General features: G+C 36.9%; 3 protein-coding genes across 8 annotated transcripts; all 3 read left to right on the top strand.

Moving 5' to 3' along the window:
- The first annotated feature begins 5,940 nt into the window (after positions 1-5,940).
- Positions 5,941-7,985, top strand: LOC6034455 (transducin beta-like protein 2). The gene is made up of 4 exons (XM_038265053.1): positions 5,941-5,953; positions 6,062-6,658; positions 7,519-7,704; positions 7,771-7,985. Exons 1-4 carry the CDS (start codon positions 5,941-5,943, stop codon positions 7,983-7,985), a joined length of 1,011 nt encoding a protein of 336 aa, XP_038120981.1.
- A 27,305-nt stretch (positions 7,986-35,290) lies between these two features.
- On the top strand, positions 35,291-127,735 carry LOC6034452 (TOX high mobility group box family member 3). 6 transcript variants are annotated; one of them, XM_038255017.1, is made up of 13 exons: positions 35,292-36,206; positions 39,178-39,636; positions 39,965-40,022; positions 70,291-70,374; positions 90,134-90,420; positions 90,649-90,958; positions 91,067-91,206; positions 94,826-94,961; positions 109,521-109,601; positions 115,293-115,541; positions 124,723-124,920; positions 126,028-126,329; positions 126,401-127,735. In XM_038255017.1, exons 3-13 carry the CDS (start codon positions 39,999-40,001, stop codon positions 126,465-126,467), a joined length of 1,878 nt encoding a protein of 625 aa, XP_038110945.1. In that variant the 5' UTR covers positions 35,292-36,206; positions 39,178-39,636; positions 39,965-39,998; the 3' UTR covers positions 126,468-127,735. The 6 variants fall into 6 exon arrangements, with proteins under 6 accessions (XP_038111056.1, XP_038110945.1, XP_038110838.1 ...); XM_038254910.1 differs by having other exon boundaries at positions 39,918-40,022; XM_038255128.1 differs by having other exon boundaries at positions 35,291-36,206; positions 39,178-40,022; positions 126,009-126,329.
- On the top strand, positions 70,737-72,600 carry LOC6034453 (meiotic recombination protein SPO11). The gene is given in 5 exon segments (XM_001844715.2): positions 70,737-71,495; positions 71,548-71,615; positions 71,618-72,027; positions 72,083-72,291; positions 72,293-72,600. Coding segments are annotated over 5 exon segments (1,638 nt in total). The 5' UTR covers positions 70,737-70,803; the 3' UTR covers positions 72,552-72,600.
- Positions 127,736-137,080: the final 9,345 nt, after the last annotated feature.

The following is a 137,080-nucleotide window of genomic DNA, read 5'->3' as shown; positions in this document are numbered from 1 at the left end:
GGGCACCAATCACTAAGGTGGTTTAAGTATCGTTTTTTTCTTAAAAATGTATAACTTTTGATGATAGAATTAATCAAACTTGATGCTTCCAGTTGCAAAACAACTAGATTTGTCTATATTTCCCAAGTAACATATTTAAGCAACTAGCCACCATTAGCGTGCCCAGATCCTCAAAGAAGGTGGGGCAACGTATAGAAAATTATGATATGTTGAATCTATGACATTTCCCCGAAACCCATATTACCGAAGGGACATTTCCCCGAATGCCACTTCCCCGAAAAGACACTTCCCCTAATAGTTATTTCCCCGAATTCCGTTTACCCGAATTTCCCATTTCCCCTAATCGTCCACATCCCCGAATGCCATTTTCCCGAATGGGCCACAATCCCGAATGCCACTTACCCGATTAGTCATATCCCTGAAAAGTCATTTCTGAATGCCATTTCCGAACGCGGTCAAGCGGAATGCCCGGTGCCCTGAGCGCGCGCGCTCCTGGGCACCGGGCATTTCCGCTTGACCGCGTTCGGGGAAATAGCATTTTAAAAAAAAAAATGATGGCAATTTTTATAACATAAACCAAACGGTTCGTATTGGCCTTGAATGATCAACTTTATTTTTGGCTACATTCGAAAGAGACGTAGCATTTTGGGGGGGAAGGGGTGTTGAATGGTTTGGTACTATTCATTCAAATACAATAAATATTTTTACAGACTTTTTTTTTATATATTCTGAAAACAAATACTTTTTCTTGTAGACATTATAATAATAATGCAATAGAAGTTTTGTTATTGTTTATGATTCAAAAAACATACCGTGCGATTTTCGTAGTACAGAACCCCGTTCACACTGATCATTTTATTCACATTGCTGGTTTGGGATCTGGTGAAAAATTTAAATTAAATTTAAATTTAAATTAAGTTTGTACCAGCCTTTTTTACCTATTTGTTCGATTTTTGGGTTCTTGAACAAAATTCGAAAAAAGACAAATTTCCTTGCAAAATTCTGAAAAACATCATCTAATTATGCGGTTCAATACAAATGTTAATTGAACAAAAAAAATCAGTCCAGACTCGATTTATTTCAAATAAAATAATATTTATCCGAAGGCCTCGGAAAAATTTCACGGAAAAAAAAAATCGATACCTAATTTTTTATTGTCGAACTTAAGTATGACGAGCATACAAAAAAGTTTTTTTTTGTATAGGCAATTGTCCACGAGGGGGTTGGTAACAGCTTCCCAAAAAGTGTCCACGTGGTTTATGGATGGTCCCATATGAAAATTCGGGAAAATTAAATTTAAATAAACGGCAATTGGCGTAAGTGTCACTTCGGGGAAATGGAATTCGGGGAAATGGTATTCGGGGAAATGGTAATCGGGGAAATGGCCGATTAGGGGAAATGGCATTCGGGGATATAGCCGATTAGGGGAAATGATATTCGGGGAAATGGCATTCGGGGATGTGGCTGATTAGGGGAAGTGGTATTCGGGGATGTGGTCAATTAGGGGAAATGATTTTCGGGGAAATGGCATTCGGGGAAATGTCATTCGGGGAAATGAGCTAGACCCGATATGTTATGTCAGGTCAGTTTCGATTATCCGAATCTCGAAACAAAAGTTTTTCGTTTTTAAAATTTGCTTACTTTTTACATCAAATTTAAGCAAAAGCAAAGCAATCCACTCTAACGACCACCAGGTCTTTTGTGGTATCTGTTGCAAGTTTCTGCTCATTTCTAGGCGTCCGAAGGTTATGTGTGGTGAGTAGCGTGGCTCACGGATATATGAAAAAGACAAAAGTGTTCAATTTCGAACGCCTCGACCGAAATTTTGTAGCATTATAACCGCAGAAGCTAGCCTGAAATTTTGAGCGCATTTTGTTAATGTTTAGTTGTTCCACTCTTAATCTGAAGTTATAAAGAAATTTCAATAAATTTAATTTATTTATTTTCAACTTTTTAACTCTTCTTCGAGAAAGTTTTCCTATGCTGTATGATTTTTTTCAGAATAGAGGTTTCTCATAGGTTTTGATCCGGGGAACAACTTTGTAGAACATCGCAAAGCGCTAGGAATTAATCCCGGAAAGATACAGACAAATTTTTAGAGAACGTTGAATTTTGTTTCCGTACTCCAAAAAATATCCTGTATCTTTTCGGGATCAATTACTACACGGAGAGACCGGCCAGGGCAAATCTAAGAAAATCTTGGTTAATTTAACTAAAAGTATGGGTTAATTTTTTACACAGCTTTTTTTCAACAATCGATTGTTGATTTTGTTAACCCAAAATTGCTGACCACCAGTAACTAAAATTAACTAAAAAATAGTTGGAATTGCCATTTTCGTTGGTTAAATGGCCGAAAAATTCTAGCAGTCGACTGCTAGAATATTTTTTCAGAAAATTAACTAATTTTTTTGTTTTAAGCTGAAATATTGTGGAATATTCTGTAAAAACAGGCTGGGCCATACTTTTCAACTATTTTTCAACAATTTTTTTCGTTTTATTAACTGAAATATTTTTGCATGCTGCAAATTATTAGTGAATTATAACAAAACATTTCTTAATTAAACATAATTTATGTTAGTGTCGATATATATTTTCTTTATTTATCTAACGATACAAGCCGGGCTGAATTTCTAGCTATAATTTTAACTAATGTCTTACTTAAATACAGAAAAACATTCGTGCATGTAGTCAATAATTAGCTATTTTTAGCAATAATTTTATTGAATTTGCAGTAAATTTTATAATAATGCCTCAAAAATTAATGCTGGGTGTTTTTATATTCGCATTTATTCTGCCTAAAATTTTAACTTTTTGTACTAATTTGTTTTTTTTTTGCATGAAGTTATTAAATTACTGTTAAAAAGCATCAAAACAAAACTTTTTATTATCTGTTATTATAAAACATGTAAAGTTTGATTAAAGTTTGAAAAAATACGTTGCATAAATCTAAAAAATAATAATAAAACATATTACAAATTTTGTTAAACATATTTATAAAAGATGTTTAATTTCTCGTGAATTCCTTGAAGATATTTCACCAAGTAAGTTATTATGTTGTATAAAATTAAGTGTTGTATTCACTTACCATCACTGTGCAATCATCCGATAAGTCATCATCATCTACAACGGTCTCAGGTTTAGTTATTTTTCACACAGAATTTACACCAAAACGAACCATTTGCTGCAAATAGACATATAAAATTTATTAGTAATTTGATACAAAATCCTTAATTTTGTCTATAAACTGAAAAAAGGATCGTAAATAAATGTAATTATAATGAGGAAAGAAGAAATATCAATAATGCTCCGTTTCCTGAAAACAATATTTTGAGTTTTACTTACCAGTTTATTTAGCAGTCTTCTATTAACAGCATTTTTAAAATATTTCTATCTTCTTTTGTATTGCTTATTGCAAGATAAAATCACTTTTCTCCTTCGCTGTGAGTGACAGGAGATTATTGCCGCCTAACTACCGCAGTGTAAAAATCTGCAAGTTGAACTGAAATTCTGCGTTGATTTGGCTGTCAACTTGGTTTGTTTGGAATATTTTCCAAAAAGTCAGCTGAAAACTCAAGGCAACCTTTGACAACAGCCAAAAATTTGTTCTGCGGTTGTCATGCGGCTGTCATGCGACCATTATCTTGCGGTCGTATCACCGCGCGTGAACTCTAATTATTGACGCCCGCTGTAATATATCTTTTATAAATTTTATTTTTTAGACATTTCCCATCATCTCATTTTTATTTTGATATTATGTGTACTCATTTCCATATATTTTATGGTTGTATGGTTGGTTGTAAATTGTATCCATCGTAAGCACGAAGGTTTTTGATTATTCAGTTTTCTAATTAAAATCACAACAGATAAATTGTTAAGTAAAAATAAATCCATACTTACTTAGATTAACCAACCTTTTGTTAAATTTGCCCGTGCAAGTATTGTCGTGCAAGAGTTCGCCCGCCTCTTCCTTTCACTGCCCTTCCCTTTCCTTAAAACATTGTCATGAAGTCCCCTCGCATCAGAGGTCCTCATTGCGAATGTCCTCGTCTTGTTCTTCATAGTTTATCACCTGCAAAGAAATCATCAACAAACTTACTCACCAATTGCACCTCCACAGTTGCAACAGTGTTCACTTCGATTTGCACTTCAACATTAGCCAAATAGTGTGATTTTCACCTTTCACATTCTCTCACTTCACAATTAACAACACAAACTCAACAAATCGACCGCTCTTGTTCGAATCCTGACTTCAAATGACAAACGTAAACAAACCCAAGTTCATCTTTTAAATAATCAACCAATTGATATTTACATTTAACCAAAAAAAATTTTGATTTTTCTAAAACCAAAGCTAACAGTCGAGCACGTTCATTCGAGTTCGGGAAATCTGTTAGCTTTTTGCCTTTAGCATTTTCAACAAACAGGTTATTAAATTATTACTGAATTTTGGTTGATTCAACTGAAAATTGGCCGTAACAAGTACGTTTTTGTGAAATTTACGAAAGTAAAATCAACAATTTTAATTGTTAAAATTTCTGGGCACAGTCTCTCCGTGTAGCGCTTTGCGATGTTCTACAAAGTTGTTCCCCGGATCAAAAACTATAAGAAACCTGAGAATAGGAAATTTTGATTGGGTTTTGGGAAACTTTCTCTATGAAGAGGTTAAAAGTGAAAATTTCCCATAGTAAATTTTTAGAAGTTCCATACTAACTTCAGGTCAATGGTGGAAGTACTAAACCTTAACCAAATACGCTCAAAATTTCAGGTTATGTTCTGGGGCCATATTGCTACAAAATTCCGGTCGAGGCGTTCGAAATTGAACACTTTTGTCTTTTTCATATATCCGTGAGCCACGCTAGTGGTGAGTCATCCAAAACCTCTTTTACGTTCTGCATCTCAATTGAAGTCAAATTTGGGTGTTTGATGGCTTGTTTCATTATCAAATGCATTTTCTCAATTTTTTTATCACTGCCATTGGATTTTAAATTTCCAAACCACTTTACTGTGGTTGCATTTGTTCTCTCGACCTATCACAAAATAACGGAAAAAAATCGATTATCGAATTCGATTATCGGATGTGAAATTTTTCCGAGGACATCGGATAATCCAGTCTGGACTGTATTTGCAACAAATCAAAATTACTGACAATTCACAAAATTATATATTCAACATTACAGTGCTAGTTTTAAAAATTTGAAAAATATTTATGAATTTAAGAAAAAATCCTTTATCGCCACGTGGTCCCCAAATTCGAAATTTGTATAAAGATTAAAATGTCTTTACTGTCGAGCAATTTGAATGATAATTTAAATTTTGAACAATAATAATTTGATTTTTAAAGAAATTTTGAAAGAATGTAATTTTCAATGGCCCTTCCGATTTTTTTTTTCTGAAAGAAACAAAAACAAATCTTGCGTAAGTTTTGTCAAAGATGTGCTTAAATGACCGATAATGATTTCAGTGCAACTGAATTTGTCATAAAACCATCATGTAATATTCTTCCACTCTCTGACCCTTACGCGACATCCCACACTGCAGTTGCTCACATTTGCACGCGGTTACGTTCACAATTTATGATGCATTCACAAAATTGCATCACACACAAGTTCAGAAGAGATCTCGGAGAACCTGCGCTCTGTTGCATAACTTGCAAACTTAAGCCCTAATTGACCAACCCCTTTCTGTCTGACTGGCTGACTGCAAATGCATTCTCCCTTAAGTTCATTTCACAGCCACCACAACTAGGCTGGTTGTTGCAGAAACTGCGTGTTGCATCGCCTTCGTCTCCCGTGTGGCGCACTTTCACTGGCTTATTTTTATAAGAGTTGCTTTACTTTCACCTCTTTCGAGCCTTTTAAAAGATTGCAAAAAAAGCGTAAATCCAGACTTGTCTGGACCTGCTGTTGCATCATATGATGCAAGAGATTTTTGGCGGTTGGTATGGTGTACGTGGGTTTGGAGCAGAAATAACATGCAAATAAATTACGTAACAATACCAGTTTCGCTAAAAATGGTATCTTGGTTGACCTGGTTTCTCATTTTCATCTCTCCTTTTTTCCAGATCGCATAATCTTCCTGTGGAGCACGAAAGAGTTTGCCAGCACCAAGGATCGGCGCTCGTTTCGGATCAACGTTGATTATGACCATGCTGTTCGGGTCCGTTGGAGTCCGGATGGGCGCGCTCTGGTGGCCTACAAGTACAACGGCGGATGCATCGAAGTGTACAAGGTGGACAAAGTGGACGGATGGTTTCAGAACCCAACGAAGGGAAGCACCTTCCCACGGGCCCACATGGATGACATCATCGGATTTGGAATCGCCCCCGACGGGAAGTACCTGATGAGTTGCTCGAACCGCACAGAACTCACTGTCTGGGACGTCCGGGGCAATGTGCTAGAAAAGGTGGACACGTTCCTCATAAGCACGTACAGTGCCAAGATCTCTCCGTGCGGCAAGTTCATCGCAGCCTGTGGATTCGCGACTGATGTTCCGCTGTGGGAGGTGAAATTCAACAAGTCTGGCGAGTTTCAGGGGGTGCAAAAGGCGTTTGAACTGTCCGGGCACAAGTCGGGTGTGTACGATGTGGCGTTCGACCAGGACACCTCCAAAACGGTCACCGTGTGCAAGGATGGTAGCTGGAAGATTTTCAACACCAAGAGTAAGTAATTGAGTACCATTTTTTTCACAATTCAATAGAAACTGTTTTGTTTTACAATGTTTTTAATTAGGTATCCCTCATCTTGGTCTAAAGATTTTTTAAGTTTTGACTTTTTTTTCAGACATTAATTTTTGAGACAAATACTAACTACTTTCATAACCTGATTGTAAATGGTTGTTTAACAGCAACCATTTACTACACAGCAAAAAATCCGATGGTAAAATCGCATGCAAAAGCATGCACATTACCTTCGTCAAAAAAGACACTTATTATTACACGCTGCATGTACAATTTTTGTATACACAAAAAAAGTTGCAACCGACGGGACTCAAACCCAGCACCTACAGTAAGGACTGGCGTCTTAGCCCGCTCGGCCATCAGATCGATGAAAAATGGAAAGGTATGGTATATGGTATACGTGAGCTGGACATTTTGGTCAAGTAGGTTTCCTATACTGATGGGCGACATATTTTAGGGTGTAATATTACACAGAATTTCATAAAATAATGCAAAATTTATTTTACACCCAGGCCTTTTACACGCAGCTGGATTACTACTTTATTTGCTGTGTATCAGGTTATGAAAGCAGTTAAGGGCGATTTTCCTAGAGTTTTAACATACTTAATCAGATTGGTAAAAAGTAAAAGTTATATGTGGGCTACAAGCCCATGCTGTTAACATTTGACAATTGAAGTTTTTTACATACAAAGGCGATTTTTTCTGACACAAACTTTCTTTTTTTTTGTCATGTAGACTAACCTAACGTTAGTTTTTGATCTTGGGGTTTTCTCATGCAGATTCCTGCATTTGTTTTTTTTATATATAACACACATGTTTTACAATACCATCTACATTTCCAGTTGATTACCAGAAAGGTGAAATACCACGTTGCCTCATGACGGGAACCTACGAACTGAACAGCGCTGCCCCACTCGTAGCCCTCAGCCCATCTGGAGAGGTAGTGGCCATTGCTACCGGTACATCGATTCAATTCTTCTCAGCCATCTCCGGAAACAACGAAGGGACCATCAATCAACTTTGCTCAGGTAAATATCTCAACTTTGAATTGTTCCAAAGTACACTATTTCCACGTTCAATATCCTGCATTTTAGGTCAAATCACCACGCTCCAGTTCGACTCAACCGGGAAGTATCTGTTGGTTTGTGCCGATCGCTACGTTCGCATCTTCCACAACGTTCCCGGGTACAAAGTGGCCTTAGAGGTTGCCCAGGAGAAGCTCCGACAGCCGAAGATTTCCGCTGCTACGCGTGAGCGGATTGAGTTCCAGATTACGGAGAATGATGCGTTTCTCAAGAAGTTTGAATAATATACAGGCCCATCGATAAGAACTAAACAATTGACTGAGCTTTTGCTAGGAAAACAGTGTAATTTTAAATAAAATCGTAAATTTCTTTGTGTAAGTGTAGCATTTCAGATCATAACAAACTTTGAATTATCCCTGAAGATCCATAATTATAAAATAGTGCATTTGAATGTCCAATTAAAACTGCCATATGTTTAAAATACAAAATACAGCATTTGAATAAAAACAACTACTTTTCTTACATCGACTATTGTATGTTTTGAAATGATTTGCTGATTCAGGGTTATTTTAACGACATGGGTTGAATAAAAACCGTGTTATACACTGAAAGAAACCAGCATAGTAATCTCGAGTGATTTTTCACGTGAGAGTCTCCAAAAATCAACACGATAAATTCACGTGCTTTTCCCATGGCCCTCACATGTTTTACATTTCAAATGGATGTGAAAATAATTTAAAGCCAGCTTAGATCGTTAGCGAGAAAACTTCCACTCTTTTTTCGCATGATCTTCACTTCAGGTTCAAATGAATTTCACATCGATTGGCCCCATTCGACATTTCGACGTCGTCGTGCTATCTTGTCGCACCCGCCATTTTGACGTTCCGAGAAAAACGCGTTTTAATGTTTGACCTTGAATATTCAAAAACGAGAGCACGCAATGTAAACAATAACAAACACGTTTTGTTTGGCTCACCATTCTGTGCATTGTCCCAAAGTTTGGTTGAAGTTGGTTGCTGGAGTCCCGAGTTATAATTACAAATGTTTACGGTAGTCTAGCTTGTACGTGCGACAAACGCATCCTGACTTTCCTGGCCTGAAATCCCTTTGGCCTTTTGTCGCACTTGCATCAATTTTCATGGAGTGACAAGATAGCACGACAAGATTGAAACTACTTTCATATGTAAAGTGACAAAAATGCACGGAGTTTTTTCGGTTTTTGTTGAATATCTCAGGATTGAAATCGAATTTTGGGGATGCTGTGAAGGTCAAAAGGTGAGGCATTGTGAGCTGCACAAAATGGCGTTCTTAACTCAATTTGGAAGAGCAATGCAAGTTATTTTGGATGATGCTTTCAATTCAATCCTCAATGTTAGATTGAAATCTGATTTGCCATCCTTGTGTTTACTTGAAATAGTGGGTAATGACGAACAAATGTTGGAGAGCATAATGAATTAAAAATTGAATATTTTAATATTGGTTAGCACTGATAGAAAATTGAAAAACTGGACCGTTCTAAACAGTTTCTTTTCATGTACTTTGAAGAGATACATCAATGGAAATGAATGTATAACCTGATCATATTCATTTCTTTCATTTTTAAAAAACCAAGTACTTTTAGTAATTTTCATTACATCGTGTATGGACATAAACAATTGTAATTATGTTTTTGAATCATAAAAATTTGCAGCCAATTTTTTTTGCTAAAAATCCATAACATTTTTTGTTTTTCAATATGTTGCATCCCCCTTTCACATTTTTATATGTAGTAATTTTCAGTCAATCCGATTATAGTGGACCCGGGTCCATCCTGTGGACCCGGGAAAACAGATATTTTTATACCAAATTTAACCGATATTTGGTGTTTTGAGGCATGTTGGAGGTCTTATGATACATACAATGAATAAAAGATGGATTTTCCATCATAAACAAATATGTTTTGTTAACAAATTTGGCTTAAAACAACAAAAAAAACCTAACAGACATTTGAACACATTTAAGCATAAGCATAAGCATAAGCATAGGTGCCCACCCGCAGTTGCTACTCCGTTATTGACCAGGACCTCCAGAAGTTACATCCACGAGCCGTGGAAGATGAGTGGGTGCTATCTTTCCTCGCTTCGCAACTTCTCAAAGGCCCCTATCATGCTGATCAATACCGGCGCCGGCCACGACCAGTGGTAGAGTCACGGGAAGTGGATGGGAATGTTAGTCCGATACTTGAGTGATAGAGACCGCCCAATCGACTGCTTCTCCGACAAAGTATCACATGAGTTTTGAGGGGGTTAGTAGATGGGTATGAGGTCAGGATTCACGAGTGGCAGTGATGTGACCATGAGCATTTTGTTTATCGGTTGAAAATTTTAAATCTTAAGCAGCCGGCTGCGGAAAGATAGTTAATTGATTATTTAAAAGTTTTTTAATCGAACGCGTGCCAACCGAGCAGTAGTGCTATGGGCTGGACTTGTCAGTATATTTTTACTGTTTATACAATTTAGATAACGCGAGCAAATTTCAAAAATAGTAAATAAAAGACGCTGTACTCTTAATAAAATCGATAGTTTGATGAGTTAATACTAAAACTGTCAGATGGAATAAATTATTACGATCAACGAATATAAACGAAAAGAGAACAGGTCATCACGTAACCGATTGTAATGAAATTAAAACAATAACTTAAACGAACTAAACCGGCGGCGTGCCTTCCAATCACCAATGATAAAAGAAGGACTTGAAAAATAAAATATCAAATAAAAGGCTCCGATAAACACGTTGCAGAGTAACCACGAGGTCCCACTGCTCACAATCGCATCAAAAACGCGCGCTAATGGTCTATCCTAAATGTCAGCTGGTTTTTCGATAAACGATTCTAAAGAAATGAGTTTTCCACCGTGAAAATTTAACACATTATTTGGATTGTATCAATGTACAGGTACAGTTGACAAACTAACGAAGCGACTGCAAAATGATCAAGAACGCGTATAATTAACTATTTAATGATGACCCTATAACGATTATTTTCAATGATATATGATTTGGATTTATCGACCGATTCTGGAGATTTTACGCGGTTTTGAATATTTATTGGGCTAAAAAAAAAAATAACTCATTCACACTCTCATACACACATAAGCTAATTTACAACAATTTTCAATTTTATTTTCAACATTATAGTGAGAAAGATTTTTATATTAGACTTGAAATTATTTTTGAAAGGCATCAATATAATGAAAACAGGCTGTACTGCAAAAATAAAAAATAACAAAGTACCCTAGATTGGGTAGAATTTCGTGCCAAGGAGAAAATTCACTCGCGAAAAATAAAATTCTCACTCGCAAATGGTTTTCACTCTCACACTCATGATTCATTCTTCAACACACACAAAAACACAAACACACACACACACACACACACACACACACACACACACACAGTATTATTGTATTACACACACATGCTTGACATGTCATCAAGGAACGAACTCACCGGGGTATTGAAGACTGGAGACTGCTCCGCCGCCGCAGCATCGAAATCAGGTGCAACCCGACCACACCGCCCGATGACTGCAGCACCGCACAAATCCGTTTGTCGTCGGACTTACTGCTCCGTGTATTCAACATCCGACCCGATCCTCCCTCCGTTCGACTATAGTCCGTACAGCATACAGCAGTCTGTCGCCGCCTACACAACCCGGTGCACCGCGGCCTCTCCAGTGCCTCCCAAACGCCGACTGTTCTGTGGAGCACGAATCCTTTGCCCAGCATGCAGCGGAAAGGAAATGAAAAAAAAAATACACTGACAGCAAATCTTTCCCACCGCTGGCGCTGCAGTGGGTGCTGCAAACCCCACCACCCCCGAACCACGGTGACACCACAAACAGCAGCAGCAAATACACAGGCACATCACATCAATAGAGATCTCCACGGATTCTCTCACGCACACCATGTTTCTGTGTTAGTATTTGTATTTAAAGTATTGTTTTGGTTTTGATCGATTGTGATTGGCTGAATTCCAAGCAGCTGATTTTGTTTACACCATTTTCACGCAGACATAGGCAAATCGAGTAAACATCCCGCCTGTAAAATCCAGCTGTTTTCCACGTGCTCGTGTTATAACAAAGGACACAGCTGATTTTGACAGACGAATCATTCTACTCGATTTGCCTATGTCTGCGTGTAACTAAATTCCAAACTAACCCACTCTCGCGCGTGGATATCTCTATTATCACATCAGGCTGATGTTTCTTAATACCCACACACATTTACAATTCGCGACCATCAACCTATCATCACTCTCTCCCACCGCAAAGCATACACAAGCACAGTGCACACATCTGGTGTCTGAGAGCTGAACACTAATACCACTGTATCGGTTGGTCATCTTCACACCAAAGAGAGTACCACACGCACACTTCCCTCTCTCAATTCTGAGAGAAGAAAAAAAAACACCGTAGGAATAGGCAGCTCCGCAGAACTAAATCACAGAAAAACCACTAAAAAACCGGAATATTTGATAAAACTGCACTTTCCCCGAGTAGCTTATCACTTATTCTGCCGATTGCACTTATTTTCAGTTTACGAAAACGACAAATTCAGCGAAAATTTCTTCAAATTATACGCGACGAAAGACAACACGACCGAAGCCAAGATGGCTGCTCACACCCTTCCTAACAGACATTTGAACACATTTTCCCAAAAAAAAAAAAGATCAAAGAAAACGTTTCAAAAATAACTGTAAATTTTTTAAAAAAGGTAATTTTGATGCACATTTTCATATTCATTACATAAATAGTTGACCAAAACAAGTCAATAGATTTGTTTACAAGTGCTGATAAAACTACGCATGTTAATTTTCAAAAAAATATTTTGTTATTGATTTATACTTATGAAATATTATTTCAAACTTTAATTATGATGCTTCAGTTAAGTAAAATTAAGTATAGTATTTGATCAATGATGAATTCTTATGGCTTCAGTATTTTTGATATTTTTAACATGAAAACAGGTATATTTATACTCATAATTGAAAAAAATATGCAATAAGTTGATTACAACATGCATTTATTGTATGTTTAAGAGAAACTTTTGCTTAATTACACAGTTTTCTTCAATTTTGAAGGTTAAATTAACAGGGGTCCACTTTTGGAATAATTAGGATTTTCGTTGTCTTATATTGGACCCCCTACTTTTACATGAAAATGAGCAGTTCTTCGCTTTATTTAAGCATAGTTTCTTAAACTTACATTATTTCGACGAACTGAAGTTAAATAACCAGTCAAAAAATGATTGGACAGTTAATTTAATCATAAAATAGAAATGCTGTTTTGTTGTGAAAATGTTTTCAGATGTCGAACTCATAACACTTATTTTGGCGAAAAGGACAATTCAATGTCAGTCAACATTGTTTTAAATTATGCTGAACATGCCAAATAAAAGATTTGCAGACAAAAACACGCTTGAAATTGGGATTTTATTGATTTTTTTTTTATCAAAAACCCTTCAGAGGGTCCACTATAGGAAAGGGGTCCACTAATGGATAACGTACCCTACACTTGCCCCACTTAAACAAGATTTTTTAAAAACTCTCTACAAAAATAACCACAACATAAATCATTATTTATAATACGTGCAAGTCATTGGTAAGGACACTACTGATCTAGGAAAAATAGCATTTTGATAAAATGAGCCTTAAAACGAACCCTAAGCCTTATTTTGTACTTTCCAAATATTATCCAGGTTTTTAAGCGAAGATGGTGTTCGAATGGTGAACGCCCGAAATGTCAAAATCGCGCAGTAGCACCAACATTAGAAAAAAATGTGGCTGTCATGCCATGGCACACTTTTTCCGTAATGTTGGTACCACTGCGTGATTTTGACATTTCGGGCGTTCACCATTCGAACGCCATCTTCGCTTAAAAACCTCGATAAGGAAACAAAGGTTTTGAAAAAAAAACTTAATTCAATATTATGCCCCGTGGCGTTTACGTCGTTTTGGTGGTTATGTGGTAGTAGAATCAGCTAATTGCATTGCTAGCAACAATTCCTCATACTGGAAATAATCAAAATTTTAAAAATTACGGCCTTAATAGCGATTGTTCCTCTTGCCCCATATGGTCGTCTTGCCTCACCTTCCCCTAACGTGTTTTTCATTTGAATTTACCATGTGTTGCTATGAAAATTTTGTATGTGATTTACACATGACATTCACATGCGAAGTCGAATGGGGTGGATTCATGTGGAAAACATGTGATGTTACTATGTGCCTTTCTTTCAGTGTAGGCTCTTTTGAAAGAGCATACGATTTCTAACCAAACTGCATCAATAACTCGAATTCGATGCATATGGGATTTTATGGGCAGTGTAGGTCATAGAAGTAATTTTTTAAGAGGGCTTTTGATAGCAAGCTGTTATATTCGAACTCAAAACTATTATACCAGTGTAATGCAAACTTCTATGCAATATTGCGTTCATTTTTCTTGAATGCAATGTTGCAAGAAAACTACCGTTATCTGAGGCGAATCGGGATACATGCGCCGAATTGAGACCGGTTTAATCATATTTATGCAAAATATTGTCAATATTTCTGGAGCAACACGAGAAAAGGACGGATAAGCGCTTGGACAGTTTGAACTATTTTGCTAATTCTTAAGCTTCAGGAAACATTTTCACAAAATTCGAAGTGTAAAACAATAGCTTGCCTCCCAAACTACCTCTCAATAAGTTTGTTTGGATGTGTGAATTAGTTACTTGTTGTCTCAGAACTTGCAAAATAATTACATCTGTACAAATGCTTCTGCGCCCTTTTCAAATATTTCTCCAGATTTTTGATTGTATTTGGTAAGCACAGATAAACTGCAGATCTACTCATAATTGTCCTATGTATTTTTTTGACGATTCTGACTTTTTGCCATTTGTAAGTTTGATGTATACTTGTGCGCCAACCGAACCAGACAATCAATCCGGTAAAGTTGGTGTTCAATTCAGAGCCGGTTGGAACGTGGCGGAAGGGGGGGAGTGTGTGATTGAACCAAGTGGAGGAAGATCTGGGAAGTGTGGTGGTTCCGAGTCGGAATTGGAGAGAAGCAGCCCAGCACCGAGTTAGATGGCAACGCATCTGGAGACAGCAGGTTGTCCGAGCAGTGATAGTAAAGTAAAAGTAAAGTATGTTGATGTATACTTATCGAAAAACCAATAAAATCTAGTACAGAGCGGATTTGTTATTTCGAATGAAACTGCATTCGGATTAGCGAATCCGAAATCGCTAACAGCTGTCAAAAGTCAAAAACAAGAGCTCGAACAATGCATAGCATAGCATAGCATTGGTGTCTACCCGTAGCTGCTACTTCGTTATTGACCAGGACCCCCAAACATTGCTCCGTGGACCACAGATGAAAAGTAGGAACCAATCATCACCCCTTCGCAATTTTCAAAGGTCCCTATCGTGCTGATCAATACCGACGCCGGCCACGACCAGAGGTAAGACACGGGGAAGTGGATGGGAATGTTAGCCGATACTTGAGTGATGGGACCGCTAAATCGGCTGCGTTAGTAAGATGGGTATGAGGTCAGGATTCACTGTGGTAGGTGATGCGACCATAAGCAATTTGTTTATCGGTTGAAATTTTAAAAACCTTAGGCAGCCAGCTGCGGAAAGATAGCTATCTACACTGAAATAAAAAAATAGTACCAAATTCCTTTATCCTAGGAATTTTGCCCCTTTTCCTTATAGTAATCGGGTTTTTTGGATTACTTATTGAGGAAAGGAACCAAAATTCCTAGAATTTAGGAATTTGGTACTTTTATTTTTTCAGTGTAGGGATTTAAATATAGTATTAATTTGACCGCGATTCTCCAGAAATTCTCCGTCGGCGTGCCTTCCGATCAACGGTGTTGCAGGAAGGGCTTCATTCATAAAAATTATTTTATATCATGAGCCTTAAAACATATTCGTCGACGTGCCTTCCAATCCTCGATGATATGGAAAGGACTTAATCCAGCAATACGACTTGCTTGTCTCAAAAAACAAAAATCGGATCGTTTCTATCGAAAACTATATAAAGAGAACAAAAACTCATCGGCCAACGAACGCGCGAACTAAAAAAAATGAAAAAAAAGAAGAAGAAGAAAAATCCAAACACCCCATGTACACAAATAGCGACACAAAAGAGACGAAAATAGCAAGAAAAAGCAGGACTGCGCGTCCCCACAAGCACCGCACTACTGATGCCATTGTTTAATTATAATGACTCAGTCAAAACCACGAGCTCGAAAAATGATAAACAAAGGGGTCGAAATGTATACATTAGTTCGACAACCTTATTTCGACGTTTGAGTAATTTTTAATTCAAATTCAGTCGAATTAGCGAGCAAACGAATTAGCGATCGTTCAAACTATCAAAATTGGAATCAACGAATCCGCTTTGTACTTTAATCAGCAACTCATTCTAAACAACACCAATTCTGTTTGATTTTTCTATCACGGAATAAATAGTAACTTTTTACCTGTTGTACCTATAGCATGGGGATGTTAAGGAAGAGTGATAAACTGCTAACTGGAGCGATAATAGACATATAGGGCGAACAGGAACCTCCGGGACAATCATGCGTAGAGACACAAAATTCATTATTTCTCTAAGTTTAACTTTTTTGAACATGGGACAATTATGTGTAGAACTGCAGCTCTACTCTACTCTACTCTAACAACAACATTCGATTTCCAAATTTGAAGCTTTTAGCTGCTCTAAAAAATTGCTGTCACTCAGAGGCGCCGACTCTGGGGGTCACGGTGCTTTTTTCCCCAACCTAAATATGCTTTTATGGTCTACTAAAACCCAAGGGAATTGTGGAACGAGAGGAATCACAAATCCGTATAAATAATTTCAAGATTATTCAGGTGTAAACCAAAAACGCGATCAAAAATTAAAATGAAAGAATAAGGCTTTTAACTGCTTATTTAATTGTCGGTGTACAGGACGCCGCACTGTTTAATCATTTTCTGACGTCCATTCAATTTTGCAGTCCAATCCCAGTCATTGAATTGGAAAAATAAAATTCTTTTTCAAATTTTCTTTTCTTGATTTGTGTGCACCTATGTCGAAGACCAAGATTGTTTACTTTTTGCTCTTTGGTCTGACAGTCTTGGTCTGACAGATTTGGTCTGTCAGCTTTATCATGGATTTTGGTCTGGTCTAGGCGAGGGATAGGACACAGCACCTTCCTGCTAAAAACCCTAAAAAGTTACTACTACGACCCTCCTACTCTCCCGCCCCCCTCAAGTGTCCACGTGGTTTATGGATGGTCCGAAAATTTGCAAAATATCAATGAATTTATATTTTTTTCGAAACTTTAACGTCTTTTACCGATTAATGGTCCAAAACACTCAAAATTGGTAAAATTATTCTAAAAACAGTCTTTAGGTGATTAAAAAAGCGTTGTACAATGTATTCTGAATAGTTTATAATTGATGTAATAACTTAAAATAAAATTGGCAATGACCTTATCATCAATCAAGTTTCTAACATTTACCCGTAATTGCCATAATTAAAACTTCATCTTGTGAAACCCATCCTTCCAGTACAGCTGATTACGAGAATTTTTCCCGCGCACTCACCCCCTTTCTCACTCAATATCATCAAATGGATAAGCTTTTGCGTGGCAGTCAGAATCGAAGTTGGATGAGAGATGTTCGCGTACCACATTTTGGCATAAGGAAGATTCAAACGCAAATACGACAAGTTATTGATTTTCTGTCATACATAGAAATTTCAACTCAATTTACATACATACATGTACATGTGCTCGACGACGGCGACGTTTTCCCTCTGAGTTGATATTATATGTGAGTCAGTTCACATTCTCAATCTAAACTGTCGCGCGCACACACTCACGCAAGATAGAGCATTTGTCATTTAAATTGATTAATTAATTTAAAATCTAGCCCCAGTCAGTGTGTGTGTGTAGCAGCCCCGCGCGCGAATTTAGCAGCAATCTCACGAGCAAAACACACCATAAGAACGGATGAAATGGGTTCCGATGAAAAAAAAAAGGATGAAAGGCAGCATCAGATTCTTCAAAAGATGATGAGTGAGTTTCCCCCTATTCTGTCACGTGATGGGAAGGAAAACGAAAGTGGGAAAAGCATTTCACTCAGTTGTGTTTGAGATGGAAATGATCGATGCCGGCGCGATAAGAACCCTCTCGTTGGGGTAGAGTGGGACGAAGTAAATGAAATCTATCAATTAGTGGAAATTTAAGTTTAATGCTTGAAACTTAAAGTGATACAAAAAAAACTGTATGCTGCCCGAAATATAACGTTTTACCATAGCACTAGTTTTTAGTTTTTAGCTTTTAGTTTTTAGCTTTTAGCTTTTAGCTTTTAGCTTTTAGCTTTTAGTTTTTAGTTTTTAGTTTTTAGTTTTTAGTTTTTAGTTTTTAGTTTTTAGTTTTTAGTTTTTAGTTTTTAGTTTTTAGTTTTTAGTTTTTAGTTTTTAGTTTTTAGTTTTTAGTTTTTAGTTTTTAGTTTTTAGTTTTTAGTTTTTAGTTTTTAGTTTTTAGTTTTTAGTTTTTAGTTTTTAGTTTTTAGTTTTTAGTTTTTAGTTTTTAGTTTTTAGTTTTTAGTTTTTAGTTTTTAGTTTTTAGTTTTTAGTTTTTAGTTTTTAGTTTTTAGTTTTTAGTTTTTAGTTTTTAGTTTTTAGTTTTTAGTTTTTAGTTTTTAGTTTTTAGTTTTTAGTTTTTAGTTTTTAGTTTTTAGTTTTTAGTTTTTAGTTTTTAGTTTTTAGTTTTTAGTTTTTAGTTTTTAGTTTTTAGTTTTTAGTTTTTAGTTTTTAGTTTTTAGTTTTTAGTTTTTAGTTTTTAGTTTTTAGTTTTTAGTTTTTAGTTTTTAGTTTTTAGTTTTTAGTTTTTAGTTTTTAGTTTTTAGTTTTTAGTTTTTAGTTTTTAGTTTTTAGTTTTTAGTTTTTAGTTTTTAGTTTTTAGTTTTTAGTTTTTAGTTTTTAGTTTTTAGTTTTTAGTTTTTAGTTTTTAGTTTTTAGTTTTTAGTTTTTAGTTTTTAGTTTTTAGTTTCTTAGCATAAAAAATGGGTACCCTGAACCTTTGCCCCATGCTTTCATACAGCACAGTCCTTGTAGATAAAAGGAAAGGCACTATCCTCTATGAAATGCAACGCTCGATCAGTTTGATGGTTGAAAAAAATCGGGCTGATGGAGGCCGATCGAGGCTTTAAATTTCTCAGTGGGTTGGTACAAGCAATAGTGGCTGACAGCTATAAAGTCAACATGTTTGATTGCTGGTAATCTTGTTGGTTTGAGTAATAGGATTTTTAATTTTTAAACTATTGCTATTAGGCATTTCAGCCAAATATTTCAAAAGCGGATTTGTAAAGCATGGTCCCACTCTAAAAATTTCTCAGAGCTTTAACTTTAAGTCATCAAAGGTTTCCTTAACAACACTTTAATCAACTTCTCTTCTGTATTTGATTACTTCCTTATCAGCGGATTTTCTTTAAATACTTCCCTCCCTCCGATTCACCTCTTTCCCAATAGCGTTAGTTTCCTAGCTGTTGTGAAATAAATTTGTTGCTCGTTTATTTACATCCAGCCGAACATGTGTTCAACTCGAGCTAAATTTGTGGTGAGAGCATCTCAGCAGCCTAGATTTTGTTAGTTTTCTCACTCTCTCTCTCTATCTATCTCTCTGAGTAAATACTGTAACTTGAAGAAGTTGTTTGGTGGCTCCAGAAGGGAAAGGGCAGTTATACTAAAGAGGAGAAACATACTTTTACATAAAGATGATAGTAGACCACACTCAAACAGTTTTATACGATGACGATGATGAAAGGTTTGGCGATGATGATGATGATGATGACGATTAATTTAACTTTAGCATGAAATGGAATATGCAATAAAATTGAGCAAGACTTTTGTCGATTTGTTCATTGGAAGTCGGAGAGTCTTTTGACCTGTTTAAATTTTAACAAAGTTTACATTGAAAGATACATTTTTTGTAGCTTCTTCATTAATTTCTTATTTAGCAATTTGAAATACCTAATGAAAAAATTAAAACAGTGACTGGTTTAGATTGAATTATTAACGCCATATCAAGTAAAAATAACAGCACAATTTTGCAACGTACTCGACGAGAAACGTGCCTAATTTGATTCGTGACAATTAGTGCATTCAAGTAAACGTATCTCCTCGGAATTCGGGCAGCATAAATGTGTTCGTGTTGACCAAATCAAGTCAACGAGGAAAGAAGATGTGGAGCAAAGACGAGCGAAGGAAATTATTATTATTACAGCTCAATTTAGCTTAATTAATATAATTATCATTATCAAACACGATTCATTATTCATGCCTTGCTAGCGAGCCTACAAAGCCTTCATACAACAATGAAACAATATCGAACACACAGACACATAATACAAATACAAGAGCAGAAGTATAAAGTATACACATGCAGAATGGAACAAATCGACCGAAATTAGGAACAAGAGCAAATACAATGAAAGTGCGCCAGTTTCCAGCCATGGATTGACAAGATGCTTACAGGTTTTGGGATAGTTTGAATCTGAAATTATATCATGTGTAATAAACTTATGTTCTGGTTTAATAGTGTTGTTGTATCAAAATAATGATATCAGGTAAATTTATTAATGATCCAAATCATTATTTGGCATATTTGAGTTGTTCAAAAAATCAATCTAAGAATAAACTTCAAGGCAAGGATGAAATTTAACGAAGCAAATACCAGAGAATAGGAATATCCTTGTGGATGACGAAGGCAAAAGGTACAAAGAAAAACACATCTTTTATAAGAATCTCACTGGTGAAACAGTCCCATCGCGTTTTTTCTCAAGTTGTTTTAGCCGTTGAAACAATGTTCTAAGCGCTACGCTAAAATTCTTCGCGCGCGTCGTTCTTCGCGTAGGAGTGAATAATAAAATTTGCATTAAATACACTTTTCCTACAACTCACACACTCAGCAGCTGAGTTGAAAAGTAAATTCTTTCGCAAATCTCCGGATCCGTCGTTTGTTTCTGCTGGAGAAGCTGGCGAAGCTTGTTGTTGTTGTCTGTTGAGCTGTATAATAGTGCCGTTTGAAGGCCACAACAAAAACAAAGTACAAGGTGATTCGGTTGATTGGTATTTTACAGTCGACTCTATTTTCAAAACGGCAGCACAGAGCCTGCTTCGATCTTGTGGTACCTTTTGATTGCAGCAGCAGCAACAACAGCATTAAAAACACATGCCATGCGGTACTAAATTGGAAACCGTTTAGTAGGCCATGAATCATTCCGTGATCTCTTCTTCACTAGCCCGCATTTTAATTCAAAGTCACCCTGTAGGTACTACACGCCAAATAAATTATATTCATATTTTATTGGTTAATTATTTTGTCAAGTCAGATAGCGCAGCACGGCGTCAAATTTTGATAAATTGATTTATGTTTCCTCCATTAAGATTTATTATTCGTTTTGAATGTGTGCTAAAGCAGAGCACTCACGACGAAAGAGAAATAATAGATAGAGCTCAGCACAATATGATAGTGGCTGATACGAGTGAAATTATCTCTGCCACTAGTGCGTCCATCCCGAGATTTTGTCAAAACCGTGAATTTCCGAATACCGAGATTTTTCATATTTTGTCCCGAGAATTCCCGAAATTGAGAAAAAAACAAATTGTGATCTGGAAATTCTGATTGGGATGTACAGTATGTAAAAAAAATATTTACACCCCTTGCACATTTTGTGATGAAACCTGTAAACAATTTAAAGTTTGACAGAATCCTAGTACTACGTTTTGTTCAGAAACTCATGCCAAACATTTTGCTATTAAAAGCTTATGAAAAGATGATTTCCATAAAACGTTTTAACAAATACTATTACAAAAATCAAAAAAGTGCAAAAAAAGTTTGTACACCTTTTGAAAAATTAACATAAATGATGTTATTTGTTGACAAATCACCATAAATCCAGTTTCGCAACTCCAAATAGGCATCCTTGACTGATTAAAAAATTAATTTGGATTAAATATAAAGTTTACTAACTACCTAGTATAAAAGTTTAAATAACTCTGGAAATGCTATATAAAACTTATCTTAACTTAGTTTTGCAAACTTTTAATTCAACCAAATGTCAATATATTACCATAGAGTTGCTAAATAAACATTTGGGAGTGGGTATTTGAATCGATAGAATAAATTTTTCGTTGGAATTTCGTACCAACCCTGAATTACGTCGTCGGAAAATCCGCCGGCATCCGAACCGGTCCACAATTCACAAGTCAACCTATGTGACATCGGAAAGGGCATAAAATTTCCGATCTTTTGATACCCATACATCTAGGTTTTCTAAAAAACCGCGTTTTTAAATACCTAGGCAAAAACGTTGTTATGGTTTCATTTGAGCAACCTACCAAAAATGTATGAACTTTCGTAATTTTTGTTCTCGTGGATCAAACAAAAAAAAATAAAAAAATAAATAAACAACAACAAAAAAAAACAAAAATAGAGAGCATTTAGCCATACCACTTAGAATATAAACAAAATGTAATTATTATAAAAAAGTTCAAAAAAGACATATATTAATTTAAAAAAAAAAAACATCAATTTTCCTGCTTTTTAAACCTTTGCATGGCAATATCAACTAAACTAAATCAACTAAAGGTCGTATCAACAAAGTTCAAAAAAGCAAAATAAAGAGAGTTTTCTCAGCTTTTCAAAAATATTTTTTTCAAAAGTGGGCAAACATGTGCACTAATTTAAAAAAATGGAAAACTGCGACTATCTTAAAAAAAAATCCTAAATATGACTATATCTTGAAAACTATGCACTTTACGAAAATTTCACTGTAGTACTTTTTGATTGCAAATTTGATTTTACATCGAAAAATGAAGTTGAAAAATTTTCGCGACCAATATTTCGATTTTTTGAAAAAAAATTGTGTTGATTCGAAAATTCATAACTCGGTCAGAGATTTTTTGCACAACCTGGAAATTTCTGAAAAGTTGGCATTTTATGTCCCCTAAATCATATCAAAAAATAAAAAATATAAAATAGTGTTTTTTTTTGCAAATCAAGTTTTAGTGACAAAAAGTAAAATTAAAAATCAACAATATTTTTTACCGTGTATCAATTTCGGGTCTTCTCGGATGTACTGCAATTATTAATATTGACAAGAAAAGTGCTTGGGGCGTAATCTTAGCACAAGACTTTCTAGCATGCTTTCATCGGACTGGTTGCGTTTGTGTTAGATTAGATTAGAGATTAATTTTTTTTTTTAAATGAGTGTTTTTGGATGATATCAATAATGTTATCAACTTGTGTGACCCAACCGTACCAATGAAATATTCGTTAAAAGTTATTCCACCTCTTTACAACATTTCAACCAAACTTGAACCCATTGAAACTGGTTTTCTACAGAATAATAAATTTTGTATGTTGATATGATGGGAAATCGTTTTCTGTGTTTATACAAGCTGAGTCATCATCCAAACAAACACATACTAATGCTTGTGCAACACACAAACCTTGAAAATATTTTTCATATCCCTCAACAGAAAACACTGTCGAAAGCAAATGGATCCAAAAGAATCGGAGCCAAGTGATGAAATTGAGTGCAGTGAAAAAAAAAACAACAAAAATGACATGTTTTCATTTACGATCCATTCTGTCGTCCATCTCTCCCTAACCCCCTCCCATCCAGTGTGCAGTGCCTTCTCAAAAGCCACTACGAAAACGAAGGGAAAAATCGTGCTAAGCAAACAAGTAAACAAATCAGATTAACACCAACAACAACCTGTAAAGTTTAGTTATCGTGTACTTTTTTTACCCCATTCCAGCGCACATTTTTTCATCGTGCTGTTGCTTTAACATGACTTCTTCTTCTTCCTACGATCGCGCGCGTTCGGAATGAGAGTATCGCTTGACCTCTGTCTTTTTCCGAAGGCAACCCAATTTCCGCCAGTTGCAACAATTTAATGGACCACTTTACTACCCTTTCTCTCATGAAACTCACTGTGCTTCTCCCTTCTTCCACCCACCCCACTCTCTCACTCTTTGCTCAAACATTTTACTTTAATTGGAAATCCTTTTCCATTATAAAGTTTATTGAATTATATCATACACATAGCAAATAATTCAATTCATTTTTTAAGGAATTTATGATTACTTTATTTTTATTAAATTATGTTTGAATACATATGTATCAAACACATGCAAGTTGCTATGTAGATTTCCTCAAACACACACACACACACGCACGCACAATTTGTCTGTGGATTGGTGAGCTGCCGATGCTCCGAATTTATGTTTTCCTTCGCCATGCTCTTCCGTAACGAAGCCTCATCGTTGTATTGACGAATTCCTCAGAGGAACGTACACTTGCGTCGAAACGTTAATAGTCTGAGTTTTTTGCAGGTTGGTTCAAATTTCGGTAAACATTTCTAAAACATTTGTATAAACATGTTCAAAGTAGTTTTTTTGTCGCTTTTCAGTATTGAGGAGATTTTAAAGATCAAAATCTTTTTCAATGAAATCCAAACTTTTACCCTCCAAATTAGACCGTTGCAAAAAATAAAAAAACATAATAATATTGAAATAACAAGCCATGGTCTCAACATGTGAAGGAAAAAAGTGTTTTAAAGTGCATTTTAATAGTGCAAAAATTGAAAATATTTTTGATCGATCCTAGACATGCTAAATATGATTTTTAACGCAGGAAATGCATTTCTAATTGTTTTCAGTTGGTTAGACTATTTCCTTCAAAATTTTGAAGTTTTTTGAGAAAAAAAAATGCCCTCTGATTTTTCGAACTAATTTTGAAGAGGGCGACATAAACTTTGAAAAATATTTGCAACGGCCTTATGAAAAATCCACCAAAAGTCATTGTTTGACCTATTTATGATGGTCAAAATAAATTTACATAAATATAACAACTCGACATTTTTGAAGTTAACGTCAGTAAACGCTTCAGTTTTGTCAAGGTATGATGGATTTGGGCTCCTTGAACACGCTCCAATCGACCGAATTGATTTTCAGTAAATTTCTTGCGAAAGAATAAAGTTGTAATTTTCGGGTACAAATGATACGAATCCGTGCTAAGAAACCGAACGCCTTCATAGTTTCATTTTGAAAAGGAAACTTCAATGGAGGCGCTTGTATCTAAGAATGATATCATAGCATTTATTCCCTTATAACCGAAATTTACAACTTTTTCTTCCCTGTGAATCCCTGTGCAACTCGAAATTTGAGCTAGCCTATTGTGGATTTCCTTCCTTCTATGACTTCGTCACGAGATGAAGATGACGTTAGTGTTAGTCTGTTGTTTACATTGAATCTTGGCCTTAAACGGAGAGATCGGCACATACAGACACACCCTCTCTCTCTCTCTCTCCCTATCTCTTCTTTTCTGGTTTGGAGAGCATGATATCGTTCTCTCTTGTACATTTCAAAATTTAAAATAAACATTGGTTACCGTCTTTAGGATTTTAAATGTGTGATAGTGGAAAACGATTGAAGCTGATTGAGCTGAATTCAGAAATTCATAGTTTTAAAACTATTTAAGCAAAAACACACACAGTGTTCTATATTTAAGACATTCTTATTCATCAACAACGCCCAAGTGTCCATCAATTTGTTTTTTACTTTTTTTAAGAGTTGGAAAGCAGCAAAAGTTACTATGCTATCAAGAGCCACTATGCTATCAAGAGCCAATGAACTCATATTTCCCCTAAAAATACGCTATTTTAAAGTAGTTTCAGAAATGCTCGTTGTTGACTGATTCAGTCTTCTTTCGACATCGCTGTTTGTCTCGCATATCTTTAACGCGTATATATATATACATTCCACAATACCACTTGCTTCCTAAAACATTACAAACACCAAGAAGAGAGTGATACACATAAATTCTCAAAAACAAAGATACATAAAATACACCCATAGCATTAAAAACAACATAAATCTCGCGATTTTATTGATGTGTGGGAATAAGAGAGGGCTAAATGGGTGAAGTTAATGGTCGATATTGTTTATTCTGGCATTTGAAAACAAAGTCAAAACAAGTCCAATTAACCGTGTATATGAGGTTTTCCCAGATAATCCACAATTGTAACAATTGCACCTCTCGAGATCCGTTGAACCCTGATGCCCCGTAATGGTCAATTTACGGAAATCTCTCGTATTACATGTATTTTATCTGATTCCATTTGGCCATAAAGTCAAACCTTGTACTTGTTGAAATAATCTGCTTATTACGTGCTATATCTGTTCTGTTTTCCTGTTACGAATGATAAGCTTTGAGTTCACACAAATTAATACTTTATTACTCGACTCGATTCGATTTAAATTAAACGTTGTAGACTTGTTATCAAAAATCAAATAATTCACCTTGGCGTTCTCGATTGCGAGATTTCTACTCGAAACTAGGTGTCCGAAGGCTTGATTGTTCAGGCAATTGCAAACCTTTTTTTACACCTTAGCTTCCATCCATCCCGGGATTCGAACTGACGACCTTTGGATTGTTAGTCCAACTGCCTACCAGCGACTCCACCGAGGCAGGATCCAGGGAGACGACTCTTACACCTGGACTGAGCTAACGACCTAACCCTCTAGGTTAGACCGGGGCCAACATTTACTTTCCCGTCCGACGGAAGGCGTGGTCAGACAAATCTCGTCTCGAAAAATGCCACACGGGACCGTCTGGGATCGAACCCAAGCCGACTGGGTGAGAGGCAACCACGCTTACCCCTACACCATAGTCCCGGACTGTAGACTTGTTATCTTAGGCTTATATAAGCCATTGTTGTGTATATGTAGCCAGTTGCACTCGAGAATGACAATTGGAAGCACGTTAGACAATTAACATATCAATACTTTTAAACCTTCAATCAAAAATTCGCATAGAAATAGCGTGTATTTTTATTTAAGTGTAGTGTCATCAAGGGTAACATTGAAGCTTGGGGAAAAAGGGTCATACAAAAATGTATATTTACTGCAAGATCCTACAAAACATTCCTTCAATTCAGGCCATTTCTGTTAATTAGCATGTGCATAACAATCGTTAAACCAATTCCATTTAGAGAGGTTGCCGTGTCATCGTCAGGTGGGTTATTCCCCTTCTCGTATCGAGTTCATTATTTGATATTTCTGCTCCCATCATGCTTGCTTAGTGTCTGTACTGAGAGCATACCTTGTCTTCTGTGTGTATGGATGGATCTTAACCTTGTATGTACTACACATTCGTTTATGTATTACATTTCAAATTCGACATGCCGTGATGAAACAAATTTAAACGGTTTGTTTCCGCGCAGCCCGTTTTAATGATGTACTAAACTACTTTCTAAAATTGAATGTAAATCCTATGAATATATCCCTGTAATGGTAATTGGAAAGAGGTTGATGGATTGAGATGAGAAAGAAGAAAAAACAAGATAACAATCAGATAACCTGTTTCCTGGAGCTAGAATATTTAACTCAAACTCAAGTGAAGCACTGGTTCATGACGTTCTTTAAATATTTTATACACGCTGTAATAAAAGTTATAGTGTCATTTAAATTGAACGATTCTTGAAATGACTATAACCTAGTTTGCGGAAGCATTGCTCCTTGTCAACAAATTGCGCCAGGAGATGGTCCGGCCATGCGCGGGCCTGGCCAGGCAAACTTGGGCAACTTGGTTTTAAAGATGGCCGCGAGTTTTCAATTTACGGAACCGAGTACAAGAGTCTCAATTTCCAAAAAAAACAAGCTAAAAGAAGCACGATGAGGAGGCAATACATCAAACTTCCTTCCAAGCTCCAATTTTACGCTTTTGAACCCGCTCCGGGTTCGTCCGTCATTCATTCGTTCAGTGACAGTGAGGTGATGCTCTTGTATGGATGCTTTTGAAACAGCTTTTTTAAGAATCACGTTGGATATTTTTGCTCAGAGTTTTGTACAGCAGAGGCCCAAAGGTAGATCTGCTACTATCCAATAAGCTGAACCAGTCGGTTTATGTTTATTCATCTGTTCCCATTTATCGTATATTCAGCAGCAAAATCAGTGTTCGAAGCCAGAATAACGCCAAATTATATTTTTCCCCTTTGTTTCTTCTATCTCGTTTCACAGTTTTGCTTGAATATAAAATTCAATAATATATAGACATATTTAATAAATATTCTTTGTAGTTATGGTAATTCTCCAAAATTTTGCTAAATCTATTGAAATTTTTAATTTTTTTTTTTTGATTGAATGAAACTTTGTCCATGAATTCCCTGTGTCAAAAGAAGCCATTTTGCATCTTTAGTTTTTCCTAACAAATTTCCATACAATGTTGAGAGCATGGCAAAAAGGGCATTAAATGTTCGAAAATCTGTATCTAGTGAAGGATTTGTTGATGTCTTCGGCAAATTTGTAGGAGTTGTATTTTGCCTGAGAAACCAACTCAATCAGAAAATCTCTCCTGAAGATGCAGAGTACCGAAGATGTACATACCCATTGTGTATGACCAGTCCTCAAAATTGCTCTAAGGCGTCATCCATAAAGTATGTCACCCTAAAATCGGCCAAAATTGCGACAATCCCCCCTCCCCCTAGAGCGTGACTTACTTTATGGATGACGATTAAAAGTCCTTGACCATCAAAAAACCACGTGGACACTGTCAATAATTTTTGTATTTTTTCATTATCATTGAGCTTTTTCTTGCATTTTCTTTCTATTAAAATGTTCTAACATTGACAAAAATATGAGATTGGTCAGACCTCTTCAGCCAGAGTTACACAGCAAAAAATCCGATGGTAAAATCGCATGCAAAAGCACGCACATCACCTTCGTCAAAATAAACACTTAATATTACACACTGCATGTACAATTTTTGCAAAAACAAAATACAAGTTGCAACCGACGGGAATCAAACCCAGCACCAACAGTAAGGACTGGCGCATTAGCCCTTTTGAATAAACGCATATATGAGCTTGACATTTCGGTCAAGTAGGTTTCCCATACTGACGGGCTACATATTTCAGGGTGTAAAATTAAATACAATTGCATAAAATAATGCAATATTTATTTTACACCCAGGACATTTACACGCAGCTGGATTACTACTTTTTTAGCTGTGTATTCAACTGTCTCATTGTAGACGCATTTGGCAGGCACAATTAGACAGGTGGGGAACAATGAGACACTCTACGAAAATCAATACTTTTCGAGCTTAACATCATGTATTTGTGTTGTATCATTGCAGGTGACTTGCCTTGGACATTCAAAAGTAATTCTGACAACTTGAAATTTCAATTAACAAAAATTAAACTAAAAGGTATTTAAATAATAGAAAAACCTTATATTTATACCCAATAACGTTATATCTTTGGTCAAATAGATTTAAAAATGGATAGATGTGCCAAACATAGTTCCAATGCATGTTTTGGAAGATTGCCATGGATTTTGAATAGTTTTATGAAGAAAAAACCAAGTTTCTTATTGTTAGTCCTGGGCTGAAAAGAGAGGGGAACAATGAGACAGCTCTGGATTCTGGGTGTAGTGTAAAATTTGGTCAAATCTAATGAAAGGACATTATAGCTCAACTGACGAAAGAAATTTGGAGAATTATTATTTTTTGTGTTAATGGCAGCCTATATGCGAAAATGAACATGTGCGAGAGTGATTCAATATTGAGCAAGGTAGGTTCAAAAAATCAAAATATTCGCTCTACAGCATTGCCTTGGCGTTCTCGATTGCGAGATTCCTACTCAAAACTAGGTGTCCGAAGGTTTGATTGGTGCAAACCTCTTTTTACACCTAAGCTTCCATCTATCCCGGGATTCGAACTGATGACCTTTGGATTGTTAGTCCAACTGCCTACCAGCGACTCCACCGAGGCAGGACCCAGGGAGACGACTCCAACCCCTGGATTGAGCTAACGACCTAACCCTTTAGGTTAGACCGGATCTAACATTTACTTCCCCGTCCGACGGAAGGCGTAGTCAGACAAATCTCGTCTCGAAAAATGCCACCGGGACCGTCTGGGATCGATATTTTGCCTTCCTCACTGAGGTAAGGCTATAATCCTGCTCGAAAAATGAACTTTTGAAAAACAGCTCGTAGGCCTATATTCATGTATACCTATCGACTCAGAATCGAAAACTGAACAAATGTCTGTGTGTGTGTGTGTATGTGTGTGCGTATTCCCCTTGGTGCTCAAAATTCTTGCCAAGTTTTCTCGGCATTGGTTGATCCGATTTGAGTCAAACAAGTTGCATTCGATTTGTTTTGGTGCCCCATACTGCACTATTGAATTGTTTGAAGATCCGATAAGTAGTTCAAAAGTTACGTATAAAAAAGTGTCAAAGTTGCGAATCAGGTGCTGGAATTTTGATGCCGGATCTCACTTATCTATATGAAAACTATGTCCGGATCCATCATCCGACCCATCGTTGGTTAGGTAATTAAAAGACCATTCCAATGAGTCCAAAACATTGAAGATCTGGCAACCCTGTCTTGAGATAAGACCACTTAAGTAATATTGATGTACTTTTTTAAAGCCGGATCTCACTTAAATGTATGTAAACTGTGTCCGGATCCATCATCCGACTCATCGTTGGTTAGGTAATCAAAAGACCATTCCAATGAGTCCAAAACATTGAAGATCTGGCAACCCTGTCTCGAGATATGACCACTTAAGTGATATTTATGTACTTTTTTGAAGCCGGATCTCACTTAAATGTATGTAAACTATGTCCGGATCCATCATCCGACTCATCGTTGGTTAGGTAATCAAAAGACCATTCCAATGAGTCCAAAACATTGAAGATCTGGCAACCCTGTCTCGAGATATGACCACTTAAATGATATTTATGTACTTTTTTGAAGCCGGATCTCACTTAAATGTATGTAAACTATGTCCGGATCCATCATCCGACCCATCGTTAGTTAGGTTATCAAAAGACCATTCCAATGAGTCCAAAACATTGAAGATCTGGCAACCCTGTCTTGAGATAAGACCACTTAAGTAATATTGATGTACTTTTTTAAAGCCGGATCTCACTTAAATGTATGTAAACTGTGTCCGGATCCATCATCCGACTCATCGTTGGTTAGGTAATCAAAAGACCATTCCAATGAGTCCAAAACATTGAAGATCTGGCAACCCTGTCTCGAGATATGACCACTTAAGTGATATTTATGTACTTTTTTGAAGCCGGATCTCACTTAAATGTATGTAAACTATGTCCGGATCCATCATCCGACCCATCGTTAGTTAGGTAATCAAAAGACCTTTCCAATGAGTCCAAAACATTGAAGATCTGGCAACCCTGTCTCGAGATAAGACCACTTAAGTGATATTGATGTACTTTTTAAAGCCGGATCTCACTTAAATGTATGTAAACTGTGTCCGGATCCATCATCCGACTCATCGTTGGTTAGGTAATCAAAAGACCATTCCAATGAGTCCAAAACATTGAAGATCTGGCAACCCTGTCTTGAGATATGACCACTTAAGTGATATTTATGTACTTTTTTGAAGCCGGATCTCACTTAAATGTATGTAAATTATGTCCGGATCCATCATCCGACCCATCGTTAGTTAGGTTATCAAAAGACCTTTCCAATGAGTCCAAAACATTGAAGATCTGGCAACCCTGTCTCGAGATAAGACCACTTAAGTGATATTGATGTACTTTTTAAAGCCGGATCTCACTTAAATGTATGTAAACTGTGTCCGGATCCATCATCCGACTCATCGTTGGTTAGGTAATCAAAAGACCATTCCAATGAGTCCAAAACATTGAAGATCTGGCAACCCTGTCTCGAGATAAGACCACTTAAGTGATATTGATGTACTTTTTTAAAGCCGGATCTCACTTAAATGTATGTAAACTGTGTCCGGATCCATCATCCGACTCATCGTTGGTTAGGTAATCAAAAGACCATTCCAATGAGTCCAAAACATTGAAGATCTGGCAACCCTGTCTCGAGATAAGACCACTTAAGTAATATTGATGTACTTTTTTAAAGCCGGATCTCACTTAAATGTATGTAAACTATGTCTGGATCCATCATCCGACCCATCGTTGGTTAGGTTTGAAGATCTGGCAACGTTCAGTCTCAAGTTATGACCGCTTTAGTGACATTTGTGTATTTTTTATTGAGAAATAGATGGAATTGGTGTCCAAACCCATCATATCACCAAATGTTGGTAAAAAGTGAGGAAGGCGCCAACCACATAGGTGGATTAAGTTAGTTTTTTTTAATAAAATAACAATGTCTGGGCTGCACATTTTCTCCGAAATTCACATACATCATATAATTTTTAAATGAGGTCATTAATTAAGTTAGATGAACAACCTTTTAAACTCGTAGGAAAGGTTTTTTGATTACGCATCAAACGACGGGTCACAGGATTTTTGCGAACATCATTCGCATCAAACACAACTCGACATTAGTGTATTTTAGTGAATCTACGGAAGAGTCAAGTTGTAAATCGTCGCTTGTGTGCTATCTTGTAACACGTCTGTTGTGAAAGGACGTGTCACAAGATAGCACACAGGTGACAAAATTTCGAGCACAAATGATATGATTCCGACCTAAGAAACCAGGCGCCTCCATAATATCATTCTGAAAAAGATAAATTCAATAGAGGCGCTTGGTTTCATAGAACGATTTCATCGCATTTATTTATGTTTTAAGTTTCTTCGCAATATAATTACAATGTTGTTCCTTCGCATGAAATTAATTGCAATTTAAGTCTATCGACTGGAGAGTGTTCTGGGAGCCCACGTCTATCATACCTCGAGGGAAGTATATCTAGGAAATCGAATGTAGAACTCCTGATTTTCTTTTTTTTAAAGGTCCTATAAGCTATTGTGTTTCATACTCTAGAACTTAATTTTTTGAATGATTTTTTATAGCCTTTCCATAATAAGGTGAGGAAAGCAAAAATATATTAAATGGCTTTAAAAATATCATAATATTGGCCAAATCCATAGCCTTACTAGTTGTCTTCTAATAGTAAGCTATATATTTATGTTCCTCGTTAAGTTACACCTGATTGCGTGTATTTCTCCGTACAAAACATAACAATGAGATTCAAATTCGAATTGCGTTATCGGCTGCAGCCTCTAACACACATTTAAAGTAAACGCAATCCATTCCACATTCTCTCTTTCGTTTCATATTATTGCCTCCTCTCTGTCGCTGACGAAGAGCGCGCGCGATGACGAACGAGAGAAACATTATGCTACAATCTCATCCAAGTTTTCTAGGTTAGGTTATGTTTCGAGCCCGCGCTTCTTATTCATCATCAAACTTTCGATACTTAGCCTGCTGTGATGGTGTGCGATGCTCTGTTGCGTTGCCAGCACCACCCGCCTCCCTCAACTCTTCTACGACTAGGCCTGCGTTGGTGGTGGTGTGCCCGTGCGTGTGTATTTGTGTTTGCATAATCACTTGTGGGTTATGTTGCCTTGAAACTATGTGCTGATGGTTTTTTTTTTGAATTAAATATATTTTTTTGAACTGTCTTATAATAATGCCATTTCTTTTTCATTTCATTTACATGTCGAAGTCTCATTCAATCTTCGGATAATCGAAACTTCGGATAATCGAGTCTGGACTGTATCAGTATTATACGATGAATCCTCCAAAGGTTTTTACTTGTTACTCGTGAATTTAGCAACCACGCAGTGATTCAACCACCCGAACAGATACCGCTCCTGATGATGCCAAAGCGGGAAAATCCATCATGAATGCTGGTGGTGTTTTATGACGATTTCGTTGGTTAGTCGTCGTCACTTGCTGTCGAACATCCGTTTGGTGAGGGCCGTCTCTTTTCCTTGCCTTTTGGAATTTTTGGAAGTTTTTTGCACTTATTTGTTGTTTTCAGTTTTCACATTTGATTCGCTGCAAAATGCAGACCCTACATGCTGGTGGTGTCTTCTATGTTTCTATGTTTCAGTGAGTTCCACGAACGTAAACACGTTTCCTTACCCTCCACAACGAGAGCTGCTGCCAGAGAAATACAGATACAGCTTAGCAATTCTCAACGTTTGTGTGATGCTCGAGGTTGAGCGTGTGAGTTTGGATTGCACTATGGTCAATGTCAATTTACATCTAACTGAAATAGTATTTCGCTTTGTAATTGATTTCATATTTGAATTAGTATGATATCTTAAATTAAGGTAATAAATAGGGTCTTTTGATTTTAGTCAAAATCATGTAAATGCAATCCAACATAATTTTTACGCAGCCGAAAACGAGTTTTGCTCATTTTATACCACCGTGCACGGGTTTCACAACGAACGACTGGTTTGCCTTCGTTGACACGACGACCAAGACCACGTTGCCTCTCGAATCTCTCGTCGATCCGACTTCGTTGTCAGATAGCTATACACAGCACACTTGGTTCCTTTCGTAGTACAAGTTCTGCTTCTCTGTATTTTTGGTCGTCGGCGGAGAGAGAACCTGGATTTCGCGTCGTCTTTCTTCGCTTCTCGCTAACACCACTTTTTAAAATGGGGGTGCTTAAGCACTTTGATTCGAAGATAAATGATTTTTTTTGATTTCGCCATTTTCAATCAAACAAATTCATTATATAAATAACTTGCAAACTTTTCATTAATAATTTAACATTATTGAAATGAATTTTATACAATATTGAAACATTTGAGCATTTCAATTATGTTGTTGTTAGTTTATTTATTCCAGGCAGTATGAACTTTCTTGCTCATTCGCTGACCTAAAGTATTTTAATATACTTTATTTTTAGATCGTGGACGAACGTGTCATACGCCGACAAAATTTAAGTTGAGTTGAGTTTTATGTTGAGATATGGACTACCTTTTCATCAGCCGATTAATTCAGAGTTAGGGACAAAGTTTGCGGGCGCCTTTTGGATCAATAAAATCGATACAGTCCGGACTCGATTATAGGTCTCGGAATTGAATAACGAAAACAATATTTTTTCGTTGTTTTATTTTTTATTTTTGAGCTTAAACTACGCCTAAACTACGCTTAAGTGATTAAGAATTTTTAAATGCGAGATGGTGACGGAATATTGAAAAAAATGCATGTTGTTATTTGATAGGGAATCAACTATCCAAAAAAACTGACATGGGATCGCAGAACTCGAATTTGATGTATAAAACAATAAAAAGAAAAAAAAAACGTTTTTTTGTCGTGATTCGATTATCCGAAGTTCTATACAAACCTTCACATTTCAAAAATAAATTTAAATACTGTTCAATATTTCTGACCATGCGTCTCCATTAAACACTGTGAACACATGAACGTGTTTCATGGAGTTGCAGGGTACTTTAGGTGCACTCGTTTTTCACGTTCATTAAATTAATTTTTAACATCCATATGTGTCTCGACCTGAAGACTGCTACCTATTATGATGCTGAATCGTACAATATTGAGCACCCCTTGATGCGCGTTCCGCGCTTTTCTGCTGGCTCATGGCTTGCTGGCTGGCTGGCTGACTGGTTCTTCGAGCTCACAGCGACGACGACACAGCACTTCACTTTCCATTTTCTCTGTGTGCGAGACGGTGTGTGTAGGTAGGCCATGGCTGGCAGTCTTTTAACGGTGTGTTCGTTTTATTTTGTTTAATATTTGTACAGATATATTTTTTCTTCATTCGGTCAGCGACCGTTCGTGTAGTAACATAGTAGACCGCGCGCGTACGTGCTCTTGCGGGGGAAGCATTTTCCTTCCTTTTTCCGACGCGAGCGAAAGAGGGTGGCGGTCTGTAAGTGTGTGAAGCACCGTGTTTTGTTCCGCGCGCGTTATTCCAGTATCGGTGCAAGTGAGTTTCGCCGTTCCTGACCGGTTCCTGTTCAACTTCCGGAATTCCGATGCTCTTTCTGGAAATGTGCATCGTGAAGATAGCTATCCTTGGGTGAAAAGTTTAATCAAAGCAAACCGAGATCCGTGTATCCTGCCGAATCTGTCAGTGCAGCAACGTGGTGCATTCTCGTCGAGATCCTAACCTTTTGGATTGCGTTTGTTTTGGCTTTCTTAGCCTCCCAAAATCAAAAGAGAGCTAACCAAAGTGATTACGGACGTGTGTGCGAAGCGAAGAGAGTGAAAGTGACATAACAAAAAAAAACGCAAAAAAAGTATTTTGTATCAACAACCAAAGTGATAAGAGAAACAACGCCGACTTTACTCAACAACAAAAGCAACAAGAGTAGGTGACGTTCACAAGCCATTGATGGATTTTTACTTGTGATCAAACACACATCCTGGGATTAAATCTGTAAAGCAATGTGTGTTTGCGTGTGCGTGTGTGCGCGCGCAATGATGTGTGTATAAATACATGTACATGAATAAATAAATGAATGTAGTGTAAACAACAGAGCAAAGTGTGGTGCAATCACAAGATAAATCGTTGAATAACAAATGAGGAAGAAAATATAATGATTGATGGAATGAGATTAGAGTGAATCATTTGTGTAACAGTGCATTGCGGGAGGAACGGAGAAGAAACTCTCCGGCAAACTATAGAAACAGCAACAACAACAAAACGAAAAGGTGATTATGGAAGATGAAAAAGTACAGTTAGTTTCCAATTCTAGGGAAATGGTTAAAAGATGAATGAATAATGTGGGTGGAAAGCTCTGAAATCTTCATATTAAAACGAGGAAAATGTTTCAAAAACCTTTTGAATACAAATTTACTGAAAATATTCAAATGCTATCCAATACTTTTGTAATTGTAATTTTATTTGACAACGATATCCTGTTAGTCAGACTTTTTATCAGGGCAAAGAGGTGTACAAACCGGAACTCTGCGACCTCATTTTAGTCAAATTTTAATGGTTGATTGCCTATAAAATTAAAAAAATATTTTTTCAATATATCATCACCGTTATTTTGGCCGCCATCTTGGATTTAAACAACTCGAGGGGAAGCATAAAGTTTGTGGTCCCCAGAATCACGTGCATTTTGAATTGTTCAAAAATAGTTTGTCTGGGCTGAATGGTTTTTTCTCCAAATTTTGTATGGAGAATTAGGCCGGTTCGTTGCTCTTGCATACAACCCAAAAATTGCATGCAATATGTAGAAGAACCGAACCGCACTAATTCTCCATGCAAACTTTGGAGAAAAACCATTCGGTCCAGACAAACTATTTTTGAAAAATTCAAAATGCACGTGATTTTGGGGACCCCAAAGTTCCTGCTTCCCCTCGAGTTAAGTCTGCGCAGAAATTTTGGCGGTCGGTGTTATCCGATTTTTCGATTATTCGAAGCAAAATTTGGCCAAGACCTTCGGATAATCGAGTCTGGACTGTAATGGTTAAAAATTGACCCTTGATTGCCAATGAGATGGCTAAAAATTGACCCTTTTATGCCTCCAAGCTCATTTCTGGAAAAAAAAATCTCGGATCTAAAAAACTTATTATATAACATTAGGATGTAACAATAATAACTTTTTTGGCATTCATGGGCCTGTTCCGGTGGGCGTGCAAATCCCATAACATAACTGGAGCTGGCGTTCCGCAATTGAATTTTTAATAAGATTTTAGCCGTGAAACATTTTTTCAAAAAATGCCAACTATTTTTTCAAAAAATTACCATTTTTGAGGCACTTTAGCCACTGAACGACTACGTTCTACATCACCGACGTGTAGACCAGATCCTTGCGCAGATTTTGGTAAAACATTGTAGTTTGAGCACTGTAGAGCTCTGTATAGGCCAACAAAGTTTGACATTTTTTGGTATCATCACCACTGCTCCAAAACCAAAACGGCTGCTATCAAGGGTGATGTAAAGAGAAAATTATATATCGTGAGAGCATCTACTCAAAATTTCAGCCAAAATGGTTCATTCAATCTTGAAGTAAATTAACTTCATGCTTCCAGAAAAAAGAATTGCGAGTTTGACAGTTTACATTAGGCGTGTCAAATTGTCTGGTCTTCGATAATTGAAAAAAAAAATAATAATTAGGTGAGGGCATTCTGAGCTACTTGTCCCTGATATTCTAATTTTTTTTATCCTGTTCAATAAAAAAAAATAGCGTTAATGGTTCCTTTCCCGAGGTTTTCGGTGGACCACCAGTTCACCTTTTTGTTCAATTTGTCCCTGATAAGCTACATTTTCATTCTATTCAATCAAAAATGCGATAAAATGGATCTTTTACCAAGATTTTCGGTGCACTACCCGTTAAATTTTCGTTCGGATCAAAGTAAATCATAAATATTAAAATAATAAAATATTTATTTAGGGACAAATAAGTAAACAAAATTACCGTTTCAGCAGGTTTCCGATGGATATGGCTATCGCCAATCGTTTTTTTGAGAATGTTCACATAATTTTTTAGTAGAAAACACATATTTTTTGAGTAGAAAAATTCGCGGTCTTTTTCATTAGATTACACAGGAAAAAAATCATGGTAATATTACATCTGGGAAGGGGTACATCTTTTATGTCAGAAAAAGGTGTAAATGTCACTTTTTCAGTCTAAATTGAGGTAAAATTACATCATAAAAGAGGTAATATTCAACCTTCCAAAATTACAGCTTCCAAATTTACATTATTTTTTACTGTGTAGCAGTGGTCTGGGCCCCACTGTGCAATGAGCATTTTTGGAATAACCTTTGAAATATTTATTGTAATTGACCATAATTTAAAAAAAACGTTACGTAATCCACCTTAAGGTGGTTGGTGCCTTCCTCGCATTCATGTTGTATTTAAGGTGGTATTTATAAATTAATTTAAGAGTTTGTTTAATTGGTTTGTTTTTTTTTTTATTTTTTTTTTATTATTGATTTTAAACGTGCATCCGTGGTTCTCGCATTCGTGAATTTATTTTACGATTTCGAGAATGATTTTTTTTCGTGTATTAACTAAATAAATTTGACATTTGACATTTAAAATGCATTTTAAAACACTTTTTTATCAAAATGTTGATACCACCGTGTGTTTTATTTTATTTTATTTGTTTTTTCTCGACTTTGGTCAGAGTCGAGGAACATAAACTTCAAAAAAAATATTTGCAGCGGCCTAACCCTTTCAATTAATTAAGTCAGGATCAGTTAATAGTTGGGTAAAAGTAATTTTAAATAACATATATTCTCAAATTTTAATCTCTATTATTATGGGCATTTACTATCAAATCAGACGGTATTCATTGTATGTAGAAACTGCAATTTTTCAGGTAGGCATTTTTTCCTTTTAAACAAATGTTATGTATTTTTCAACCCAATGGAATAAAAATTTTAAGAATATTAAAATGTCATCCAAAGTTGCAGTGTAAGCACATACACATTTTTTATATGTATACAAAAGGGTTTTGGTTGCTTTTTTTATAAGAAAATGCGATTTAACTGACAAATAAAATTAAAGGTGATATGGTTCCTTTTAAAAGCATTTTTAGTGAAAAGTTCTCTAAAAAAAGGAACGAAAATTTTGTTTATTTTATCTCTTACTGCTTTTCTAAATCCTCTCATTCTTGCTATAAATGAGACGACATGACCCTAATTTTATTTAATTTCTTTTTTTCAGACAAACTATCAAACATTTTGGCATTGAAAAGCTGCATCCTATAAAGTTTCTAACCCGGAATAAAAACAACCCCTTCATTCGCAGTATAGTGCAGTGCAATCCGTGTCTCTTTCATCAACTCCCACAAAACATCAGCTGCGGAAAGTAGTTCACGAAAACAGCTGAAAATAAAAGAAATCAAAATTAACCTAGAATAATTAAGTGACGTGCAAAACACGCTCGTGATCACAAGTGAGAGTGAGAAAAAAAGTAAGCCAGAGCGAGAGAGGGAGGAAAAAAGTTAGTGAATAAAAAAAGAGGAAAAAATCTCTCTTCTTCCTGGTTTGTGCAACCGGCCAGAAGAAGAAACAACAACAACAGCAGCAAAAGTGAAGCAACTCATCTGCGAGCTATTGTGCTTTTGTGTGTGGTGACTTCAACGCCAGTGTTGAAAGTTAATCGTGCATAAAAAGAAAATAAGTAATTATCCTTTTAAATAAGAAAATTGAGGCAGAAAGAAGGAGGCGAAAAAAAGATGCTCAACCAAGTTGAAAATTGGGAAAAAGAGAAGAAGAAAATAATCGATGTGCTACAATTATAAGTGAGATAATTCCGTTGTTTTCTTTCTCTCGTCTTCCTATCTGTCTTTACCACCTCTCTTTTCCCTGCTGCTAAATTGGAACTGCCACCCGGCCCCACCCACACCCACAATCGATCAACGATCCGGTTTTCTTCCGTGTGCCGTCCCTTCACGTGTGTTGGTTGAACAACACGCGGACGATACCCCACCGGTTACGATGGAAACTAGTTACAACGGTGGCACAGGAGAATTTGACGTAAACATGTTCGATCAGTACATTTACAAGGTATGGTTCTTTGTTGTTTCCGGATTTTTTAAATGTTTGTGCAACTCAAAACGTTAACAAACCTTAAGGTAGCTACTATAATTACTAAAAAATAATCATTTTTTAAACAAATTTTTGATAAATCGACTAAATCATCACCAAAAATTTTTTATTAAGGTTTAGTTTGTCTTCAAATAAAAGGTTTGTATCCAAGGATCAAGATTATCTATCAATATTTGACCAAAATTCAGGGATTTGGTTTCTCCCAAGCGGATTTATGTCGAAAAAATCGCATTTTTACGAAACTTTTTTTTTCAGAAATGCTCACTTAATTGAGGCTATTCCATTCCCAGTAAAACCAATTCAGATGGCTCGATCGGCAATTGTCGAAAGTTCACGCTCCATACAATTAAGTTTTTTATCTACTGATGTTGGAATAAATCAAGTAAAACAATGTAATTGGGCCAATGCCTCTCCTGCTCGCTAATAATATAAACATCAACTGACGTGAGCATGATAGACTCTTTATTTACACTTCGACATAGGCTCAATTACATTGGTTTGCTTGAAATATTGAATTGAATCTCAAAAATATTTTTGAAATAGATTATTGGTAACAAAAGGCACTTAGGACCTTATGCAAATCGACCCGAGAGTTTTGAAAAACACGTTAACATATCGTCAGTTGTGTGCTATCTTGTGACAACGACCATTTAGTACATTTCGAGAAAATCGATTTTTAAAGTTTGTTGGTAAATAATTTCAAAACTATGAATGATAGAGCCAAACTTTTTGAAGCAATCGGTTCGTATACTATCGCTTAACAAACGCTCCAAGTTTCAACTAATTTGGTTACACCAGTTAAAAAATACAGTAGATAATGTAAACAAAAATCTGAAAAGCACGTGTCACAAGTGTGTTTTGAAAGTAAAATTGTACTACGTGTCACAAGTGTGCACAGAATTCCCATACAAACTAAAATAAGCTCAAATCAATGGTTCAATCGACTTAATTAGTATATTTTTACAAACAAAAGGTTACATTGCCTTTAGAAAGTATGTGTACACATAAATTTGTGAAAAACAAGTAATTTTTTCCACATTTTCCAACAACATGTATGACGTGTCACAAGTGTGCACAATCATTTTGATGATAAATTGGTCTATGTCACAAGTGTGTATTGCGATATCCGGGAAACGGAAGCAAGTTTCCAAAATCGGGTCAAAGCATCTTGTAGTGTTTGTTAAGTATAGCAAAACGTCATCATTAACTCATTATCGACCAAACTGGTCTATGTCACAAGATAGCACACAGTTGACGATATTGTAACATTTTAATAGATCTGCAATTATTTTCACCTTTTTTCAAAAACAAAAAATCATCTTTGCCAAAAACACCGGAATTCAGGGGATTGGCATTTTTTGTTTTTTTTTTTTTTTTGTGGTTCAATCCAATACCCGGTAACAGGTACACGCCATGGCGGAAGGCAATTATTATTGAAATTGAATGTACCTAAAATGTTTTTTCGTAGAAAGATAGCTAAGGAGGTCCCTTTTCGATATCTGTGACCTAGAAAATGCCGGACTTTTCAAGGGGCGGGGGGTAGCTAGCGTGACAATGTGTGGCATAGGGTGGAGGGGGTTAATTTTTGCAGATTTTAGTGTGCCATACTTTATGGACGCCTCATACTAAAAATAATGTTATTATCTTTGTTAAATAAATTAGGGTGATGAGGGGGGGGGTTGTAAGGGTGGGTGGGGCCTTAAATAATCTAATCTAATCTAATCGAACACAAGCGCAGCCAGTCCGAAGAAAGCATCCGGGAAGAACTTATGGTTAGATTACGCTTTCTAAGTCTTTCGAGAACCCCCGAAGTGTATTACACTCACTAAAGTGGCCCGGCCTACTGCGTTGCATTAACCGCAAGAGACAGATTCTATGAACGGAACCCACATTTCATGGAATCATCAGGGGAAGAAGTGGGGACATACCGTACCAACCACTTCGAGTTATTTATGGAATATGGTGTGTGTAGGGGAATCGTTGGGAGAGGGATTGTTGTATTATTTAGTAAATGACCTTGTGACATTATTTCACTACTACGGATTAATTCACTCAGGCCGAGTGGCTAGAGCATCTGATTACCAAACCAAAGGTGTGAGTTCGAATCCCACCTGATTCCATGCGTTTTTTGTTCATATTCAAAGTTCAATTATAGTCGAATAATTTCAAGGAGACCGGTCGGGAATCGAACCCGGTACCTTCCGCTTATGAGGCGGGTGCCGTAGTCATTAAGCCACGGGCCGGTCCGTGGGTGGGGCCTTAAATATTGTGAAATATTTCATGGACGACCCCTTTGATCAGTATCCATTGCAATCAAAAGCATTTGCGAGGTGCTGTGCAACCGCAAAGTAACCAAAAGTACCGTGCGCCTCCATTTATACAGTTAGAAAACTGAAAATGACAAAAAATCGAAAATCCCTAGGTGAAATATTTTCTAGGTCACAGATATCGAAAAGGGCTAGCTACCTTTCCACGAAAAAACTTTTTAGGTACATTCAATTTCAATAATAATTGCCTTCCGCCATGGCGTGCGGTAGCGATATTATGGGAAAGTATAATTTGTATCAGACTCTGTATATGCCGAATTTCCAAAAAAAAATGTCCACATGGTTTATGGATGGTTCCATAGTGTTCCATAACTTTGCTAAAAAGCATTGAAAGATAATCATTACCAAATAAATTTTGAAGCATATATTAGGTTAGTTTGTCCATCTTCCCATGACCGACTTTACCAGTTTAAATGGAAATTTTTTGGATCTCTCATAGCCAGACAATTTCGGGCTAATCGCACATTTGCAGTTAGTAAATTGCTTCCAAATGCAGTAAACACCACTAACCGCTAAGACCCATTTACATTTCGTCCTACTTCTTTTCCTCCTCATCATCTTTCTTCTATGTGAGCTTTTCTACAATATTTCACCGCATTTATTTGAGCAAAACAGCCCCCAAACACAGTTAAGCATTACGGTTATCATTCTTCTTCGACCTTTTCTTCTTCTTTTTCACTAGTTTTCAACAAGAATGCAGTTAAACAGGTTGTGTGTGTATGTGAATGTGTGACTGTGTGTACACAAGGCTCGTTTTTCTTCCATTCGTCGTTTTGGACTTTTTGTTGTGTATTTTATCGTTTTGTTTAGCATAAAAAGCTTCCCCATAAAAGAAAGCTATAACCAACTACGTTAACATTGAGCAACTGCCGAGGAAAACGACGAAAGAGGATGATTGTGTGAGAAAATGGCAGCCAGTGCAATGATGCACTTTAGCACTACATGAATTTGAACCTAGAAAACTAGAAAAGGAGAGACAAGGAAAGCTTTTTGGTTGTTGCGAACGAGAACGAAACGAAAGATAAATCAATTATTTCCCCTTGATAAATATGCTAATTGTACGATCGTGACTGTAAACTATAATGAAAATAAATACCGTGTCAATAGTGCAAGTTGGTGCAGCAGCACGAAAGAGACCAAACATAGAAAGAGCAACTTGAACAGACGAAACAGAAACAGAAAAATAAATAAAATAAAACTGCATATAATTCAATGGAATTCATAATCACCATGTAGCAGCCACATCGTAAACGCTATTTTACGTTGGAAGAGATAAAGGGTGAAACACAACGTAAGCTAACTTCACGGAATTCATCCGATTTCTCCCACTATCGGGGATGTTTGTCGTGTGTCTGTCTCGTTTTATTTCATCGATATCTGTGTCACTTTGTTTGGGATCGTTCGTTGTTGTTGACTTTTTACAAACTGTGTTACAAACGGCTCACTAAGGTGGAAAAGAGGTTTAGTTTAAAAGGAAGAATTCAGCAACGGAACGATTTTTTAAGCCATTTTGAAATAAATAAATAAGATTACTTATAAAGATTGGGTGCTTCATTAACCATGCAAATAGTAAAACAATAAAACCACTGGTTAACAAAACCTTCTACAATGGTTTTCATTTAGTTACGAACAAACAATTTTGAAAAACTTGCATAGTAACAAGTCATGACCAAGTCCTGCTAAGACGGAGGTCTTAATACATACATGCATACATACTAGGATGTAACAAAAATGACTTTTTGGCGGGCATTCAAGGGTTTGTTCCGGTGGACATACTAAGCCCAAATCCAAAATATAAGCTTGATTGGACGTAACAGGAGCTGGCGCTCCGCCCTTCAATTTTAAATGGGATTTAACCCGTAAAAAAAGATTTTTTCAAAAATGACACTTTTTGAGGCATTTTGGCCACCAATGTGTTTACCAAAAACATCACTGGCGTGTAGGCCAGATCCTTGCGCATCTTTTGGTATATATAACATTGACATTTGGAGCACCCTGGAGCTCGGTACAGGCCTTCAAAGTTTGGTATTTTTTTTTTCGAAAAATCGGCCCCGGCATAATCAAATGGCGTTTTTGCCGGGACCGATTTTTCGAAAAAAATGCCAAACTTTGAAGGCCTGTACCGAGCTCCAGGGTGCTCCAAATGTCAATGTTATATATACCAATAGATGCGCAAGGATCTGGACCACACGCCAATGATGTTGAAAATAAACGCTTTAGTGGCCAAAATGCCTCAAAAAGTGACATTTTTGAAAAAATCTTTTTTTACGGGTTAAATCCCATTTAAAATTGAAGGGTGGAGCGCCAGCTCCAGTTACGTCCAATCAAGCTCATATTTTGATTTGGGCTTAGTATGCCCACCGGAACAAACCTTGAATGCCCCCAAAAGTCATTTTGTTACACTCTAATAAATACATCCCTTTGTTCTACTGCTTGCATATTAAAATCTTTTTCATTATACAATATATTTTTAATAGAAAAGAAGATAACTAAATTAAATTTTCAAAAAGTCCTTTCTGCATAGGAAACTCATGACGGATAGGTTGTTAAAACAATATTTGTGTGAAACAAATCTCATTATCTGTTCCAACTTCATCAGAATAACAGTATCAGTTAACTACTATGCATTCCACTATTACGTAACCCAACCACTAAAACGTGATCACTATTATTGCAAAGTGGATTACTATTATTAGAGCCACGGTAACGGAACCACTTAAGGTGAGCAACTGCACCGTTCGTCCCACATCTCACAGTGCCGTGCCTCATTTCCTTCCTCAGCAACTGGGCTAGTCGCGCGATCGTCATCAGCTGACCTTGCAGCAGCTCCCTCCCCACTTACTGAGGCTGCTGCAACAGCTGCTACTTGCTAAGTATTAGCAAGCCAACTAAGCTATGGCAGACTGGCTGGCTACCAGCTGAGCCGAGCCGAGCGAGAGCGCGATAGTTGGGTTTTGTCTAGTATCAATCACCCAGAAGTGAAGCTGAGCGTGTTAACGAGTTTATGCTGTTTGTGTGTGTGTACTAAATGTATGCACTAATTAGTTTCGCAACTCGTTTTACTGCTTAAGTTGATTGTTTTGACCATAATTAGCACTTATCATTTGCAGAAATTGTAGCTTACTGAGAAAATTACTGGTTATAACATTTGAGTTATAGGAATTTTAAACTGATTTAAAAAAAAATCAACTCATGGGTTTTCGTAACATTTTTTCAGGTAATGCAAATAAAGCTCGAGACAACCTCGTAAAATTATGATAACGGAACATGGTTAACATGCATGTTGAACGTCGATCGTTTTGATTTCCGTACTTGTACCTCAAACAAGTTTTCCGCTGACCGCAAACATTTGTTAGTTCTTTTTTTGTCGCTGACTATTCAATGCTTCTCGCAGAGTCTTAACGTGTGTACGTACTCGTACACGTATCGGTACTCGTTACTTTTTCTACATTTTGACTCTCACAGCAGAAAGGCAAGCAAAACAGGCATTGAGCAATAGAGTCGAGGGGTACTAAAACTAACTGCAACGAGGTGCAACAATAAACACACAATTCAGATGGGCCACATCTAGGGATGCCATAACCGGTCATGACGGTGGTGAAGATGATGCTGTTTTATTTTAAACATTTTGAATTTGTATGCAACAATGTATGGAACTTCGTATTAGTTCGAACGGTAGAAAAGCAAATCGATTGTGCTGTTGTTTTTGTGCAGCGAAACCTTTTTTTATGACCGATTCGGAGCTTCTACACAAAAATGTAACTTTTTTAAATATTCAATGTGATTTTTTTTAATGAAAGATTTCATTTTTGTTCACACCCAATAATTGTAATGTACTTTAAATGGGGTTTCTTACCTCAAAAGCTGAAAATATTGACCAAATTTTTAGCCATAGAATGGGAGAGGAGTTTTTCCATAGTTCTGCTCCTTTCGTTGTCCCGTCACGCAAAAAAATGCCAAATTTCAACCGGATTGTTCAGTTCAAGGAGTAAAAGATTCGTTTTTCAAATTGTGATAATGTGTAGAAGAGCAAAAGTTTTAAAAAACAAATTGGCAAATCTCTAGCGATTGTTGCAGTGTGCCTTTTAAAAGTCCAGTTTTACGATGTTGTCCCGTAACAAAACACTTTCATTTCAGGGGGAGCGCATGATATTCTGTGTAGGAAAATTAATTATCTTTCCAAATATGTAATAATGTTATTACATGGGGTTTCTTAAAAAAAAACGCTGAAAAAAACATGAGAATATTATGAAAAATTGCCGAAGAATCGGTCTTATCTATTGTGCTTCAATTGTTTTAGAATATTTTCAGACAAGTACCATTAACTGAAAACTAGGCAGCAAAAAAGTAGCAGCCTAGCTGCCGTTAACGGACTGGGCTTAAAATATGTTTTTATTGTGGAATTTTATATGATTCGCCTAGACATAACTTCTATCATTGAGAATTGTTTCCTCCCACGTATTCATTAAGATTGATTTGATTAAAAACAGGGATGATATTGGATCTGGGAGGGGGACCCAATTCACCCCAATCTCACCCCAGACCCAACGTCACCCCAGATGACGGTCCCTAAAAATATACCTTAACCCTTAAAGACCCGGGACGTTTTGTGTTTAGTAAAATCGATGTAACTTGGTCAGTTTTCAACCGATTTGAGTGCTTCATGTTGCAAAATCAAGAGGATTAGTTGCGCCATAAAATGGGTTGGGACCCATCCATCCTGACCCCTCCCCCCTTTCAGCAGAAGCAAAACAAGCTTTCGCTAAAATCAATAATCGAGAAAAATCGTTGGGAAACATTAAAAAACTAATAAATTATGATCCTTTTTTGCTCTTTAGCCATTTTCGAGTCACTTCAATCAACTTCTGGTCATACAGAACCGATACCGGATGTTCCGAATACCGGTTCTGTTGATACTGGAACATGTCCAGTTTTTTGTCATAAACAATATTATTATGGTTGGTATTCACTGCAAAATGCAATCACAATGTTTTATTATGCCCACAATCTGTAACCGCCTCCAGTATGGCCACATCGGATGTTCCGGATAACGGTTCCAATGCGGCCATTTCTCAGAATCACTCAAGATGGTCATGCGATACCTCAAACATCATGGAATCAGCTAGGTATTTACTTTGCAATTTATTTCAAGTGTCTTTGACAAAATTATTTCCTTACATGGCCACACCGGATGTTCCGGATACCGGTTCCAATGCGGCCATTTCTCAAAAGCACTCAAGATGGTCATGCGACTCTTCAAACATCATGGAATCAGCTAGATATTTACTTTGCAATTTATTTCAAGTGTCTTTGGCAAAATTATTTCCAAATATGGCCACACCGGATGTTCCAGATAACAGTTCCAATGCGGCCATTTCTCAAAATCACTCAAGATGATCATGCGACATCTCAAACATCATGGAATCAGCTAGGTATTTACTTTGCAATTTATTTCAAGTGTTTTTGACAAAATTATTTCCAAATATGGCCACACCGGATGTTCCGGATACCGGTTCCAATGCGGCCATTTCTCAAAATCACTCAAGATGGTCATGCGACTCTTCAAACATCATGGAATCAGCTAGATATTTACTTTGCAATTTATTTCAAGTGTCTTTGACAAAATTATTTCCAAATATGGCCACACCGGATGTTCCAGATAACAGTTCCAATGCGGCCATTTCTCAAAATCACTCAAGATGGTCATGCGACTCTTCAAACATCATGGAATCAGCTAGATATTTACTTTGCAATTTATTTCAAGTGTCTTTGACAAAATTATTTCCAAATATGGCCACACCGGATGTTCCAGATAACAGTTCCAATGCGGCCATTTCTCAAAATCACTCAAGATGGTCATGCGACTCTTCAAACATCATGGAATCAGCCAGATATTTACTTTGCAATTTATTTCAAGTGTCTTTGACAAAATTATTTCCAAATATGGCCACACCGGATGTTCCGGATACCGGTTCCAATGCGGCCATTTCTCAAAATCACTCAAGATGGTCATGCGACTCTTCAAACATCATGGAATCAGCTAGATATTTACTTTGCAATTTATTTCAAGTGTCTTTGACAAAATTATTTCCAAATATGGCCACACCGGATGTTCCAGATAACAGTTCCAATGCGGCCATTTCTCAAAATCACTCAAGATGGTCATGCGACATCTCAAACATCATGGAATCAGCAAGGTATTTACTTTGCAATTTATTTCAAGTGTCTTTGACAAAATTATTTCCAAATATGGCCACACCGGATGTTCCGGATACCGGTTCCAATGCGGCCATTTCTCAAAATCACTCAAGATGGTCATGCGACTCTTCAAACATCATGGAATCAGCTAGATATTTACTTTGCAATTTATTTCAAGTGTCTTTGACAAAATTATTTCCAAATATGGCCACACCGGATGTTCCAGATAACAGTTCCAATGCGGCCATTTCTCAAAATCACTCAAGATGGTCATGCGACTCTTCAAACATCATGGAATCAGCTAGATATTTACTTTGCAATTTATTTCAAGTGTCTTTGACAAAATTATTTCCAAATATGGCCACACCGGATGTTCCGGATACCGGTTCCAATGCGGCCATTTCTCAAAATCACTCAAGATGGTCATGCGACTCTTCAAACATCATGGAATCAGCTAGATATTTACTTTGCAATTTATTTCAAGTATCTTTGACAAAATTATTTCCAAATATGGCCACACCGGATGTTCCAGATAACAGTTCCAATGCGGCCATTTCTCAGAATCACTCAAGATGGTCATGCGACATCTCAAACATCATGGAATCAGCTAGGTATTTACTTTGCAATTTATTTCAAGTGTCTTTGACAAAATTCCTTCCAAATACAGCCACACCGGATGTTCCGGATACCGGTTTGTAAGATTCTGTCAAAATATAGCTAATCCTTTTTTATAGAAAATTTTTATCTTTGTTTTTAGAGATAAACACATTATTTAGAGTCAATTCATTCATTTTATTTGATTTGTTGCTGATGGTATGTGATAGTGACCGTACGGAATCATCTAAATCGTGGGAATATTCGACGCACATTCCTCGCAGAACTTGAAACTTCGATCGAAGGTGTCACAACGTTGATTGGTGCGCGACACTTTTCGCTTTGAGAACTTGTCACAACGGCAGCTCTTGGTTTTCTCGTAGGTCTGAAGTGGTGCGGCTTCCAACTCGGCACAAAATTCTTCACTTGGAAGTGCTTAGCGCACATCACCGAGCAAACTTCTTTGGCGATCTTCACACAAATCGGCCACAAAAGATTGCATCTCGTTTTTCAGTTCTTCGGGGAGATGTCCAGCACATAACCGATCTCGGATGTGGTCAACCGCTAGCTCTTCAGAGAGGATTCGCAAAACCTCGCTCCTTCCTCCAACAAAGCCAGTATATCCAGGCAATGGGAGAGGAGTTTTTCCATAGTTCTGCTCCTTTCGTTGTCCCGTCACGCAAAAAAATGCCAAATTTCAACCGGATTGTTCAGTTCAAGGAGTGAAAGATTCGTTTTTCAAATTGTGATAATGTGTAGAAGAGCAAAAGTTTTAAAAAACAAATTGGCAAATCTCTAGCGATTGTTGCAGTGTGCCTTTTAAAAGTCCAGTTTTACGATGTTGTCCTGTAACAAAACACTTTCATTTCAGGGGGAGCGCATGATATTCTGTGTAGGAAAATTAATTATCTTTCCAAATATGTAATAATGTTATTACATGGGGTTTCTTAAAAAAAAACGCTGAAAAAAACATGAGAATATTATGAAAAATTGCCGAAGAATCGGTCTTATCTATTGTGCTTCAATTGTTTTAGAATATTTTCAGACAAGTACCATTAACTGAAAACTAGGCAGCAAAAAAGTAGCAGCCTAGCTGCCGTTAACGGACTGGGCTTAAAATATGTTTTTATTGTGGAATTTTATATGATTCGCCTAGACATAACTTCTATCATTGAGAATTGTTTCCTCCCACGTATTCATTAAGATTGATTTGATTAAAAACAGGGATGATATTGGATCTGGGAGGGGGACCCAATTCACCCCAATCTCACCCCCAGACCCAACGTCACCCCAGATGACGGTCCCTAAAAATATACCTTAACCCTTAAAGACCCGGGACGTTTTGTGTTTAGTAAAATCGATGTAACTTGGTCAGTTTTCAACCGATTTGAGTGCTTCATGTTGCAAAATCAAGAGGATTAGTTGCGCCATAAAATGGGTTGGGACCCATCCATCCTGACCCTCCCCTTTCAGCAGAAGCAAAACAAGCTTTCGCTAAAATCAATAATCGAGAAAATCGTTGGGAAACATTAAAAACTAATAAATTATGATCCTTTTTTGCTCTTTAGCCATTTTCGAGTCACTTCAATCAACTTCTGGTCATACAGAACCGATACCGGATGTTCCGAATACCGGTTCTGTTGATACTGGAACATGTCCAGTTTTTTGTCATAAACAATATTATTATGGTTGGTATTCACTGCAAAATGCAATCACAATGTTTTATTATGCCCACAATCTGTAACCGCCTCCAGTATGGCCACATCGGATGTTCCGGATAACGGTTCCAATGCGGCCATTTCTCAGAATCACTCAAGATGGTCATGCGATACCTCAAACATCATGGAATCAGCTAGGTATTTACTTTGCAATTTATTTCAAGTGTCTTTGACAAAATTATTTCCTTACATGGCCACACCGGATGTTCCGGATACCGGTTCCAATGCGGCCATTTCTCAAAAGCACTCAAGATGGTCATGCGACTCTTCAAACATCATGGAATCAGCTAGATATTTACTTTGCAATTTATTTCAAGTGTCTTTGGCAAAATTATTTCCAAATATGGCCACACCGGATGTTCCAGATAACAGTTCCAATGCGGCCATTTCTCAAAATCACTCAAGATGATCATGCGACATCTCAAACATCATGGAATCAGCTAGGTATTTACTTTGCAATTTATTTCAAGTGTTTTTGACAAAATTATTTCCAAATATGGCCACACCGGATGTTCCGGATACCGGTTCCAATGCGGCCATTTCTCAAAATCACTCAAGATGGTCATGCGACTCTTCAAACATCATGGAATCAGCTAGATATTTACTTTGCAATTTATTTCAAGTGTCTTTGACAAAATTATTTCCAAATATGGCCACACCGGATGTTCCAGATAACAGTTCCAATGCGGCCATTTCTCAAAATCACTCAAGATGGTCATGCGACTCTTCAAACATCATGGAATCAGCTAGATATTTACTTTGCAATTTATTTCAAGTGTCTTTGACAAAATTATTTCCAAATATGGCCACACCGGATGTTCCAGATAACAGTTCCAATGCGGCCATTTCTCAGAATCACTCAAGATGGTCATGCGACATCTCAAACATCATGGAATCAGCTAGGTATTTACTTTGCAATTTATTTCAAGTGTCTTTGACAAAATTATTTCCAAATATGGCCACACCGGATGTTCCGGATACCGGTTCCAATGCGGCCATTTCTCAAAATCACTCAAGATGGTCATGCGACTCTTCAAACATCATGGAATCAGCTAGATATTTACTTTGCAATTTATTTCAAGTGTCTTTGACAAAATTATTTCCAAATATGGCCACACCGGATGTTCCAGATAACAGTTCCAATGCGGCCATTTCTCAAAATCACTCAAGATGGTCATGCGACTCTTCAAACATCATGGAATCAGCTAGATATTTACTTTGCAATTTATTTCAAGTGTCTTTGACAAAATTATTTCCAAATATGGCCACACCGGATGTTCCGGATAACGGTTCCAATGCGGCCATTTCTCAAAATCACTCAAGATGGTCATGCGACTCTTCAAACATCATGGAATCAGCTAGATATTTACTTTGCAATTTATTTCAAGTGTCTTTGACAAAATTATTTCCAAATATGGCCACACCGGATGTTCCAGATAACAGTTCCAATGCGGCCATTTCTCAGAATCACTCAAGATGGTCATGCGACATCTCAAACATCATGGAATCAGCTAGGTATTTACTTTGCAATTTATTTCAAGTGTCTTTGACAAAATTATTTCCAAATATGGCCACACCGGATGTTCCGGATACCGGTTCCAATGCGGCCATTTCTCAAAATCACTCAAGATGGTCATGCGACTCTTCAAACATCATGGAATCAGCTAGATATTTACTTTGCAATTTATTTCAAGTGTCTTTGACAAAATTATTTCCAAATATGGCCACACCGGATGTTCCAGATAACAGTTCCAATGCGGCCATTTCTCAAAATCACTCAAGATGGTCATGCGACTCTTCAAACATCATGGAATCAGCTAGATATTTACTTTGCAATTTATTTCAAGTGTCTTTGACAAAATTATTTCAAATATGGCCACACCGGATGTTCCGGATACCGGTTCCAATGCGGCCATTTCTCAAAATCACTCAAGATGGTCATGCGACTCTTCAAACATCATGGAATCAGCTAGATATTTACTTTGCAATTTATTTCAAGTATCTTTGACAAAATTATTTCCAAATATGGCCACACCGGATGTTCCAGATAACAGTTCCAATGCGGCCATTTCTCAGAATCACTCAAGATGGTCATGCGACATCTCAAACATCATGGAATCAGCTAGGTATTTACTTTGCAATTTATTTCAAGTGTCTTTGACAAAATTCCTTCCAAATACAGCCACACCGGATGTTCCGGATACCGGTTTGTAAGATTCTGTCAAAATATAGCTAATCCTTTTTTATAGAAAATTTTTATCTTTGTTTTTAGAGATAAACACATTATTTAGAGTCAATTCATTCATTTTATTTGATTTGTTGCTGATGGTATGTGATAGTGACCGTACGGAATCATCTAAATCGTGGGAATATTCGACGCACATTCCTCGCAGAACTTGAAACTTCGATCGAAGGTGTCACAACGTTGATTGGTGCGCGACACTTTTCGCTTTGAGAACTTGTCACAACGGCAGCTCTTGGTTTTCTCGTAGGTCTGAAGTGGTGCGGCTTCCAACTCGGCACAAAATTCTTCACTTGGAAGTGCTTAGCGCACATCACCGAGCAAACTTCTTTGGCGATCTTCACACAAATCGGCCACAAAAGATTGCATCTCGTTTTTCAGTTCTTCGGGGAGATGTCCAGCACATAACCGATCTCGGATGTGGTCAACCGCTAGCTCTTCAGAGAGGATTCGCAAAACCTCGCTCCTTCCTCCAACAAAGCCTGGATATACTTCCTGGAAAATGATGTTCGTGTCAATCGTTCGATGTCGTCTCTAACTAATTAATATGGAATAATATAATAAAAATCAAACCTCTATTCATTTTAAATTTGTTTGAAAGGATCACCCCAGGAGTTCCTTCAGTGTTTTCTTAAAAAATAAAATAATTTTCATTACAATTTGCTATTAGAAATGAACTAGTTATCGTGTTATCTTGCCCAACAAAATACGTTATCATAATCACGACCCACACCTGAATAGTAAGAACAACAACAACAACAATCCGTATCGTTTATTCCACAAAAACCACCTAAGCTCGTTCGCGACGTGGTGCAACCGCAAAAACCCTTCGTTTATCTTATCGTTTAATCTTAATTGACATAATTTGATTACACACGGCGATTGTATGTAAATATTTTTCAAAATGACAGCAACAGCAGCATACGATCAACCCCCTTCTCGTGGGGGCTCAGTGAGTTTTAACGAGTGCACCAGAATATGGGAAACAAACTTTCACTTTTAGTTGAAATCCGAATAAATATAAAAATAAATTGTGATAATTTGAAATTCATGATCAAATTGATGATAATAAATAAACCAACACACACGCTAGCCCCTCTCGGCAAAATGTGAGAGGCAATGTTTGTACAATTGAACGTTTGTGTGTTTCACTATAGTAAACAAAGTACCCACACACCAGAGCAGAGGAGTATACAGAAGAACGGAAAAAACTATGTTGAAACGCAAAACGAACAAACACACTTGCGCAACACCACCCAGTTAAGTAGTATGGTATTGGATGGGTAGGTAGGGTCTAGGAGTGGGAGTAGGAGGAGATCGGAGGCGGGAAGTGGGAGTGGGAGGTGGGACCTCGTGTGAACGGTGCGAAGGTTGCACTAACTGCTAATTGACTTTATTTTTCCTTATGATTAACAACAAAGTGAAATGAAACACGAAACGTTCACTTGCTCGCTCGCTCGCTCGCACTGTGCGATGTGGATAAAAACAAGCTATATGCAGTCGTCGTACACTTATTGTGAGCGAGCGAGGTTTGGAGTGTGTAAAGTGTACTTAGCTTCAGATTTAAAGAGGTGGGAGGTGGGTTGTGTACTACATATGTGCACCACCAACTGGTGCTACACAGATATCCGATGCAAATCGAGAAGAGATGTTATCGGAGAGGCGGAAGAGGCAATGTTTATAGGGCAGTGATTGATCCTTGGTTTAGTAATAACAAAATGTTGTATCTTTGCTGAATTAAAAAAAAAAACTTTAATTTACATTCGTTTTATCAGCTAAATTTCCGCCAAATAGTGTTTTAATCAAAAGCTTCACACAGCTGTGATTTTTCTTGTAACCTTGTAGACTGTTCCCTGCAAGCCTTGTGGATTGTTCCACGTGGGCACTTTTTTCGAAATCTCAACCCCTCCCCCACTAGAGATCCTAAATAGGGTCTCTATCCTATTTAGGGTCTCTATCCCCCACCCCCCAAAACAATAAACTTTTTTGTATGGAGCGTGGACAATCGCCGACAAAAAAAAATTATGAGACCTTTTTTTAAAAAAAAAATCTAAAAATCTTTAAATACTAAAATAGGAACACAAAATAAATATGTTGGAGTGAATATGGAATTAATTTGGACTAACAGTGCCATTTCTGCACAAATGTATTTTAACTAGATAATTTAGTTTAGAAAATGTAAAATAAAATCTGCATGTAAACAATTTATTATTTCAAAATGGTAACACTGTTGATTCCGGCCTTCCGGCTCAAAAAAAAGTCAAGGGGACAACGGAGCTCGGGCAAGCAACAAAATGTAATGTTTGTACCAGGTGTGTTTCCAGTTTTCCTTTCTTGCCAAACACATGTATGTAGCAGCAATAACCGTAATAAAATGACATTGAATTGTTCCAACTTACCCTCTTGCCTTGCCTCATCTTGCCAGCCTCTCCCACACTCAATCCCTCCTCTATACTCACTTGTTCACGCTTTTGATGGTTTCCCTGTTGAAATTATACCAGCGGTTAATGTTTTGTTTTTACTTTTGTCGATTTGCTACAGAGTATATTTTAATAAACAAAATTTTAAATGAGATAAGATGCCCAGTTCTGGGTGTTTAAACCCTCAATCATTAGTTATTTTCAAACATTATGAAATGTGTAAATTGCAGTAGATTATCTTCAAATCACAACTCTCTGCTCGGGTACTTTTCAAATAGCATTGCATTGTTGAATGGATACATAATAACAGCAGCATAAGGCACATACTTTCCGGTTCACAGCTATTTAACTGTTGCGACGTAGTTGCCCAATACTGCCATTGTTTGCGATCATAATTTTCATAGGATGTTGCAAAAAGATACATTGTGATTATCGTATGTGCAGCATATGCAAATGATTCGGAGGGTCTTGTTGCAAGAAAAAATGCCGATTATATTTTTTGATGTTTAGTGAAAATATCGTAATAATCATGTGAAACAAAATCACCTGGTTTTAATTCCATTATCCTTTTAAGTAAAACTGTGATCATATTTAACTCTTCTGTTGGATTTGTGCAACTGCCCAGAAAAAAGGAAAAAAGGTAGCATAATCAAACCAAAACGATGACGAAGAGCAATAAAATAACAAAACAACCAAGTAGAAACCGACAAGATTGTTTGGTGGTGGAAGGTAGCGAGAAATGATGAGAATTTTGAAAGAACGGCAGGTGCAGATGCATTTAAAGTTGCTTCTTGTTTTCTTGTTTGCCGCCTTGGGCACTAGCACCACCACCACCTTCCATCCTTCCAACCTCTAAATAATCTTTGTGATGCATCACGGTTTGTGATGGTCGGTTTTTCGTTTTTCGATTCCTTGCTTTCGAAAATATGAAGCCCAACCCATGCTCTCTAACCCTCCTCTACAGTTCAAGCGACGACGGAGGAGAATGAGCCCAAAAGCAACCAGACAAGCAATAACAATAAAATTACCTTATGTTCGATTTGAAGTTCTGAAGAGTGTTGTTATGCCAAGAGCTCTTCATTTTTCAGGTGGTTTTGGTGCCTACGAGAAAATGTTGGAAAACGAATAAGTTGGAGCATTTAGTAATGATGCAAAAAATGAAATCCAACTGTTGATTGTGAACTTGATCTATTTGATTAATTTACAATCACTTAGTACTCCAATCTCTAAGATAAGTTTTCTGAATGTAAATAAACATTTTTTTCATCTTTCGAAGTGTTTTCAAATTTCAGAACTCGGACCATAGAAAAATAATTGTGCTCTACTGATTCTGGCCATTCTGCGCTTTGTCCAGATTGCCGAGTTACAACACTACTCGACAAAACAAAACTTGTGTCAAGGGATTGACGATATCTCATCCGTTCCTGAGAGAAAAGGCATCCCCGAATCCGATGCAATCGACAGAATTTGATTTTATGTCCACGCGGACTGATGCGAATCTGGTAAATTTTTTAACATAAAAATCGAACAATTTAAAAAACCATGCGTCTCCTCCCAATTATATGAGCCATCTACAAGAATATGGAAGCGCCTGTTGCATAACCATTTTGCACAACGGAAACAACCAATACAAATGTATAAAGTTGTCAAGTCTGTCCACAGCTAGCATTTTTGTACGATTATAAAAATAAATATTAAAAGTTTAAAATTAATTTATTTAAAAACATATTTGTTGATTTATTTGTTTACTAAAATTTAATGTATCTCAAAGGTCTATGGGTACTTCGGGATGTCCATGGTCATCCAAGGACTGCCTGGAGTTAAGATCTACGAGTCTACCGCCGTAACAAGCAAGAGGTCGTCGGATTTTGACCCCGGATCTTGTGCGTATAGCATCAGTGCATATGGTAGACTACTTTATGATTGTGTTGGGATGTCCATGGTCATCCAAGGACTGCCTGAGTTAAGATCTACGAGTCTACCGCCGTAACAAGCAAGAGGTCGTCGGATTTTGACCCCGGATCATGGTATAGCATCAGTGCATATGGTAGACTACTATATGAATGTGTTGGGATGTTCATGGTCATCCGAGGACTCTCTGGAGTTAAGATCTACGAGTCGTAACAAGCAAGAGGTCGTCGGATTTTGACCCCGATCATGTGCGTATAGCATCAGTGCATATGGTAGACTACTATATGAATGTGTTGGGATGTCCATTGTCATCCAAGGACTCCTGATCTACCGCCGTAAGCAAGAGGTCGTCGGGACCCGGATCATGTGCATAGCATCAGTGCATATGGTAGACTACTATATGAATGTGTTGGGATGTTCATGGTCATCCGAGGACTCTGATTCTACGATCGCCGTCAAGCAGGTCGTCGGACCCGGATCATGTGCGTATAGCATCAGTGCATATGGTAGACTACTATATGAATGTGTTGTGATGTTCATGGTCATCCGAGGACTCTCTGAGTTAAGATTCTACCGCCGTAACAAGCAGGTCGTCGGATTGACCGGATCATGTGCGTATAGCATCAGTGCATATGGTAGACTACTATATGAATGTGTTGTGATGTTCATGGTCATCCGAGGACTCTCGAGTTAAGATCTACCGCCGTCAACAGCAGTTGACCCCGGATCATGCGTATAGCATCAGTGCATATGGTAGACTACTATATGAATGTGTTGGGATGTCCATGGTCATCCGAGACTCCCTGAGTTAAGATCTACGAGTCTACCGCCGTAAGCAAGAGGTTGTCGGATTTTGTCCCAAAATCTTGTGTGTTTAGAATCAGTGCATATGGTAGACTACTATATGAATATAGTAGTCTACCATTACATTCATATAGTAGTCTACCATATCCACTGATGCTATACGCACATGATCCGGGGTCAAAATCCGACGACCTCTTGCTTGTTACGGCGGTAGACTCGTAGATCTTAACTCCAGAGAGTCCTCGGATGACCATGAACATCACAACACATTCATATAGTAGTCTACCATATGCACTGATGCTATACGCACATGATCCGGGGTCAAAATCCGACGACCTCTTGCTTGTTACGGCGGTAGACTCGTAGATCTTAACTCCAGAGAGTCCTCGGATGACCATGAACATCACAACACATTCATATAGTAGTCTACCATATGCACTGATGCTATACGCACATGATCCGGGGTCAAAATCCGACGACCTCTTGCTTGTTACGGCGGTAGACTCGTAGATCTTAACTCCAGAGAGTCCTCGGATGACCATGAACATCCCAACACATTCATATAGTAGTCTACCATATGCACTGATGCTATACGCACATGATCCGGGGTCAAAATCCGACGACCTCTTGCTTGTTACGGCGGTAGACTCGTAGATCTTAACTCCAGGGAGTCCTTGGATGACAATGGACATCCCAACACATTCATATAGTAGTCTACCATATGCACTGATGCTATACGCACATGATCCGGGGTCAAAATCCGACGACCTCTTGCTTGTTACGGCGGTAGACTCGTAGATCTTAACTCCAGAGAGTCCTCGGATGACCATGAACATCCCAACACATTCATATAGTAGTCTACCATATGCACTGATGCTATACGCACATGATCCGGGGTCAAAATCCGACGACCTCTTGCTTGTTACGGCGGTAGACTCGTAGATCTTAACTCCAGGCAGTCCTTGGATGACCATGGACATCCCAACACAATCATAAAGTAGTCTACCATATGCACTGATGCTATACGCACAAGATCCGGGGTCAAAATCCGACGACCTCTTGCTTGTTACGGCGGTAGACTCGTAGATCTTAACTCCAGGCAGTCCTTGGATGACCATGGACATCCCGAAGTACCCATAGACCTTTGAGATACATTAAATTTTAGTAAACAAATAAATCAACAAATATGTTTTTTAAATAAATTAATTTTAAACTTTTAATATTTATTTTTTATAATCGTACAAAAAATGCTAGCTGTGGACCCCTCGAGAACTTGACAACTTTTTTATACATTTGTATTGGTTGTTTCCGTTGTGCTTAAAGGAAATGGCTATGCACCAGGCGCTTGCATATTCTTGTAGATGGCTCATATAATTGGGAGGAGACGCAAGTTTTTTTTTTTAAATTGTTCGATTTTTTATGTTAAAAAATTTACCAGATTCGCATCAGTCCGCGTGGACATAAAATCAAATTCTGTCGATTGCATCGGATTCGGGGATGCCTTTTCTCTCAGGAACGGATGAGATATCGTCAATCCCTTGACACAAGTTTTGTTTTGTCGAGTAGTGCAATCAATAATGTAGTTGGACATTTACATGTGATAAAAAGGTGTTCTGACTAAATTCCCTTTGGCTAGCTGTCACACATGCAGGGTGCAGGGATTCCTTTCTATGTAGAGCGATTGCACAGTAGCCCAGGCATGCCAGATTTTGCAGATTTTCGGGCACATCACAAAAACGCGAATGAGTTTAACTTGATGGCAAAATAATATATTTAAAATCTTTTTTTGGCAAAAGAAGCAAAACAATCTTATCTTTTTCGTGAGTAATTAATTTAATTGAATATTACCGAATAACATGGCAAAACAATATGTTTGAGCATTGAGCCTGTGCTCGAAAATCTTCAAATGTGGCATCCCTGCAGTAACCTGTCCCATTTTGAGGTCATGTCGAGGAATTTCAGGTGCTCACTTCTTAAATGATAGATTATGATGTAAGTAACAATGTTTTCTTAGAAAAAAAATACTTTCGATTCGATTCACTGAAAAAAGTCACTTTTTTGAACAAATGTTCTAAAATCACTTGAAATTAATACAAAAACTGTTTCAATCTGGTATGTTTTTTGCTTAAACGATAGGTTTTTGTCCATAGATTAAGATGCAATATCAATACTAGACCAAAATTTAAGTTGTTGGCTGTGAGAGGCTGATTGATGTCGAAAAAATCGCTCTTTTTCGAAACTTTTTTCAGAATTGCTCATTTAATTTAGGGTAGCCCATTTTTCCTAGCAAAACCAATTGATGCAGGAAATTTCACAACGAATATTTTCCCTCTGAGAAAATGCAATTTTGACACTTCAGTGCCGAGATATTTGAGTTTTAGTGAGAAAAAAGTGCCAATTACACGACGTTGCAAGCATATGTCTTAAAGGTCAGGATATACTTTCTTATAGTAATGTTGGCCGCTGAATCCGAATCTGGAATCTTATTCAGTGTAAGGGAGCGTCCTTTTATTACGTAATGCAACATAAAAACCACCACCACACCACACCAACTTTTTTTGCTGAAATTCAGTAAAGTTTTACTGAATTTTCATCTACTGAAATTTCAGTAAACGATTCAGTAATTTAGATTTTACTGAATTCTCAGTTAACTGTAAAAGTGACATTTGACGGAAGAATTACTGAAATTTCCGTAAAATGGTTGTCAAAACAACTGAAATTTCAGCAAAAGAAACGTCAAATTATTTTGCTGAAAATTCAGTAATTTTCTTGTGGCAGTTTGACAGATCATTTGCTGAAGATTCAGCAATCGTTGATGGTATTTCAGTTATTAAAATTTGATTTTGCTTGTCAATGAAAATGTTTCCAGTACATTTATATCCAGGTTTTTAAGCGAAGATAGCGTTCGAATTGTGAACGCCCGAATTGTCAAAATCGCACAGTAGCACCAACATTAGAAAAAAAAGTATGGCTGTCATGCCATGGCACACTTTTTTCGTAATGTTGGTACCACTGCGTGATTTTGACATTTCGGGCGTTCACCATTCGAACGCCATCTTCGCTTAAAAATCTGGATACATTTATTTCATCAATCGTCCAAACCATGGAGGCATTTGTTATTAACATTGTTCTTACCTTTGTTTCTAAAGATCACAAAACAAAATAAAAAAAAAAAACATAACATTTGGAAGAGGATTTTCTCTCGGCAGCATCCAAACAATAAGTCATAAGAGACATTTCAGTTTGACAGATATGCAGTTACTGATTTTTCAGCAATGTTTTTGTTCATTACCGAATTGCAGCAAAAGTGATGATTACTGAATCGCATTCAGTTAATTATTTTACTGAAATGGCAATCCAAAATTTGCTGTGTACATAGCAAAAATTTACAAAACATTATTTCCACAAGTAGTAAAACGTCGATTTCAACCAAAATTCACAAATTGATTAGTACGTTGAAGTTTGCTTCCGCCAGTGCGTTTCATTTCCTACTTCACCGCACTTCCGTTTACAACAGAAGCAATAACGTAATGCATATCGGTCTATCCATCGAAAACTGCGTGCCAAATGAGTGCCCAGCTAAGGCAGATTTGCATCTCAACTGTGTGGGTAGTTCAGTGTTTCTCAACCTTTTGCGATCCATTCCCCCCCTTGACTGATTTGCAAGAGCTTCATTCTCCCCCCTTATTTTTAATTTACTGGTATCAATGCACAAACATAATAATTTTTTTTAAGGTTTGCAAAAAGATTACAATTTTCATAACAAATTTATGTGTAGTTTACGCAACAAACTATAGTAGGTATTTGAAAACGTTTTATTTTAATTAAAAAAAAAACTTACAGACTACGCAGGTTTGATTTTGATTGATTGATTGTTTGTTTATTAGATCAATTTTTCTTGAACAAGAAAAGCCACTATTCTGAGCTTCTTTTCGTTTAAATTACAATAAAAAAATACACATTCTTATTAAAAAAGTGTAAAAAATCTCACTGAAACCAGCAAAAAAATCTGTCACAAAAAAAATCTTTGACAAAAAAAAAACTGATTGTGTCCAAAAAATACCTTAGAAATATTTAAAAAAAAATCATTTTATTGTTTCAAGAAATGTTCACAGAAATTGAAACTTTAATTACTATATTTTGGGAAAAAAAAAGTCAAAGAAACTGAAAGTTGCTAAGAATGATTCAGATAATGATTCAAGACATTGAATTTCTATTGAACCCTCATTCCCCCCCTAGAATGACCAAATTCCCCCCCAGGGGGGAATTCCTCACCGGTTGAGAAACACTGGGGTAGTTTGCCCAATGTAAGCGGCCTAGTGTGCGTTCAATTCGGCACAAGTAAAGTGAGAACAAATGTTATTATTTTTAATTTATTTAATTGATACTTTGCTCACTTTCTCATGCTCTCGGCTGTGGCTATGAGAAGATAAGTTTTCCTCCTAAGATCTTTCCCTGCTCACTCGCCGACTTTAGCTGCACTTTAGCTGAAACTGGCAATTATCCGCACCGAGGTCGACAATTAAAGCCACAGCGTGGAGGAAGCCTTAAACCAAAAGTGTGCCTTTTGTGGAAACTCCAAAGAGCTCGGGGAAAGGGAATTGAGCTGTGTTTGAGCAAAAGGTTAAACGTGATGTAATTTAGTAGGAAGCGATTGTTATACAACGTTCTGTGCACTCATTGGCACATTCTCTAACGAATTATCATTTGATCTCAGATTGAGACGGTATTACTTTGTCAACAAAACCCTTCAAACCGACCTAAACAAGTGCACCTGTTTCCATGTTGATTGGAGACACCAAATCTTCCCGAAAACCTCTTTAACCACATATGCTCGGTTTGACACCACCACGCTGCTGGTGGTCCGGATTACTTTTTGTCTCAAGCTGCTCAAAAGTCCCCACATGTCACAGTTTTGTTTTGCTTTGAACTGCAAGAAGACGAAAAAAAGATATTCTTTAAGCACTTTTTTAGCGTGTCATATCAAGCCTTCCAAATTATGAACTCGACACTGGAGAAGATTGGACCTGTTGGACCGATCGCGAGCCGCGTTTTACCCCATTTTTAAACGTGATGTAGGCAGTTGGTGGAAATTTGATCCGACGTCACACGACATAAAAGGATAGCATTTTTTGAAAACTGAGTTAAACTAGGGTCCTCCCTTTCAAGGGCATACTGTTACGTTATTGATAGTTTTTACGGAAACTTTACACCATGCTGAGTGTTATTCGCCTATTTAGAACATATTTTTTTGTTATATCAAAACGATAAAAATAAAGCTGTTATATACATTAGAATTATCCATATTTATTCATTTTTTCATTATTATTGTCCATTTTTGTTAAAATAGATATTTTCAATCCGACTGTTTACATTCCCGAGCATGGGAAAACACGGGAATACTAAATATGGCATTAAACTCAATCGATTATCCGTGGCAGGCTTATTGAATTTTCTGAAAAATTTTGACTTTATAATTTTGATTGTTTGAAGTTAATTTTATTTTTGTAGATTTTTCTATAATGATTTTTTTTCGAAATTGTTATTGCATATTTTTGTCATCAAAAGAACTTCCCTTGCAGGGCAGTGCATTACTTTTCTCAACGGTTTTAAAGCTGATTTCGATTGTAGTTTGCGGCGATAAAAATAGCATTTCCTCTACTTTTCCCCTACTCACCTCACACACTCACAAAGACGTGCACGTGTGGATAACGCCGCTTGAATGCGTTCGTGCCCCGCGAGGTATGTTTACTTTCTAAATTATGTTGTTTATTTTGTTTAATTAAATCGAAGTGCAGTTCAAATGCGTTTGCAAGCGGCAAGTCATTGTTGCAGCCTCCCCTTAATCTTTTCCCGCCCTGCCCGTGTAGTGTTGCAGTGTGCAACAAACTAGAATGAGCAAACATTAGTGATTTTTTTTTCTTTTCTGTTTCAAAGTGGCGTATGCAGATGAATACACGCTTGTAAATGTACGATAATCGCAGGTGTAGAGATAAATAACTGCAACTTGCAGTGCTTGTTGCGTGGTTTTGTTGAATCAAACAAATAAGGAAATGCACCAATAAAATGGTATAACTCTACGTTCACGATATAATGACAGGAAGTGACAAATTATAATTACCATATGTTTTTAAGGGTCCTTGCTTTCAGGTATTTATGAACTAAATTTCCTGCACCGGTAAACTGTTTTATCTCAGCACTTATGGTAGTTAGTCTTATTGTTAATTTGGATTAAACACACTTATATTACACTTATACTTTGAAGGATAACAATTGCCTGCTTTATTGAATTATTTATTTACGTTCAGAGACACGTTACATACTTTTTTTCGATTTCAAATCTTTTCTCTCACTTGTTGTTATTTTTTAAATGATATCGTTTATGTCAATGACTGTTTTCTTAAATTTTGAGTTACACAAAAGTTCCAGTCAGCATTCCCACCACAATGCTCAATTTAGCTGAGACAAACACAGCTAATCGCACTGTTCGAGAACGGCCTAGAGCGAGCGCCTCAGAAAATTCTCAATAAATTTACTTGATTAAGCACGCTTCGCCGAGCATCAATGAAAGCAATCTATTATCATTACGGATGGGGTTTAATTTTGCACGCATCGCATTTATCCAATCGATAAATTTCTTATCTCACTGATGCTCTTCCTCGCTATCTCTTTCTATCTAATCCTCTTCATACCCTTTTCGGGGAGCACTTCCCGACCGAATTTCTCCACCCCGCCGCTTGGCTATAAGTTTTAATGTGCTGAATTGGAAAAGATGTAATCTTCAAAACTAATTAGGCTAATCTTGCTCTGCATAATCCTACGCTGCAGAGCGAGTGAGCTGTAGAAACTGGAGGGGGGAGGTGACTTTTCTTAATACGCAATTTTCCATAGCAACAACTTTGGGTTAGCATAACTATCTCAGTTGAGTGATTTCCACGAGTCATTTTTGAACAAAATAAACCTTAAATAATAAGATTATCAAATAATTTATTTTTTTACCCCGCACACAGAATTTTCTTTGAACTACATGAGATAGGAACGACATAAGTGTTAATTATCTGAATAGCACTCAAGACCAACTTTTTCAAATGGTTCTTCAATTTCACAACTTGACATTGTTTAAAGTTGGAGTTAGTAAACGCTTCAGTTTCGGCAGAATTATCCACATATCTGGAGTTTTTTTTTTTTTGAAAAGGTCCTATGAACCAAATTTTCATTTTTTGCTTTTTGGGTGTTTTTGAATACCCCTGACTCAAGGCGGTTCTACACCCAAAACTGGCAGCGCTACACCCAAAACTGGCAGCGCTAGTCCGAGAGAATGATGGTCTCGAGTCGAGAGAATAGTGGTACCATTCACGGACGCAGAGAACACAGCTCGAGATGGGCGATAGAACTATTCTCTCGAGGTTCATTTGCAAAAAAAGTTCATCCGTCAAACAAAAAACCAAAAGTGTCGACAACGGGAATCGAACCAGAGACCTTTGATAAACCAATCCAATGTATTAGCTGCCTCGGCCACCACAGCTTGGTAACCAAGGAGAAGTCAGAAGTCGATGTATGACACTTGTTGGAGAATTATTGATTCAACTAACGAATGAACTCATTTGTTATGATGGTGTGAGTTGGTACCATTATTCTATCGATTTTGGCACTAAGCCCTCAATAAATTTTGAGAGAACGATTATCTCGACTCTGAATTTTGGGTGTAAAAACACCCAAAAAGCAAAAATTGAAAATTTGGTTTATAGGACCTTTTCAAAAAAACTCTAGATATTTAAATTTTAGTGAATTCCCGGCTAATAAATAAAATTGTAAATTTGTGTGATCCCAACCAGTCGTTTGCCTTATTCGTGTGTTTACATTAGACTTTATATAACAAACATACATATCGTATCATATTTACTGCTATATCATTTATATTGTCTCAGAAGATTGTATTAGATAATAAAATAACATACAATCCTGTTTCCACCTTGTTATATTCGTTTTAAATTGTATTCCACCGGGCCAACGTGGTCCAACGATTGCACGCCGTGTCCAACAAATGCAGAAAAGTAACATAAATGGCTGATGTAGAGAACAGTGTGAAAACAAAGTGAGATATTGAAATTTAACAGGAAAAAGATGGAACGGATTTTAAATTGGAAACGATGTATGAAATGTAAAGTTTAAAAACTGAGAAAGAGCTGAAATGATTTTATAAATTTCAAATAGGCAATGAACATTAAAAGTTATTTAAAGTTTACAGTTAAATAAGATAAGAATACCACTGTATTGAACAGATCATATAGAATATGAAAACTGTGAACTTCATAATTGATAAGGGAAGTGTCAATAAGAGTGTTGAAACTTCATCAAGTTTTATTCAAACAACTTTTGAGACTTGATCCAATCAACTTGCAGATAATCAAAAAGCTCAGCAAAAACAAAAATATATTGATATTTTTGTAGAATATATACGCGTCATGGATACAATCGTGAATTTTTTATCTATAATTGAAAATCACAACCTTTTTTTACACTTCCTCTTGTTCACAAAAAATAATACAAGAAAAAAAAGAATAATAGAGCAAAACAACAACAAAATAAAAAGATCGAGCGATCAACATTAAACAACAAAATGTGGAACATTGCCTTGCGATTAAAAGGCCATGAAGACGATATCCCATAAATCATCGTCATACATAGAAAGAGACAAAAATAACTTGGTTTTGTTCACAATTCAGCTCACGGCAGCCAATCCGTCATACGGCTTGCGATCAAACTGCGTATACGTGCAAGTATTTACTCCAACTACCCCTTGTTCCCCTTATTTTCCTGTGATTTTACATGCGGTGAAGGACCACTGGAAAAGGGGGAGTAGGGGCTTTCGTGCTGCAAAATGAGTTAAATCTTTTGTTTGAGTTATTGAAAACAGCAGAATTATGTAAAAATGCGAAAGTCTCTTTTGCCTTCTCTCAGCTTAATTCTTCTTTTTCTTTCCCTTCTGTTTGAAAGTTTTCGTTTCACTTTGAAATTTATTGCTTTATGATTTATTAGAGTTTAGGTTTTCTTTGCCACTTTCATTTCTTATCATTAGCTATTCATCTCTTTCACTCTGAACGGCAGGGCTGCTAAGTTGTGCTCTATCTGTGTTTTCGGCTTCAAGGACAGCTCTACCAAAACTGCTGGCAGCTGCCATTAGCATTACTATGAACTTGTGTCAGCAAAATCAACAAGCCAGGATTTTTTTAACTTGTTTGAATCATGATTCCATAATTCAATCTGAGCCAATGTAGCCAAAATCAAAGAACTGACGTTCTACTTCTAACGAGAAAATTTCCAAGAATCAGCTCAGCTACATTGTTTCATGATTTTCCTCGAACATAATATTTTTTTATGGACAAAATAATCTCAATACATGATTCAATGAGAAGTTTAAATTTTAATGATATGTTTAGTTTAGAATTTGAAATACAAGATAACTTAAATTTAATTCGCGAAACAGCAACAAGGGACAACAAACAATCATAACATCAATGCATAATAGCAATATAATCAGCAAACAAAGACCTCTCATCAGGTCTCTGCGCCTCGTCCATCCAATTGTATTCAGTTTGCCATTCATTCATTCTTCAGCAGCACTCAACTCTTCGGGAAACGACTGATTCATTCGTGATGTTTGCCATCCATCCAGCCAGTCAGAGTCTGTTCTATGCTGTTAGGTAGTTCCGTCCGTCAAGCAAAGTAAAGGAAGAAATTAAATGAAAACTCTTCTCGATTGCAATTTTCTCTCGCTCCCTTCTATGCACTTGATATGATAGTGTACTTCTTATGAATTCTACTTCCTTTTCGCTAACATCATTATCTTCTGAATAACTGATTTTTCTCTTTTTACTTTAAGATATTACAATTCACTTTCAATCCATATTATTCGCTCTGCAGCATTGCCTTGGCGTTCTCGATTGCGAGATTCCTACTCGAACCTAGGTGTCCGAAGGTTTGATTGTTGAGGCAATTGCAAACCTCTTTTTACACCTAAGCCTCCATCCACCTCGGGATTTGAACTGACGACCTTCTGATTGTTAGTCCAACTGCCTACCAGCGACTCCACCGAGACAGGACTCCTACACCTGGACTGAGCTAACGACCTAACCTCTAGGTTAGACCAGGGCCAACATTTACTTCCCCGTCCGACGGAAGGTGATCAGACAAATCTCGTCTCGAAAATATGTCACCGGATCGAACCGAGGGTGAGAGGCAATCACGCTTATCCCTACACCACGGTTCCCGGCCACAATACACTTCAAAATGTTATTAAAATCCCATTTTAATATTATTCCAAATATAATAATCGGGTTTTGATAAAAACACAATATTAAAAAACTGATCTTTCTATTAAATTTTATTCCAATCTAAGGAATCTATAAAATACAGAAGGCTACTTGGCATTTGTGCATTTACATTTATGAGATTTAAAGTTACGTTTCAAGTCAAACACCTAACATGATTTTGTTTTTCGCTCAACTTCATCTCTTTGATATCAATGCAAAAATATGAATAATTAAGCCCAGAGGTCCAAGGCCTGCAGGAAACCTACCAAAGAGTCCTGACGGAGCTCCAAAAAATGATGCAAAACTGCTCAACGACGAGACAGAGAAAGAAAATTAAATTAGAATACATGAACAGATAGCAAAAGACACATCACACAGAGCCGAGCAGAAATAGTAGCCGAAACGAGACGACGAGACTCCATCAGATATGACGACAAGATCTACCTTCCAGAGTCACCAGCCCAGGACCGGGTCTTGCTTTCCGGAATCTGCAAAACCAAAGTACGCTACTGCCCCATGTATGGGTTCTCAAATTTGGCAAAGCCTACTTGGAAGAGGGGAAAAGCAGCAGTGAAAGGGCACACGAAAGTCCCACAAGTGGCACAAAACAGAAATTTTAATGAAGTGAAATTTAAATTCAAATTTAGTTGTTTAATTCGATTTCTTACAGTTCAGTCATTTGGAAAATTGGATGCACTTGGGGAGAAAAGTTTTGAAATTGGAATTCTGTGTTTTTATCAAATTGAGATGTTTTTTTGAGAAAGTATTTCAACTGAATAGTTATTGCTTTACCAAATCTTTTGGCGACAAATTTTGAATGAATGGTCAAATTATGTACGATTACGTTGCATCGGTGCTTTACGCCAAGAATGAACGCCAGTACACGAGGAAGTGGCGGCAAGCTGCGTAGCACACATATGACATGAGAGATTGCCAACGGCGTAAGCAAAATTAAAACGAAAATCACAAAATAAATGAGAAAAGTTTTTAATTTTAATTCTATTCCTGCCTTAATAGGCTCTCCTCCACAACACAGCACGAATCTTCCCATCATTCGCCCAGGCTCACTTGCATCTCGATTGCGACGCTGTGACGACGACCATCTTAATTTATAAAATTTGAAACTTTTAGCACCACAATTCTTCACTTCTTACAACTGTGTGGTTGATATTACGTCGCCAACTCTCGCGACAAGCGTAAAACCATCAAACTTTTTTGTGTGTCGTCCTTTTTATTCTTTTTTGTTTGCGGATTTCGCCGTTCCACTCATTTTGTCGTTAAACTGTTTACCATAATTTTACATAAATCTGATAATGCATAATTTTTAATTACATTTTCCCAATTAATAACTCTCACGCGGGCGCGTAGCAAAGTTTATTCAATTTCGCGCCACTTGCACGCGAGCGTGACGTCAAAGGTATTGTGAACAATGAATATCAACTTGTTGGTGTGAGTGGTGCAAAGAATGGACAATCAGCCCAATCTGAGAAAAAAGTTGTGTAAAATATTTGGTATCCTCAGACCCGTTTCACAATTCATTATTTAAAAAAAAAGTTCTATTCTTCATCATATCGAATGAACGTAATTTCTTATGTTAGCAACTTTTAATTCATTTATTTGATAAAACATATTGTTCTGTATTTCTGATAAAAGTTCACGTTTGAGACTAATCGTAAAATACCCTCTCTCTTCTTTCCAGCGCAACGAGTCCAATCTGGACGTGTCGCTATCGGTTCCCCACTACAACGGACAGCACGGCCACCATTACAACATGAATGATCACGTAAGTAAACTCATCAATCCTCACCTCGTTTGTCCATCTCACCTTCTTTCCATGAATACATCATTATTCCATTATTCCCCCGCCCCCTTCACGATTGGACAGCCTTCAAACCTAGACGAGACATTCTTTGTTTTGGATTCACCATCGTCATCAAACTCGTCCCGAGTGTCCAGTTTTAAGTTTGAAGATTCGAGCCCTAGCTGCAGTAGTCGGAGCAGCAGCGTTGAGAGGGCAAGCTCTGAGGGTTCATTTTTTGAATTTTCATCTAAGAGTGACACGACTAGCGATGTGGCGAGCATTTTTGATGTCGAAAGTGATCGTGAATCTGTGGAGAGCATTTTCCCCGATGTCCATGAAGATCTTGCTCAAACGTTGAACCGGTCTTTTGAAGATTCTGGATTTGATCACACCTTCGTGCCGACAAGGGATATGATGGAAGATACGTTTGATGACGTATCAATGCGAAGTATTACACCTTTAGAAGGTGGAGTTGAGTCGAGTTTTGGTAGTATGTTCGACACTAGTATCGAGTACTGGGATACATTACTGCAGAAAGTAAATCTACATGAAAAGTTCTACACGTCCATTGCAGACACTGAGGAAACCCGTATGGAAGTCACAATCGAGAACAAAAATCTTTGTTTGAATTCGGAAACCGATCCCATAGGCGTTGAAACGATGAAATCTCTTCGAGATGTCCCTGCCCATGACAATGATTCGAATGCAACTGAAAAAGAAATCGTTGTGGAACAATTCGTCAACATCAATATCAGTCCATGTCGCAAGGAGCATGACGATGCTCCTTACCTTCAAGATTTTGGTAATCTCTTACCAACGCAATCTCAAGATCGTCTGAGACCCAACTCAAGCCCCGTTGAAGATCCCCAAGCTTCCGTAACACCTCCACCAGCTCTACGACTTGACCAATCCCTTCAACCCTCGATTATCCCTCGCTTGAACTCTGGACCCATCGCTAACCTTCCCGTTCGGCAGAAAGAACTGGTTGCAAAAATTTTGCAAATTTTCAAACGGTTGACCCAAATGGAACTCCAGGAGAATAACTTGGAAGTGAAGGTTAAGCCAAAACCAACCTGGGACTTGTGCCGCATGGAAAACGACATGTAATGTTAGATTTTTTCGTGTTTCCTGCTCTAATTTCCCCTTATTTTTCAGTCTTACTCAAAAAGTCTCCACCAAAAGCCGGCGAGTTGTGTACCATCACAAAAATGGTAGACATCAGTTCCTTTGATAATATTCCTCATGTCGGAAATTTTCAAACTACTAACGCTGCGAACATCCTGCTCGAAGCGGGAACTCTACTATCGTGATCCACAGCTGACCCATAGCCAAAGAACCGTTGACAAAGGTCTCCAAGACGTCTGCTTCCTGCTCGAAGCAAACCTGTGGGAGTTGAACGTGTTCTCGTCATCCAAAGGGCTCGTCGCTGGACCGCTAAAGTTCCGGTCTAAGCATCAGGAAATGGTCGATTGCCATAACAGTCTCGGCACGCTAATCCCCGCCGATGTGCTCGGGTTGATGGAAATCTCTGTCGATGCCGAGATGGTTCTGATTGTCGAGAAGGATACCGTATTTCGAAGACTGCTGGAAGATCGGATACTAGACCGAATGTCGCGAAAGCTACTCCTGGTCACGGTATATTTTTTGGAAAACTCCTTACTTGTTCTCATCTTAACCTCCCCTTCCTCAGAGCAAAGGCTATCCGGACGTTGGGACGCGCCTTCTCCTCCAGAAAATCTGGACCACCTACCGGATCCCCATGTTCGCCCTCGTTGACGCCGATCCGTTCGGCATCGAAATCTACTGCGTTTACAAGTTCGGTTCGCTTGCCCTGTCGCACCAATCCCAGTACCTGGCGGTTCCAGCCATCCGCTGGATCGAGTCCGCCCGTCCCACATTCCCTGCTAGGACTCAAGCCCCTTCCACTCAACGGCAGGGATCGAGCCCGGATCGACGAGCTTCTCAAGCGACCCTACATTGGCAAAGCAGGCTGTGAGCTGGCGCGCGAACTGCGGCTCATGAGCGAACTGGACGTCAAGGCCGAGATCGAAAGTCTGGTGGACATTTCCACGGACTACTTGATCAACGACTATCTGCCGGCTCAGCTGAAGCTTGCGTTCATTGATGGGTTTCAGGTGACAAATGGTTCGAATTACTAGTTCATTTGACTACGCTCGAATCAAGCAAATTTATACCTTAGCAACATATGATCGGTTTCAGAATGGCTTTTTTTGTATACCTCATGAAAACAATTTTTAACAATCATTATTAAATCATAATTTAAGATGTACATATATATGTATACAGCAATTCCATTTGAAAAAAGCCTAAACCGAAAAACAAAGTTCTCCGATCGGGCTCAAAATTTTTCTGGGGGTTCCTTGGCCAAAATAATTAGACCCGTATTTTTTTGTTTGGCCATTAGGGTGGTTCGAAAAATGGCAATTTTCGTCACTTTTCGCAAAAAAACACTTTTTTCAAAATATCAAATCTCCGCGCCATTTCATCCGATTTTAGCTGTCTTAGACGCTAAAGATAGGTGATTAGTTTGGCTATTTGAGAAAAATAATAAGAAGTTTCAAAAATCTAGCTAAACTTTGAAAAAGTCGTACGAAAACTTAAAATGGCGTTTTGACCGTGTCTGGACCAAAGAGCCTATGTCTGAAAATATTTTTATCAAATTCCTCGGAAAATTTCACATAATTTATCAAAAATTGGCGATGTCGAACCGTACGTTTCCGAGTTATGATTTTTCGAAAATAAAAACTTAGTTTTTCGACGCGCCACGCGCAACAGGAAAATTACGAAATCAGCAAAAAAATAACTTTTTTCACTAAAACTACGATAACTTAAAAAAAATCAGCGATGACCTATACATGTTAGGGTACCAAAAGTTGCGTATATTAATTACGAAAATTTTAGTACGCTAACATGTAGAAGTCATCAATTTAATTTTTAAGTCATCGCAGTTTTAGTGAAAAACGTTGATTTTTTTTGCCAATTTCGTCATTTCTATGTTTTTTGCGCGTGGCGCGTCGAAAATCTTATATAAATAAAAATATTTTCAAACAGATGCTCATTGGTCCACACACGGCCAAAACGCCATTTTAAGTTTTCATACGACTTTTTCAAAGTTTAGCTAGATTTTTGAAACTTCTTACTATTTTTTTTCGTCTAAGACAGCTAAAATCGGATGAAATGACGCGGAGATATGATTTTTTTGGAAAAAAGTGTCTTTTGCAAAAAATGACGAAAATTGCCATTTTTCGAACCACCCTAGCAAGATGCAGGTCACCCTAATGGCCAAACAAAAAATATAGGTCTAATTATTTTGGTCAAGAAACCCCCAGAAAAATTTTGAGCTCGATCGGAGAACTTTTTTTTCGGTTAGACTCTTTTCAAATGGAATTGCTGTATATGAAAGCATTAAAAATATATTATTTTTCCTTTAATCCTAAAATACACAACATTATTGTTTTTAAGATGATTATTTACTCTTCAACTCTGAAACCACTAGTGGGACTTTATTCTCCGGTGCTGCTGCTCTAAACGGATTGTGTTACAAACTATATTTAAGCAGATTTCAGTTTTCCTAACGGCATTGCTTTGAAAATCTTAAATTTAGAGAAGTGATCATTATCTTTATACCATTAATGTTTTAATTCAATATAAACTTTCTTTAAACAAGAATTATAATTGCAAATACCACACTAAACTTTAAAAATGCGTATTTTTATTTAAAAAAGGTTGAAAAATAGTTTTTAACCACTCTTAATTTCGTTACTCACAAAAAAACAATGGATAGACATGTCATTTATTGAAAAATATAATATCCTTTTCAATCTGAAATATTCCAGCGAGGTAATTTTTCATTAAGGACCAAATGTGTCAGATGAAAATTTTGTGTTTCTATTTCTTTGAAATATGTATTTTTTACAGTGACACCGTGACACGTCCTATCTTTTTACAGCAGACGTGTCACAAGATAGCACACAAGCGGCGATATGTAGTTAAATGATTGATCAACTTTACTCAACATTCATAATTTAAATTCAGGCCTTCGTCCTAAATTCAACCTCATTGCGTTATTCCGACATCAGCAAAGTATTGTATGTTATTTGTTATGTTCATGTATTATGGCTTGAGTGAGCTGACCTAAATTGGATTGGATTTTTGTGATTAAGAAACAGTTGGAAAGAAAATGCTGATTGACAGTGGGATTATTTCGCAAAAGGAAATACTCAGCTTAGCCACTCTGTGTCTCTCTCTCTCATCCCCCCCCCCCCCCCAAGTCCCTTCTCACTCTCTCTTTCACTACCACCCCATTGCATTTTCTCTTTCCATCTGACGACGACAACCACTTTGGAGTTTGCTCTTCTCTTTCACAGTTTTCTCTGCTGCTCCACTCTCTCTCTCTCTCTCTCTCTCTTGCACTGTCATCCCCAGCTCAACTGGGGCACTTTTCCACCCCGTCCCCGTCATCTTCTCAGCTCAGCTGCTGATGTCCTCAGTCACCAACAGAACAAACGCGTATTGAAATTGAATTCACGAAACGAACAGTGTTTGAACTCGGCGTGCCTCAAAACCTTGTCGCCTCTCTTTGGCCCTTTTGAGTATCGAGTACAAGCATACATACAACCTACGTACACACTAATGCACTCTTTGGCTTTAGTGTGAACGATGTACACGTGAATTAAAGTGTGTGTGTGTGTGTGAGAGAGAGAGAGAGTGCGAGTATGGATAGATTGATGGATTGGATAGACACACATAAGAAGAGCTAAAGTGATGACTTATTGTGCTTGCTAATGAACTCATTCAATTAGCAATGTCGCTATCGGTGATGTAGATTTTAAATGATACATTTGATTCGATTGAATAAGCTATTCACTCTTTTCCCCTTCCTGTTCACGAAGCTTTTGAGCTGCTTTCAGGCAGGAATGTTAGGGTATTTCACCATTTTTTTAAATAATTTATTAGAACATATCGTCTGACATATGTCATTGAAAATATTTTGAAAAAAACGACCACAAACTCGCTCAATTATTAGCTCATAAAAGCCTGTTTATAAACAATAACAACTATATGCGTACATCGAGTGTTGAGCCGGGGCTCTTTAGATATAAGACTAACTCTTATCCACTGCACTAAGAGAACTTGTTGGCAGCAGAGAGCCAGAACGCAACCATGCTCTTCTCTGTTGCACTTTTCCTTATGTATCTCTTTGGCAGTAATACAGTTGAACTAACGTGTGTCATTTATATGGCTCAGCAGCAACTTTAAACCTTAAATTTATTTATTTTTAAATCGTTGCAATATTAACATAACAAATCACTTTGTGCTTTTTTTAGAAAGAAAAACCTACTAAAACTTTTTATCCATTACTGATAAAATTCAACAAGTCATCAAATTATTCTGAGGGTTAAATATCTTAACGTCATCTTAACATTAACGCGTTAACGCTTTAGTGGCCAAACATATAACATATATTCAATGCAATAAGTCAGATCCTGTTACGTCCAATCAAGCTCATATTTAAGATTTGAGCTCAGCCCACCGGAAAAAGCCTCTGAATGTAATTTTTGTTACATTTTAATACAATATACTACAATGAGTTATGGAAACTACTATGGCCCGAAATCTGGCAGCCCTACTTTTCATTAGAGATATGTGGTAAATCTATTCATTTTTATCGATAATTTATTTAAGTTTAAAATTTACTTCAGTCATATTTATATACTTCGTGTTACTCGGATCTAATAAAATATGAAAATTATGCCTGCGTTCATTATGTGCCCACAGCGCTAGTACTATTACTTCACTTGAGTTTTATATCATTGGAACTTTTTGCTAAACAATGAAACAAGGAACCACCCTAAACCACACCAGGTCTTAAGCATGTTTGAATAGGAGCGGCCATGCGCTGGCGTCGACTCTCTCAATCAACATGAAATCTGGATTAATTTTATTGTGCTGATCGATTTGATTTGGCGTATTCCGGAGATTACCATTCGATAAGGCTTGTACCATGGTAAAGCCATCACGTGCAGAAGGTAGGTGAGGGGCTTCACCTGCACACACACGCACACACACTTAAACTTGCTCACATACAGGGCATTCAAACGCAGCTAAACTGAAGCTTTTCAATATTCGCCACTCAATTTGTTGACGTAATTCATCATCCTTTGTGAAGTCGATAAGTGGTTTAAATCAATTTATGAATATTGGAACAGTTTCGATTGATGTGGCAGCTTTTTTGGAAAACATGTTTATTGCTTCCAATGGAGTGAAAATTGGTTGGAAATTGATTAAAATAAATTTTAGATTATTTTGACGGGATCAACATGAAAAAACAATAGTATAATAATAATAAGACCATTGCAAATTTGTTATGTTCCCCCCTCACGGATAGAAATCCTGTCGGAAAAACCGTCAACAAATTGTTTTAAAATCGATAACATCGATTGTTTTCGGTTTCGTTTACAATGTTTTCAAAAATGAAAACATTTTCATCGATTTCGAAAACTTTTGTGTTCGAAAACGCGACTTTTTCCGTCATCCTTTGCGACGCGTAACTACTGTCAAAACGCAGCCCAATTCAAAACGTCAACTCTGCTCTCGTGACAGTTTGTTTATATTTTCAAAGTTTTTTTATGTTTTCGGGAGAAGTAACCGGAGGACCGGAAAAGTTCACGGTGTTCCCGAGAGTGTTGGTGAAATAAAGTGTACTTTGTGCTAAATGAAAGCACCAACATGTGCTGCCGAAGTGTCCAGTTGCAAACACCGCCAAGAAAGTCGTTCCGGACCGGGTCGAAGTTAAAAAGTGCTTTCGGAAGTGGCAAAATCACCTGCCCGGGAGAAGTGAAAGGTCGATCCGCACCGCCAGCCGCGATTCTCAACAGTGATCGAAAGGGCCAGTACGGTTCAGTTCTGAAATTAAAAACGGAACCGTTGCTAATGGCCGCACTCGAGAAGGCGGACAGCGGAATAAGTGCATCGCCGGAACCTCTTCCTCATCCTTCTGCCCCACGGCCGATGCGGAAGAAGATGTTGTTTAGCGAGAAGAAATCATCAGCCGCCGCTGCTGGTGCGGAACGACCGTTGACTTCTCCCGGACAGATGATTTTGCCACTTCCGAAAGCACTTGTGAATTTCGACTCGGTCCGAACGACTTTGTTGGCGGTGTTTTCAGTTGGACACTTGGGTAGCAATTCCTCCTCCTCCTCCTCCTCCTCCTCCTCCTCCTCCTCCTCCTCCTCCTCCTCCTCCTCCTCCTCCTCCTCCTCCTCCTCCTTTTTCAGGGAAAAATCTTCAACGAGCCGTTGAAACCCTCAGAAAGTTGGTAAGATTGATAAACAAATTCTCCCCAAAACTCGTAATCGATCGATCTAATCGACCTTCTTCCCTCCACAGGCTGCGACGCCGTCCTCTTCCACCAGATCTCCAGCCACCTCAGATTGCACCACGACGGCAAGAAAAGCTGTCCGGGACAAGACGCATCAACCCAACTCGAACTCCGTCGAGCATCCTGGAGCCGATGGCGGTCAAGCTTCGGTCCTGCAGAAAGCGCTGAACACCCACAAACACACACCACATTACACTCTACCACCTAAAATTTTAAAATTCTAAAATTCTAAAATTCTAAAATTCTAAAATTCTAAAATTCTAAAATTCTAAAATTCTAAAATTCTAAAATTCTAAAATTCTAAAATTCTAAAATTCTAAAATTCTAAAATTCTAAAATTCTAAAATTCTAAAATTCTAAAATTCTAAAATTCTAAAATTCTAAAATTCTAAAATTCTAAAATTCTAAAATTCTAAAATACTAAAATTCTAAAATTCTAAAATTCTAAAATTCTAAAACTCTAAAACTCTAAAATTTTAAAATTTTAAAATTTTAAAATTCTAAAATTCTAAAATTCTAAAATTCTAAAATTTTAAAATTCTAAAATTCTAAAATTCTAAAATTCTGAAATTCTAAAATTCTAAAATTCTAATATTCTAATATTATAAAATTCTAAAAATCTAAGACTCTAAAACTCTAAAATTCTAAAATTATAAAATTAAAAAATTATAAAATTACAAAATTATAAAATTATAAAATTATAAAATTATAAAATAATAAAATTATAAAATTATAAAATTATAAAATTATAAAATTATAAAATTATAAAATTATAAAATTATAAAATTATAAAATTATAAAATTATAAAATTATAAAATTATAAAATTATAAAATTATAAAATTATAAAATTATAAAATTATAAAATTATAAAATTATAAAATTATAAAATTATAAAATTATAAAATTATAAAATTATAAAATTATAAAATTATAAAATTATAAAATTATAAAATTATAAAATTATAAAATTATAAAATTTTTAATTTAAAAAATTATAAAATTCCAAAATTCCAAAATTCTAAAATTCTAAAATTCTAAAATTCTAAAATTCTAAAATTCTAAAATTCTAAAATTCTAAAATTTAAAATTCTAAATTTAAAATTAAATTCAAATTTAAAATTTAAAATTTAAAATTCTAAAATTTAAAATTCTAAAATTCTAAAATTTAAAATTCTAAAATTTCTAAATTCTAAAATTCTAAAATTCTAAAATTCTAAAATTTAAAATTTAAAATTCTAAATTTAAAATTCTAAAATTCTAAAATTTAAAATTTAAATTTAAAATTCTAAAATTTAAAATTCTAAAATCTAAAATTCTAAAATTTAAAATTTAAAATTCTAAAATTCAAAAATTTAAAATTCCAAAATTCTAAAATTCTAAAATTTAAAAATTTAAAATTTAAAATTTAAAAATTTAAAATTTAAAATTTAAAATTTAAAATTCTAAATTTAAAATTCTAAAATTCTAATTTAAAATTCTAAATTTAAAATTCTAAATTTAAAATTTAAAATTTAAAATTCTAAAATTCTAAAATTTAAAATTTAAAATTCTAAAATTTAAAATTCTAAAATTTAAAATTCTAAAATTCTAAAATTCTAAAATTAAAATTCTAAATTTAAAATTTAAAATTTAAAATTCTAAAATTTAAAATTCTAAAATTTAAAATTTAAAATTTAAAATTTAAAATTCTAAAATTCTAAAATTTAAAATTTAAAATTTGTAATTCTAAAATTCTAAAATTTAAAATTTAAAATTCTAAAATTCTAAAATTTAAATTCTAAAATTTAAAATTTAAAATTCTAAAATTTAAAATTCTAAAATTTAAAATTCTAAAATTTAAAATTTAAAATTTAAAATTCTAAAATTGTACTCTAAAATTCTAAAATTTAAAATTTAAAATTTAAAATTCTAAAATTTAAAATTCTAAAAGTTCTAAAATTTAAAATTCTAAAATTTAAAATTCTAAATTTAAAATTCTAAAATTTAAAATTTAAAATTCTAAAATTTAAAATTCTAAAATTTAAAATTTAAATTTAAAATTTAAAATTCTAAAATTTAAAATTTAAAATTCTAAAATTCTAAAATTCTAAATTTAAAATTCTAAAATTCTAAAATTCTAAAATTTAAAATTTAAAATTTAAAATTCTAAAATTTAAAATTCAAAATTCTAAAATTCTAAAATTCTAAAATTCTAAAATTCTAAAATTTAAAATTTAAAATTTAAAAATTCTAAAATTTAAAATTCTAAAATTTAAAATTCTAAAATTCTAAAATTTAAAATTTAAAATTCTAAAATTCTAAAATTTAAAATTTAAAATTTAAAATTTAAAATTTAAAATTTAAAATTTAAAAATTAAAATTTAAAATTTAAAATTTAAAATTTAAAATTCTAAAATTCTAAAATTCTAAAATTTAAAATTTAAAATTTAAAATTGTGAAATTTAAAATTTAAAATTCTAAAATTTAAAATTTTAAAATTTAAAATTTAAAATTTAAAATTTAAAATTCTAAAATTTAAAATTTAAAATTCAAATTTAAAATTCTAAAATTTAAAATTTAAAAATTTAAAATTAAAATTTAAATTTAAAATTCTAAAATTCTAAAATTTAAAATTCTAAAATTTAAAATTTAAAATTCTAAAATTCTAAAATTCTAAAAATTTAAAATTTAAAATTTAAAATTCTAAAATTCTAAATTCTAAAAATTCTAAAATTTAAAATTTAAATTTAAAATTTAAAATTTAAAATTTAAAATTCTAAAATTCTAAAATTTAAAATTCTAAAATTTAAAATTCTAAATTTCTAAATTTCTAAAATTTAAAATTCTAAAATTCTAAAATTCTAAAATTTAAAATTCTAAAATTCTAAAATTCTAAAATTCTAAAATTCTAAAATTTAAAATTTAAAATTTAAAATTTAAAATTTAAAATTTAAAATTCTAAAATTTAAAATTCTAAAATTCTAAAATTAAAATTCTAAAATTTAAAATTCTAAAATTTAAAATTCTAAAATTCTAAAATTTGAAATTTAAAATTTAAAATTCTAAAATTCTAAAATTCTAAAATTTAAAATTTAAATTTAAAATTCTAAAATTTAAAATTCTAAAATTCTAAAATTTAAAATTCTAAAATTCTAAAATTTAAAATTCTAAAATTTAAAATTCTAAAATTCTAAAATTCTAAAATTTAAAATTCAAATTGTAAATTGTAAAATTTAAAATTTAAAATTTAAAATTTAAAATTTAAATTTAAAATTTTAAAATTTAAAATTTAAAATTCTAAAATTTAAAATTCTAAAATTTAAAATTCTAAAATTCTAAAATTCTAAAATTTAAAATTTAAAATTTAAAATTCTAAATTTCTAAAATTTAAAATTTAAATTCTAAAATTTAAATTTAAAATTCTAAAATTTAAAATTTAAAATTTAAAATTTAAAATTTAAAATTCTAAAATTTAAAATTTAAAATTCTAAAATCATAAAATTCTAAAATTTAAAATTCTAAAATTCTAAAATTTAAAATTTAAAATTCTAAAATTCTAAAATTCTAAATTTAAAATTTAAAATTCTAAAATTCTAAAATTCTAAAATTCTAAAATTCTAAAATTTAAAATTTAAAATTTAAAATTTAAAATTTAAAATTCTAAAATCTAAAATTCTAAAATTCTAAAATTTAAAATTCTAAATTCTAAAATTTAAAATTCTAAAATTTAAAATTTAAAATTTAAAATTCTAAAATTTAAAATTTAAAATTTAAAATTTAAAATTTAAAATTTAAAATTTAAAATTCTAAAATTCTAAAATTTAAAATTTAAAATTTAAAATTCTAAAATTCTAAAATTTAAAATTTAAATTCTAAAAATTCTAAAATTTAAAATTTAAAATTCTAAATTTAAAATTTAAAATTTAAAATTTAAAATCTAAAATTCTAAAATTTAAAATTCTAAAATTTAAATTCTAAATTCTAAAATTCTAAAATTCTAAAATTCTAAAATTCTAAAATTTAAAATTCTAAAATTTAAATTCTAAAATTCTAAAATTTAAAATTCTAAAATTTAAAATTCTAAAATTTAAAATTAAAATTTAAAATTCTAAAATTTAAATTTAAATTCTAAAATTTAAAATTCTAAAATTTAAAATTTAAAATTCTAAAATTCTAAAATTCTAAAATTCTAAAATTCTAAAATTCTAAAATTCTTTAATTCTTTAATTCTTTAATTCTTAAATTCTTAAATTCTAAAATTCTAAAATTCTGAAATTCTAAAATTAAAAATACCCAAATTCCCAAATTCCCAAATTCCTAAATTCCTAAATTCCTAAATTCCTAAGTTCCTAAATTCCTAAATTCCTAAATTCCCAAATTCTTAAATTCCAAAATTCTTAAATTCCCAAATTCTTAAATTCCCAAATTCCCATGTTCCCAAATTCTCAAATTAACAAATTCACAAGCAAATTCATTTATTCCCAAATTCCCCAATTCCCGAATTCTCAAATTCTTAAATTCACAAATTCCAAAATTTCCAAATTCACAAATTCACAAATTCCCAAATTCCGTAATTCTAAATTTCCCAACATTCCCAAATTCTTCTCAGCTTCCCTAATTAACAAATTCACTAATTCCCAAATTCTCCAATTCCAAAATTTTTAAATTCCCAAATCCTTAAATTCCCAAATTCCCCAATTCCCAAATTCCTGAATTCCTTAATTCTCAAATTCCTTAATTTAAATTCCCAAATTTCTAAATTCCTAAATTCTCAAATTCTTAAATTCTCAAATTCCCAAATTCCCAATTTCTTAAATTCCCAAATTACCAAATTCAAAAATTCTTAAATTCCTGAATTCCCAAATTCACAAATTCACAAATTCCCAAATTCCCAACTTCCCAAATTAACAAATTCACTAATTCCCAAATTCCCCAATTCCCAAATTTTAAAATTCCAAAATTCTTAAATTCCCAGATTTCCAAATTCCCAAATTTCCAAATTCCCAAATTCACAAATTCTTAAATTCCCAAATTCCAAAATTAACAAATCCCCAAATTCCCCTATTCCCAAATTCCTAAATTCCCAAATTCCTGAATTCCAAATTCCTAAATTCTCAAATTCCTTAATTCCCAAATTCCCAAATTCCCTAATTTCTAAATTCTTAAATTCTCAAATTCCCATATTCCCAATTTCTTAAATTCCCAAATTCAAAAATTCTTCAATTACTAAATTCCCGAATTCACAAATTCACAAATTCCCAAATTCCTAATTTCCCAAATTCTCAAATTTCAAAATCCCAAATTCCCAAATTCACAGATTCCCAAATTCCCAAATTCTTAAATTCCCAAACTCCCAAATTCACAAAATCCCAAATTCTTTAATTCCCAATTATATTCCTGAATTCCTAAATTCTTAAATTCCTAAATTCCTCAATTCCTGAATTCCTAAATTCCTAATTTCCTGAATATCTAAATTCTTAAATTCCTGAATTCCCAAATTCTCAAATTTTCAAATTCTCAAATTCCCAAATTCCCAAATTCCTCAATTCTCAAATTCCTTAATTCTCAAATTCCAAAATTCCCAAATTCCCAAATTCTTACATTCCCAAATTCTCTATTTCCTATGTTCCTAAATTCTTAAATTCCTGAATTCCTAAATTCCTAAATTCCTAAATTTTTAAATTCCTTAATTCCTAAATTCTAAATTCCAAATTCCTGAATTTCTAAATTTCTTAATTCCCAAATTCCCAAATTCCCAAATCCCCAGATACCCAAATTCCCAAATTCACTAATTCCCAAATACTTAAATTCCCAAATTCCCAAATTAACAAATTCACTAATTCCCAAATTTCCAAATTCCCCAATTCCCAAATTTTCAAATTCCCGAATTCTTAAATTCCCAAATTCTTAAATTCCCAAATTCTCAAATTCCCAAATTCTCAATTTTAAATCCCAAATTCACAAATTCTCAAATTTCTAAATTCTCAAATTCTTAAAATCGCAAATTCACAAATTCACATTTTCCCAAATTCCCAAATTCTTAAATTCCCAAATTCCTAAATTATCAAATTCCTAAATTCCCAAATTCCTTAATTCCTAAATTCTCAAATTCCTAAATTCTCAAATTCCTAAATTCTCAAATTCCTTAATTCTTAAATTCCTAAATTCCAATTTCTTAAATTTCTAAATTCCCAAATTACCAAATTCTCAAATTTCCAAATTCCTTAATTCCTAAATCCTCAAATTCCTAAATTCCCAAATCCCCAAATTCACAAATTCCCAAATTCTCAAATTCCCAAATTCCCAAATCGTTATTTCGATATTCCCAAATTTCTAAAATAACATAATACCAAGTTCCTAAAATCACAAATTCACTAATTTTGATTCGGGATTCCCAGATTCAGAAAATCCCATATTCCCAAAAACTCCACATTCTTCAATCCCCAGATCCCCATGTTTCCTGATTGTAAAAACACTAATTTCTTGTATTCCCATATTCCAAACAAACACACACACACACACACACACACACACACACACACACACACACACACACACTCACACACTCACACAAAGATTAGTTTGTTAATTAATAATGCATTTTTTGCCTCAATAAATAAAAAAAACGAATCAACTGTTTTACTGAACCAAAAGAAATATCCAACGGTCAATTCAAAAACCAAAACCAACGGTCAATTCAAAAACCGATTAAACCGCCACCCTTCGTTTGGGATGGCTGCGTGCTTTTTGTTTTGAGCCAGGCGTACCCAATCGTCACGCTTCAGAATCGAGAACATTGTTGTCGATTTCAATGCAAATGTTACCGGACGACTGGTCGACAACATTACGAAACGAATTTTAGAGCAAATCGACAACAATGTTGTCGATTTCCCGGACAGGATTTCTATCCGTGCTGTTTATGACTCTGGTCAAGGTCGAGGGGGGGGGCAAAAAAAAATAAAAAAAATCTAAAAATTGAAATAACATGTCATGGTCCCAACATTTGAGCATGAGCATGAGCATGAGAGACCACCCATGGTTGTCCTTCTCCGTTGGTGAACAGGACCGTATTATCCTATCAATACAACCGATCACACGCTGAAACGATCTAATGCGCTGAAAAGATAAAACATCAAGATCATTAAAACTAGATCTGGAGCAAATAGGTAACAGTTATGGCCACCAACAGCGCCCGCCATGTCAGTTTGTAGATCTCGGGGGGATCCACACCCCCACGTGTGCCGGAAAAAAACTACTTCTACTAGGGATTTTGTTAGTGGGTAAGGGTAATGGCCAGGATTCATCATAGAGGATGATGATGCGACCCAATAATCTATAAATGTTGTTTAATGCTGTGATGTATTATGAATTCTCAAGGCAAATATTCGGATGATGCAGATAAGACTATTCCCGGTTATTTGGTGTTGATTTAAAATAAATGATTCAATCTTAGACAGCCAGCTGTAGAAAGATCAGGGGGCGACATCTATATCTCACTACAGGCAGCTCGCCCGTAGCCAACACAAGCTGTCAACTTTGGCACCAGAACAAAAGGGAGCTGTCAATTACGGCGCCAGCACAAAAGAACAGCTGTTCGTTACGGAACCAAAACAAAGCAACTGCGCACTGTAAAAAAGTACAAAAACTGCATGCATAAAATGGAAATAAGGTAACTATTCTTTTTATGTAAAATTTTACCGCAATGTACGTTTAAAAGTTAGTGTATGTTTTTGAAGTTATTTTTATCAATTTATTTGCAAAATAAACTACTAAAGTTGGGATTATTAAGCACGATGACCTCATTTTAAGTTGTACTTTTATCACATGAAACGTTTAACTTAACTACTTTGTAATTTGACGTTTACTACAGTAGTTCTTATAACAAAAATTGAATTACTAGTAAAAAACATATATTTGTTTTCACTGTGCGCAGTTTGCGCGCGTTATCAACGTCAATCACCCAAGATGGCGGCCTTTAGCATCCCCCTGGGAAAGATAAAACCGAATAATATGCGGGAAAGCAAAACCGCCCGGACCGAAAACACACATAATCGAGGGGACAACAAGACGGAAACGGCAACAAAAATCCTGCGTGATGACCGTGACGCGCACCGTTCAAAATCTCCAACTCAACTCACAAGTAATTTGAATGATAAAAGTGTTTTAAAGTGCATTGCTACACCTGCCCAGTTGTTTTGCAATCATTAGTTTTCAAAATAACCAAGTATTAAAGAGACTATTTTTCGCCGAAAAAAATCTTTTTGCGGTACTGTACATTGGAATTCCACAAAAATTTAAAATATTTTTGATCGATCCCAGACATACTAAATACTTTCTTTGTTTAGATTGATATTTTTCGGCGAATAATAACACAATTTTTAAACGTTTTTTCTTACGTTTCGGCCTACTTTTCTCCTTTCGGCCATCATCAGAATCTTAAAACCCTTCTTCCAGCTGCTACTCCTCCTGCTGGGTTGCCTGGATTGCTAGCAGTAGCAGCTGGAAGAAGGGTTTTAAGATTCTGATGATGGCCGAAAGGAGAAAAGTAGGAAACGAAACTTAAAATGTGTTATTATTCGCCGAAAAATATCAATCTAAACAAAGAAAGTAAAAATACTCGGCGATCAAAAATAGAAAAAAAATAGACATACTAAATATGACTTTTAAGACAGGAAAATGCATTTCTAATTGTTTTTAGTTGGTTAGACTTCTACTGCCCCTGATCGCATAAATGCCCATACGCATTCTCATCGATTTCGAGTTTTTGATGCAGTTTGGTTCAAAATCGTGTGCTCTTTCAAAAGAGCCTATAACATCCAGTACTTTGTTCTAGAAATCAGGAGGAAATCCAGTTTTTTCGCGAAAACTTAACACGTAGCCTTATGTATGAGACAAACTTCAAATGCGTTTTTCTCAGCTTGCTGTTTTGCATATGAGACGTTTATGCAAACATGGGCAGTCTAATCCCTTTAAAAATTTGAAGTTTTTTGAAAAAAAATTTTTTTTTTGCTTCTCGATATTTCGAACCAATTTTAAAGGGGGGAGGGGACATAAACTTTGCAAAATATTTGCAGCGGCCTCATATAAAATAATAGCAAACAAATCTTTAACGTAATTGTTATCCCTCAAGTGTTCAATCAGACAAGTGTAGACCAGCTTATCAATTTCACGTCACGTTTTATTTATTTAAGAGGCAGTATTTGTAGATTCTGCTCGGTTTGTTCTAGAGGTCGTATCGAGGTGCTCCGATTTGGATGAAACTTTCAGGGTTTGTTTGTCTATGCATGAGATGAACTCATGTCAAATATGAGTCCTCTACGAAAAAGGGAAGCGGGGTAAAACGAGCATTGAAGTTTGAGGTCCAAAACACATGAAAAATCTTAAAATTGCTCGCATTTCCGTAAAACTTCATCAATTCCAACTCTCTTAGATGCATTCGAAAGGTCTTTTGAAGCCCTTCAAAATGTGCTATAGACATCCAGGATTGGTTTGACTTTTTCTCATAGCTTTTGCAAATTAAAAATGGATTTTTTTAAAACCTTAATATCTTTTTGCAACAGCCTCCAACACCCATACTCCCATAGGTCAAAAGATAGGTATTTTAATGCACTATGAGCCTACGGTATTAACTTTTTGGCCAATCGCAGTTTTTCTCATAGTTTTTCGATTTTTCTAGAACAAACATTTTACAATGTTAGTTTTTGCCCTTTAGGCTTCCATAGCGGCACTTTTTGGTCTCAATTTTGTCATATTCAGAATCCTCGGACAATTTCACGTAAGTTAGAAGTATTGGAGTTGTTATTTTGATTTAAAATATTATTAAATAAAACATTTTTGAAAAAAGAAATAGATCTTATTTACCATATGATCAATACGTCAAATGCTGTATCAAGTAGGCGAAAACTTGTTTAACCCCTAATCCGACAAAATTCTAAATAATATTTTTTATTTTAATTCGAAATGGCATTTTTTCCAATCAAATTCAAAATACCAACACCTCAATCTAATGTAAAATTTTCTGAGGATTCCGAATATGACAAAATTGAGACCAAAAAGTGCCGCTATGGAAGCCTACAGGGCAAAAGCTAACGTTGTAAAATGTTTGTTCTAGAAAAATCGTTAAACTATGAGAAAAACTGCAATTGGCCAAAAAGTTAATCCATGAAATTCCCTAACTTTTGAACTATGGGAGTATGGTGTTGGAGGCTGTTGCCAAAAGTCATTAAGGTTTTAAAAATCCATTTTTAACAGTAATTGGCAAAGCTATGAGAAAAGTCAAACCAATCCTGGATGTCTATAGCACATTTTGAAGGGCTTCAAAAGACCTTTCTAAGAGAGTTGGAATTGATGAAGTTTTACGGAAATGCGAGCAATTTTAAGATTTTTCATGTTTTTAGACCTCAAACTTCAATGCCCGTTTTACCCCACTTCCCTTTGTCGTAGAGGGCTCATATTTGGCATGAGTTCATCTCATGTATAGACAAACAAACCCTGAAAGTTTCATCCAAATCGGAGCACCTCGATACGACCTGTTTCACATCGGTGAAAAACTCGCTCTTAATTAGATATTATCTGTGAGCGTTTGGCGAATTTGATAAAAGAATTTATTCGCCAAAAGACATTAAGGCGCAGCACGAACGGGGGGTCCCACCAGCACGAGTGAAATTGCCTAACAAGCAAGCCAATCAATGTGGTACCATTAGAGGACCCCTCTCGACTAAAAACAGCTTTTGCTTTTCCCACTCAAAGCTCGAAGCTCAATGGTGATGTGAGAAAGCGAAAGACACTACGAAGAAAAATGTTTTATTTTCTGATATTTGCACACTGACATTTAATTTAATGAACTGTTTATATTAATGACAATAATGAAAGAAAACAAAATTAATAGCAAGAGGAACGAAGAAAAATGGGGGGAAAATGGAAAATAAATCCGAATTGCGAGCCGATAGCAGCGTTTCTTGTTTTCTGTGCCTCGTTTTTATAAGGAGGTAAGTGGGTCATTCGGCCGCTGTAAAACCATATAATCGTACCGTTAAACATATATAAACATCGAGCGCTCTACTCTACGAAAGGAGTGCGTTTGTTTTCTTCCAGTTTGGCTGTAGCTTTGGAAAAACAAACTTGTAGTACTCTGCAGCACGAATTTATAGGGAAGTGGTTCCTCAGTTGTGAGCATTTGTAGCAACAATAACAAGGGTGACTAAAATATCGTTTTTTGGTACATTCTATTTGCAGCACGTAAAATTTCTTTAACAGATTTAATTTATCTTTACAAAACTTTTTAATGGCAAATGTTTTGGAATTTGGCGGACCAATCAATGCAATTAAAGAACAAAAGACTTTCGCAAAAAAGTAATGTTTAGTACTTTCATCTGCGGTGGATCGGGACTGAAGTTTGAATAGCGACAGCAGTTTTTAGAGCTCTTTAAAGCATGAGCTTTTAATCAAAAACATATCAAAATTGTGCAGAAACAAAGCTAAAACTGCTGTCCTAATTCACCCCATGTGTCCCGATTCACTCCAGAAGACGGTACATAAAATCGGTGTGATCGTGTTCGCTTGGCGCACAATCTTTTTGACGTTTCGGGACCCTTGACCGCGATTATTTTGACACAATAGTGTCCTAATGCCCTATGTCTAACTTAGGGGAGAGGGGGGGGGGGGGGGTCAGCGATTGTCCATACGAAAAATATTTTGTTTGTACGGAAATTGTCCACGATGGGGGAGGAGGGTGGAAATTTCCAAAAAAAGTGTCCACGTGGTTTATGGATGGTCCCAACGGTAAAAAAAAACATGATTATAAACCATTTCTGACCCCATTTTTTTATTTTAATGCAAAAAAAAATAAATTCACAAGAAAACATTTTATGATAGATCAACTATGGTCCCATTGGAATAAGCTATCAAGTAGGATGCTTTCTAACAAGAAGTTCCACGAAGTTATTTTTTTTCAAATTGAATTAAAAATTAATTATAAAATTCCAGGCCGACTTCCAAAAAAGTTAGGTGAAAGTATGACGAAATTCTATCATTCTTTTGACATTGTGTTGTCACTACATATAATTTAAGAAACTCATGTATGTCTTTTACATAGATTACTGACTAATTAGCACATTTTTGCTGTGGTTAAACAATCCCAGATATATTACCTCTAACTCGGATGAAGCAGTTACAAATTCTTCGATGCAAATTCCTAAAGGCTTATAACTCAATTTGTTACGATGACCACAATCCTTGCCTAGCCCATAAATCATTCCACAATGCATCCCCAATGCACCCGAAAACTGCAATTGCACGCGCAGAATAACGACGCATTCAATCCAATAAAAATAAATTATTCTCTTTCACACGTTTGCAGACCTTCCACACACCTTCGTTTGGTGACGAGGAATTTGACATTCCAACAATGAATTCACATCTCCATCAACAACAGCAGCAGCAGCAGCAACAACAACAACACTCACATCAAACCCATCAGATGGAGCAGCAACATCAGTATCAAATGCACAATAATGGTCAACCACCACCCCATATGGGAATGTTAAATGACCAACAACAGTCACAGCAACAACAACAACAACAACAACAGCAGCAGCAACAACAATACAATCAATGGCATCAGGATACACATTTAAATCACCACGGGTACGTGTGCGACGGGTGCTTTTATTACATTTCTGTGCGTGTGAGCCACATCACAGTAGGCGATGACAGCCAGTACCGGCGCGTGGCACAACAAGAGGGGGGATTGTCTACCGCCCAACGTGTTGCCTACTGTGAAGTTCTACCACAGTTTTTGAAGATAATATTAATTTCTATCCATTTTATTTTGAGATGTTGTAATCACATGTTGTTGCTTCTTATTTCCACCAGCAATAACTCATACCCGATGCCGTCACCCAATCAGCCCACATATCACCAGCTGAGCAGTCCTAGTCCAAGCAACCCGAACGCAACCCTGCACGTGATGCAGCCACCGCAGCAATCGCCCCAAATGCAGCCACAAATGTCGCCACAGCTGAGCTCTGGCGGTCCCCCCGGCGGATATCTGGGCCGGTCCCCACCGCAGGTCGGTACCCATCACCACATGAACAACAACAACAACCACCACCTTCACAATAATAACAACAACAACAACGTCGAACCGGGCACGACCAGTGAGGACAGTGACGATGCGATTCCGGTAATTAATTTGGGAGATTTAGCGACAAAATATCATTAATTGAAGAAAATATCATAGGTTTAATTTGTTACTGAACACATGAATGCTTTTTTACCTTTTATCCAACAGGCCAACACCCTGAAACGGCCCTCACCGGAACCGGTGTACGAAAGTGAGGCGGCCATCGCCAAAGTGGCGGCGGCATCGCTGGCGAAAAAGCCCAAAGTGGCCAAGAAGAAAAAGAAACGGGACCCCAACGAGCCGCAAAAGTAAGTAAAATATTGATATGCTGGTTGATTTCGATCTGATTATGGAAGTTATTTGTTATTCCATTAGTAATCGTATATTTTGATGGTTTAAACATTCTGTTTAAGTCAAAATCTCCGAAAGTAGAGAAACAAGTTGTTTTGGCAAGATTTTTAACGATATCGGAATGAATCACCTTTCTTTCAAACGAAATTCAGTAATCTAACATGCATGGTTGCAGATAGATTCTCATTAAATAGGGGATTATTAGGAATATTTGAAATACGTTAGTTGTGTCATTTTGCTTTGCGAAAGCATATTAAATTACAAACAAAATATTTCCTCATCGTTTCTAAAGCAGCTGAAACGAAAAAAAACATGGTATGGGACAATATGAACAAAATCGAGTAAAAATGTTGTTTACATATCGGTTGAAAAGAGTGAAATCAACATTTGCATAAAAACATCATGATTTCGCCTGCTAAAAAAAAACATTAGGGATAATTGGATTTCTAGTCGTTCGCTCTCGTCTACAACGCACATCAAGGTCAAGAAAAATGATTGGGAAGGATTGGTGGACCTCCAAGAATTGCTCCGCGGACCACAGATGAAGAGTAGGAACCAATCATCACTACTTCGCAACAATCACAGCGCCGGCCACGACCAGTGGTAAGACACGGGGAAGTGGATATGAAGTTTAGTCCGATACTTGAGTGATGAAGACCGCTAAATCCGCTGCGTCTTCGACAAAGTATCACGTGAGGTTTGAGGGTGTTAGTAAGACGGGTGTGAAGCCAGGATTCACCGAGGTAAGTGATGCGGCAGGTCAAATCTATTTATAGTCCCTAATTCTTCGTATGTTCTTGGATTCATTTTGGAAGCTTTCTAATTCGGTTCACCAAGCTTTTTGTGGTGAATTCTGGTTGTGTTGAAAGTTCAATATTCATCTAACGAGTATGCAGCCGAGTAAGTTCTTGAATTCAACTTTGCATTCAATATTGCATTGTCTGTTATATGGTTCTCAGATTCGCATCAATTTTCTTGGATTCTTATAACATTCTTAATCCTTCAAGTCAACTAAACCTCGATGTTCTGGTGGTTAGCATTTTTGTCAGCTGACCCAAAGGACGGAGGATCGAACCCCGCCGCGAGCTAATGAATTTTTCGTTAATATTCAAGTGTTCAGAATTCCTTCTTTCCATAATTTCTCGATAGGAACAGATGGGAATCGAACCCAGAACCTTTCGCTTTCAAAGCGAACAGCGTAACCATTCAGCCACGCCCCTACCCCTCTCAAAATTTGGTCAAACAAAAATGTAAAAAAAAAATCCAATATCAAACTTTGTTTTTTTTTTTTTTTTGGAACGGATCCTTTAAAACCAAAAGAGGTTTCAAAAAGTACATAAATATTATTCAAGTGGTTATAACATGAGTTAGGGTTGCCAAATCTTCTATGTTTTGTTCTCGTTTGAAGGGTTTTTCAATTACCTATACAATGATAGTTCGGATGATTAGTCCGGACATAGATTTCATACAGAGAAGTGATTTCCGGCTTTAAAAAAGTACATAAATAACACCAAAGTGAGTATAACATGGGGCAGGGTTGTCAAATCTTCAAAAAATTTAACTTGTTTGGAAGGTCTTGCAATAACCTAACAAACGATGTATAACATAATGATATTTTATTCGATTTCCGGTAATTTATCTAACCTCCGCATATATGTGAAAACACATTTTTATACATAACATTCAAACTACTTATCGAAACTTTAAACAATTCAACAGCGATGTACGGGACCCTAAACCAAGTCGAATGCGACCGGTTTGGTTAAAATCGGTCCAGCGAGTGAAAATTTTGACAATTTTTACACAAAGACTGACATTGGTTCATTTTTCGAGTCGATAAGTATTCATGAAGGTGGGTCTACGAGCTTTCTGTGAAAAGTTCAATATAGAGCAGGATTATAACCTTACCTTAGTGGGAAAAAATCAAATCAATCCAGGAGCTTAATGTCACATTTAAAAGTATTTCAAAATATCATTCAATAAACAGAATTTGATTTCATCAAGTTCAACAAAAATGCAAACTCAAATTTCTGTGTCCGTTTTACCCCAGTTCCCTTCGTCGCACTGGGCTTATTTTTGGCATAAGTTCATCTCATGTATAGGCCAACAACCTCGAAATGACCTGTGACACACACTCTTGATAAACACGCTCTTATCATTGTAATCATGATCAAAAAATATAATTAAGATAACAAAAAGAAAATAATTTGTCTAATTTAAAGTATGGCTTCAAGTTAAAAGTGATTAAAACTTAATCTGTAAATTATAATTCTGGATTAAACATTTAAATAAAAGTTTTTCCTTACCGTAAACTGGGGTCAATCGGGACACATGGGGCGAATTGGGACAGCAGTTTTAACCATGTTGGAGCACAATATTTTGATTTTTCTGGTTTGTTTCGGTTAGAACAAACTCAGACCAACAAAATGTGTACATCCATTTCCAAATTTAAAAGCTTTAAGTGCTTTGAAAACTGCTGTCCCTATTCAGACTGAAGTCCCGATTCACCCCAGATTACGGTACTGTATAAAACTTTTTGTTTTTCAAAATTCGCATCCTTAACGCATCTTTACTAATCACATGTTTAAGTTATTTGCCATAAATATTCGAATTTTCTCCCCAATTAAAAAAGTCAATGTCAATATATAGCATTCCATTCAAGGTGAAAGGAGGGGCGACGGCAGTCAGAACTTGTTTACATTCTTTCGTATCACCACAAAGTTATTTCAAAGACAGATCAAAGGGAATAAATTCGTACATAATATGTACTGGTAAAGCAAACGCAAGCTTTTTGATGGCTATTCATGTTATCTTAGCCGTTTCTCTTTAAAGATATCACCCCGATAATAATCAGATTGTCATTATCTTCGAAAATTTATAGATTTCACTCACATAACTCTCCTCCGAGAGCATTTGGAGCTCAAGGCGACAATCTGTACTTTTCTCATTCTCCTGAGATGGACAATTTATCACTATTATCTCACACAAGTTGCCAGCAGCGCTGAATGGCAGGGGGCAGTTAGTGGCGAACAACACTGCATAACTCGATTGTTGCAAGCATTCTTTCATTATTATTATCTTCATGGTTGTTGTTGTTGTTGTTGAAGGCAGCGAAACAGTTCACCCTGTGATATGTAGAGAGATACTCTACTCTACTTCCCTGCCCAACAGCGAGTCTTGTGTTTTGTGTAAAAAGATATTTTAATTTGACCATTTATGTCATTAAGTATATTTATTGCCCCAGCAACGGTAGTAAATCAAATTTTATTATATATCTCTTTGCGCAAGAGTGCGCGCGCTATGGAATTGGGTTTCGTGAATGCCCAGAGATAGACACGAGCACGAAAAAAAAGTATCATTCGCTGTAAGCCAACTTTAGAGTGAGAGTATATGTAAAGGCAAGGAGGAAAGTGTTACAAAAGTCTTTAACTCTTGCGTTCGAAATCGTTCGTTATTACCGTTGGCGTGATGTAAATTTTTGCCTTTGCACTCAATTTGAAAGTCACAAATAATTGCGCGCTTAAAATTTCCACTAATTCACACCGACTTTGTTTTCATCTTTTCATTTCACCACAGACCCGTTTCCGCGTACGCACTGTTCTTCCGGGACACTCAAGCTGCCATCAAGGGTCAGAATCCGAACGCGTCCTTTGGCGAGGTGTCCAAAATTGTCGCCTCGATGTGGGACGTGTTGGCGACGGAGCACAAAAACGTAAGTAATCTCGATTGATTTTTTAAAATTATTTTTTGTAAAAATCATGACATTAGTTTGTCCATTTACGGAACACAAAAATCGTTATGCATTTATCTAACAAAAACATAATTCATCAAAAAAGATTTGTAAATATGATTTTCTATTTTTTCTTATATTGAGGTATTGTAAACTTACTACAGCCACCCTAATAATAACACATTTTCTACAGCTTCGTTATCCGTTCTCTTTTCCCCGTGTCCCAGAGAAGTTTTCTATTTCTAACGACTTTAATTCAATGAATTATTCATGGTGGATTCTCTTGCCCTCACTTATTTGTCAATTTCCTTCTTTGCATACAGTTGGAATCCGTAAAGTTAGTTTTTTTAAGTTAATTGTTTTGCTTTTTAGTGAAAACTTTAATTGATTACATTTTAAGATATTTTTTCTATTAAATTTGATCTCAAATCATAACTACTAACGACTGTTTGAACCCTGAGAACGCTAAGGCCTCCCGGCTAAGCTGTCATTATTGTAATTCTGGTTCTAATCGGATCTTTATCTTCAATTTTTCAGTGTTCTGTTTTAAATTTATTTATCGTGCATTTACTTTGCGCCTCAATTCTCGAACCAGGTTGTTTATTTTGGTTCATTTTTTTTTCCTGCTTTTTCTGTTGATATTGATTGAAGGCTATTTGTATATTTGTCAATACAGATAAACCAAAGTAACAGGAACAAATACGGCGACTTTCTCTCGCTCCTAGTTTGAACGTGTCACAATGTTTGTTTATTTTGTCCGCTTTGCTGATGTGCCCAGTAAAACGCGGAAATGAATAATTCAAAGAAGATTTCCGAGGAATGTAAATTGAAGCAGCAAGAAGCAAAATAAATATAAAGGATGCTTCAAATTGGTTTGCCATGCCATGGCTGCTTATTTCATCTTCAAAGAGTCAGCGAATTTGTGCTATGTGAAGCATAATCGTAAATGTTTCATTATGTTGAATCGAATCCTCAATAAGGAATCGATTGATGTACAGCGATCACAGACGATAATGCTGTCAGGGGCAGGATTTAATTTATTACCGATGAATTAAACAATAGATTCATAGTGTTACTGAATTGCTGAGATGGTTGAATGATTGAAGTATTTTTTGAAAAAAAAAGTGCTATAGTTTTGCACATTTTTTTTCTAAACTACTCAAACAAAAATAGTTAAGTTTTGTAATCCGATATGTTTCCAGTTTTAAGCGTGGTTTGCTGTTCATGTCTCCTTTTAAATTTATTCAATTTGTGATTCAATATTTGCATACTCTGCAGGAACTGGTTGGAATTCCCCAAAATATGCCATTAAAAAGATTGAATATAAATTGAAAATGAATTGATTTTTTCTTCTTCTCATTTTCATACATCGCATTATGATATATGTTTACGTTAAACCTCCCCCTCCCTCCCACTCTTCATCTTTTTGCTCCTCTTTTCAAACAAACGCGCGCGCACAGGAAATGCACATGGATGATGAATCTATCCTTCAGAAAGCTATGTATAGTAGTAGTACAGTACGTTTATCTCTCCCTCTCCATCGAATAGACGAGGAAATTTTGTGTTTCTCTCTTTTGAAAGCCAGTTTAATGGAATACGCAGACACACACACACACACACACACACATTTTCTTATCAAATCAAGCTCGGGTGAAGGGTTTCAACACAATCTCGCTGATGGACCTTTTATCTCTTTTTTCTTCTTTTGGTTGTTGTTTGCAATTGAATTTGGGATTGAAGTATTAAATTTAATTGGAGTTTGCATCAGGTTTTTGTGATTTTTGTATTATGTCATAAAAGTTTAACTAATTGCTTCTTAAGATAATTTTAGTAGACATAACCTCTGAGAATTCGCATAGACATTTTTTTTCTATTTTGCTAAAATTTAATAACTTTTACTTTAAATAACAAAATATCACATCACAAATTCTAGAATGAAAAATGTTTCGATCCTACCTCAAATTAAAAGCTGGCTTAATAAATTGGTCTGGCAACCCTGTCTCAAGTTATGAACACTTAATGATATTTATGTACTTTTTTGAAGTCGGATCATACTTATGTATTTCATTTCATTTCCTTTAATGGATTGTCTTAGCAAAATATCAGTGCAGTAAGGCGTCATCCATAAAATACGTACGCTCTTAGGGGGGGAGGGGGTGGGGGTTACCGTAGGTGTGACAAGATGTGACCAAGGGGGGAGGGGGGGTTTGCGAGACTGTGACGTCACGCTAGGTTGTTTTTTATGATTGCATAATATTAATTCGAATTGTACACAATTAAATTAAATCCTCGTTTCTAAAATTGTTTGCTTATTATTATTTAGAAGAACCGTCTTCAGGGGTGACATTGGGTCTGGGGGGTGAGATTGGGTCATACAAATTTCTGCATTTTTGTATGACCCAAAACTCACCCCCAGACCCAATGTCACCCCTGATAACGGTATCACATTATAATTTATTATACAGTCAGATTTTTTTTTGCAGCTGGAACTTCAATATTTTGCAAATCCTTGCATGATAAAAATAAATGCTTTGAAAGCAGGGTGTTCATAAGAAAACTGCTATAAATGGTTTGAACTTATTAGATACAAAGCTGTGAAAAACAGTTTTCAAGATTTTTTAATACTTGAATGTTATGCCAGGTCTTATAGTTTTTAAAAGATACAAAACTGTTTTTTGTTTCTTAATGTTTATTCTAAAAAATGAATAATTAGACAGTTTTTTTTTTTCATATTAAAATTGGCAAAAATACCAAAATTATGAGAGTTTAAAGATATAAAAACTATAAAAAAATCCCATCGAAAACAAGGGGGGGGGGTCTGGCAAAATGTGACGTACTTTTTGAGGGGGGGTTCAACTTTGTGTGACAAAGTGTGACATAGGGGGGAGGGGGGGTTAATTTTGGCCGATTTTTGCGTGACATACTTTATGGATGAAGCCTAATTGACCTAAGCTGAGATGATGGGTGGCTAGACATGATCGATTTTACAGAACAGGCATTTCCGGTCCCATTTTGGCCCCCAAACAACCCCCAAAAATTTGGGAGCGATTGGGTTTGACCCGGCTTTCCGCAACGCGATTCAAATTTGTATGGGAAAACCCTCTTTTTTACATTTTAATTTTTATAATTTTCATTTTTCACTCAATTTGAGAACTAACACCGTAGAAGTATAGTCCTGAATCTCCTCTCAAACTTTCCCCAAGAAAGTATGGTCCTTTCTTGCTTCTGGAAAAAGATACAGAGTTTTTAAAAGAGGCATTTAAAAAAAAGTGCTGAAAATTATATATTTTGCCAACACTGCCAGTACTTCGGTAGATATTTCAAAATCTTTTTTTTTAACATAATAAGGAAGTTACATAGCAAAATGGTGTCTTAGGAAAAGTTTTTGTATATGAATGTGGCTTTTGTTTAAAATTATTGACATGCAGGGTGACACACCTACAGGGTGTCAACCAAGCCCTAACTTCTACTGGTGACCTTTTAAAGCGTTGGTGTCTTAGGAAAAGTTGTTAAGCTACTTATTCTAAGAAATTTTGACATGGTTGGAAGGCAGGGTTGCACATCTACAGGGTGCCAACCCATTTCTAGCTTCTATTTAAGACCTTTTTGATCACTGTAGTTTGCGTAAAAGGGTACAAATCGCAAATTAGGCCTGCCACGCAAAAGGAGGCTGAGCAACAATTCTTAAAAAGTCAGTTTTTCACATAAAATTTCCTAGGGAATCGAGCTTAGTTAGCTCGGTGGTAACATGCCAGTACAGTTTTCAAAGGAAGTGAGTTCGAATCTCAAATTTTTAAAATATTTTTTTGTGTAGTTGTTTGTCAAATGTTTGACGACGACTGAAATTACATATTATACAAATCAAGGTAAACTCCAGCTGGGAGGCTAGGGAGACTAAAAAAACGGTTCAACGGCAAAAAATCTTCTGAATACACCTCCAACTACAATGGAGACGAAATCTTATCAATCGTGATTTTAAAACTTTTTCATGTTAGGGAAAAAGAGATTCGAACTCACTACCTCTGATTACTAAATCTATTTGTTACCACTAAGCGAGCAGTACTGCCATGTAAACAGACGATTAAAAGTCAACGAAGTTTGGCTAGTGTACTGAGGTCTTATCTAAGGGAAATGTTGAAGTTCTGAACTGGGTTCTCCGTTCGTTAAAAAAAGCCTACTGAACGAACGTTTCTTAGAGACGAGCGTTCGTTCTCAGAGCTGACATTTTTCGTATTGCTGTGTGAACTTGAACGAACGGAGAACCCGTTCAAAAGCATGACTGCTTAAACGATCGTCTGTTGTGTGCTATCTTGTGACAACGACCATTTAGTACTTTTCGTAAAAATCTATTTTTAAAGTTTGTTGGTAAATAATTTCAAAACTATGAATGATAGAGCCAAACTTTTTGAAGCAATCGGTTCGTATACTATCGCTTAACAAACGCTCCAAGTTTCAACTAATTTGGTTACACCAGTTAAAAGATACAGTAAATAATGTAAACAAAAATCTGAAAAGCACGTGTCACAAGTGTGTTTCGAAAGTAAAATTGTACTACGTGTCACAAGTGTGCACAGAATTCCCATACAAACTAAAATAAGCTGAAATCAATGGTTCAATCGACTTAATCAGTATATTTTTATAATCAAAAGGTTGCATTGCCTTTAGAAAGTATGTGTACACATAAATTTGTGAAAAACAAGAAATTTTTTCCACATTTTCCAACAACATGTATGACGTGTCACAAGTGTGCACAATCATTTTGATGATAAATTGGTCATAAGTGTGTATTGCGATATCCGGGAAACGGAAGCGAGTTTCCAAAATCGGGTTAAAGCATCTTGTAGTGTTTGTTAAGTATAGCAAAACGTCATCATTAACTTATATTCGACCAAAATGGTCTATGTCACAAGATAGCACACAGCTGACGAGATATTTATTTTTCTTTTTGGTCCGGATGTTAACTTTTGAAAACCGTCAGTGGGTCAAAAAACGATTCATACCTATTCATAACATTCCCATTATTTTGGCACTGTTATGTAAAAAAAACCTTAAAACACTTTCTTGAAAGTTTATTGATATCGTCCGTATTATATTCGATATTTATAGTTTTTGATGCCCAAAATCACCCCCCATGATGGTATGACAAGAAGTTCTTCACAACGTGAAACGTTACTAATCTATTGAGCAATGCCAAAACAATCAACTTCATTGTTTTTGAAACAAAACCCTTAGCTCAGCTCATAAATCTTGCATTGTAACAACGCGTTGCTGGCTAGGCCCATGAACTGTGCTGAGCTTAGCCAAACCAAGAACCAAGGCTAGCACTATAGTCAAGCACTTTTCTACCATGGGTCGGATTGCGCGCTCGAGTCAGAGTCGCAACCCATTATCAAGAGAAATCATTTTCTGAAAAATAGTACCCTTGTCAGACATAAAATCTAACGATCACAAATTGGCAGATAAAATGAAATGATAGCATCGCTGCTGTGTGTATATACACAACTTTGGACTTCTCTCCTTGAGCAGCAGAATACACAAACGAAACGAACGGAGAAGAGTGCTTCAAACAGACAAATTTGTGAGTGGAGCAGCGGGGGAGCTATAGCATGTAGAACACACACACACACACATACAGACAGACAGACACACGTACAGAAACAAATATACATACATTTGTTTTTCAGATTGCTATTCTGAAGTTTCGCCGAAAAATCGGAATTCAATCCACCTAGTAGCTCTTCTCACATTTTTTTTTTTTCAACTCTTGTTTTGCCCTTCATTTTCCCACTCGGGTTTGCAAAGCCTTTCCACGCGGAAAGAAAGGTAAAAAGTAATTCTGGAAAAGTGTACACTAATTTTTCATATTAGTGATGTATACGAAAATTGTGTAATGAGCAATTTCGGTGAATTCGGTGGATGGCACCTGTGTGAACATATATTAGCTTGATGAGCGAATATGTTCAATTTCGGTTAGAAGTGGTGCGTATCCTCAAAAGAGCCAAGTACAAATTTCAATTACAAAAACATCCCATCCCAGGGCTAAAAAAACGGAAACGGAGAAGAAGGGGTGAGAGCTTTTTTGAGTTATTGCTTTCGGAATAGATTTCTGTCGCCGGTTTTATCCTTTTCCACCTCCTCCTCTTTCTCGCCGGTGACCCCGAATCCTTTACCAATCCAGAATCCAGGAACCAGCAACCAAACCAATACATGCTGTTAAAGTGTTCGCTTCAATTTGGTTAAACAACGTACAGCAGACGACGGTCGTCGGAAACCAACAACGAAGGCTCTCTCCTCGCGCTCTCTCCGTCGAAAGAACTCGGTTTGGATAAGATCGCGAAAATAAGCATGCGCTTACATAATCAGAAACGAGATTTCTCAAAAACCGAGGACCCTGTTTTGCTCTCTCGCAAGCCTTCGTCGATGATGAGCTCTCCCGAAGCGAAATCATAGTATGCTGTGACGACGACTGCTGTGTGGGTTTGTACGTAGCTACATGACAATTGTATACAGGCCCCAAAAACGGAGCATACTACGATCTCCAGATCTTCCGCACCACCATAAACCACCCCCGCACAATCCACCCAAGTTATGGCCAGCTGTGTACTTGTAGTAGGGTTGGCCTTCGCGTGTGTGTAGAGTACAGAGTACATGTGTACTTGGGTAGAGTGGGAGCGCGCGCGCGAGTGAGATGGAGAAAGAGAAACACACAACCAGCGTATGCAATTGCGGAAGAAAAGAAACATTAGAAAAGTTTTTCAATTTAATTTTCGAGATTCAAAATCATTCCAATTCTGTACTCTCTCACCCACCTACCACCCCCAATGTCCCCCTTCACGATGCTGTCTGTTCTCCTCCCTCGCTACCACCCCCATTTTCCCCATTATCCTTGTTGGCTTGTTTGTTTTCGTGAAATTTCATACGCTCTTGCTCGCTGCTTTAAAGCAGGGTGGTATTCCAATAAAGCAAAGTTTGAGTGAATAACTTCGGAAAACATTACGGAATTGTTGGAATTGTTTCTGGCCAAATTGATATCAGATAAATTTTAATTTCTTGTACGTTAGTACGCATGCCAGAAGAAACTCATTATGCATGTTATGAAACGCTAACTTTTGAAATTAAACCCTCTGAAAAAGACCCTCTTAGAAAAACAACATTTAAATCAAAAGATAGATAATCGAATTTGAGCAATTCTTTCAGATTTCGGTCATTCGATTTATTTTTGTATTTTGTAATCCGACTGAAACTTTTTTGGTGCCTTCGGTATGCCCAAAGAAGCAATTTTGCATCATTAGTTTGTCCATATAATTTTTCATACAAATTTGACAGCTGTCCATACAAAAATGATGTATATGTATATGTATATATGAAAATTCAAAAATCTGTATCTGTTGAAGGAATTTTTTGATCTTTTTGGTGTCTTCGGCAAAGTTGTAGGTATGGCTATGGACTACACTGAAAAAAAATGATACACGGTAAAAAAAAATGATGATTTTAAATTTAACTTTTTGTCACTAAAACTTGATTTGCAAAAAAAACTCTATTTTTTTAATGATTTGCTTTAGAGGACATAAAATGCCAACTTTTCAGAAAATTCCAGAATGTGCAAAACATCTTTGACCGAGTTATGAATTTTTGAATCAATACTTATTTTTTCAAAAAATTCGACATATTGATCGCACAAATTTTTCAACTTCATTTTTCGATGCAAAATCAAATTTGAAATCAAAAATTACTTCAGTGAAATTTTGATAAAGTGCACCGTTTTTAAGTTAAATCCATTTTGAGGTGACTTTTTTGAAAACAGTCGCAGTTTTTCATTTTTTTAAATTAGTGCACATGATTTCCCACCTTTGAAAAAAATATTTTTGAAAAGCTGAGAAAATTCTATATATTTTGCTTTTTTTAACATTGTTGATACGACCCTTAGTTGCTGAGATATTGCCATGCAAGTGTTTAAAAACAAAAAAATTTATGTTTTCTAAGCCTCACACAAACAACCCACCATTTTCTAATGTCGATATCTCAGCAACTAGTAGTCCGATTTACAATGTTAAAATATGAAACATTCGTGAAATTTTCCGATCTTTTCGGATAAAATATTTTCGAAATTTTTAAAAAAGACAAACATTTAAAAAGGGCGTAATATTGAATGTTTGGTCCTTTTAATATGTTAGTCCCAGGGTTGTTAAAATATCAAAATATCAGCTCTCAGCAACTACAATTATCCCGCCTGAATATTCATGCCTCAAATACAACTGCTTTTCTCTCTTCATTGAAACTCTCAGCGCCGAACATAGCCGAACACGTTTTCGTGCTTGCCCACTCGCGATTGACATTTTCCTTTTCTCTCTCATTCCCGCTTCCACGATCATCCTACCGCAAAAGCGTTTAACCACAAAAGCCGCCACAAAACCAATTTCGCAAACGCAGTTTAACGGGACGTCATGCGTGGTCGGCTCCTAGTCGCCATCTCGCGTTCTCTCATTGCAGTTTTCGAAGAGATTGAGAGACTCAGCGGTGAGAGCGCATAGTCGGGGTAAAGGGGAAGAGTGATAGAGAGAGAATGACATCGCTGGGAATCACGAGACACAAGAAGAGATCTCACAAGCTATAGTGACGGCCACTATACTCTCGGATATTTTTGGTGCAGAGATAATCTATTGATAGCTTTTTTATCACTCATTTGCAACACTGGTTAACGTCATGATTCGAATTCCCGGACGCTTCGAAACCCGGACACTTCAACTTGTTTTATCATTTATTTGGATATAAGTTCGCATTATGAATGTCAAAACTGTGTTATTTGATGAATTCTAACATGAACTTTCATTTAAAGTTTGTTTGAACGCTGTAGTTTATGCCAAAACATTTAAATAAAATAAAATTATAAGTTTACCAAAAATGCGAAACATTTCAACGGAAATATTTCATAGGCATCCAAAGCACCGGGAAGGCAAAGCAGAAATTTATGTTTTTGATTTTCTTAAATTCTAGCTATTTTTATATAAACTATCGATTGTTTTGATGTTAACAGCTTATTTGAGACCTAAAGAATGCCATTCACTAACATTTCAGTCCAATTTTGTGCGATTTATAAGCAAAATCGAGTGTCCGGAATTCGAAGCAAAAGTGTCCGGATTTCGAATCAGCTTCTAACAGTGTCCGGGATTTGAAGCACAACAAGTCATTTTAATTTTCAAATTCTGATAAAAAATTGTTAGAGAAGACATATTTTGCATGCATTTTCTTAAAACTGACTGTTTATACTAAATCCTGATGATATTTCTACATTTCCAACTTATTACATGATTTTTTGCCAGCTATAACAAAAATAATATGGTACTAAGTGTCCGGATTTCGAATCATGACGTTAGTCCTAATTTAAAATTTTTGAAAATATTGTTATAGAAAAGATCGGAAAAATTCACGACATGCTACATAATTGCTTTTGGTGGCAACAAAATGGTATTTTCATGTTAGAATCAATTTCTAATGAATACACAACTTGACATTTTTGAAGATGATGTCAATAAACGCTTCAGTTTCATCAAGGTTTGATAGATTTGGGCTCCCTGAGCATGTTCAGGGAATCGACAGAATTGAATTTTAGATTTAGATACAAATAAAGTACATTTATATACAAATGCTATGGAACATGTTAGGCCGCCATGCGTATCCTCTTATGATCAATCAGCTCCCCCTTAGAGACCCTAAATAGGGAGACTAGTCTAAGCTGGCTAAATCGATCTGGCAACGTATGTTTTGAGCTTGGCAACACTGATAAGTTTTGCTGGGCGTAAAGGCAAATGCTCGTATGGATGGATACGTCAAACTCGTGTCTGTTTGGGTACGTCAAATTCACTTCGACCAGTCTCCCAATTAAGGATCTCTACACCCCCTTATTTTTGCCACCCCCTAGATAACCGTGGGTGCGCATGGTTGCTTAAGATAATTCCATAGAATTTATAACCGACATTTAAAATATCATTTATTGGCAAATTTTCAAATGATTAATTTGACATAATAAATTCAATTTTCTCACTTTTGGGCAGATATTTTTAAGAAACAGAGTGGCTATCAAAGGGGTGACTTTGGTTCTAAAATAATCATATTTAATGAAACTATTTTTCAAATCTCTTTTAATTTTGTTAAGCATAAAGCTTAAAAAATGAACGACCCAGTACATGTTTAAAAAATATAAATCATGAGTAAAGTCTTGTCAGTTGAATAAAATAGATTAAAATCCTATCAACCATCGTTTTTTTTTTTTTTTTGGTAATTGCAAATTTTATTTTAAGTTTAGCAGGTTTTAGCTGTTATAATATAAATTGTGCGATGCTTTTTGTTTAAATATTTTGAAAAATGGGCCTCAATTTAGTCTTTTAATTTGTTTCAAAAATTAAAAATATATCGTTCTGTGAATTTATCATGAAAACGGTAAACCTATTTAAATTAGGTCAAAATTAGTTTGAACAAAATCTAGAGTTTTGTTTGTAAAAGATCTTATAAACATAGAGAATTTCATAGCTTATAGGAACTTTGAAAAAAGTCTAGATATTATCGTTTTTTTTCTTTAAATATCTGTCATATAAGAGGCACATACATGACGTGGGAAGCGCGAGAGAGCGAGCACCATTGTTGCTAGCTAAAATGTGTTCTTTTTGCATGCTTTCAAGAAAAAGCTGAAGCAGCAAAATCAATTTTTACATAAAAACTTGAAATGCCATCGCCAATTTTAGGGGAAGCATAAACTAGAAGGTCTCTAAAATCACATGCAATTCGAAATATTAAGGTATGGTCTTTTCTAAAATGTGTATGGATGGTATGGTCTTTTCTAAAATTTGTATGAAAAATTAGGGCGGTTCGTAGCTGTTCCTACAATCAATAAATGACATGCAATATGTGGGCAATTCTCTACCAACTCACACGAAATCCGGAAAAGTTGCCCCAGACCCTTCTTCGATTTGCGTGAAACTTTGTCTTAAGGGGTAACTTTTGTCCCTGATCACGAATCCGAGGTCCGTTTTTTTATATCTTGTGACGAAGGGCGCTACGACTCCTTCCATTTTTGAACATGCGAAAAAAGAGGTGTTTTTCAATAATTTGCAGCCTGAAACGGTGATGAGATAAAAATTTAGTGTCAAAGGGACTTTGATGGCGAATTAAGAATTCGGAAACAAACGTATTTTTCATCAAAAAAAAACACTAATTTTTTTTTGAAAGCTTTGCCATTTTCCATTACTCGACTGTAAAATTTTTTGGAACATGTCATTTTTTTTTCATTTAGAACAACATTTTTCATTTGAAAATTTCGTGTTTTTCTAACTTTCCACTCAAATTGAAAATGAGCAGAAATTTTGTGGTTCCAGTTATAAAAAAAATATTCCAAATTATTTATTTCAGGCTTGCTTGGATTGCTTATCTGAATAATGCTCGAAGGTCTTCGCCATGAAACCAGTTTCCAAAAGCATGTCAGAAAATAACCCAGAATGACTATCGTAAACTGCATTCCCAATCTAGATTGTGTACTATCTAATCAAATATATGTACAAATTTAGCACCGAGGCAATTACGAGGGCAGAGAAGGGGCAAGGGAGAGGGGCTGAAAACGATTGAAGTGCCTAATGGGGGTAAAAGGGAGCGGGAATAGGTATGAGAGATCTATTAAATTTTCAAAACAAAATCAATATTTTATAATTACCGCTACAAAACTTGTAGCTGTGTTGTTGCGGTTCCGGTTTTGCCATTGTCGTCGTCGTCGTCGTCAATGGTTATATGCCAAATCAGGGCAGGGTGGTATGCAGTGCTGTTTTTGTTAAAATAGTTGAAAGTATGTTAACTTCACATTTTTTTTAATTCTTCAAACTTTGAACGTTAAAAAAGGAGAATATTAGAGAAATGGTTCAATATTTTTGATCGTAACTAAATCAAATAAAAACTGAAATTAATTGGTACATGTTTTACGAAAATGAAAAAAAAAATGCATACCATCCTTGCAACACGACATCTTACACAATCGCGGATTCAATGTAAACGAAACATACCACATAAGATAAGGGTTTCGTTCGCGATTCATTCAAAGGAGAGAGGGGGCACGTTGGATGGGGTGGCACACAAGGAAGGAAATTGTACACAACGTCAAAATTGGGTGGAGGTGGTGGAAGTTGTTGTGTTGTAACTGTATATATTCACTCATCGCGAATCTATCATACAAAACGATCGTTGTCGTCGTTGCACTGCACACTAGTAGGACTAGTAGGTACTACTAGCTAACAACAGAGCATGTCTTTCTGTTTGTATCTGTTTAAAAGCTATTTCGGTCATTTCGCGTTTCCAATATCGAATGTAGGTATGGAATTGGAATCGAATGATAGTGCATCTGCTGTGGGAAATTTATTCCCCACGTAATCTGCACACAAGGCCAAACGACGAAGTGAATGTCTGATAAATTGTCGTTTATGAATTGCAAGGATGTGGCATGCAAATTGAGAGACTATTATTGGCAAATTTATTCACTCTTGAATCATCATAATTTTTTAAATTTAATTTCATTCTTCAAATCAGGTTAACGAATTTCAAAGCTTTTTTATTGCATTTTAACAAAAATACAAAGTAGCTGCTCAAATACTGCTGAAAATTGTAACAACTTTGAAAACAATTATGTTTAGGTTTGACCTCAACCAAAATGTTGTAAGTGTTTGGAAAAACTATTGGAAAAAATAAGAAAATTCAAATCAATTATTGATTTATGAAAAGTTTATAATTTGACTAATTGCTCCAACCTACTTTCCATGCTTGCTTGCTCGCATACATCACACCGAGGAAGCGGATGCCCCATGAAAGAAGCAACTATTTTTCTCGTTTTCCTGCTGTTGTTGTTGTTGTTCATTGACTAATCGTTCGGGGTTTTTTCTGCCTCTCTGCTTTCACTTTCACAATTGTTTTTTTTTTTCTTCGACCAATTGTGAAACCCACCTTTTGGGGTTAACTTTTCCGCGTTCAAATTGGTGTGAGAAAATATGAGTCATTTCTTTTTGGGCAGAAAAAAACTACTTTTCAAAAATCAGAGACTCAAAATTGAGATTTTCAGTATTATGCAACATATCAATGAATCTAGATTTTCTCTCCACTAAACTGAAACCAACTGCGTTTGAATTTCGTGCACTAGACCAACACTTTTGGCGTGTGTTTACTTTCTTCGTTGAAAATCTACATACAATGTGAACTGCTGTGCACTTTTCGTTCTTCTGCCCTTCCTTCCCGTGAATTCGTGCATCAATTGACGTTTGACTCATGTCAAGAAGGAGCAATTTGTATGCTTTCTAAATGAAAAATTCCATAATTGATGAGGACCAAAGGATGGATTTTGAGAACGAACCAACCGACAACGACGAACCCGACCTCCATTGCGCGACGACCGTGGCTTGGCATTTTTGGAATAGAAGGATTTGATCCTTTCGTGCCCGGTTTGATTGGTCCAACAACGCATATGATGGAAACCGTTTAGTTGGTGAGATTGAGCAAGAATTTATAGTTTTATTAAATTACACAGCTTTTTAAAACTTCATAAAAATGCAGATTTCAAATAGTGAAAGGCAATAAGGCCGTTGCAAATATTTTTCAAAAAATTCACAATCAAAATCATATTATTCGCTCTACAGCATTGCCTTGACGTTCTCGATTGCGACCTTCCTACTCGAAACTAGGTGTCCGAAGGCTTGATTGTTGAGGCAATTGCAAACCTCTTTTTACACCTTAGCTTCCATCCACCCGGGATTCGAACTGACGACTTTTGGATTGTGAGTCCAACTGCCTACCAGCGACTCCACCGGGACAGGACCCAGGGAGACGACGCCTACACCTGGATTGAGCTAACGACCTAACCTCTAGGTTAGACCGTTTACTTCCCCGTCCGACGGGGAATCGTGATCAGACAAATCTCGTCTCGAAAAATGCCACCGGGACCTTCTGGGATCGAACCCAGGCCGACTGGGTGAGAGGCAACCACGCTTACCCCTACACCACGGATCCCGGTTAATAAATGGTAAAAAGATACAACAATTTGTAATATGGCTGACAATGACATTTCGATCGTATTGAAATCTTGCAGATACAGAAAGTATATTTTGATAAAAATGTACTCAGACTTGTTTATATTTTAGAAGCATCTTTAAAATCTATCTCACTTGCGATACTCTCAAATCACCTTTTCAAAGTAGGTAATGCAATTCCAAGTACATCAAGCATAAATGTAGCATCTGCGGTGCAATTTAAGTTGTAATACGTATTTAATAACAGTAATAAATCATGCCCCAAGTAAGTGAGTAAGTAAGTGTACAATTCCGCCTTCTCTCATCGCTGCCACTCCAACAATCACCATGATCTCATTTTTATTACCTACTACTATATTCAAATGGCATCGGTTGAAATTTGTGTCTTCGCTTTTGTGTTTCGTCGAAGTAAAACATGTTGGTTGCATACTCTGTCGTTTTACACAAGTAATAATATAAACTTGTTTTTTTTTTTTCTTTTCAATTTCAGGTGTACAAAAAGAAGACGGAAGCTGCCAAAAAAGAGTACTTGAAGGCCCTGGCGGCGTATCGAGCGAGCTTAGTGTCAAAGGTAAGAGTAATAATTAGTTGAAAAAAGAAATATAAAAGAATTTCTATTTTCAAACTGAAATCTAAGCCTTCTTAAAACGTAAAACAAATTCATGTTTTTGATGGTTTGATGTTTTTACGCTCAAATCAAAACAAATTTGCAAACTAATCCGCTTGAGTGTTTTATTTATTGATTTGTTTATTCCACTTTTTATTGTTATGACGATGTTTGCCAATCTTCGTCGTCGTCGTCCTCACAGTTAGTGCGCACTCTCCAACCATCCCCCGGAACGATTGATGTTGTTGTTCGCCCAAAAGTTCTGGCGCTCAATTTGCGGAGTCATATTGTATTACATCGACACTAAATGTACTAAATTACTGGTCCAGTCAGCAAACTGAAACATATTTTAGATTCGATTTTTTTTATGCGAATCTTCATCCTAAAACTTTAATCTGCCCCTCCCTCGTATTACCACTTCCTGTGCTGCCCAGTAAAGAGGCATCTCTAATTCAATCTCCGAAACAATCGGTTTTTCAGATGCAGCATCCGCAGCATCAACTTCCAATTTCCAGCTTTGAGCACAATCTGAAAGCTGAACCAAACGAGGCGAACCGGTTTTCTGCTAAATTAAATCAAATTAGGATTAATGTCTTGCAGTGCAGCTGAATGGGTTACTTTTTGCTTTATTTTATAGGCCAACGATAATTATCAAAGCAGTAAACGGTTTGGTGATACCATAACCTGGCGTGGGGTGTGTTAAAACACACAACGACTCCGCATTAAACTTTGTGCAACATTTTAATGATTCCGGAACTGCATTTACTACACAGCGCAGCAGAAAAATATCGATGGTCGATGTAAAGGAAGATTTGGTAACAAGATTTATTCAGAATCTCTGGAAGCCGAAGAATTACAGTTTGAAGAATATATTGTTTGATGTTAATGATGAAAGTTGCAACTTTTCCGTATGGCATTAAATTTCAGCAAATAACAAGCGAAAATTTCTCCACTGTTTTCATAAATTAAATTGAAAATTCCTTTTCTGCGTGTTGTAGCTTGACAATTTCAGCTCAAAAACAGTCCAAATCAACGAGTCGTCTCTGGGAAAAATAAAAAAAAATCATTTAAAAAAATCACGCAGTAGGCTAGGCCACATTCGAGATTTATGATGTACCACTGCCACTCTGAAAGGAAGAATGTCAGGCGCCATCCTAAAGATTTGTTGCGAAACCCGGATGAATGATCTGATTCCAGAAAAAAATAATTGACCTCGGATGTGACCCTTTCAATGCTCAAAATGTGGGCTGGAAATTTATAATCTATATATTGCGCCTTGCAGCAATTCCTAGAGTTTTGTGTCAATCGTGCTAGGCCTAGATTTTTTTCATCACACTGCTTTGGAGGACTGAGAACTGTCAACTTTGCGCACTTTGCACCTCAGTAGAGTGCTGCGGGATTATTTTCATCACAGTTGGCAAAATGATTTTCCATCACACCATCAACACTAAACAAGTGTAATGCATCGACTTCTGACCAAAATCTAGTCACCAAGCTGTGGTAGCCGAGGCAGTTAATTCATTGAGATTTTCTGTTAAAGGTTCCTGGCTCGAATCTCGTATTTGAAACTTTTAAGTTTTTTGAAGGGTTATTTTTTCTAATGAGCTCGAGGGCATAATTCTATCGGCCATTTGGAGATGTCTTCGCTGAGTCCGTAAACGGTACCATTTTCTCACGGCTCGAGGCCATGATTTTTCGGACGATTGCTGCGAACATGTCAAGTCCGGGTAGTCCCAGGAATGGCAAGATACTAGGTGTAAGAAGACAATTACGACTGCTTCTGGCTTCTGGAACTTCCCAATCTATTGAAGACGAAAATCATGATCTTTCTACCCAAACTACCCCTCCGCCGTCTAGAAGATCCATTCCATGAAAGATCCATGCCATTCTCAAGAACCATAAATATTGGCCGTGACCATCTGTTTCTTTCAGCTCGTTTATGTAAACGCCATAAATAAACTATTGTTGATGAATTAGAATTTATTTCAAAATAAAGTTGAAAATGATCATCTTACACAATCGTTAAAATCCCGAGTGCTTCCAGTGGTAGACGCAATAATGTGGTCATTAGCTAATAGCTTGTTTTTGTCAATCCGTTACATGTCCGGTAAAGCTTTACAGGAGTTATCAACGCTGCTGGGAAGTCACAGAATAAATTCCTTTTTGGCTCTGTTTGGAAGCATGACTCTGGAATAAATTATCAGCCATTTTTAAACGTTGAAGAGAGTTACACGCTACCAAATTAATAATAACCCTCAATTTGACTGTGCCGGCATTACAACAGATTCCTACTTATCTGACTTTGAGCGGTTTCCAACTGTTTCGACTTTACAAGAAATAAAAATCAACAAACAAAAACAATATTTCTATGGTAACGACTGGTAGTGTGAGGAAAATCACTGTGATAAAAAGATACTGTGATGAAAATATTTGCGCAAGACTCTAGAGAAGTGCAAAATGCGCAATACAGTGAGTCAAATATTTGTCCGTACCCCCCCCGTACGGAAAATGTTTGTGATATAAAAGTACATAAAATTCGACTAAAGTGCCATGTTTTATACATCAATCGACGCGGCAGAATGTCCTCTTTAAGACACTGTCATTGGATTTGCAAAAAACTTTTTCTTAAAAAATACAAAAATAGTTTACTGAAAAAAGTAAAATAAAGAGGTCAAATAATTGTCCGTACCCCTAATAAAAGTACAAAATCTGATCGATTTAAGTGAATTCATTTATGAAATGTTGTTTCTGTGTCAAATACTAGTACCTCTAGCCAGTTTGTGACAACTTTGAACTTCTGATAACTTTGTTAAGTTAGTTTATATTAAAATTGGATTAAATTTAGTTTTTATGTAAAACTTATCAAAATATTAGTTTATAAACAACTATTTTTATAAAATTGCTTTTTATGTTGTAAGAGTCTCTATTTAACAAGTTTTAACAATATTTGTTCGAAATATACATTGTTTTCATCTTTTTATTGACATTTTCGACCAAAAATACTGTTTCGGAACAATACCGTTAAACAATCCGGATTGTCCCGGAACCGGTTTAACCCTCGGAGAAATTTTGTGGTGGTCAGATAGAGGACAAAAAACCCACCTCTTGCAATTTAAAGCATCCAATTTCGTCCACTACAGCCCGATTACGAGTCCCTAGTCTGAAATTTGAAATTTTCACTTTCCGTACTGAGAATTTTTGTACCGTCTTGGGACAGAATGTTTTGCTTGGGAATTTGAAAATTTCAAATTTCAGACTAGGACTCGTAATCGGGCTGTAGTGGACGAAATTGGATGCTTTAAATTGCAAGAGGTGGGTTTTTGTCCTCTATCTGACCACCACAAAATTTCCTCCGAGGGTTAAACCGGTTCCGGGACAATCCGGGTTGTTTAACGGTATTGTTCCGAAACAGTATTTTTGGTCGAAAAATGTCAATAAAAAAGATGAAAACAAATTATATTTCGAACAAATATTGTTAAAACTTGTTAAATAGAGACTCTTACAACATAAAATAGCAATTTTATAAAATAGTTGTTTATAAACTTATGTTTTGATAAGTTTTACTTTAAAAAACTTAATTTAAACCAATTCTTAATATAAAATAACTAAACAAAGTTATCAGAAGTTCAAAGTTGTCACAAACTGGCTAGAGGTACTAGTATTTGACACAGAAACAACATTTCATAAATAAATTCACTTAAATCGATCAGATTTTGTACTTTTACAAGGGGTACGGACAATTATTTGACCTCTTTTTTTTGACTTTTTTCAGTAAACTATTTTTGGATTTTTTAAGAAAAAGTTTTTTGCAAATCCAATGACAGTGTCTTAAAGAGGACATTCTGCCGCGTCGATTGATGTATAAAACATGGCACTTTAGTCGAATTTTATGTACTTTTATATCACAAACATTTTCCGTACGGGGGGGTACGGACAAATATTTGACTCACTGTATAAGATGGCGTCCAACATGACGCTGGTAGAACATTTAGATTACCGTCAGTGGGGGTGAGATTGAGTCAAAGTGATTTTTCGTGGATTTGGCCACTTCTCAAGTTCTTCTCAATGGAACTTAATTCTGTTTTTCAAGTGTTGCGTAGGAGACACCGTCATCTGGGGTGAATTGGGACCGCTGTTTTAACAATGATGCAGCCTAATATTTTGATATTTTTGAGTGGTTTCGGGTGGACCAGATTCAGAGCAACAAATTGTGTACATCCATTTCCAAATTTGCAAAAAATAAAATATGCCCGATTCAGCCGGGAACCGTGGTGTAGGGGTAAGCGTGATTGCCTCTCACCCAGTCGGCCTGGGTTCGATCCCAGATGGTCCCGGTGGCATTTTTCGAGACGAGATTTGTCTAATCACGCCTTCCATCGGACGGGAAGTAAATGATAGGTCTTTAGCTCAGTCCAGGTGTAGAAGTCGTCTTCCTGAGTCCTGCCTCGGTGGAGTCGCTGGTAGGCAGTTGAACTAACAATCCAAAGGTCGTCAGTTCAAATCCCGGGGTGGATGGAAGCTAAGGTGCAATTGCCTCAATATTCAAGCCTTCGAACACCTAGTTTCGAATAGGAATCTCGCAATCGAGAATGCCAAGGCAAATAGTTTTCTTGCTCTTTCTAAAAAATACTTGCCTTATTTTTTATTGTGTGACCCGTGAACTATTCTAACCGATTCAGAATTTTGAAATTCAAGATGGTGAACAAAATGGCGGTGAAATTATATTGAAAAAGGCATTTTGTAATCTAAACCTATTCAAATATTACCAAAAATGACGTCGCAGAACTCGAGTTCAACGTTAAAAGTTTTCATGATTCGTTTATTTGAGAGCCCATATAAACATTCAGATGATCGAACTTTGGATAATCGAGTCTGGACTGTTAGTGTGAGGAAAGCACCGACCACCTAAAGGTGGATTAAGTAACATTGTTATGCTTAAATTTCGCTCGTGAAGCTTTCAATAAAGTGGCATGTTGTACAAATTATCGGGTTTCTTAAAACTGCACAGTAAATTATACAGAAAATTAAAAGTGGTGCCCAAAATGATACTATCAAAATTGGTCCTTCCGCCACCGTTATTTACTCAGTGCAGACAAACAGGTAAACTCCATCGACCAGCCAGTGCCAGTTGTGGTGGGTGACATTAAACTGAGATCATTTTCGAACGACGAAACGAAACGATTGATGGTGCCAGTGAAAAAAAAAATCTCGCGACAGACCGGCCTGATAAATACCTGACGCGCTGCCAAATAATTTTACCTGGCTCTGTTTGTTTTTAATTTGATATTTTAATTTGTTTCCATTTCACTTCCACACGACGACGCCGGCCAACGTTGAAACGCGCGAGGCACACATGTCACACGAGGATGATGAAAAATAATGATGATAGAGCGCGTATCATAAATCATTTTGGATACAAAGTGAAACTTTACAAAAGCTCTCTCTCCCCTCCCCTCTGACTTGTCCTCGCATTATCCAGCATCCAGGAAGGAAAGAATGAGAATGTTTATTAATGGAAAAACGTTTTAATTGATGGTTTTTTTTTCTGAGCTATTTGCACACGTCATTATGTAACGAGTTTTTCCCAAAACCAAAAAAAAAGGTTTTCATTGCTGAATTTTCTTGTTTGGCCCTCCTCCTCCTTCACCTCCACAGGGTACGGAAGGTGACCAACAATCGTCCCAGCAGCAGCAGCAGCACCAGCAACAGCCAATGTACTCACCACCCCCACCGCCCCACCATCAACAGCAGAACAGCCATCTGGTGAACCACTCGCTGCCCTCGCCCCAGCACGGCCAACCGGTTCCCCAAGTTAGTCCCCACATGCCGATGCCCGGCCAGCAGGGTCCGAACCCGGGAGGTTACCACCCACCGCCGTACGCAGCGTCACCGTACAAGTCTCAGGTGGGTTCAGTCAGATAGATTTAACCACTTTGTCTCTGTTCTACTGACTCATTAGTGGCAGATTTAATTTTATGTTTTAAAACTTATGATGGTTTGCTTTCAATCGGTAATTAACAAACATTATATAAAATATCAAAACTAACCCAATTGTTGACATTTTCTTTTTGAAATGCTCAGTTGTATGAAACCCATGGTAAATTTTTTCTTATCAAATATTCAAAAATAAAAGTTTCAAAAAAATTAAATTGTTTTCCCAATTTGGAGCATTTTTAAATTTCGAACTCAAAGGATTTTTTATCTACTGTTTCAATTTTGTTTTAATCAGCAAAACGTCACTTTTAGGTCACCCTAACAAGGCTTTCTCAAACCAAATCAACTCGGTGTTGGCAGCGGTTCAGCAGTGGAATAGTCGCGTGATGTTAAAGTAAATCGGGGAATCACAGTTTTACCTTTATGTATTTAGCGTCTAGGTTTTACAAAGTCTAATGTGCGAATGATCGAGTGTAAAAAACGGAAATGTGTAATGTCAATAAACGTCACTCGCAGGTGACAGCAACTGCTGCCAACGCTTGACAGCGCGTCTGCCCAGTGGGCTTCGCACCGTACGGCCAACACTCCTCCTCGATGTCTAGCGGTGGCCAGATCCTCCAGCCTTGAGTCCCAGCATCCCGACGAACTTCGCAACTTGAACAGCTCCAAGCGGTTTGGTCATGATGTCCGCCAGCATGTCGGTGGTGGCGCAGTAGCGCAGGACAATTTGACCAGAAGTAGCAGCGTCCTTGATGTAGTGGAACTTTGTGTCGATATGCTTCGATCTGCGATTCTGCCGCTCCAGCGCGACAAAGTCCAGGCAGCTCTTGTTGTCTTCGAAGATTGTTGTTGGTGTTTGCTGCTTCTCGCCGAGCTCTGCCAGCAGACGCCGTAGCCACACGACCTCTTGGACTGCTTCCGCCAGGGCCACGTATTCCGCCTCCATCGTTGACGTTGATACGCAGGTTTGCTTTCGGCTAGCCCAGCTGATCGTCGCTTCTCCGAATCGAAACACAAATCCGCTGTTCGACTTTCGATCGGACGTGTCACTGGCCCAATCTGCGTCGCAAAACCTTCCAGCGCCGACATCCGGTCTGCTTCTGATGCTCCGAGTTGCAGACGATGGTCTGCTGTTCCGACGAGGTAACGCACTACCCTTTTCAGCTCAGTCCAATCCGCCTGTGACGGACTCTGGATCTTCCGGCTCAGGATGCTCACGCCCGCTGCGATGTCCGGTCTGGTGTTTGTGGACACGTACAGCAGCGATCTGACCAGGCTGTGGTACTCGGTGTTGTTCGGCAGCACTTCCGACTTCTCGGCAAACTTGTAGTAGCCGGTGTCCATCGGAATTTTCGACTTCTTCGACTCGTCAAGCCCGTACTGTTTTGCAATCTTACGGATGAAAGACGATTGGTTGATCGAGTACACGCCGTCGGCGTCCTGGTTCACAGCGATTCCGAGAAAGAGATGCACCGGCCCCAGGGATGTGATCCGGAACCGTTTCTTGAGCTCCTCCTCGACGCGTAGCATCTGGTTCTTCTCGCGGCACACAATCACCATGTCATCGACATAGATCAAAAGGTACATCCACTCACGATCGCTCAACTTCTTCATGTACAAGCAAGCATCGGACGACGATTGCACAAAATCGATAGCAATCAGAAAGTCCTTGATGGTGCTGTTCCACACTCGCGCGGCCTGTTTCAAGCCGTAAATACTTCGATTGAGCTTGCACACACACTTTTCTTGGCCAGGGACAACAAAACCAGGGGGTTGTCGCATAAAGATTTCTTCTTCGAGGGTACCATACAAATACGCCGTTTTCACATCAACATGGTACACGTCCATCTTCTTCTGGCTGGCGATCGAGAGCAAAACACGAAATGTGGATTGCATCGCCACTGGCGCAAACACTTGATCGAAGTCGCGACCGAACTTTTGGGAAAACCCTTGTGCCACTAATCTTGCTTTGAAGCGCAACACTTTCCCTTCCGCGTCTTCCTTCTTCTTGAACACCCATCGAGAGCCGATCGGTTCGCAACCGGCTGGGGGCGTCACGAGCGACCAGGTGTTGTTCTCTTCGAGCGATCGGAGTTCTTCCTTCATGGCGGCCAACCACTGTTTCTTCTCGGGGCCAGCGATGGCTTCACGGTAGGTTCCGGGTTCATCGCTGCACTGCGCGGCCAGTCCGACCACGAAATCGTTGAGATGCTGCGGCGGGACACCAAAATTGCTTCGTTGCGAATGCCGATTACCATCAGCACCGTTCTGCGCCGACGCCGCCGGCTCTCCAGCAGCACTTGGTCCAGCGGGTTCTGCAGAACCGCCAGATGCCGCCGATTCCTCAACAGCTTCTTCACTTGCGTCTTCCTCCGGATCGTAGAAACTATCATCCGAGACGTCTAGGTCTTCCGGAGCTTGAAGCTCTTCGCGCACTTTTTCAACTTTTTCTCCGATCACAACTTCCACGTCATTTGTTGACGTTTTGTCACTTGCACTTTCTTCTCCGATTTCAGCGCCCAACTCCAGGAACTGCGCGTCCCGGCTGACGATGATCCGACCGGTCTTACGGTCGAGGAAACGGTAGGCCTTGTTCTGCGTGCAGTAACCGATGAAGATCAGCTTCCGCGCCCTGTTCTCGAACTTTCTCCTCCTTTCGGCCGGAATGTAAACAAACGCTTCCGAGCCGAACACTTTCAGGTCCTTCACCGCGGGCTTCTTGTTGAAGAGCTTTTCGTACGGTGAGCAGCCAATCGATCGAGAAGGGAGTCGGTTCTGCAGGAACGTTGCGGTCATCACGGCCTCGCCCCAGTACAGCTTCGGTAAGCCTGCGTCGTGCAGCATACAAAGCGCCATCTCCTGGAGGTAACGGTTCTTGCGCTCAGCGACACCGTTCTGCTGCGGGGAGTAGGGACAGGTGTACTCGGCTTTGATCCCCTCTGCCGCGTAGAACTCCTCCAGCGCCTTGGTCGCGTATTCGCCGCCGTTGTCCGACCGTATCACCCGTGGCTTTTCCCCCATCTGGTTCTCCACGAGGCGGACGAACTCGATGATTTTGTTGACAACTTCCGATTTGTTCGCTAGGAGGTAAACAATGGTGTAGCGGGTAAAGTCGTCAATTATCGTCATAAAATATCTTTTACCTCCCGGCGTGACGTTTTGGAACGGTCCACAAACGTCCGTGTGCACCAGGTCCAGCACACTTTTTGCACGGTTTTCAGCCACTTTGGGGAACGATTTGCGGGACAACTTGCACTCGAGGCAGCACTCACACACACTTTGCAGCCCACAGTCGATCACTTTCATGTGTGTTGCCAGGTCGTTCCTCTTGATCTGGTCGATGACGTCGATGTCGCGGTGACCAAACCGACGATGCCAGGTGTGGGGACAGAACTCCGTGTGCCGGGCGGTGGCCGACACCATCGATTTCTCGTTCGTCTTGAGCACGTACATTCCGCCGACCAGGTCAGCGACAGCTGCCACAGCGCCACTTTCGTCGAGCACTTTGCAGCCGCGCGCGGTGAAGGACACAACAAAATGATTGTTTACGATCGTGCTTACAGAGAGCAGACTACCCTCGAGTTCGGGTACATACAAAACGTTTTGTACTTGGATCTGCCTTTCTCGTCCTTCGTCGTCAACGCAGCGTAGCAGGCCACGTCCCATACCTTGCGAATGAGTTGTGTTGCCGTTCGCCAAGGTGATTCCGATCTGCACGTCCTCCGTCAGCTCCGTAAAGAAGTTTTTGTTACAGGTCATGTGCTGGGATGCACCACTGTCCACGTACCATAGCGAAGAAACGCCACTCACCGAGCAGCGTACCGCCTGCTCAGCATCCACCATCCTCGCCGATGCGGTTTCCACCTTCGTCCAAAACAGCAACGGAGATGCTTCCGCCGCCTTCTTCGCCCTTGGTGCGTACTGGTGTCTGGTCTCGCCGGAGTCGCCCTTCAGGCTCGCCTGGTACTTCCGGCAGTTTTTACGGAAGTGGCCAGGTTTCTTACAAAAGAAACAGGTCTTCTCTCCGGGCTTGGATGCCACCGTCTTCAGCAGCTTACTGCCGCCGGCAATGTTCCCCCGCTCCAGCCGCTTCTGGTGCTCATCGAGCAGCCGGGATTTGACGAAGTCCAGGGTCAGATCGGCATCTGGGCGGCTCTCCAGGGCCACGACAAGACCGTTGTAAGAGTCCGGCAGTGTTCGCAGCAGCAGCGCGACCTTCAACTCCTTGTCCAGCTTGAGATCGGCACCTTGCAGGCGGTCAAACATAACCTCAATGTCCTGCAGGTGTGCTTCCATGTCGCCATTTTCTTGCAAATTCTTGCTGCACAGCTTCTTCAGCAGCAACACGCGCGACGAAACGGAGTGCTTCTCGTGGTACTCTTGAAGACTTTCCCACATCTCCTTCGCGGTGGCCTTGCCCTTGATGAGCCCAAATTGACTCTCCTCCACGCACAGGCCTAGGGTTGCGCGGGCCTTCCGGTCGTCCTTTGTCCACGCTTCCGTGACGGGATCGTCCCGCGGATCGCAGATGACGTAAAACAGCTCCTCGCGGACGAGCAGCATCTCCATCCGGAACTTCCAGGACGGGTAATTGCCGTTGCCGAGCTTGGCAACGTTGAACTTCACAGCCTCCGCCATCGCAGGAACAGGCAGCGACCACGCGGTCACGGGAGACGAAGATTCCTCGGGAGCGAACTCCGCAGCGCACAAAACTTCCCGACGATACTCAAAACTTTCCGGGCCAATAACCTGTTGGCAGCGGTTCAGCAGTGGAATAGTCGCGTGATGTTAAAGTAAATCGGGGAATCACAGTTTTACCTTTATGTATTTAGCGTCTAGGTTTTACAAAGTCTAATGTGCGAATGATCGAGTGTAAAAAACGGAAATGTGTAATGTCAATAAACGTCACTCGCAGGTGACAGCAACTGCTGCCAACGCTTGACAGCGCGTCTGCCCAGTGGGCTTCGCACCGTACGGCCAACACTCGGTATTTAGAGAAAAACGAGAAAAACGCTCACAAAGTTTGACAGTTTGCTTTGCGCATGGCAAAACCTTAAACTTAAATCGTCTTCTACTCACTTTAACCATGACATTTCTTAATGAAACTTTCAAGAGTGATTGAAAATTATATTTTTAGTGGGTTTAATTCATTTTCTGTAACAAGGCATGTATGTAACCCTTTAATCCAACCATATTGCCGACATTTTAGGGGATGAATCAAAATATTTGTACAGTTCAACTTTACTTCAAAATTTTCGATAGATATCATAAACCAAAAAAATTTCTGCGCATCCTTATTTCGAGAGGATGCTGAACTTCGAGATCCACGTTCATTTCGACTGGGCCGAATGTTTTTTTCTCCATACTTTATAATATTATTATGGAGAAATAGTGCAATTCACCTTTTGTACACTTTCCATGCAATTTCTGCATTGTAACTATGCAAGAATGTTTCCACATTGTCCAAACAAACTTAGGAGTAAAACTATTCGGTTCCTTCGAGAAAATCTACAAACCACGTGGACACTTTTTTGGAAATCTTTTTTGAACAATCGCAACATGAAAAAATTGATCGAAATTGGAGTATGTTCCCTAACTGCAGCATTATAAACTCTGAATATAAAGAAGAGATATGTAGGGGAAAGTGGGGTAAAATTGATTTAAATTTTTTTGATTTTCTGTATGTTCTACTCAACTAGTGGGACAAGACGAACAACCCGTTGGGGCAAGAGGAACAATGCATGAAAAAACATGTTAATTTGTTAATTTGCTAACAATCACTCCAATACATCATATTAGAATGTTTTGAAACGTTTCTTTCATTTTTAGATTAAATAATAATATTTTACTAAAAACTTGATCATTTTTACGAAATTTTTTTTACCTAGGTGATAATATCACTATATTTTGTATGAAATTTTTTTCAAACAATTGTTTATCAGTTGTCAAGTATTTTATGTATTTATTTCCTGATATAATTAACAGCAGTTCGTATTTTTTCCATACTAAAAATCCATATGGTACACTTGCCCCACCTGAACAAGATTTTTTAAAGCTATCAACAAAAATAAACAAAAGTTAAATCATACTTTATAATAGGTGCAAGTCATTGGAAAGGACACAAGTGATCTAGGAAAAATAGCATTTTGATAAAATGAGCCTTCAAACGAACCTTAAGCCTTATTTTGTTCTTTCCAAAGGTTTTGAAAAAAAAACTAAATTTGATCTTATGCCCCGTGGCGTTTACGTCGTTTTGGCGGTTATGTGGTAGTAGAATCAACTAATTGCATTGCTCGCAAATAATATAATAGTAATACTAGAAATAATCAAAATTGTTAAAATTACGGCCGTACGAGCGATTATTCCTCTTGCCCCATATGGCCGTCTTTTCCCACCTTCCCCTACGTTTTCAATAACAACTTTTTTTGTGTGCTATTTTTCCTTCATGCGCGCGTTACTCGCACACAGTTTACGCACAGCTTACATTATGCAAGAGAGCATAACAAAGCGGTAGAAAGTAAACAAAACACAAGAAGAATGCTCGACGCGAGTGACCACATGTTGCTAAAAACGTTACCGGCACTGCCTACTGCCTGATAAACACACGCGAAGGATACCAAAGGCAAAAAAAGAAAAAAGCATAAGAGAGCGCAAAAAATCACAACATAATCATAGCCTAGCACGCTGAGCAGCAGGTTGCTTTGCTGTACTCCCACGATTACAATTTTTAAACATTTCTGGAGTTTTTTTTTTTGAAAAGTCCAGGAAACCAAATTTTTAGTTTTTTGCTTTTTGGGTGTTTTTTTAAGTCCCTGACTCAAAGCGGTTTCAAAAACTTCACATTTTGTTTCGAGCACAAAATGTCAATTTTTTTCGAAAAGATCAATTTATTTTAACTCTAAATCGAATCTTTAAAATAAATTAGTCTCTTCAATGCTACAAGTTATTTTATTCGACCCATTACTTTTATTCATCATCGTATCATCATCATCGTCCGTCATGATCATCATTTTAAAATATGGGAGAAAGAGAGCGAGAGAGTAAATTCTGCGCTTGTATTGTATATAACGTTGCTACACATGAACTTCAACTCAACACAAGGAAGAGAATAAAGAGCAACTTATATATATAAAAAGCAATGATGCCAGCACTTTTAATTTGCGCAACAATCAATTATTTAGATTAATATTTAAGAAGCAGTAAGCAACGTTGCCCGATATTTATTAATTTAAAATTATAATTAGGATTAAAGCGTTAATTGAATTACATACAACTGAAAACGTCTTTCCTTTGCAAGCTGAATAACTCTAAAGACAAACATTACATCAGTACCGTTATCTGGCAACATTGTCATGCCGAAGCCGAGCCTCAACGAAGGAAAAATAACTTTTTCATTGACAGTTCTAGACAGCAGTTTAGTTTCGCCGGTTGCTGCGTTTTCTGCAAAGTTCAGCTTATTAGAATAACTAGCGAGTGAGGTTAGAATGAGAGTAGCTTCAGTGAGCAATTTTTAATCAGTTTAGCGAGCGTTTTGGTGCACAAATTAGCATTTTCTGGCCACTTTTGCGAAGGTGGATTACTCGGTGAGTAATGGGAGCATCGCCGGTGACATTAAATTTTTGTTTCTGTGTTTTGTACTTGGTTGTCATGTCAGCAGGGTTTGTGTTGTTATAGCGTTCTTTTCTAAAAGGTCATATGAGTCAAAAGTAAACAAGGTTTATCTTTAAATTTCCGGCGCAGCGCTCTTGAAATGTGCGACAACTGCGTCGTTATTGTTAAATTCGCTTTTACGCTATTGAAGACCATATTTATCGAGTCTCCGTCGACTGATGGAAACTTATACTGAAACACGTGTAGCCTGACCAGTTGATCTAAGAAGGCACCACAGTTTTGCCTTCCTTGCATTACTGGAGGAAAGGCTATACAATCATTCGAAAAATGAACTTCTTAATACAAGCTCTTAGACCAGGGGTGACCAAAATATGGCCCACAGGCCAAACGTTGTCAGCAAGGGGATTTTTAGTGGCCCGCGGACCCATTTTGAAATATCATGTAAAATAGCCCTTTGACCACCAATCAAAATTTATGTTATAATATGATAATTGTGATGTTTTATCCCTGTTTTGATCTTGAATATTTTGTTGAAAAATCTATCTTATTGAAAACTGAATGTGAAATAAGATTCGTCAAAATTTTCATGATTTTTTTTTTTTTGGAAATAAGTTTTTTTTCTTAAGGGTTTTTCTTATTAGGTCCTTTTTGGTACTGGGACCTGGTTAGGACCGAGTCGCCTTTTGTAATTACATTTTTCTTAAAGCTAAGAGTAATTACAGAGAATCTAATATGTAAGTTATAAAACGTTCAAATTTGACTAAAGTACTAAATTGTTAAAATGGCAATAATATAGGAATTTCATACACATTTAAAAGTTATAATTAACTATTTTCTTACAGGCTTGGCCTCAAACTTATGAGGTACTTAGAAACCTTCCCCTTCGGATTTCGAGGACATGACTTTTGGATTATGAATCTAATTGACAAACATCTGATTTAGGCCGACCAAAATGTATTGATTTTTTATTGAAATTGCATGAATGATTGTTGAAAAATTCTTTGATGGTTTTTGTAAGAAAACCCGTTATGTTATACATTTTTAGAAAGGTATTAAAAATACCTTTCAACGAGCTTAAAACATTGAGTTTCTGATAATCTTATCAAAATGTATTAGCACTTAAGTTTTCAATTCAAATCAAAAATTAAGAGCACTTAAGTGTTATTTATACACTTTCTGAAGATCGGATCCCTGATATTTCGATGACAGCAATATCAGGATCGAAAATGCGATCCATCGTTTGTTGGATAGTTAAAAAGACTTTCTAAAGATACTACAAGATTGAAAATCTGCTAACCCTATCATTTGTAGGTTGAACATTTTTATTCACTAAATACAAAACTATGTTATTGTGACGACGGCAGCAACCACCCAACGGTGGATTAAGTAACGTTTTTTTTTTAAATGGGTTTGTTCAATAAACGCATCATAAAAGTATTAGCAGTTTTTTAACGATCCTTATTTCTTTTCTTACGTTTGTTTTAATGTTTTAAACATAATTTTGCTAATTTTATTCAATATTGATTTTCATCCCTTCCAGACCATGATGCAAATGCAACCGCAACATCTTCAGCACCACCACAACCAGCAACCGATGCACCCGGGCCAGCAGTCGCAGGGACCGCCACCACACCACATGCAGCAGCAAATGATGGGCGGTGGCCAGCAGCAACCGCAGATGAACGGAATGATGGCCATGGGAATGTCCGGCCCGCAGTCGCACTACATGAATCAACAGGTATGTTTGATCAAAAGTTTCTCAGTCAATAGGATTATTCGTGTTGTTTTTTTCATTTCACGTTTCTTAGATTTTACTCTACAGTAAACACACTAACTCAGTCACGACGAGCTAGCATAATTCTAGCAGAGTTCTCACAGAGCTGGAAATTCTTACAGCATTGTGTATAAGTCGATGCCACTGTGCTTTTTTGTTCTGACTAGATAGAACCGAGCCACGTAGCCTAGTGGTAACGCTTCCGCCTCGTAATCTGTAGATCGGGGTCAAAATCCCGGCTGGGACTAACACAACTGGTGATCTTTTCTCTTCTAGATTTGATTGCATCTTAGTAAAGGGAATGTAGTGTATCGTCACAAGCTGGACCTTATCATGACACCTTAGGGAAGGCGAACTATGGAATGTTAACTTTAAGCTTAACATTCTCAACAGTCTTATTCGTTAGGGACCATCCATAAACCACGTGGACACTTTTTGGTAATCTCGAACCCCCTCGTGGATAATTTCCATACACTGTATGGAGCGTGGACAATCGCAAACTAAAGTGTCCACGTGGTTTATGGATGGTCCCTTAGGTGGTACAGGAACCGACCAATCGCTAATTTAATCATAGTCGTCGGATTTTCAACACTGATGGGTCATGGGAAAAATTTACTTAGATTTTTTTTGTATGGACAATTGTCCACGAAGGAGGGGGGGGGGGTAACAGATTCCCAAAAAAGTGTCCACGTGGTTTATGGATGGTCCCTTACTTAGATTTACATTTATTTTGCACCAGAAGTTCAAGCAAGAAAGGGTACACTGGCATTTTATGTTTGACCCTATAACGCGGTTCACCTCTCCATTGTACCTGAGTTTAAATAGGTAAATTATTAAAGTTATATTTAGTCATATACAAAGAAATAGTGCTACCTTATCATTATAACTGAGGCGCTTAAGCTGCAGCGTACTGCAGTATATTTCGAGGTTTTCTGAACACCACGGTGTGTGATTTGTGTTTTCAACTATAATACTTCAAATTTTCAGTGATATCCTTTACCAAAAGCCCCAAACCGACCCCGCCGAGCTGCCAGTAGGAATAATAATTCCAGTATTCTCTGCACTTTCCAGATGCACCAGCACGGTCAACAGCAACAACCGCCTCCGCAGCAGCAACACTCGCAGGTCGGTGGCCACTCGATGCAGCAGCAACAACAACAACCCCATCAGCAGCAGCAACATCCGCAACAACAACAACATCAACCGGGTGGTCCACCGCAGGTTGCTCCGCCACTGTCCGGCAGCCCGCCGCAGCAGCAGCAGAACGGCCAACCGCAGCAATGTATCCGGCACGGATGCCCGAACCCGGCGATTGTCAATTCCGACTGGGAGGATGAGTACTGCAGTAACGAGTGTGTTGTGACGCACTGCCGGTAAGTTGCTGCGGGCTAGTTTTGTTCAGTTTGAACTTTGTTAGTAACGATTGATTTCTTTTTTGTTGCAGTGACGTGTTTGGCAACTGGGTTCAGACCAACAACTCGCAACAGCAGACGTACTCAGCTGTGAAGTAAGCGGGTGCAATCGCAAGAGGCTCCCATTCAAAGCGTAACTAATATAAATAATTGCATAAATTTAACAAAACTCGTAATTAATTGTTACTACTAAAGCAAAAAGAATACACAAAATAAACACACTTTTTACAATGATACAACTTTTAAACAACTAAAAGATAACAAAAACCCACACACTATAATTGATAAGGATATTCACAATGAAAATGAAAAAATGAATTGAATTCAGCAATCAACTAATTGTAACATTCATGATGATAATGATGAAGTAGTAACTTTTAAGTAAATTCAACAAAAGACAGCCAAAAGTTGCAATTATGTTCGTTAAACAACATTCAAGCTCGGCCGAAGACAAAGCATTAAAAAAACTAACAAACACACAGGAAAAACTCGTTAAGTAAAGCAATTTCCAACATGTACGACTGTTTATCCCGTTTTAACCTCCCATCGAAGCGCGTTCGCCACTTGTTTCATATTATAGTGTTGTACATAGTTTCCTAATAGTTTGAAAGCTTCGCAGCGAGCGCGGGATTATTAACGACGAATCATCTGTTTGTATACAAACACTCACACAACCGCGAAGCTGTACATTGTTATTCCTCTTCCTAATTTATCTCGACCATGTTGTTTTCAATGAGTTTGTAAAATAAAACGGAAAAGAAATAATAAATCACACTAGGCAAATAATAAAATTAAGTAGTTGTCGTTATATGAAAAAAGCAAATAATTACATCCTAGAATAGAGCCACACAAATGTACACGTGTAAGAATGAACAAAAAAAAACAAATGTTTAAAACAACACAGTTTTCATCAAAACTGATCAAGTATTTCAGTACAAGCCATCCTCATCACATTATCATCATTTATTGTTAAAAACAAAATCCCATACAACAATACCAACTCACACAAACACACATGTTTATCGTTCCACAACTGCAATTCAATAAAGAAAAACCCATTCAGCAAAAAAAAAAACCCGAGCAAATCTCGTCCTTTTTGAGGCAATGAAGAATCTACAAAAAGAGAGCCACCGACGGTGGGCGTAAAAATGAAAAATGTTCCTTTGCTATACACACACACACAAACACACGAAGCAGTGAAATCAACTGAAAATAATTGTAAATGGTGCCAATCAATAGACTCTCCTGTTGGTTTGCGTTATCAAAAAGGAAAGGAAAAAACAAAGAGTTGTTTTTTGGGTAAGCAGACAACAAATGGCAACATACATACTAAAATAATAAAAATACTATTTTGTAGAAAGTTAAAAGTGCTGTTTGATTTCCAACGCATCACAAGCCTTGTCTTGCCATCCATAAACCAACCAACTTTTGGGAAGGGTGGGGAGGGAGTGGGTTTGGCGATTGTCCACGCTACATACAAAAACAAATGGTTTGGGCAATTATACACTAGGGGAGGGTTTCTGAGATTTGAAAGACTCTGACAGCTTCTGCCAAGTCAGTTCAATTTAAATTCACAGAAAAAAAATGATGGTAATATTCATCAGGAAATGGTGACAGATTTTGTGGCAAAATAAATGATTAATTTTACCTCTGAAAATGATGAATTTTCATCAGTTTTTGATGAATATTCATCAGGTTCACATTTTTACACATTTCTTAAGTAATATTACACAAAAAAAAGAAATAATATTCAACCTACCAAATTTTCAACATTCAAAAATTCAACTTTTTTTTGCTGTGTAGGGGAAATCTACCCTTTCCAATCAAACACCTATCTTCGTCATATGGAGAGTTTGATGCTCGATTAAAGCTCCAAAAATACTATTTGGGCTATAAACTTACCAGCAACAGCACCGCCTCGAGTAAGCACGCAAATGTATGCCACTTACTGGCCAAAAAGATCACATTTAATGCACTTTTGATCATAATTTGTATTTTGCGAGACCACTTCTCATCATTTTGTTGGCACACACAGTGACACACACGAGAATCTCTCAAACGCTTAATGAATATCGTCAAAATTAACTTTTCACTTTCGATTATTTTTTCACGGCGCTTAAGATATGAAATTGCTTCCAACTACCGGCAACATGTTCTTTTGATCATTAGTAAGGCACTCACTTGAAGAATAATCCCGAAAAATGTAATAAATTAGCAAGCGCCATAAAAAAACAAACGCGCCAAGTCGTTTGACGTTTCAATTTTCACTTTGCATTAAAATCGAAGGCTGAAGAAAACCGAGCGAGAGACGAAGGCAAAAAAGAACAAAGGCTGGCCGTTAACACCACCAGCAGCACAGCCAGCGATGCCAGGAAACTTTCCCTATAAATGCCACTTTTCGTGAGTGTTCGTTTGAACTGTCAGCGCAAATGGCAACACTCGACAGAGTGTTGGAAGAAAAAAGAACTAAGCCGATATTAGAAAAATGGGCGTGGCCCAATGCATTCGCCTCGATTAGAATACCCTTGGGAATTTTTTTTGTTCAATGCTTGGTAAAGAAACAGAATAACTTTTAGTGAAAGTGAAAATAAACAGAAATGTTCACAAAAACTTGCTCTACTCGTTGGTGTACTTGGTTTTAGTAAAATTCAAGGGAGACTCTAGATTATCCAGCATCATTCAAACACGACCGCTTATTAGGATTAAAATGGGTAGATTTCCCCTATGTTAGGTTCCGATTCGCATAAGATTCCAATCGAACTTTGTTTCAGAATTCGGATTAAACTGACTATGCTGAAATGGAATTTAATGATAACCAGGGTTAGTGAAATTTCAAGATTTCGCGGACAGCGTGAAATCCGCGAAATTTGACTTTTTCCGCGAAATCCCGTGAAATTTTATGTTTGTGTGAAAATGTAACGATTTTTCATAAAATAACTTATCAAACTCAAAAAGGAATAAAAATAATGTTATGAACTACTGTAGAATCAAGCGAGTGAATAACCTGGTTTTATTACTAATATAGGGTTAATGATTTTTGACGGTTTCGTAGACGGCGTGAAATTCGTGAAATTTATCAATTTTCTCGAATCATTGAATGCAAATATGGGCAAAAAAATAAATATATTTACACTAGTTCAGTAGTTTTGCAATCATTAGTTTTCAAAAAATGTAAGATTTGACGAAAACAAAAATTTTAGCAAAAAAAAAACATCGAAAATTTTCAAAAATTCGAAAGATTTCTAAATCAACCCAAACATTCTTATAATGATCCTAAACATTCTAAAAATGGAATGAAAAACGCAGGGGAATGAATTTTAAATTTATTTCAGCTGATCCATTGAAATTTTTAAGTTTTTCGAAAAAATATTTTTTTTGCCCCCTGTTTTTTCGGGCCAACTTTGAAGGGATGGGGAGGGGGGGGACAAAAACTTTTAATAAAATTTGTACCAGCCTATCAACTTAATAAATATTTCATCCAAAAAGAAAAGAAATTTTATTAGTTTTCAATTAAAAAGCTTGATTATATATGTGTGTCAAGTTGATATGAACCATTGGAAGAAATGTTGAGATTTTTGAGTTTTTTAGAAACTAACAAAATTTAGTAATATATTCATTCGCTGTATTAAAAATTTTATTGCTATTTTATTTGAAAGGTATTGTTTTAAAAGAAATTAAAAGAACCAAGCTTTGTTTTATTCAAAATAAAATTAAGAGTATTTTTTTATCTTTGGAATCATATTTTAAAAACATAACAAATTTTTTTGGGCCTGTTAAATTTAAACGATATTTGTTTATTTGGGTGGATGATTCCCGTGAAAGTTAAAAAATACTACTTTTTTGTTTTCTCTTCTAGTTTAGAATAAAAATTTCGATTTTGATAAAAATTATATTATTTTTGCAAAATGTTTATAAATTTAGTTTTTGAAAAATGAGCTAAACCCCTTAAAAAATATGTTTAATGGGCTAAATGACGCAGAAAATTCAATTTATTTTACTCATTTTGACTGGACAAATCTAGCTTTGATATGAAATTCAATAAAATGTAAAATGATATAACAACTAGCGAACTAGCGAAAACATTTGAGCTTTGTTAGTCGAATATTAAAAGAGCAGTTCAGTAAATGAGAATACGCGTGCCCTACATTTTGTTTCAAAATATATATAGAGCCCATCCAATAACCAGGAGGATTTTTTTTTTTTTTGAAAATTGGAAGAATTTTTTTGTCGCATTCAAATTTAGTAAAGATTTTTTCACATAATAATACATAATGAAGCATAAAAAGTAGTTTCTGTGATTTAAACATAGGATTTTCAGAGTTATTTTAACATTTTTCAAGTTCCGCGAAATTTGCGTGAAATTTGGTGTTCTGAAATTGTGGTCCCCGTGAAATTTGCAATTTTCGAGCGTGAAAAATCACTAAGCCTAATGATAACCCTAAGCCCATACGAGTGTGGGCGTTCGTGGTGATCAGTGCCCTCAGAGATGTTCGGTAAGTGGGACATTCAACGCTCTATACAAGATTGGGCAATACAGTAGTTGTTCGGTAACTGGGCGTTGTTTAACTGGGCTGCTTTTTAATTGGCCGCTCGATAACTGGGCCGTAGCCCAGTTAAATAGCAAACAAACGTAAAAAAACCAAAACAAACCAAAATGACCGAGGGGTTAATGGAGACAAAAGCATGTTCAATATTTGCACTTTGCACCAAATTCTCCACCCTTGCAAATCATAACTGCACACCAAATATTTGCACACTTGAAATCCTACCCCTTCTCCACCCCGCATGCCTAGAGTGGTGCGTGTCTCGACTGAGCTTTGTTGCTTTCGACCACTCAGTTTCAAACTAGGGTGTGTGTCTTAGATACTTGCACGATTGTCTAATAATCTCTGAAATCCGCAATAAATAATAAAAACTTTTTTCAAACTTTTAGTTCATTTAGTCACTATTAAATAAATATGAAAAGTAAACATCGTAAATAAATTTGATTATTTTTTATTTTTATATTTCATCAGGAAAATATTATGCATCGGTGTTCCCCTCGTAATTTTTTGTTCGGCCCAGTTAGCGAGCAGCTTTCGGTGACTGGGCTACGTTCTCAGCCCAGTTACCGAACAAATACTGTAGTTTATAACTTTGGAATAAACATCCACACTTACGACACGAATGCCATTGCAATGGTTAAGTGTCTTTAACAAAACTAACAATAATAATAAACATCCACAAGTTCTGCAGAAATATTCACTGTGCATGCAATCCGTTAGAAGCACCGAGCAGTTCGCGCAATAGTCGTCGTTCTCCGGAAACGTCCGGGTTGGACACCGAGGATCCCATGGACACACGTGCAGCATCATCGGATGCGGCTACAACGTCATCATCGACGTCATCACCGAGGCCAGCCGGATTGGACACCGAAGATCCCTGTAGAGTCGCAACCGGGACTCGAGACACGACGTTCCGGACGCAGCACCATCGCTGCCGATCATTAACCTCCCAACCACCCACTGACCTCATGTCTGCTTCCGTCGTGTCCTGCTCCGGATTCCGCCAACCGGTTCCAGCACAATTCAATCACAATCACACTTCCGGGCCAAACGTTCACTCTCAACAGTCCACAGCGTAAACATAAACACGCGCCTTTTTTCAGGCTGTCAAAAACCAAGTACACGCTTCAGTAAGAATAGTCTTTTTCGGGTTATTATTACCCGGTCAATATATTTATATTGTTTACATTATTTGGAAGGACGGAAACCCTACAATCCCGTGGACATGTCAGCGTTTTCGTCACCGGACACGGCCGCCGGATTGGGGATTACTGCTCTGCCACGGCGAATGATGATGATTTTTTGGTTCGGTGATTCTGCGACTATGCCATTCAAATGCTGGTTGGGGACCATCCATAAAGCGAGCGCGCTTATGTGTGTAAACGCAGCAAAAAGCTTGCAATTATTTTTTTCAATCAGGATGCTAAAAGGGAGCGATAACAAATTACGCAACGCTACCAAAAACATCAGGTTAAATTTTGTACCGGCCAGCAAAAACAAATGGTTAGGTAGTGTGTATAAGATCGGTTTCGTTCAAAATCGTATTTCCATTCAGAAAAGCCTATAACATCCAGTACTTTGTTCTAGAAATCAAGAGGAAATCCAGTTTTTTGGCGAAAACTTAACATACGTGTGGGACAAACTTCAATTGCGTTTTTCTCAGCTTGCTGTTTTTGCATATAAAAGCAAACCAATCCTCTTTAACGACCCTTGAGTCTTTTGTGGTCTCTGTTGCAAGTTTCTGCTCATTTCTAGGCGTCCCAAGGTTATAGCAAGTTTCTATCAAAAGTTTTGCAAAATTAGTTGCTTAAATAGTGAAAATCCGAAAATTGGATGGAGTTAGGAGCGAGTTTTTAACCTGCCAAACATACGAGAATTTCCCCTAATTTGTGAAAATAAAACATGAAAAAAGATGTGTAAGGCGAGTGAGCGAAGTCCACGGAAGAACGTTGCCTGGGGTGATGAAACTTCAGCTTTTGTTGAATGGTGATTGAATCAACAGTGCAGCGCCTGCTGGGATTCCAAGTTGTCAGGCGATGAACTTTGAACGACAAAAATGGTTTAGGATGGCAGATCGATTGTTAAGCGGCTTGTTTTATCCAGCGCGCCGGCTAGTCGCTCATGGACTTGTGAGGATTGTGTTTCTGAAGCAGGTATGCCAAAACTCTATATTTACTTCAGCTTTCGACGGCCCGAGGGACAAAAACTTTTATTATGAATTGTAAGTGCCTGGAATTCATTTTTTTTGCAATGTACATCAAGTTACAGGAAATAAATTTTACATTTTCAGGACCACTTTTGGAACCATGTGGGAGACCATTAAAAAAAATCAATAGGGATTTCTTGTAATCTTTCCATTTTGGAATCACTGATATTTTTTAAGTAGTAAAGCACCCCAACTAAAATGGAGACGAAAACTTATTGCCACCTTAATTTAAAAAAATCAATGCTTTTCTCGTTCAGGAAAAATGAGATTCGAACTCACTACCTCTGATATCTAAACCTAATTGTTACCACTAAGCTAGCAGTACTGATATGTAAACGGTTGATTAACAGTCAATGAAGTTTAGCTAGTCTACTGAGGTCTTATCAAAGGAAAATGTTGAAGTTCTGAACTGAGTTCTCCGGTCGTTTAAAAAAAGCCTACTGAACGAACGTTTCTAAGAGACGAGCGTTCGTTCTCAGAGCTGTTGTTTTTCGTGCTGCTGTGTGAACTTGAACGAACGGAGAACCCGTTCAAAAGCATGACTGCTTCCAAAATTGAGTCAGTTTTATAAATCCTTTGGCCTTGATAGCTGTTTCGAAGCTTTTGTCATTAAGTCCTTTCAATTCCATCAGCTTTGGATATGTTTTGTTTCATGATTATCATAATTTGTAAATCATCTTGTACTTGTATTTGTTCAATGTTTCAAATTCAAATTCAAATTCGGTTTTATTGGTGAATAATCAAGATACAATAAGTTCTTTTGAAGTACAAAACAGAGTTTTGGAGTTCCTTTCAGCTGTGTGTTACATCATAATCCATTTTGGAACAGTTATTGCTTGTAAATAAAGGTGTTACCAAGAGTAAGAAAAATTAAAAAAAAAACTTACTAAACTTGCTAGGAAAAGGGGATAGAAATAGAGAAAGCTTAAAACTAGATCACAGTTTTTTATCCTTTATAGATGTGCTTAGGGTAGAGTAGTCATCAATGAGACACGGGGAACAATGATAAAATGGCTCTCACAAGTCGTAGTTTCAACCAATCATGCTCATATTTGGGGGAAAGGTGTGTCTACTGGATACACGTCTGCCATATTAGTGGCTTTGGTTATGGACGCTCCCTTGAAAAGTTATTCATAAATGTTTGATTCTGGGGTGTAAAAGTAAATTGTGGACAAAAATTAGTTTTTCGCTCGTAGGCTGCCATTTACACCAAAACTAATATTTCTTCAAATTTCTTTCGACGTTCCATAGGGCTTAAGTTGGGCTACAATGTCCTTTCATTAGATTTGGCCAAAATTTAGAATATACCCAGAATCCAGGGCTGTCTCATTGTTCCCCACTCATTTCAGCCCATGGGTAACAATGAGACACTTTGATTTTTCTTCAATAAACTTTTCAAAATCGATGGAAATCTTTCAAAACATGAATTAAAAGTGATTTTTGGCATATTTATAGAGTTTAAACTTCATTTAACCAAAAATACATAGTTATTTGGTATTAATATATGGATTTTACAAAATTTCAATACTTTTTAGTGTAACTATTGTTATTAAAAGTTTCATGTTGGCAAAATTGCTATAAAATGTTCAAGGCAAGTCACCTGTAATGGAACAATACAAAAACATGATGTTTTACTAGAAAAATGTTGATTTTCGTAAAGTGTCTCATTGTTCCCCCGCTGTCTCATTGTTCCTGCCAAGTGCGTCTACAATGGGACAGTTGAATAACTCTGGCTGTAGATGTCGGATCGATCTCATATTTTGGTCAATGTTAGAACACATTAAAAGAAAGATAATGCAACTAAAAGCTCATTAAAACATGCTAATGTAAAAACTAGAAAAATCGTTGAAAGTTGAAAACCAAAAGTGTCTCATTGATGACTACCCTACCCTAATCATTAATTCCCGGAGGGCTAGAAATTGCTCCGCCTTGTTACGGCAGCTCCGAAACCGCGTCATCATCTCCCCCGCGAGAGCAAAGAACTCCGGCAGGGTAAAGATATCTTCCCCGGTGACTTCTTGCTGGGCCGCATTGCCGCTACCGGCCGCGACCACGCTGGCAAACGATCGCCCCCAGCCAGGAGGGATTGCTGGGTTGTCCGCTGGAACCGTACGCTGGCCAGCTGCAGGAACGGCTGCACTCGTACTTCGTTGAGGAGGGTGGGACGCTGCTGCTTTCTTCTTCCTCTTTTCCTGCTCCTCGAGGTAGGACTTGCGCGCGACGCATCCGCGGTAATTACCGGTATGGTTACCGCCGCAGTTCGCGCACTTTACGCGCGGCTTGGTTTGTTCTGCGTTTTCCCCCAAGTCCGCCTTTCGTGGCAGTGCGCACACCTCCGAGAGGTGTGACTCACCGCACTTCACGCAGCGGGGCTGGAGGTTGCAGTTCCGCGAGCCGTGGCCGAATTTCTGGCAACGGTGACATTGCGCTGCGTCCGTCGGATTTTTGGAGTAAAACCGCCAGTTTACCCAAAAACCGTCCAACGCCTTAGTCCGCCGCAGGTCTTGAATCTTGACGGTGCCGCGGTCGAAGTACAACAGGTACAGTGTGTGTGTACCTGTGACTGTTGTCTTCCGCGAGAGGACTTTTATGTCTCGCGGCGTTATTCCGGCACCAGAGAGGTGCTCCTTGAGGACGGAGGTCGGGCGGTCTTGGTACCCCTGCAAGACAATCTTTACAGCGGTCTTCTGCGCGGGGTCAAATGTGTAGAATTTGAAGTTTTTACGCTTAAATTTCTCCACAACCAGGTCGGAGTTCTTTTGGTCAAATGTGAACACTTGCACTGACGCTTTACCTATTTTGAGGCAGTACACGAGGCCTTCCAGCTGCTCGTCAACATCGTCCGCCAACGTGTCCAAAACAAAAATTGGTGGTGGTCGTCGTTCCTTTGGAGTAATTACTTTTTTGGCGTCGGCACTTTTTCCGTGCACGACCATCGTCGTCGTCGTCGTCGGTAGTGCTACCGTCGGTGTTGTTGTAGCTGCTTTCCTCGTCACTCAGCCTCGCGAACTTGTTACTGGTGGGAATGTTGGCGGATGTTGAAGCGCCATCGGTCGACGGATTGCCGGAAGTAGCTGAACGGAGCCTAATAGGGCTGCGATCCTGGACGCGGTAATTAGCGTGTAGTAACTTGGGGTCGAATCCTTTGGCGCTCACACTCCCCGGCGCGATGGCGGTCGACGCGGCTTTGGTTTGTTTACCTTTTTGCACACGGCCGGTAGACGAACTTCGCGGGTTTTTCGAGGCCGCACTCGAACTGCCACGGCCACGGCCGGCCCTTGGCATGCTGTTGGAGCAAACTCGCGGCTAATCACGGTAAATTACGGCGAAAATTTTCGAAAAAAACGATGGAGCACTGAGCACTTGACTGCTGCTTGCACTCGTGCGTACACGGAGGACGTTTTGTTCAATGTTAAAATATGAAACATTCGTGAAATTTTCCGATCTTTTCTTATCAATTTTTTTAAATCAAGACTTACGTTTCAAAAAAGGCGTAATATTGAATGTTTGGCCCTTTTAAAATGTTAGTCTTGATTTGAAAATTTGAAAAGTATTGTTTTCGGAAAGATCGAAAAATTTCACGAATGATTCATGTTTTAACATTGAAAATCGGACCATTAGTTGCTGAGATATCGACGTTAGAAAATGGTGGATTGTTTGGGTGAGACTTAAAAAACACAAATTTTCCTGCTTTTTAAATCTTTGTATGGCAATATCTCAGCAACTATAGGTCGTATCAACAAGATTCAAAAAACCAAAATAGAGAGAATTTTCTCAGCTTTTCAACAATATTTTTTTCAGAAGTGGGCAAACATGTGCACTAATTTAAAAAAAATGGAAAACTGCGACTATTTTTCAAAAAAATATCTTGAAAATGGTGCACTTTATGAAAATTTCACTACAGTAATTTTTGATTGCAAATTTGATTTTACATCGAAAAATGAAGTTGAAAAATTTTTACG

The sequence above is a fragment of the Culex quinquefasciatus genome, chromosome 1 (assembly GCF_015732765.1).
Source record: "Culex quinquefasciatus strain JHB chromosome 1, VPISU_Cqui_1.0_pri_paternal, whole genome shotgun sequence".
NCBI lineage: Eukaryota > Metazoa > Arthropoda > Insecta > Diptera > Culicidae > Culex > Culex quinquefasciatus.
Note: the sequence above shows the minus strand (reverse complement) of the source record. Positions and strands in the feature narration are given on the sequence as shown.

Coding starts and splice junctions, on each gene's coding strand:
- LOC6034452 (XM_038254963.1), top strand. CDS start 39,954: ATGGAAACTAGTTACAACGGTGGCACAGGAGAATTTGACGTAAACATG. Junction 91,207..94,825: donor GACCCCAACGAGCCGCAAAA/GTAAGTAAAATA, acceptor ATTTCACCACAG/ACCCGTTTCCGCGTACGCAC. Junction 94,962..109,520: donor TGGCGACGGAGCACAAAAAC/GTAAGTAATCTC, acceptor TTTCAATTTCAG/GTGTACAAAAAGAAGACGGA.
- LOC6034455 (XM_038265053.1), top strand. Junction 6,659..7,518: donor GAAGATTTTCAACACCAAGA/GTAAGTAATTGA, acceptor CTACATTTCCAG/TTGATTACCAGAAAGGTGAA. Junction 7,705..7,770: donor CATCAATCAACTTTGCTCAG/GTAAATATCTCA, acceptor CCTGCATTTTAG/GTCAAATCACCACGCTCCAG.